This window comes from Cyanistes caeruleus, chromosome 2, assembly GCF_971803275.1.
Source record: "Cyanistes caeruleus chromosome 2, bCyaCae1.hap1.1, whole genome shotgun sequence".
Lineage (NCBI taxonomy): Eukaryota > Metazoa > Chordata > Aves > Passeriformes > Paridae > Cyanistes > Cyanistes caeruleus.
In genome coordinates, this window is record NC_141702.1 from 55,967,610 (window position 1) to 56,111,788 (window position 144,179).

Here is a 144,179-nt window from a genome sequence, read left to right on the forward strand (position 1 = left end):
AGATGATATTTTACAAGCAAATGCAGGGCAAGCCGCCCTCTTTCCCATGAAAGTTATTTGTAGAAAAACTGAGACTATCTCAGCTATATTGAGTCAAAGACTGGATTTTGATCGCTGCAGGGAGTCACTCTATCCTTACGTGCTTCTGTGGCAGCAGTGGCCAGAGGCTGGAGGGAAAGCCTGCAGCAGGTGCAGGTGAGCTGCCTGCCCTGCTCTGTCCCTCTCCTGGTGGGAGAGCCTCCAAGTGCTCTCAGCAGCACTGAGCACTGCTGCTTCCATCAGACAAGCTGTCCAAGTTAACCCCCAGTGGGAATCACTGTTGTATAATCTGGCAGGGCTGCTTGTTTGTGCTTGTTTGTTTTTGCTGTAATACACTAACGCCTGCAGATAGCAGGGGAGGGAAAGGTAGATGTAGAAACTTGGTAGCTTCTGCAGTATTTCCAGACAGGAGAATTCCTAAGCATTTTTTTCCCTTACGTAGAGCAGGCACAATAAGCCCTTTATTGATGTTTGCTTAGCAAGAAAGATGTGACAAAAGACATGGTAACTGCTCCATCTGACATGCCTCACCATCAGCTTCAGAAACTGGACAGCCAGAGATGCCACAGGGGCATGGCTTCCACTGGGGAGTCTGGTTTTTGGCAGTGCCTTTTACACGTAGTTAAATGAGTCAGCCTAACTCTGCTCTCACATGTTACATACTTTTCCTTGTGAAATGTCTACCTGTCAGTCGGTACAGGACGCTGTTGGCAATGTTAACAATTTCTTGACACATCCAGAGAGGTGGTGTTTCTTCATGGGATATGTGCAAAAGGTAATGTTAACTTTTAAAGAAATTATTTGTGTATTTTGGAAAAAAAAATGAGAGGCTGTTTAGGCTGGGGAAGGAAAGGAGATGTTTGCGTAGATCAAGCTCAGCTGTGATAAGATTCCTCTGTGATAATGTGGTCTGTAATCGACCTCCTCTAACAATCCACACCTCATATAACCCACAGCTCAGCACAAGCTCTCTGGAAACTCAGCTAACTCCATAGGTGCACAGCTGTTCCCACACCCCAAGTGCCTTTACATGTAATGGTCCTGGAGATGTCAGAGAGCTGCAGAGGTGCCTGTGGCAACTTGACAGGGAGGAAAGTTTTGCTCCCAGACGTGAGGCCCTAGAGGATGCTCTGGGGTTCACTCCTCCTGCTGAATCACTCATCAGCCACAGTGTGTCATTGGTTTTGACAGAAGTTAAGAGATGTAGCACAACAGTTCAAAAGCCCCCTAAACTGAATGCCATCCTCCAATGAAATATGCTGATTATACACAGCTGCTGGCACATACAGACTTGGAGGATTTAAAAACTTGTCAGGAACTACACCTTCCCCTGAACGAGAAGCATACTACCCCCAGGAGTAAGTAATAAAAAGACTTCTTTACACTGAGTTTTCAAATCTTAGGGTGAACATATTTTATGAAATTAATGGTAAGTAAATACAGTAGTGAATTTCTTTATTTTTTTAATAGAAAAATAGGTATTTTAGACAAACAGTAGGATTTCTTTTAACTGGGTTTACACCTAGAGTTCAGTCCCCTCAAAAGCCAGAGCCTAGAATTATTTTAAATGTTTACCTCTTTGTTTTCTAAGAAATCCATTATATATAAGTATATATAAATATACAAAAATAATAATAAACAATCCATTTTTCCTTTCTTTTTCTGCCTTTATCTCATGGTATCTATGCCAGCTGCAACATTAACTTTGCCTCCTGGGGTAATCTCAGAAGATATGTACCTATCTTGCATAGAGGGTAAAACAGCCAGCAGACACAGTACAAACCATAATGGCCAGAGAAAATATGAAGACATCCTTACTCTGAGGGCTTGTGTTTGGGCTACCCAAAGGGCAATGCACCTCACCCTGTACTGAGCTGTGTGTGCTGCTGAAGTGCCAGGAAGGTTCATGGGCTTTGACTTGCTCCTTCTGTTGTTCCCTATGCCTATAAAAACTGTATCAGTGTAATACGGTCTTTGGAAAAAAATGTTCCCAGTAACTGGAAATGTGAAATATTTTAGCCTGAGATCTTCTGTTTGCATGGTGCTGTTATGAGGGATGGGCTGCAGTGTCATCAGTTTCAGCTGATAGTGAAAAGCCACAGCTCAGCTGGTGTGAGAATGTCTGATCCCATCTGTGGCAAAAATCTGAGGTATTAATGTTATCGGTGTTTAGTGGTGCTAACTGGGAACCTAGAAAAGGAAGGTACTGTAAAAAAGCTGATTGCAGCCAATGAAAGCAAACAGAAAATGAACAGCCTCTGCTGGCTCTGCAGTCAAGCCAGTTGTAGAGGGGTAGTGTGAAATGCAGCACTTGGAGCCCTTGCTGGTGGCCACAGGGTCCTGGTCCCACAACCCCCTCTGCTCCCCACCAGAAGCAAACAGTCAAGCGAACAAGAAAAGCTCCAGTACAAGAGACATGACTGGGATAAGGAGGAAGAAAAGGAAGTGTGCTTTGATGCTTTTCAGTTCTCTGTTGTTTTCCTGTTACTGCCTTGCCTGCGCACAATGCCCAAAACAATCACTTGGCTGGGGTTCTGTGCCGGGAGCAAGGTGTCAGGATCAGGGGCAGGAGCCTGCCAAGGTGGTGGCAGACTAGGACAGCACTGCTCCTGCTCTGCCCCTCTCATGGCTACCCAGGGAGTCCTGCTGCAACCAAGGAGCAGGGAGAAATGTTGCCGGAAAGCAACAAATTCAAAATGCTGAAATGGGCAACAGATTAATGATGCTCTGAAGAACAAGAGCCCTGGCTTCATAGCTGTGCTGTGGGAGGCTGGGCAGAAGGTCACACCCTTCAGGACTGGGAAACAAGTGTGGGAAAGATTAAAAAGCCCCAAAGCAGGAGAGGGTCAGGAGACAGGCAAGGGTATAAGTGCAACATTCTCATGACATTCCCCTGTTGGTTTTACTCACGTGCAGCTGGCAAGAAATCACCTTTTCCGCCATCTTCTCCGTTCCTTGCTTTCAAAATCAGCCAAACACTTTAGTGCTAGAAACATGATTAGGCTAGAAAAAGAAGATAAGGTAGTCACGTTAAATTGCTGAATAATCTGTCTGGAAAATCTGTGAGGCTGATGTGGGGATTTCTCCTAAAATCTCCGGCTATGATTTGTATTTCTGGTGATCTAATAACTCAAATTTGGGGCTGTGGAGAGACAGGGAAGTTGGTGATAAGCCAATAGAAATTAATTAAGAGTTGAAGAGTTTTCTGAATCAGTTTTCACAGACCACTTTTATCAGAGTTGGGGTAAAGAAGGTCATCTTATTTCTCTGTAGTTTTTTATGGTTCTTAAAAAGAAGATAGTGGAAGGCTCCCAATTAATTTATTCTAAAATGTTGAAACAAAGCTTTTCAGCAAACTATGGAGAGCATTTCCTTGACATATCAGCTAAGATTACTTTGCCTTCATCTTTGATTGTTGAGACTTGCTCTCAGAACAAATAATTTGCCATTTGTAGAACTTGTTTATGAGGTAGCTGGCTTGAAACAACAGGAGGAAGGCTGGGAGGAAGAAAGAATGAAAGTGACAGGGAGAGGAGAGACAAGAAGGAAATGGAGAAAAAAACAAAATAAAACCATGCTTTTTATTAAGAAACAAAGGTACTAATCTAGAAAAGCATGAGTAGCCTTTAGCATTAGTGTTAACACATTGATACCCAGACACAAGGAGGAAAATACGCCAAAATTTCAGTTACTGAGCAATGAGAGCTGGATGAAAAAAGGCAAGAGCTGCTTCAAGAAAGCAAAATGGTCCATCCTTCAGGAACTTTGAATATAAAGATAATTGTTATTACTGTTGTGCAGCAAAAGAGCTATAATTCAGCACTCAGTTTTGCAAAGACATATTTTATAAATGTAAGATATATTTCATAAACACAGCATTTAGGCTATGCCATTTGTGTCTTTTTGCAACTGAATAAACTACAGATACATCGATGAATGGATAATACTTAGTGAGTAAATAAATAATATAGTCTTATGTCATATAGAAAATTCATGACAACTGAGAACACAAGTTTTTTCATTCTGAGTCCCGTGGTTTCTTACTAAGTCATACTCATTCTGTTATGTTCTTACTCATTGAGAGGCAATAATTTATACCAGTGTATTTTTATCTGCCTTAAAAAAACTCAAATCATAGACATAGTCCAGAGCTCATCACACTTCACAACTCCCTCCAGAGTCCTGCTGACTCACAGCACAAATATTTAATCTTTTGGTCTTCTGTTAGCGTCTTCTTTAAAAGTACTCTTCAGAAGTACAGTGTGGCCTTGGTCAGCAACTCTAAGAGTTATGTTTTGGCAGAAACTTGAAGTAAAACTGAAGGTAAGAACTGAAGACTGGAAAATACAGTACAAATAGAATTGAGATGAGAAAATATAAATTTTAGTTCAGGTTTCCACTTTCATGGCTGTGTAGCCTTTCCAGCAAATAAAAAGAAAGGTCTTTTAGCTTCTGGGTAATCTGAAGGGGCCACTTGTACTTTGCTGCTGAATAACATGTTCTCTGTCATCACACTCTGTTCTTTCCTGTTTGCTTCAGATATTTCATATTTACCTTTTCTTTTTTAACAAATCATAGAAACAGCAGCCCTTACATTTGAAAGAAAATTGTCCATCTGAAATAAAATTGGAGGCAACGCACATTTCCAGTGCAAGGACTGAGCCCAGAGGAGCCAGTTAGTAATGTCACCCAGTGCTTGAAATCAGGTGGTTTCTAGAAATTTCCAAATAAAGTGCCAAAAATGGAATCTTTTAAGATCATTGTACTGTAGAAAAGGGAGTTTGCTCTTTACTCTTGTGATGAATTGTTAAAAATGTGTAAGCTGAAATTCCCTTTGCCTGTTCCAGTTAAGGAAAGAGATGTACATTGTTAAGAAAAGTTTGAGTTGCTGAAATGTATTTTTTTGTTGCTGGGAAACATTTTCTCCCACATGGAATATGTCAGTCACACAGGAAATGCAGTCATTTTCATGGTTTCAATTATTTCCACTGACAAAGTGTTTTGTTTTCTCCTGAAAATCTTGTTGTTGCAAAAATAAACAACTTAATGTCATTAATGCTGTGCTTTGCCTTCTTGCTGGTTTTTGACTACAGCTGGCAATCTGAAAGCAGTTTTACATGCATTCATTAAAACCAAATGTCTGGGTAAAGCTTTCCAAAGCCCATCAAAATTTTCAAGTCATTGCAGGCAAGCAGGAAATTAAACCAGCCTCCAAAGCACAGGTTAATTTGTGTTCACCCAGCAGTCCTGAAGAAATGAGCAGTGGACGTTCCTGCAATGCGATAAATCCTTCAAGTCACCGGTTCCCCAGAACCTTTGTCACTTGAGTCCATTAACAGGTACCAAAGGCAGTCTTCAGTGGACACTGTGCACCTGGAGGTGTCTCAAATTTATTTTGAGACTACCATTCCCCTTCAGAGCTGGAGATACTGAAAGCTCGGTAGGTAGAGTGATAGATATGTTAGAATCCAGGACAATACAGGACAGGCTCTTTGGAAAAAATGGAGGTTTTCTGCCCCAGAATCCTTTCCTCTGAACACACCAAAATCCCATCTTTTGAAATATAGGTAGGGGGAATGCTGGCAGCACCTTGACAGAGAGGGGACAGCTTTCTTTCTCTGCTGTATGTCCTGGAGGTGCAGGTAGGCACTTTGCTGGCAGAGAGAGACCAGGGAGAAAACAGCTTATTTGCTTCCCACTTAAATGACATTTTCTCCTGATTGCCATGAGAAGGGAGTGGATGTCCTTTAGGCACCAGGTCTGTGGCCCCTCTCACCATATGGTGTAGCTCCTGAAAGGCAGGCTGTGCCTGTGTGGGCAGTGGCTCCCTGGTTATTCAACATAGATCAGTTGGGTGGGCACCCATGGGAGCCCCAGGGAACCTCATCAGGGACAAAACCCTCAATTGAGCTGTGGCCTTAGAGAGGATCCTCCAAAAGCACTTGGTGTGGATTGCAGCCTGCTGCAATTCAGTGGCTGGCATAGCATTGCATTTGGCATTCAGGCATTTGATTTTTAATTTCCTTTTTTTTTAAAGCCCAAGATACATATCACCTCTGGCAAAGCTGATTTTGCGAAGCAAACCCTCCCTTGTAATTTTCTCTTTAGTTTACCAGTATGTTTTGTATGAAGAAGCTCCCTGAGCAGCTGGGAACTGCAGCCTGTGGGGCCTGCTGCTGCCTCCCTCCACACCCCTGGTAAAGGCAGGCAGCCTCACGAGAAGGCAGCTGCCACCTGTCACCAAGCTCTGTCATCCCAACAGGGCTGCTTGGCTGACTTACTTCTGTGCAATGAGAGACTTTAGCATCAGGACTCGGGCTTCTCTGAAGACTACAGAAGGTCTGGTGCACTCTTTTGCCTCCTACATGGCAGGGGCTGCCAGCCTATGAGTGACTCCACTCAGCAGACACCCTCCTCCTTCCCTTCTCATTCACATTCAGACTCTGTGCTGCTCAGCTTGGCTTAAACCTCTCTGCTGCAGACTAATCACTGAAGCACTAGTTGTTTAAATTCACACTGATGAAATAGGTGCTGGCAAAGCCCAAGGGACTGTCAGTGGTACAGCATGTGCTGTGCTGGGCACTCACAGTGTCCTGAAGAGCACTGCACTGCCTCTGAGCAGGAATGCCCCAAGGAAAGAATGCCTCAGATTGGCTTCACAGCAAACAGGGTGCACACAATGCTTTAGCCTTCCAATACAGCTTCTAACTTCAGCAGGTCTTGTCAAACAAGAGAGAACAAAGAATAGTTTTGTAGTTAGCTCTGATAAAGTTTAGCTCTCGGAAATTACTTTCCTACCATGGACACAGTGCATGAGGAAGACTTTTGGGTACGTGGAACTGATAAGCAGAAAGTTGCTGGCTTGGCTGAAAGTTAACTTCACATCACAAAAAGTAATCAGAAACTCCAAAGCAGCAGCTAGAGTGGCTACTTAGTTGCAGCTACCCTTAGGAGAGCAAGGAAATTTGCAAGTCTCTTCCTGGTTCCTCTGGGAAAAAGAAAGACCCTTTTTCCTTCTCCATCCTCATCTCACTGATTTTTGGAAAAGCTGATGATGAGTTTTGGCACTGCCTTCAACTTCTCCCCCTTCAGACTGGGAACTTTGAACCCATCTCTCATGCTTTAACTTCTTCTCCAAATCTTACCCTTTCCTAGGTAGTTACCAATATGCACTCCACCTCTCAAAAGAAACTCTCTCCTTCCTGGTCTGTGACTTTCCTGAACTGCACCTTGGCTTTTTGCAGTGGGTATCTGCTCCTTCCTGATAGCAGCTTTAAAATTCCAGCTGTACTTAGTGAATATGACCTCACACTGTCTACACATACACACTTGTTGTTTCTTACTCCAAACCCTTCGACCTTGTCCTCTCCTCTACCTGAGCCCACCCAAAGAGATAAAGCAGTTCCATCAGTGAGAAAAGAAAATCAGGGCTTCAGTACCCTTTTGAAAAAAGTCCCAGTTCACTGCAAGACATCTGACTTTGAAACGGCTTTCTGTGCGATTTAGAGATTTTTTTACTGACTAACATGTTTAGACATATAAATCCATGTTTACCGCTGTGGGGTTTGGATCCCTTGCCAATTCTAGAAGCTAATACACTTGTTCCAGCACTCAATCTCTGGGACACATGCCATGGAAATCAGAGGCAACATATTAAAGTGCCTAATTCCTGGAGTCTTATGATTATCACATCTACACAACCCACCCTCTTAGCAGTAAAAACTTAAAAGCCTGAGTTAGTTAAGCTTCATTCATAGAAACTCAAGAGTGAGAACATGAATAACTCAGCATTTTTTTATTTCTAAAAGCCATGTTTTCTAAGCCAGTTTTTTGATTATGTTATGTTAGGTTTAATATTTACATGTTCAACATTTTATCTTCAGCTTGAACATACATGACATTGAAACTGAGGAGAAGAATCAGTTTTATGCACAGAAGATATTTAATCCTTAGAGTTTATGGCTGCAGGATAGTTGGAACAGTTCAGTCCTTGCACCATTGATATGGATGTAGGCAGGTACCCTAGGGACAGTGCCCAGATGTGCCAGAACACACTCCTGGTGCCAGTTTTGGTTGAGACAGAATTGGCTGGGGGACACTGATCACTGCTCAGGAATGGGCTGGGCATTAGTCAGTGGGGGGGTGAACAGCGGTATTGTGCATCACTTGGGGCTTTTTAGGTTTTATCTCTTCCTCTCTCATTTGATGATGATGATGATGGTTATTATTTACTTTATTTGTTTCAATTATTAAACTGCTAGTACCTCCACCCACCAGTTTCACTTTTTTTTCCCTTATTTTTGTTCTCATCACACTGGGACAAGCTAGGGGAGTGAATGAGAGGATGCATTGTATTTAATTGCTGTCTGGGGTTAAAACACAACACCCCTAAAAGGCAGGTTTTCAATTTGCAACTTAAAAGGGAGGGCCTGAGCACAGCCTACCACTGCTTCACTCACCTGAAATCCTCCCTAGGGAAACACCTGTGCCAGTGGCAAGCTAGAGCAGTGAAGGTTGGGCAACACAGTTGCAGTGGAATTCCCCTTAATTATTTGCCTATGTATTTTTGCAGATGTTGGGAAGTCAGGGCAGGAGCAGAGCAACTTATCAAAATCTTCACCAATTTATTGGATCCTGGTTCCTCAGAGATAATGAGTGTCATGGAGCAAGTGGGATTTGGAGGGAACGTTTTGGAGAAGAAGCAGAAGTGCTACTGCTGTGCATGGTGACTGCAGCTAGCCAGGTGCTTGAAGCCAACAGATGGGTTTGCACCTCCTGCATGGACTCTGCAGTCTGCTGGAGCTGCACAGGCTGCTCTCAGATTTGGCATGTCTACTTTCAGGGACTTCCCACATCATTCCAACACTCCAGCTTCATTTCCAAGACACTGCCAGATCAAATTGAGGTTTGATCTCTGTAGGTTTCTGTGAGTTTAGACAGGAAAGATTTCTGGGCTGCCCAAAAGGCCAGGGACCACTTGGATCCCTGTAGAGGGGGCTCCTGCCTGGACTGTGCCACTCTGGAGAAGAGGAAGCTAGGGAGCAACTCACAGCTATCTCAGCAACAGCTTGTGTTGTGCCTCCCTGCTTAACTGAGCAGGAAAAGGAACCAAACAGCTTCTTCTTGAAGACAATAAAAGATTACAGATATATCACAGTCACAGATAATAAATTATTCTGAGTTGAAAGGAACCCACAAGGATCACCAAGTCCAACTCTAAAGTAAATGGGAGGTATGGGGATCAAACCCAACACTGTGGTGTTATTAACATCATACTCTGACCGGCTGAGCCAATCTCGGGATCCTATAAATTTTGTTCTTCATCTTTGAGTACTGCATAGGTTGATTTCATGCAAGGGGGCACCTGGAAACACTATTAAAAAAAGGCAGCTATGCACAAGCTGGTAAATCCCAGAAGCAGAGAGTATTCATGCTTCTGTTACTCTGCACCTTTGTGCACATGCACAATAGATTGTTTAAAATCTGTGCTGCATACAGGTTTTTTCACACACCCTCACCTTGTTCAGTACACAAAGAAGACAATTATTAGCTAATAATATTGTGGAGATCTGGGTACATCAGAACTCAATCTGCAAAACCACAGCCATTGCTGCTTCCTTTATAACTTACAATGATAGCGAGCGTTATGATGTTTGTTTTTCTTCTAGCCTGTGGTATTAACCTTGGAAATGGAGATAATCCTTCATGGAAATATAGCTAACAGTTTCCCCATAAAATGCTAGATGGTACAGTAATATATAAAAATTTCATAAGACTGAATTAATCCACCTTTACAACATGACAAAAAAGATGAATGGATAGCATTAACTCTACATTGGAGTTGAGGAACTAAGATGTGTCATTTTAAAGCCCAAAACATCCTTTATATTTGGATACCCAGTTTGGGAAACCTAGGCTCTGTCCTTGTGATTTAGTAATATCATATTAAAATATATAAAGGCAGTTGCCGTTGACTTTGTTCACACTTGGGAATCTGGAACACAGATGAAAATGAAGCTTAAGCATTTCAGATCATGCCTAGGGGAAAAACAAGTCTGACAGCGTCCCCTGTAGGCCATCTAGTCCATCGTCCTGCCCTTAACAAAAGGTCAGCTATCTCAATCTTCGCTGGTTATCTTTATTGCTAATTTTTCCCTGTCTAACATGCTCTTTAAAAATGCCTATACACAGAGATTTCACTGTCTTCTGAGGCAGGTCTCTTCCAGTGCCTAATTATGCTCGTTGTTTGACTCATGCTTATCTTAAAGGCTCTGTACAAGTGCTAGTCCATCTTCCCTTGCTTTGTCCCCAGGGGACATGAAGAACTGTGTATTTCTCTGCTCCTTGAAGACGTTGGATGTCTGCTGCTGACTCTGACAAGATTCCTCACTGAATCGCACCCTCTTTGGGGAATGTTGCCCAGAATGGGACATGAAACACCAGTGGATGCCTCAGGGCTGCTGAGTAAGGTAGAAAAATTTCTTCATGGCCCTTAAGTGTTAGTTTTCTGCTTATATGTCACAGACGTGATCCTCACATTTCTGCCCCACAGTGTCAACGTTATTGCTCATTCATAACATGGGGTATGCTACAACCTCAACTCCCCTTCTGAAGAACTATTAGCCAGCCTGCCACATCCCATTTCAGAATTCTGTAGTAAATTACTCTTACTTAAATGTATAATTTTGTGGTCTAAGTGACTTTTTACCCACACTTTTTTAATTCTCTACACTAATTTGTCAGTCTTCTGCCCTCCTGTGTGCCTGCAGCTCCCCTCCCAGCTGTGTGTTGTTTGTGGTCTCCCACACAAAGTTAATACACATCTGTTAATGACATGAGGAAGAGGAACCAAGAGAAAATAAGTAAACCCAGGAGAGACCACTGTGGAAGCAATGACAGATTTTTCTCCAACTTGACAATTATCTGTTACTAATTCTTAATATTCATTAAGAATTAGTAACAAATAGTTGTAGTGTCCCTAGTGCAATTGTTTTCCACACATTTAAGAAACAAGGCATGTACCAATGAACAAACTTGGACAAGTCAATGACTTGGCTTGGAAAGTCTGGTGCAAATTACTTCCCTAAGAATCAGGCACCGAATAGGCAGAGGTTGGAGCTCTGCTTTCATCTACTTCCACCATGGGACAATTTCCTTCATGCTGTTCAGTTCAAAACTCCCTGGGGTGGCTGGATAGGGGTAACTCTCTCTTCTTGAGGACAGTGAAGGGCAAGGCACAGCTTCTTGAGCATCAAGAGCTGGGAAGCAAGGACATGACACACTCCCTGAAGATAGCACCTTTAGAAGATTGTAGCTTTTAAGCTCTAGCAAGACTGTACATGCCCTAACTCCTCATTTAACCCAATCTAGGGTTTTTTCAGGAAGAGAAAAGCATTCTCGGCACAAAGACTAACTGTTAAGCTCATTGAGTGTCCACTGAGGGTTACTCTTAAGAAACCAATTGCCTTTAACACTCTTCACCCTCTGGTGACAGGAAGAACAACAGGAGACCTGGCATGGAATTCATAAGAGGTTTGGAGGGAATTATCCATTACAGGTTCCTCTCCTTTTCTCAAAATTCACAGCTAAGTGCATTACACCAATGTCATGTGCCTTCTTTACCAGAATCATATCATAATATTTGCTTTACATAAATCCATCAGAACCGTGAGCTCACAGAAGCAGATTTTGTATGGTGGCTTTCAGCTTCTTGAACACAGACAAGCAAAATAAGTTTCTGCTTTATGGGCTTCAGTCGAATACAGTTTGGAGGGGAGAAAATCCACTGCTTTTAAGGGGCAATTTTTGAACGATTGTTAAAAAAAAAAAAAAAAAAAAATTCTATTTTTTATTCCACTAGGGGTCACCAGCACTATATTTTTCAAGGAATACTGCAGGAAAGAGCAAGCAAATTTTACTTCAAGAAATTCACTTGGGACTTAACAATGTGATCTATTTGACCAGCTAATCATTCCAGATTAACTGTACCAAACTGCTTTTGAGAAGCATCTCACACAGATTTCTGCTTTGGTAGCTGATAATTTTTCTGGGGAAGAAAAACCCAAACCAAGCCCCAAAAAAAAAAAAAAAAAAAAAGTTAAAAAAACACCACCATGTCCCAGCCAACCAACAAAACCCCAGCACTTTAATTTTGTACTAGCCTGTAGCTTAGAAAAATTAGATCATACCAAAATAAGTGCACTGAGTTATTTTGAAGTGCTGAGACCACAACTAAAGACTATTCACCAACAGCAGAGTAAATGAAAATAAGGATTTGAAGTTAGATTCTGTGTTCCTCCTTTCCTGTAGCCAGCTCAGTAAATGAGGACCAGAGAGGATGTTTTATGTCAAGATTCATTAACCCAGACCTGAGACTAGCCCTGTGCTTACTCCAAAGTCTGTAACACTTCACAGCAGGCTGGTTGATACCCCTACTTGTGGCACTTCTGCTGCCTCCTCACTGTAGCCATATGGGCACCTAGTCTGGGGTCACAGCAATAATTTAATTCATGAGGGACACACTCAGACACTGCTTTTGCTGCAGTACGGTGCTCTCAGCTACCTTGCCTCTTCCTGGGGGCTTGGAGCTGAGCTCAGCAAGTGGTTGTCACATCTGCATTGTGAGTGGAATCACAGCTGGCTAATATCAAATTTGTTGTGATAAGTTATACAACACCCTCATCAGAACCAAGGGTGGCAGCAACAGTTATTAAATTGGTTCCCAGTCCCTTTTATATCTGGACATAGGAGTAACCCAAAGGGAGTGCCCAAACTGCCCTTCAGCTGCAGCAATCTGAGGCTTCTCACATCTCCCCTCTTGCTTCCCTGCAGCAATCTTGCATCCACTTTTCTTCCCCCTGAGCTGCACTGTGCAGTTTTCTCTCTCCATGTTATTGCAGCAGTGTCAAGTTGAAGCCCTACTTAACCTGTTATCCTAAGGCCTTGGCATGGCCTTGACTTGACACCTCATCCTTTAAAAAGGGTCAGTCCTACAGCAGAGCCACAGCCTATCTATATTGGTCCAGGTTGTATTTTTCCATGGATAATGCAATCACAGGCCTCAGCATGCTTTTCCAGAGGGGAGTAGGGCCATCACACATCCTGCTGCTCCAGGAGATAAGGGTGCACAATAGCCCAGTTCATGGTGCACAGCCCATAGCACACCAAGAGGAACTTCACCTTTGCTGACAGACCAGGTCAAGGGCCAGGCAACGGGAAACAAAAAAAGTCTCTTCCCAGAAAGTCATGCCTTGCTCATGAATCAACAGATACCAATGGCAAATACAGCTGCCAAATACTGTGCAGCTCCATGAGCAATGGCTTACACATAAACCATTTAATGAGTTCATATGTACCTTTGCAGAAGTCTTGCCTTTCTATGTTCTGCCCACAACATTTTTCAAAGCCTTACCCCAGTTATCTCCTTGTTTTCTTGTCCACTTTTGGGTCTACCCACATTCCTAACCTCACCCTTCCATGGACATCACCTTGCCTGTGCTCCACCAAAAGAGGTTGGAGACAAGGGACCATCCTCCTGTATGAAACTCAGAGCCCCCACAGTCCCATCAGCAATGGAGAAGTTCAACCTCTGCTTGTGAGAGAGCAGCAGGTGTCAGGCAGGGAGCAATTCATGATAGAGCACTAAACGTGTTGGCTGTATTGTTTCTGGGCTTCTTGAGTGCTTGCCAAAATGTGACTCCTTGCAACACACAGCTGTGGGAGGAACACAGCAGAGAGATAGGGAATGTAGCTGCAGCCTCCTAGTGTTTCTGGCAGAAAGGAGTGGTGTAGAGGTATCAGAGACAGCAAAACCCTCACCTGCTTAGCTCGGCCACTTATGTTTGGGATGGCTGGAGCAGGAACTGAAGCAGATCCTTTCCAGTGCTCCACTGTGAACTACGATTTTGGAAGGAACAACTAAGCCACTGCATATGTATCCAATTTTATTCCACACTTAGACAACATCAGTTGTCTTTATTTCATGGCAGCTACTGCCTCTCAGTAGCATTGTCACTGCAGTGAAGTCTGTGTGATTTAAGAACATGGTGCTTCTCCTCTTGGCTAACATCAATTTTGCCCTTTCTTGTTTAGGGTCAAAAAACCAATATGCACAGCTTAAATAAGGCTCTTGGATGGAATAAAATTAGCTTTTCACTAAATCGTGTATGTTCACCTCCCTTACTTTTGCTCTCCTTGAGCTCATTTATAAATCACAAGTGGCATGGACAGGGTGAACAGGGATTGATCATTCACTGTCCTCTTAACACAGTAATTCTAGGTCATCGGGGAAAAGAGAGGTGGAAGAGAGATCTGGGAGAAAAGATAGTTCACAGCCTCAGTCAAGCACCACAGCTGTTCTCCCACTGCAGAAACTGGCAGGCAAGACATGACCTGTGATGTTTAACTGGACACATTTCTCTCATATCAGGAAATGTGGGAAATCTGTTGCCATGAGGAGGTGTGATGACAGGACAGGGAAATACACTTTTTTGAAACTTCATCTGGTGAGCCAGAATGCAAGTGGTAGGGAAGAACATCGTCTGTGGTTTCTGCACAAGCGCTTTGCTGAAGTGAGCACCATGTGTCCCCTGTGGGCCTGAGAGCTGAGACTGAAAGCCTGGCTGTCTCACCTTGCTCACTGTTGCTGTCAGAGTTGACCAGGGTAAACATCGATCAAGCTAACGATGGCCCTGCAGCAGATTTGAGCGCAGGCTGTCAAAAGCAGCTAAGAAGCACAGTAAGTACTTGACCTGTCAAGCTCCCTGCTAGCAGCCCCCTGCCTAGGGTTAGGGGATGTTCACGTCATCTTCGCCAGAGCAGCTTACAGGTACCTTAAATTTAGTTGAAAGCTGCCTGTGCATTCATGCAGGCACGCTCTGGTTGCAGGGTGTACGCCCTCCCAGGGCCGGGTTCAACCTAGAGTTTGGGAAAGAGGATTTCCTACTGCTGACATGCAATACCATGCCTCCTCCTAAGCGTGGCAAAATGGTACTTTTGTCATGTGGTTTTGGATTAACCCAAATGGGAAAAGCTTCTTATATCACTTACCTGGAGGGTAGAAAACCTGACCTACTGTGCTCTTCATGCTATTGAGGTAAAAAGGATTAAGATAGAAGTAGTATACGTGGAGTGAGAAAATACCAGGGTATACCTCTGCTGCTATCAGTGCTTGGGCTTGTGCTTTTACACCTTCTCTTTTGTTATATTTGGAGTGTAAATTAACTTGTCAGGCAAGTCATTAAGGAGATGTCATTAACAAGTTTATTTGCAGAAAATCAGTACAGAATATTTTAAATAAATGCAGTTAAAATGCTCTTTGATGAAGAGTTAGAGAAGTTCTATAATCCTAGCTCTGAAAGATACATTGGCAAACTGACATATTCAAAGGAGTGGAGGGGATTAGATTTTGCACTTGATGTGATCAGCTAGGTTCTGAATTGATTCTTCATTTTAGCAACGGTGCTTTTCCAGCTGCCTTTTCAAAGTGCAGATTTCAATAATAAAAAAAATTTAAATAAAAAAGCCACATTTATAGAGGACTAAGCTTCCTGGAAATACCACAATTGAACTCACAAGCTTCTTAACATCCTTTTTATATCCTGATGGTGTAATCAGTGTATTTTTGTCTTTAGCCAGCAAGTAATTTGGCATTAGCGCTTCACCTTATTTAGGTCGGTTGAAAAAGGCTCCTGATTTATGGTGAACACAAAGGGAGAATCTAAAATTGTAAAGACCAACGGCCTAAATTTAGGAAAGGTAACAGAAAGCATTTTACTCAGAGCTAATAGCATTGTGGGAACAGGGTACTGTCAGACGTTTCAGTTCTTAAGCAGGACTCCCCTATTTTGTGATGATAACAACCATGAAGGCCAAATTTTTCTTTCAGTTTCAACTATGAAAACCCATAGGACTCTTCGGCCTTACAGTAACTTATGTTGACATAAATAACAGCAGATTTTAATATTTTTTTCTTTTTTTATTATTTAAAATTTTGCCTTCTTTGAAAACTAGCCTGTTTGTTTTTAAAAAAAAAAAAAAGATTTAAACAACATTTTCAGTCTTTCAGATAGAAATAAATTTCTGTTTGGATTTAGAGCCTCCAAGACTAATTTGGAACCTAATTATTCTGCAACAAGTTTTGAGTCTATGAATTAAAAATTTCAGTTAGAATAAAACTTTTCCTGGTAATAAAAAGTGGTCGATAAGAGTCAGGAAAAGCTGAAATGTGCAAGGCCTTACTTTTTCGATGTGATAAGATATTGTTAGAGATGTTTATAACTTTAAAAATATTTGGGTCAGTTTGTAGAGGCTTGCTATGCCATGATCAGGGCAGAACATGAATCAAAAGACTCAGAAAGAAAGCTGTCAAAGGTGCACTACAGAAAATTAAGCTACTATCTATAGTGGGAAAAGGGAAGGTGTGAGATTTCTTTGTTGCAGAGAAAATGTGTCTGAATCTGACAAGGACTCAGAGATGAGGGTGTGACAAAGGGGAGACAAAAAGAGAGGGGTCACAGGAAACTGGGGTGATGAGTTTCTAGGTGTCATCTTTGTGAAACCGAATCCTAATTACAATTTGCTACTCAGTGGTGGATAAATAGAGTATAATAGATTTATTCTACTTTTAATATGCGGTTACACAAGTAGCTGCAGGATTCTAAACTTTAAGCAATGTGTATCTTATCTCCACGTGCCATGGGTTTGGGTACTGCACGTGGCTGTATGACTAATACAGTATGCCCAAGTGTCATCCATCAGCAGTGAACACTGTGCCAGAAGAATAAGAGCACTGAAAACTGAGTTCTTGAATTCTCATCCAGGGAAGGGTATTGATATCTGTTTTTAAATAGTCTATTCAAAAAGGCAATTCTGGAACTGATGCAGCACTTTCCTTTTTTTTTTTTTTTTCTTTCTTTACTTGAAGAGGACTCTCAGGATGATATGATAACACAAAGGTATATTTCCTGCAAACAGATGAAAGAGCTTAGCTGAAATGGAAACACAGAATAGAGACCATATATTTGGCTACACATGGGAAAAATAGTCACTGCTTGGTTCACGTGCATCCATAAAATGCTATAGGATAGATGCAAGTAATCTGTTTCCAATTCCTCACACTTGATAGATATTTGTGGTTTGTCGAATTTAGAACTGTTTTATAAAACTGTCCCTAACAGAAAATGGTAAGTACATATTGCCAAAAAATATTTTCATTATAAAAACTTGCTTGTAATTTTCAAGTGGTCGTGGGACTAAATTTTTTAATTGCACAGGAAGCTTGGACTAATTTCCATAAAGTCAATCTTGGGCCAGAACCAAACTGACAGAAAGAGAGGTGAAAATCAAGCTCAATCTGTTTTTTCTTACTTCACAATAAGTGATGTTCCCAAAATAATTTTGGCATTTTATATTTATCAAACTTATGAAGTCAAAAATGTGAGGGGCATTCAGACAGTCAAAATGAGCATTCTTGGATTGCTGAAATGGATATCTGACTACATAATGGGAAGAAGGAAAACTTGGATGCATGAACATCTTCAGAAGATTATCTTCCATCTAAGCTTATGTGGAAGATGACACTGCTTCTCTCAGAGCCTTCATATACACTATATGATATACACTTCATATACGCTATAGTTGAAACATAGGAACTATTTCAAATGGTTGTACAATCCATGAACATTCCAAGTGTATGCCAGAGCATGGCTGTTGTGGTCCATAGCCTCGGGCCCTCACACACAGGGTTTACACAGACAAAACAACAACAAAGGTCCTGCTGCCAACTGCCAAAAGCCTGAAGCCTCAGGTCAGCATCTCTAACCTCTAGCTGCAATCACACGACTCAAAGGGATTGATTTTCCATAGCCCAACTGGGTGACCATCAGTGGCTTTAACGCATTTGCGAGAGTGCTGAGACAAAGTCTCACTTCTGCCAAAATTGCTGTTCTGCTCCCTTTTACAACTCCACTGCTGTGCTGGACCATTATTCAATGCCTTAATTAGGAAAAGGAGGGGCGTTATGGCACCCTTCTCTTTTGGTTAAACGAAATGCTTTTTCAGCCCAGTGGTCTGTGGAAGCACATCAGCATTGTCAGTCTAACCCAGATGTGAAGTAAAACAGCACCTAAGCATCTTGACCTTGTTTTACTTTACAGCCCCCAGCTGTAAAGGGCAAAAGCTGAGGGGCAAAAGCCACCTCAGCAATGGCTCCATAAGGCAAGGGAGGGAATTCACAAGTGCTGTTAGCAGTTTTTGTTACCAGGCTGTTCCAGTCAAGGTGACAACATGGAAACCAATAAACATTGTACATCTGGCCTGTCCACTGCAACAGAAGCTGCATAGTTGGAGTGAAGGAAAAAAGTAAATACAAAACTCTTTACTATGAGGGTGGTAAGGCACTGGAGGAAGTTGCCCAGAGAAGCTGTGGATGTACCATCCCTGAAAGCGTTCTCAGCCATGTTGGATGGGGCCCACAGCAACCTGGTCTAGTGGAAGGTGTCCCTGCCCATGGCAGGGGAGTTGGAACTTAGATGATCTTTAAGTTCCATTCCAACCCAAAGCATTCTGTGATTCTATGATTATATGAAAAATACACATCAGAATGTATCAGCAAGAGCTATAGTACACACAGCAGTAGAGCAGGTATTTACCAGAATTAACTTTTTTCATGTAAATAGTCCCAATGGAGTGAATATGCTGTGGGCTTTGTGTGTTGCAAGGCTCTAAAATCTGGCTCAGAGTGACTAACTGCAGTATTTTAGCATGAACAGTTGGTGAATTATTTTTGACCCAGATGGTAAAAGGCCCCCATCAAATGTTTTGTTTGATTCATGCCAGCTGAATGGCTCTGTTAATGAAGCTCTCATGTTATATGAAAAAATGGTTTACAGGTTTACATGATTTAGGATAACTCCCTGTAGATCTTGGCAGCATTTCACACACTCTGCTGATTTTCTAATGGAGTGTTTCAGTGTCTTATCTATTTTCAGCTCTTTGCCATTACCTGTCATAATATGGTGCATGATGGCAACATGCCAAGGGATGCAATGTCACATTCATAATTTTTAATACATAACAGGGCAGATATCCAAAGTGATAAATATTTTAGAAATAATAAAACTTTCTTTTGTTTTGTTTTGCTTTTCATCTTTCTTCTCCAGCACTTTCCATTTTATAGGCTGCTTGTTCTACTTCTCATGTCCTTGTTGTCAGTTGCTGAAATACTTTTTTGTAGTGGCCACAAAATCAGGAGCAGTATATCATTTGTCATCCGTAAACCTTAATTTAAAAATCCATGCTTTGGAAGCTGTTTGTCAAATCTGTTAAGCCTTCTTCTAGCTTGCAGTCACGTTTTAAACAAATGCAGTTTTTCTCCACTAAATGTTTTTAATTGCTTACAGGGCTTATCAGCATCTGCAGAGGTAAAATACTTCAACTCCCTAGTGAGCTGCATCATTTCCAGTTAGTTCTATGTCTTTTGATATCAATCCCATGTGCCTAGGATGTGATCTGCAAAACACACATAGATGGTGAGCAAAATATGCACATGCTGAATGATCATATGAGAGGGAGGAGGAATCTGTTTTAAGCAACTGCATTTACAAGTCAGTGAAAACTCCATTTATAGGCAATGGAAAGAAACCATCCCCTCCAGAGCACCCAACCTGTCTGTTTAAGACAAGTGAAATCACTTTTTCTCTCTGGGTACCTGGAAAGTTCCTGTAAAGAGAGACTAGGTTGCATGCTCAGGTCTGACTCAAACTGATCAAGAGGTATGATTTCATTAACTTAGCCATACACTGTTAACTGACATGTGGCCCAGTGTTTCTCAGTCAGATGATATTCCATACTCAGAGTTGAAAAATTAATAACTCAATAATCTCTTATTTAAGCAAGAATGGCTCTTACAAGTCTGCGAATTTATCATTCACAGCACACCAGTAAAATACAACCTTAGTACCAATCTGATGACTGGAAGCCAAAATAATCCTGGAATACAAAGAAACTTTGGACCCAAATCTGGAGGGAAACATAAGTCACATTTGAGACCCTCTTTCACATTAGCCAATTAAGCACATCCCATAGTCTCATGGTCATTACTTAAAAGAAGAATATGGATTATTTTGTCCCTTCAGAAAAGCTAGGTTCCTGTATACCCATACATCATTCTTCTTATTTATTTCAATGTTCACTTCAGCACAATCAGTCATTAATTGCAGTTGTATGGTATGTATTACTTTTGTTCAAATCCATACAAAGGCTATTTTTTGCATCTATAATTGAGTTGATACAGAGCAGCTCTCAGGAGGAAGCTTCTCTGTATGGCATATATTTTGTACTTAGGGAGACATTAGCTGTGCAGCTGTCTTCAGAGCAGTATGTGCAATTTACCTGAACTAATAAATTTCTTTCCCTGAGAAAAACAAAAATGGTAACTGGCTGACTTACAATATATTTTTGAATATATTGTTCCAGTCAAGGTGACATGGAAACCAAACTATAAAGAATATTACTTCTTTACAAAAGTATATTTCTACACATTTCAGAAGTAAGTATACAGATTTTCTATTCCAGTGTAGAAAATCTTAATACCAAACCACTAGAGACCAATTATAAGTATAGACTCTAAAGTGCAGAGGGAAGGGCGTTTACAAAAACTGAGAAAGCAGGATAAAGTCTAAGAAGGTTTGGGCCTCTCCTCCTCATCAACATGTGAGAAAATCCACAGTACCGAGCTCTTCACATCCTTCACATCCGGGAGAGAGAATTCAGTGAACAGATCCCTACCAAATAAACAGGCCAACAGGCTGTGGATCGTTTCCTAAATAGTCCAACCTTTCCAAACAAGGAACTGCTGAAGGAGCCATGGACAAAGTGCAGTGTTGGCCTTGCCTGGTGCTGCTGATCCCTCCTGCTGGAGGAGAGAGGCAGCATCCATAGCAGCAGATGGCAATCTAGGCCCCCAAAAATACTCAGGAGGGAGCTCCTGTGTTAGCCTGGTGCTTCTCAGAGACAGATGAGTCCAGACGGGGATGTTACAGGGAAGACTGAATCTGACAAAGAAACCTGAGCTTAATAAGGCCTGCACAACTCCAGGCACGCAGCCCCTCTATCACCACGGGCTGACGCCTGTCTGCAAGAGGAGCCGGAGCTGTGACATGGCGCCTGCCCTCTCTCAGCATCAGCTTGAACCGCTGGCTCATGCAGGTGCGGGGGGAGGGCACCATTTCCCAGAGGCTCCGTCTCCCACGCCCTGCTGTCCCTGAGCCGGCACAGGCCCCCTCACCGCAGCCTCTCGGCTCCCGGCGGAGCCGAGCGCTGCCCGGCGGCACCACAGGGTGTCACCCTCGGCCCGGGCCCAGAGCACGGGGCACCGCGGGCAGACAGCGCCGCGGCCGCCGCCGCAGCTCTGCCTGAGGCCCCCGGGCAGCCCGGGCTGCGGCCCTGACCCGCACGGCTGCAGGGCACCGCACACACACGCGTGGGGAGCACACGCTGGCACCGCGGTGCCCCCCGAAACCGCGCAGGGAGGCCAGGAGCTGCCACATTGCAGTCTCTCAAAGAACAGGCCTTTCTTTCAGAGTCTGACCTGACTCTCAAGCAATCGCTGGAGAAATTGTGGCTGTGCTTATCTGTGTTGTTTGCAACTTTCTTCTTCAGGCTTTTTTTTTTTTTTTTTTTTTTTCCCCCTCCTCATTTTTGGAATGTTTTGGAAGCATTTTTGCAGAAATTTTCCATAATCAGGCCTAGCCAGCATGGAAAATTTTATCCTGATCTTGAAATGTAGGCCTTCATAGCAGAAACTGCAACTGTGGGGAGCATCAGAAAGCATCAGAAAGCATCAGAAAGCATCTTTACTGTAAGCTGTCATACCTACTAGGATAACTACAGCCACATGGTATCACATAAACACCAGTAGATCTGGTACTGCAGTTAAATAGGAGCATAACATTGTGCAATATTTTGTTTATTCTTGAAAGAGTCCAGATGGGCCTGGATTCATCTCAGCTACCTTTAGGTACCCCTGGTAAGATGCTGAATTAGGGCCACTAGCCAAAGCTCTTTTCTGAGCAGTGTCCCTCATTTTTAGCGCCTACCTGTAGAAATGTTTCACTAAAGATGCAAGGCTGTACTAGAATCTTGGGTTTTTTCCATTAATTTCATTAACTTTCATTAATTTCTCCAGGCTTGTTATAAGTCTGACACATAGGGTGGCATAAACTACTTTTTAAGAATTTTTGGGGGGAGAGACAAGAACCTTAATTTCCTTATGATCCAGTCTGTCCTCCAGCCTGCTGAGTATAAGGAGAACAAGAAAAATAGTTCCTAAGAAGTTTCTCTTATCTCTCTAAGGCTCATGAAACGGTTCATAGCTTTTGGTACATGGAGATAAGTAGCACATACTAAACCACGTGAGATGTCTGCATTTACGTATTTAAATTTTTTTTGCATGTATTATCAATACACTCCACCCAAAGAGTGTATGAAAGCCCAAGCATGCTCGCTATGCAGAGTACAATATAGTATTTGAAGTTTAGTTGCATTGACCATTTTGCTGAATAAAGCTATCCAAGTTGCTGGTGGTTACAACACTACCACCAGCAGAAAGTGTGGATGACTGCTTCTATTTTACAAATGAGTGAAATTAAACTACAGATCCAGGTATTAGTCAAAGTAGCTCAACACCTATGTCACCTGTGATTTCAGGAATCCTAGCCTTTTGCTTCTCAGTGCAGAGACTTTTCTCTTAAGGAAATACATACCTTATAGACATGGAATTCCACAAAACAAACAAAACAAGAAACCCAGCTGACTTTCACAGATTCCACCTACAGGCATGACTGCAATACATCAAAATCAGCGAGATTAAAATCATGGACAATTTTTTCTCCTTTTCTACACCAAACAATTGAGGCGGCATGTGTTGAATATTCATTGCTAGCAGTTGCAGACTTTTGCAGAAAGCAGGAGCAGCATAATAAGCCTACGCATGGTAGAACAGTTAGAATTACAATCAGACATTGTTTTTTAAAAGGAACCCATTAAAATAATACCCTACATCTTGGCACACATGAAAAGCACATGATGTACACCTTTGAGTTGCTGAAGTTTTATACTTCTCCGTTATTAATTACTCCAGCAGGGTTTTTTTTTCCCCTATAAAACTATAGGCGGCATTTAATGTTCTGTTACCCCGCGGCTGCAGTTCTCTGCTCGTGTATCTGCACGCAGCACCTTGCTCATGACTGGGAAATGTGAGGCAAAGATAATGTGTATGCACAGCTTCGTTGCTTGGCAAGTTGTTTCATTTTCTGTAGAGACAGATTAGCACTATATATTTTAACATCTCTAGCCTACCAAGTCATCGACACAAAAGATGTTTCAGGAGCATTATAGCAGTGGAAGACTTTGCAGAGCCTGTCAGTGCACTATTCAAAGAGTTATTGAATTCATGAATTTGGGAGTTTGTTGGGAGTTTGAGGGGGAGGTGGCTGCATCTCTTTCAGATAATAACGGGATCTGAAAGGTTTCTTGGCTGCTATGAATTAGCATTTTCAGTTCTGAGTGTGGTCTCCCAGAAACAGTTTATAGCTAAAGCCATACATGTTTTTCTGTTCCTACATCAAATGGATAATAAAAGCTAGAAAATTACTGCAGGCTTTTATCTCAGAAATGTAATGAACAGAAATACCACCCCTGTTAGAGATTTGCTTACACTGCTGATATCATTGCAGCCTGAGCAACGTTTGACTGTCCAACTTTTCTCAGCAACTGCTCATCTGGATTCCCAGAATTGCTAAGACCACCAACTGAACTACCTGATGGATAATGGGAGCTGTGAAGAAGGTGCAGATGCTCCATTCCTCAGAGAAAAAAAACAACCATCACCACAGAAGGATCACCCCAGAAGAAGTGGTTATCTTACTTCTTGGCCAGAAATGCCTCTTGCAGGCCTTCTCAGTAGTACTCAGTAATAAAAAACTAACAGTTTTAGATATATAGGCAGTTTTACCCCAGCTGCAAGCATAGGATCAGTGAGTGAAACCCAGCTCCTGAATCGGAGCACTGAATTTGGAACACTGGTAAACTCGGGCTACAGTGCACTGTCCCACATCACAGCAGCAAGATCAGAGCCTCCAGGATGGAGTCCCAATAGGGGCTGTTTCCATCAGTCCTGTGATAGCCTGTTTCTAGTGTCTGCAATGCTGTGCTAAAATATCTCCTGACATAATTCATGTGTAGCTGTGCTTTGTCCACACCAGAGAGCAGTATCCTCACTTTGCTTGTGACAGAGAAATTCATTTTGGGGAAATGGGAGCATTTGTACTACAAAAGAACACCCACAATGATACACAGCCACAGCTGGAAGACCAAGTTGTATCCATGGTAAGATTTCTATGGGTGGAGTTTGATGGAATAACCATCACACACCTAGCAAAATTATTTTAGCTGATTGACAGCTTGGATTTGTTTCTACTTGTTTTTTTTTTTTAAATCTTGCTAAAACCTTTGTTTTAAAAGAAGACAGTTTATGGAAGTATTTTTCAGGATTTTACTGCAAACCTATGGGTCTGGTCACAGAAAAATATGATACATATAACCATGTTAATTATATTACATTACAATGATGGTATACATTACAAGTAAGTCTGTAAGTTTAAATATACATCTAGAGTTACAACTGAATGTACAGATCTTTTTTACAATACATACAGTCAGGAATGAAAATCCCTCAAACCCCAAGACCATAAATAATGCCCATTTTATAGATGATATCTTTAAAACTAAAAGAGAAAAAAAAAAAAAAGAAAAAAAAAAGAAACCAACAGCTTTGACCGACTGCAGCTGGGGCATTTTGGTCCATAAAAACCCTTTCTAAAAATAGAAATCTTTTTTCATAGCAGCAATGCTTTCTTCAAGCATTTGGATACAAGTAATTGTGAGCCCATTTCAATAATTTTAGTTGACAGTATAGATTTACAAAAGAAATTTCAAAATTACACTTAATTTATCTTCCAAATATGGAAGAAACAAACAATGCCCCACATTGTGGTATCCTGCAAGTGTCACACTGATGCTTTAAACTAAGTCCATCTGTAGTACGCAGACCACACGCATACCATTTGTTCACATAGTAAACCCACATAAATGAACTGAGAAACACACTCTGCAACAGGGAAAGCTTTGGAGCTCACAAGATCTCATCAGAATAAAGGCACATTTCATAAAATCCTTATCACGTTCAGATAGATCTTCAGGCAAGGCTTTTCGAGCACGATTACAAAACAGCTTGTTCTTACTCCTATGATCTGCCATAGCAGTCAATGGCAGCAGTCACTCTGTTTTTTCTTTCCCAAGGAGACAGCACCACTTTGGGGGAAGAACAAATGTAAATGAAAAGCCTGTAAAGCTCATTTAGAGAGTGATGTGCTCTTCAAAAAAGCTTCCAGCAAACAGTGTAGTTGAAATTAAGGCTGCAAAGCTGCCATGGTGGAAATGTGCAAATTCTCTTTCAAGGTGACTGGTCAACTGGCAGTTCCACCAGAAGGCCAAACAAAACAAAACAAATAATAGTTGTTATTATTATTAAAAAAGAATAAAAGAAAAATGTTCACAAGAAAGAGTCCACGGGTGGGGCATATGAGAAGCCCAAAAAAGCCTCAGCAGCTTCTTTGACACTGGCGGTGATGAGGATGCTGTCTGGGGACTGGCCGATGGAGTTAGGGACTGGCTCATCTGTAAACTCCGGATCAAAGTGTCGCAGATCACTGGGGCCGCTCTGTGGAAAGGGTGGGAAAAAAATTTAGACCCAAGTATTTTTTTGAGTGTGCAATTCAATTCAATATGGAGACAAGCACCCTTGTACAGAGACTCACAGTGTTATCACCTCAGGCCCACTGTTTAGCAGCCTTTGACAGTTTTAGTTTGACCTTTTTTGTATCCTGTTGCACATTGTCTCACTAAAAACAAGATGATTCAATTCAGTATGGCTACACTCCCACTAAGCTCATGCAACAGAAGCTAAATGCAGACATGCCACTCTGCCACACAACAGCAGTTTGCAGGGGAGGACTTTGATCTTCTTGTTATTAAATGAAGTTTATAAAATGTTCCAAGAAATGATAGAGAACAACCTCCACAACCTAATCCCTCACTTTACATGTTAGTAGTATCTGACAAGCCAATTGTAACTCTGTCCTCGGGAAGATACTTGTTCTCTATACCTTAACTTCCCCTTTGGTAAAATGGGGAAGGCTGGGGATTATTTTTAAATTGCCATGCAAATGAAGCATGTGAGACAACGAAAAAAACAGCTCCATTTAGAGGGATCATCAGCAAAAAGTCAATTACCACCTATTTTTAACTTTGTTTGGACAGACAGGGAAGGAAAGCTGCATTTCCCAAACACAGCCATCCGGCCGCTTGCCCCTGGCTCCTGGGCACACCACAAAGAGGAGAGGCAAAAAGGCACTCTCATGCACTCTATAATTAGAAGTGATACGTACCACATTTGGGTTAAAAGGGGGTGTAATCTTCTTATTAATGAGATCATCCCAGTTAATTGGGGAGAAGAAGATGTGATTCTTAATCTCCATCTGTTAAGAGAGAGAAAAATAGATTAATTCAGACCTGAGCTAATGTAAACAGTATGGCCCAGTCATCTTCCCGCACTGCCATGTGGGCACTGGCCAGTTTGCACTTACAAAGTCCTCCTTGGCACCAAGTCTCTTTGTCCTGTCCTTCTGCAAGAGGCCTTCCAGCAGATGTCTAGCTGAGTTGGTAATATTTGGCTTCAGCTGCAAGGGTTTGTTCAAGATATTGTCGTACATTTCTGCGGTGTTCCTGCTGTAGAAGGGTGGCTGTGGGAAGCAGAAAAAGGAGGAGTTAATGAGGCTGACAGGCAGGCATGGGGTTTCTTGTGGGAAAAGGTCAAGTAAGCTAGTTTGATCTGTCACAAAGGATTTGTTGCTTACCAAACCATACAGCATCTCATACAGGACTGCTCCAAGGCACCACCAGTCCACAGTCCGATCATAGGGCTGCTTATGGAGAACTTCAGGAGCAAGATACTGTATAAGAGAAGGGAAAGAGCCATGTGAGCCATAGGGATTTTTACTATCAAGAAAAAGAAAGCCTCCTCATTCATGGATGAAAGCAGCTTACTGAATCCCAGCAATATCTAAACTAAAGGAAAGCTACAATGTTTTGTACCAGGCAGATGGCTTGAGAGCTCTCTCTCCTGCTCAGCAAGCACCATGTGTCCTACATGTCCTCACTGACAGCCCTATATTAGAAGGCCATAATGCTCCCTCTGCTCATGTAACCAGCTTTACATACACATGGGAGAAGTCAGTTTTCACTGCTGACAACAGCTCTTGCTTTAAGAGTGGGGGGCTGAGGGCTGGCCGTACCTCTGGAGTGCCGCAGAAGGTGGAGGTCGTGCCATTGTGCTCTATGTTTTCTTTGCAGAGTCCAAAGTCAGTCAAGACAATGTGCCCCTGTGAATCAAGCAGGATGTTCTCTGGTTTCAAGTCTCTGTAGGACGAGATGAAAAAAGATAAATGTTAGCTTGAGGAGGTACAGTGAGAATATTTTAGGTGCAGCTGTTTACAGAACTGCACTAAGCCACCACAAAATATTAAAAGCAATTTCAAGCTCCTACTGAGCTGAACTTTTCAATGCTTATTTAACAAAGCACACGTTTTGTTTTCTGTACAGCAAACTGAGTAAGGCTACTCACCGATAAACGATGTTCAGGGAGTGCAGATAGCCCAGTGCACTGGCAATTTCAGCAGCGTAAAATCGGGCTCTCGGCTCCAGGAAGCAACGCTCCCTCTGGAGATGGTAGAACAACTACAGGAGACAGAGGGAACAAAGTTGTGTAAACACTGCCAAAGCCTGTTAACAATGCACTTAATTAGACTCAACATATATAGCAAGGGAGAACAATAGCAGGAAATGGCCTAACGATCCTTTGGTAGTTCAAAACTTGGCAGGCAGAAACATTCAATCTAGTAACTTCTCCCCCATGACTTTTCCCCTTGCAATTTTTTTTGTATTTAAAAGGAAGGGTGAAAATGTCTACCCTACCACCATGCACATGACAGGAAATACTATTTAATTTTTTTACTGCGTACCTCTCCGCCATTGATGTAGTCCAGGACAAAATACAATTTGTCTGCAGTTTGGAAGGAAAAGTGAAGCCCGACCAGGAAGGGGTGTTTCACATTCTTCAGCAAGACATTGCGTTCTGACATAATGTGCTTCTCCTGAAAACATCAGAAATTAATATTTAGTACGCTTGCTCAATAGTAGGAAAAAAAAAAAATGTTTTAATGGACATTGCAATGGCAATGTGAAGGGCAGCTTACCTCCTTTTTCTTCAGGATTGCTTTTTTCTGCAGGACTTTAACAGCATAGAACTGCTCTTCTGCCTTATGCCGTGCAAGGAGGACCTGAAAGTGCATAAAATTCCAGAACTGAGCAATACTGAAATGGAACAACTCATAACACAACCAGCAACAAGCCTTTACATTAGCTGCTGAGCACTGCCACATCTCTCTCGTTCAGTGTGCAAGCCCTTCGCTGGAAATGCCTGGCACTGTTACCATTTGGGCACATTAATCTAGCCCAAAGATAACACCTCTAGTTCCCTTCTCTTCCAAAAGTAAAGTATATCCTTCACAGCACTAGTGAACTGAATTTCCTGGCTCTTCTATGACTCATTCAAATGCAGCCTCCCTGCTCCATTCTCCCTGCACTGGACAGCAGGATGTGCTCAGGTTTGGTGTAAGTCACCATGGTTCACCAAAGGCAGAACAAACCCCACTCTCCAGTATTTCACAGAAGAGCTGAAGAGTAAATAAATTTAAATGAAAGAAAAAGTTACACTTACCTTCCCAAAACTGCCTTTTCCAATCACTTTTAAGAAATGGAAGTCTGATGGTTTGGCATGTGGGTTGGATGATGGGCCGAGATTGATCTGCTGTGAAGGACTGGGCTATAAAAATAAACAGAAACCACTTTCATTAAAACGGTTCAGCAGTGCGAGTCCTAACAGATTCTCTTTTTAAAAAATATAAATGAAGCGACCTTGAAAATAAAGATTAACACTCTTACTGCCAGTAAAACTTGACCTCTAAGAGATATCTTAAACTAATAGGTACTGCCCAAGAAGAGTCTGACAACTATAGGTTACTTAAGTCTTAGACACATTCCATAACGAAATAACCAGAACACTTTTTAAACATTTCTTCTTCATATTTGAAACATCAGAATTTTCAGTCTAACCCCATTACTCTTTCTTGTTTACATTAGTGTGCTATGAGATGCACTAATGCAATACGCACGATGCTAATTTTGCTCCACTTCTATTCGTGGCTGAATTGATGTTCTAAAAACGTCACGCTGACTAAAATCTACTTACCGGAGGAGAAGGATTAGCATTCATAAGTTCAGGCTCTTGAGGCTGAGAGATTTTCAAGATAGACTGAACTTCAGGGCTGCAAGGATAAGAGCACACACGATTAGGAGAGTTACCAGGAGCAACAGGCTGATCTTTCCGCCAGAGGGCAAGCATGTAACGCGGAAGAGGAGTTCTGGTTGAGCCTAGTACAGAAGGCAACCAAAACAATCTATTCGATTTATGGAGTAAAAATTTTCTAGGGGAGTAAGTTCCGTCTTACAAAGAAACTTATTTATACTCTAAGTACAGCACATAATAGGGACTGGTCACTAGAAATCTCCGACTTATTTGTCCCAAATCCAGCTCACGCAGATCGTTGTGAAGTGAGTAATACCTCAACAAGACAAATAAACTCTTCCGTAACAGTAATGCCGGAGGAATTACAGTAAACAAACATCATTTTTAAACTAGATCTCCCAATATCTAATGATATTTGTGACTGAAATCCTCCCCAAAATTTATGATACTTACTGCTTGCATGCATAGGAGTTGGTGGCTATCTTCTGAATGAAGTCGTTTAGTCCCATTCTTCTCTGCTTCATGAAAGCTATAAAGGAAAAGGAAAGGAGAAACAAAATCGTTAAGCCATCCTGACAGAAAAAACACAGCCCCTTGAGCATCTTCAAAGAAGTCCCCACGCCGCTCACCGATGAGGATGGCCACCATCCCCCTCATCTTCGAGTAAGTCAAGGTAGGACCAGACCCCTCAGCTGCCTTCACGGTCATTTTGAAGCGAGAGGGGGATACACAGCAAGCTCACAGCACCACCAGCTCCTAGCACCGCACTGACTTGCCGAAGCACCCGGCGGCGTTTAAGTGGCGGCGGCGATGGGCGGCACCGGGGCGGGGCGGCCACGATCGCACCCCCTCCACTTCCTTTGGGGGGCGACCAGTGGCCGCCTCGAGGGTGGGAGGGGAAGGCAATCGTCGCTGCCTTTTCCACCGCCCAACCTTGGGCGCAACTCTCAGGGGAGCCCCCCCCACAGTACCCCCGCAGCACCTTGCCTCGGGATGCCGAGCTTCCACAGGCAAATGCATCAAATCACTTTTTTTTTTTTCTTGACAGCAAACTCCTGTAACTCCGGCTCTCTCTCTCCCCCCCTCCCCCCCTTTTTTAATCCGGTGCCTTCTTATTTTACGGTTATATAAAGCTGAAATCTGTCTTTAGGACGACCACCTCTTCCGAAAGTGTGGGTGTCCCCCCACCACCCCGCACCCTGCGTCCGCTCTCGGTCCCGCAGCACCGGCTGAGCGGCGATAAGGGACGCTGACGTTTCCCTGAAGGAGCCGCAGTGACTCACAAGAACAAAATTTCCTGCCCGGTTTTCAATAAAACAAACAAATGTCCCTTCTGTGCACTGCCCCGATCCTGGCTGGGACATAACGAAAAGGAAAAGAAAAAAAAAGGGGTTTTGGTTTTTTTTGTTTTTGTTTTTTTTTAAATACCAATAAGGGAAACAAGGGGGGAAAAGATAATCCGTTCCCTGAAGCTGGAGGAGAGCAGAAATCTGCTTTTAGAAAAGGTGGGGAGATGACCGAGGGCTGGACAAGTGCAGTAACGGAGGGGGGGAAAAAAAAAAGGGGGGGGGGGACAGCGCCGCTCTGCAGATTTTGTTTTTACTGTACACGGTCATTTGTGAACACGGTGTACCCGGGATTTAATGGCTCAGTCGCTTCCTTGCGGGCGCGCCGGGGGCACACCAGGAGCGCTGGTGCATGCACGAAGCCCAAGGTGAAAGGATGCACCGGGGTCTTGCTGCCCGGGGCCGCGGGAAGGCGCGGCGAGGGGCACCACGGCCTCCGGCAGGCTCCCCCGCCGGGCCGCATCCCCGCTCGCAGCCCTGGCACGGGGCAGGCGCGGCCGGGGGATGCCGAGCTCCTGCGCCCTGCAGGCGGCTGGAACTTTCCACCCGACGGGGTGTTATTCATGCGCATGTTTCGCCTCGCTGTCTGTACGAACGGCGCTGGGTTGCGGCCAGCGGCTCCAGCTGCAACCTGCCCCGGTCCTCCCCCCGCCCGGAGACCGTCTTTTTACTCTTTATTTTTTTTCTCTGTACCCGCTGCTGCTGCCTCCCCCCACAACCACTGCCGGCCGCTGGGCGGCATCCCTTGGCAGCTTGTCCTGTACCCTGCGCCTCGGGGAGGGGGGATGGCGAGCGCCGCAGCACAGCAGCCAAAGGCAGCGGCTCACCTTGAGCAGCAAGACGGATGACCCGGAGAAGAGACCCCTGCGAGTTGGGCACAGGTCTTTTAAAAAGCGCTGCAAAGGCTTTATAGGGAAAAAGCAAAGAGGGAGGATTGCCGGCTCCGTTCCGAGCCTCCGGTGTCCTTCCCGGAGCAAGGGAGCCCTTGCCCGGCCCCGCTGTCCCGGGGAAGTGGAAGGGAGCCGGCGCCAGGGAAGGAAGCGGCGACGGGAGAAGCAAGGAAATGCAGACTGCAGCTGGCGGGGCTCTGGGTTCTCCCACTTGTAGCTTTCCTCACTCTGTTGTACACAGAAATTGCCACTCTCATTAATGTAAGCGGAGAAAAGAAAAAAATCCCACAATAAAGTATGGGATTCAAAACTATCCTCAAAAAACCCCGCTTGACAGATTGAAAGAGACGCAGTTTTCTCTGCCCCTTCGTACTGCTTTCCGAGTACTGCTGTGAAAAACCACTCGAGTTCCACAGTTTGGAGGGTCACCAGAGTCCCCGTCCCCTGTCCGCTGCCCCCTGGCATCTCCAGGCTACAGGATAATGCCCACCGGCACGTTCCTAGCAGCTGTGCACAGAGGCAAGCGGCTGCCAGCCCCCGGGCAGTCTCCGGCACAACCCACACGCAGTTCTGCACAGCTTGCCAGAGGCTGCCACCCACTGCCTTCCTCCCGGCTCTGCCGCGGCCCCCCACGCCGCCCGCAAGCGCCCCCGCTCCAGCCGGCTACACCGGCGCCCTCGCCCCCGCTCTGAGTCGCTCTTTTTGCAAGGGCTCCGCTGCTGTCGCCAAGTCACCTGGCCTCTACTCGTGCCAAGCGCTGCCTCGGCTGTCCCCCGCACGCACCCGCCTGTATCCCCCGCTGCATCGCTGCTCGGGGACCCCGCTGCTGGGAGGGTTCTTTTCCCAGCGGAGAACAGTTCTCCTGCCAGGGCGGAGCGGCGAACCCACCTTTCAGCGACGACTTCTCCTCTTTGCCCCTCATCTTGCCGCCTGCCGGGACCCCGGGCGCGGCGCGGCGGCGCGGAGGCTGTGCCTGGGCTCCCGCTGCCGGCCGCTGCTGCAATCCCGAATAACTCTCCTTCCTGGCCGGGCGGCCCGCGGGCAGGAGGGAGGCGGCGAGGGCGGCGAGGCCGGCCGCTGCTCCGGCTGACCCCTTTATGGACGCAATATCGAGGGCGGCTGACATGCGGGAGCGTTATAAAGTTCAGCACGGGCCGCCCCGCACACTCTGCCCCGTTGCAACATCACCCTGCAAATTACTGTAATCAGCGCGCACACAAACACACGCACGGGCGGAGCGGGGCGGGGGGGCCGCTCCGGCCCTCCCTGACCTGCCGGCCGCGGCCGGCCCTGCCCCACGGAAGCTTGCGCTGCCCACGCTCCCCCGGCCAGGGCGCGGTGCGAGCGGCCGCGCACCCACGGCGCGGCTCCTGCGCCCCCTCCCCTCCGGGACGGGCAGAGGCGGGGCGGGAGATGCTGCTGCCCGCGGGGGGCGCGGGGCTGCGGCTACCGGCCGGGCTTCCCCGCCGGCCGGATAGCGCCGGGGCGGGACCGGCGCCCCGCTCCGACCCGGCACCCCGCGCCTTCCGCCGGCAGCGCCCCGGCGGCGCCCCCCGCCCGCGCGGCACCGCTCCCCCGCCGCCCGCCGCCGCCCGGCCCGGCGCCGAGCACCCCCGGCCGCGCCCCGCCCGGCGAGCCGCTCTCCCTCCGTCCGGCACCCACCTGCCCGCTCCCGCAGCCCGCAGGACCCTCGGCCCCTCCCCGCGCTCGAGGTGCTTCGCAGCAGCCACGTTCTTAACGTGGAAGGGAGGAATGGCACCCAAGGACGAATTATTATTACTTTAATAGTTAAAACTAATGCAGCGTTTTAAGCTGATGGACCGGGTTCTCCAAAGCCCGGGGTGTCCTAAAGTTGCGTTTTAAAAACTTTTCCTTAAAATGACGCGGCGAGCTTCAACAGTTGAAAGGCATGAGCGAAAGCAAGACAGGAATAAGTAATCAAAGATCCCGTTTCTCAGATGCCATGTCTTGCAGGAAAGCATCAGACAACTGTGTATATCTCAGTATTCAATATTGCGATTCATGCAGTCGCACCAAAAATTTGTAAAGACAATGGCTTTGGGCTGAATAGCTAAAAAGTAAATACAGGAAAATAATCAAAGAATTCCAGTGATGTTCCACACTCATGGTACTCTTCTACCTCAGCCTAAAAAATTGACAAACTACCCTGAAATTCTAAATTAAGAGTTTTTCAAAGCAAAATTTATAGTAATAAAGAAGGTAGATACTGAAAATAAAAAGGAAAGGGAGACTCCACAAGCAGAATATCAAAAGTTTATAAAACTCTTTGCCCCAGCATGTGCACACTCCTCCAACAGAATGGATGAGATCAAGAGCAGATGGACGAATCAGTAGGAAAAAAACACCCAAGATTAAACTACACAGGTAGCATGTCTGACCTGAAATGCTTCTGCGCCACAAGTTCCTGTAAGCTAGGCATGGGTTGGAGCATAGCACTGAATAGTTGCCTGTTCTTTCCCTCTCATGTAATAATGCAATGTTAGATAATGATAACTGACCAGCTAACCCAGTAACCCAGACTGACCTGCATGGACCTTGGGCCCGTACTGACCTTCTGACAATCTCATACTGCACTTCTGAGTGGCATGATACTGTTTTATTAGTACCAGACTTTAATCAACTCAGAAAACTCCAGGAACTGGTTCTCACTGGCAAGAAGGAAGAGAACTGATTTGATTTGCAACTTAATGTTATTAGGCATTTGGCTCTGCCAAGCAACTGTATTCCATGTAAAAGTAGCACTAGATAAAGAGGTGCTCATCAATCTTTTCACCGTGGCAGCATCCAAAGCAGGGCCTCGCATCCAGGCTGTGAGAGATGTAGAAAGATACAGACTCTGTTGGAACCATAAGAGACTTGGGCAGAGACCAGAGCACACACAGCATGCTGGCTTTACTGCTCTGGGTCACCCCAGGGTCCTGCTGACACAGAGATTGGGACATACCTGAAGTAAAGCCAGGAGGAATTGTGTATTGATTTATCTTAAAGAACGAACATTAGCTCATCATTAGTGTGGGCCTGTATTGCTCAAAGCAGTTCAAAGCACATTCAGCAGTAGCTGAGCAGTGTAAATTTGTCTCCCTAGAAAAGTTTCACTGTTTGGAGGGCTTATTCATGTGTGGTGGGCGTGGGCAGGCAGAGGTTAGTCCTGGGTGACACTGCTTTCAGGGCACACAGAAACTTCTCCCTCTTGACCTTCAGGAAGGTCTGAGGCTTCAGCAGCCCACATGATAACTGGAACCTGTGAGTTCTCATCTGATTTTGTCCTGGTCCTCACAGTCTGACGTGGAATTCAGTGGTTCAATCCTTCAGGAATTCAATTCTCTGATAGCTTCTGAACTTGAGTTTGGCAATGGATTCAATGCTGAATAAATGAATTCCTGATTACTTATCTTGCTGAATCAAGACCTTAGGATGCAGCAGGTTCCTAGAATTACTTGGCTGACTTTGGAAGGAAATTTCTTCAAATTCTGCACATATTTTCAGCAGCATTTGGCTTTGGGTTAATTAAACAAAGATGAAGATCAGGCTTTGGACTGTAGGAATGACACAGCCCCCAACTACAGACTAAAGACAATGGTACTTCTTAATAGCATCTGTCTTCTGAAGCAAAATCTCAGAAGCTTTTATTTTTCTCCTGTAAATCCTGAACAAACAAGTCTCCGACCTTGTAATTAAGTTTCATTTGGCTGTTCAATATCCAAAACTTTCAGTCAAGACCTTCAGGCTGCCCCCACAAATGAAGTCTAGGAGTAGCAGCAAGCAGATAAGAAACTGAGTAACAGCTTTAATACCAACCCCAACAGAGATTTTAAATCAGGAGCTTTCGAATGCTGTCAACACGTCTGCTAGACATTGTGTTGACAGGAGGTTTATTGACTGAAGCCCCTATTGATCTGGAAACATCTAATTGATTTCAGCGTCATATTTTGTCAAATACAAATTTGAAACATCTTTTATTTCTCTTTTCTGATGCTTACAGAGCAGGTTTACTGCATTGTCAATAAGAGGCTTTAGTGCCAAGGGATTATGCTCACAGGATCACAGAGTGATGCAGGGCTGTGCTGTGAAAAAAAAATCCCATCCTTGTAGAAACCAGGAAACCAGTGGAAAATTACAGCATTCTTTAGATGAACTGACCTCTAGTTAAAACAGCTGATAAAAAATGCCCTGACCCCCATTTTATTTCCAGCACATGGATTTTAGTCTCACACAGTTGTTGTCACTGTGACTTTATGAATAAATGTTGCAGGTATTTCTGCCTGTAGCAGCCAGAGAGGGATGACTGCAGAAAAACCGTATTTGTGTGCCTTCCTCTGAGTGTGTCCTCCTGGGAGTGTGCCACCCCAAGGTTAGTAAAGGTCCTTGCAGTGTTGTGTAGTCTGTCTAGCTTAGAGCTCTCATAAAATGCATTGGATGACAGATACTTAAATTCATTATTGATATTATGAACTTTAATGTGCCGTGACTGCACAGAATCTGGTCTTATCAGAACTGAATAGTGTTAATATGGAAAAGGAGGTGAAAACATACCATGGAAAAGTGATGAAAAATGAGTCATGAGAAAAATTAACATTCTTAGTGATGCTATGAGCTCAGTCTGCAGGTTTCCTTTGGTCACAAGGCAGCCTTATGTGAGGAGCTCCAGAATGAATAGTGTAAGCATGTTCTGTCAGCTGACTATTGCACTCAGACTTTTTCTTCTAAAACTTTAGTTTTTGCAGGATAATAACAACAGGGCATTTAAGCATTTTCTATCAAGGGCATAATTTGAACAAGTTCCCTTGCACGTCTTGCATGAGATAGGTGTACTGAAATACAAATGTCAGCTGAACTAACCTTGCTATAGGGTCATTTCTTTTTCCCTTATCTCTTCATGTAGTGTTCCACTAGGTGTTGGCTACCATGATATCTCAGTGTCCTTTATCTGTATAGAAAACCCCCATCATCATGATTGTCATCATCATCAGTTCATTATCTTAAAAGAAAAGATCTCTTTAAGCCCGTAAGTCCTCCAGCTACCTTGGAGATAAAGTACTAAGTGATGCAAATAATGAGAGAATTTGTCAAAGAGAAGAATCTTTGCTAGAGAAAAGTTCAGCTGGGTCCTAACTCAAAACAAGTTCGATTCTTGGCGATGTGAAAACAGAGGCCTGATAAAGATGCACACTTCCAGGCGTCAATGCTTTTCTTCTTTGGTGATACCATCGTGTCTCTTGCCGGTACATTGATTTTCAATATTCCTTATTATTTGCAGGTTTTCTTTCAATAAGTGTTAAGAGGTGTCCCAGGCAGAAGGATGCAAAATATGCATGCTGAACAGGGCTTTATCTATAGTGATTTGTGTTTAGTGATTTATAATTTTAGGAGATATTGGGTCCCTTGCAGAGCCCAGGTAAGTGTGGGGTTATTACAGTATTTCTGAGTGTAGATTAATTAGTCTAAGCTAGAGGGCAAGGGAAAAAAGATTTAATTTTGCCCTAAGTAACTGTTCCAAAATAGAGTAAAAATATTTATATATTCATTCATAATATGTTTACCTTCCTTAGGTTTTGGTACTCAAGTTAGGCACAGAGTCACCAAATGTACCCTCCTTGGTCAGAAGAGACAAATAAGCACCCTGAAGGCAACTCAGTGCATCTGTGGCCTCAATCAGGCAGTGTCTACTGTTTAGTTGGTCCTGAAACCCACAGATAAGTAGAGGCTGATTTGAATAGCAGGTAATTTTTTTTTCCTTATTTCTGAAGCTTTGCATGTAAAAGATGTGGAATCACTTTAGAGAATCATTTTGTCAACATACACTGAGAGAGCTGGTCATTTTATTCCTTATATTTTTACATAAAAGAAAAAATCCTGTGGCAAGTGTAAACATCATATATGTTAGCCAGAGATTCACAGCCTTAGTCCAGTTTAGTTATGGACCTGAAAGAATACTTGAAACATTGTTATAAATCTCAATTTATAAATTAGTTCTCCTCAAGGTTGAATTATACATGTTGTCTTCCAGCTAGCAGCCCTGTGTGGTTGTGTGTTGCAGTGGATATACAAGACACACCAGTTTTCTTGAAATTAATTGACATTATCTTGCCTTGCACTGTGCCTGATATAATCTCAGAGAGATGTGAAAATATTAGTTCTTTTACAAAGGTGGGAATTGAACCACAGGGTAGACAATGTGTCTCATCTGAGGGAGATCTGTGACAGAACCAAAAATTAAATGCAGAGCTAACTTTCTCCCGTTCTAGTGTCTGGATTAAGATTACTGTACAGCAATATATATTCCATATCTGCCAACCTTATTTGTGTAATGACATGCGCTGTAAACAGACAGTTTTGGATGGCAAGAGCTGGATGGAGCAGGCACTGCAGGCATTTGCTGTACCTTGGAGGAATGCTACTGAGATATCTGATATTACCGTAGCCCTGGTTCCCTTCCCAGCAGGAGCCACCTATCACAGTGAAAAATGAGGGACTTGGAACACTGGCACTAAAAGGCTGTTATTCCAGGAAGGACCTGAATCTAGATTTGTGGGGAAGGAAGGAAGTATAACCATACTCACACTGAACTGGCAACTACACAACATGTTGGAAATGCCAGGAAAGTGCTTTTCCTACAGCACATGATCGCTACAAAGAATATTTCAGTAAGACAAAGTCCCTCACTGCTGTTTCATAGGCTGACGCAGAAAGAAAAAGCCACAAAGATTCCCAGCATTAATTTCTCTTTTTCAATTCCAGATGCCATTTTCAAACCTGTTCAGTCATTCACTGCTCTGTGAATCTCATTGTCAAATTTTTTAACACCTCAAGCCCTAAAGTGAATTGGAAACCTTTGATACAGCTTTTATTTACTTTGCTAGAAGTTACCTTTAGTTTTTTGTAAATGCTTTGTGTGACTCCACAAAGAAAAGCTCAAGTGTTTTCTCCATAGGTTTACTAGACCCCAAGACCAAAGGAAGATGCTGGAACATATAACCTGGCTGTCTGCATAACAACTCTTGCATTTGCTGCTATGTATATCAGGTCTAACCACTTTACCGCTGAGGTTTCTTGTGTCTTCCTCTTAACTCATATTTGCCTATCTCCAAATTTTCATCCAATTCAAGGATAAGAATCAGGAGGTTTGACAAGCACAGACACTTATCCATGCACAGTCATGCAGTGGACCACAGGCTGTGAGTATATGACCTTTCCAGCCTTCAGCAAAGGCTTCCTCGCCCCCGTGCATGTGCATCTGCTCATCAGCACCCACATGGTGGGTGTTACCAACCCTTGGACCAGCTGGCAGATCTCCATGTGGGAGCTCCCACTGTCTAGCATTAGTCAGCCAGGTGATGAGCAGCTGGGCACAGCCTCTCCAGTTGGCACAGCCGAAGCTGGAGGCAGACATGTCCCAGCCCACTTAGTGGGCAAGGCATAGTGTCATTGATCTTACACACCTTCACTGCATTGTTCTTTTAAACTTGTGAAAAAAAAAAAAGGAATGCAGATGTGTAGGTGTGCCATGCTCCAAGTAGTTGTGATGCTTCTGTAATGCTCCTGTCAGAACCTTAAAATATTATATTTTCTTTCAGAAAATGCAGGAATGGGAAGAGCAGGTCTAGCTTATTGGATTGCTGGTGAATGCAGTGTGGTTGGTACATAATTCTCAGCGTGACACTAATCTCTGTACCCTCAGTGAGTTGACCACAGCACCTATCTGCCTAGCTGAATATAATGCCTCCATCTTTCACACAAGACAGGCCTAATAACACTATAGAATTTTATTTTAGGGATTTTTTTCAATTTTTTTATAAAAGAAAGAACATGAGAAAGAGAATAAACCATCTCTATGTATTTTTAATAGAGCATCAGAAAAAAAAATTGAGTCCTGGAACTCTGACTTGTTCTGAATGTGCCTTAGCTTGCCAAAATATAGGAAACATTACCAAGCAGCTTGTATTTTGATGACAGTGGAGTTCTTTAGAAAAACAGATAAAGTGCCAGGTGAAGAAATAAAAGCATAAAGAGATTAAGCAAAGTACTGTCCAATGAGATAGAAAGTTGAAAACAGAACTGTCTGCCCCTGGTGTAATAGCGCTATGAAGCACTGAGGGCAAATTTAAAGCTTGAATGCAGAAAGGATAAACATAATTTAGCTGCCAATGGCAGCATTTAGTCATTTGCAAAGCATAGCACTGTGGATTTCTCTATAGTTGTAGGTAACTCTCTTACCAGTGCTGTTATTCATGATTTTCACTCAGGAAAGATTTTCACTTATGCATGCTTTTGTCCTGAGTCCCTTCAAACAGTCCCTTCAAACAGTGACATTTTAAAGAATGAGGAGATGAGGAAGTTGGATGACTTGGGTCACTGTCATATGATGAGCTTGAAATAGAATAAATGTTTTGTGAGGCTTGTGACTTTCAATCCCATGCTCAACTCATTGGACATATAGCCCACCTCCTACAAAGCAAAACTAGACAACAGTTTTGCTCCTTTGGTCACTCACCCAGACTGACTGACTCAAAAGAGTGGTTTAAATCACAACTATTGGAATCAAGATCGAAGTCAAATGCTGTCTTCTCTCAAGTTTCATGAGGTTTGAAAGCAGCACTCTGTGTTTGACCTGATCCATGGTTTTGAGTTCCTTAGTGCTTAGTGGCAGACAAGGGCCACAGAAAGGAAAGACATTTCACAGAAAGGAAGAAAGTGTTAGTGCCAGTGTTTGAGATATGAAAGTATGAAATACTCAATGATCTGCATACACTAGATTCAGCTGAGTAGTAACTCTGCTCCTATGCCTAATCCCATTTTGATTTCACTGTATCTGTTTCAAAATGGATAGTACAGGGTAGTAAAGTATGCTCTGGAGATTGTGAACTTTTTCAGACCACAGTTTTCTCATATTTATTATTATGTATAAATATATATATATATAAAACATGTTTATTCTATCTTCTTTAACTCTTCTGTGTTGAACAGTATACACAGAACTTAAAACTCTTTCATCTAGTCTCAGGTCACACTGATGAAAGGTCTGTAAGTACTGAAACCCCAGAGCATATGTCTTGATTATTTCAAGTATATTTGTCTTCACGTTCTGCAACCACAACTAGTGAACTTCCAAGCCACTTTGTCTGTGTGAGTTGAATCATAGAATAATACAAAGTTCCTCTTATTCATGCATTTGTGCTCATTGAAACATACTTACATGTACAGTAGTGACTAATGATCTAGTGAACATATTTGTTAAAAATGTTAATAGGAATGTTAACAGCTAATGTAAATGTTAACAGCTATTAAGCTGTTAACAGCTTAATAGGAAAATGTGTTGTGTTCTTGCAGTGGGAGAAAGTTTATTATGAGGTTAGAAACTGTGAGAACCAACATTATTTCATTAATATAATTAATGTTTTCTCTTTATACACATTTTTATTCTCAGATGTGGTGTTTTTAAATATTGAAGACTATTATGAGACTGATACATCAGATCCCACTTTGTTGTATAAGCCTATTTATGGCTGCCAAGCAAAGGCATAAACTTCTTTGAGCAATTCTCAGAATCTTGTGCTTTTAATAGTGTTTCTCAAGTCCTGTTAATTCAGGGATTGCTTAGTTTTTTTGAAAACTATCCATGGATCACCTTGTGCAGCACAGCTATAAAATTCAAATTCATAAAATTCAAATTCACAGCTATAAAATTCAAATTCATAAAACACCCTATAATGAAGCTAAGCTTTGGGCGTTCACTCACTTGCCTTTATCAAGAGTGTTTTGAGAAAAAATAATTTCTGTGTTTCTTTTGCTTTACTGATTACTTAGAAAAATTTTGCAGCTATTGTTTTTGGTCACCAACTGATGTTCAATGGACTTCTAGTACTGTCAAAGACTGTGAGACATCTCTGAATGATATCTAATGTGGACCATTACTGGAGATGAGATCCTGGACCATGAGAACCTTTGCTTGGAACAAAGAGGCAATTTAAATGCTCTTTAAGCAATTTAAGAATGCTAAACTGATTAAAATCTATTTTATCCATATATTACATCTATTGACTTGAAAAAGTCCTGTTTTGTAAGACAACATCATTTTCACAGGAGATCTTAAAATAGATTTCAAAATCACATTTTACTCTGAATTGGCTCCACGGGAAGAAATGCAGGCTTCCAGGATATATGCCATCATCCACGAGCATGGCTCAGCATCCTGACACTTCTGTGGGGCCAGCTTACAAGAAATGTGGAACTGCTGAGATGCTGAATTCTTTTCACAGTGTGAAATGTTTAGACTGCTAAGAAAGGAAAAAAAAAGGGAACTAATGTGGGAGTGTGTGGGGAACTCCATATAGAAAGAGGAAGTATCGTGTGACTGATCAGGAAATGGGTACAAAGCATGTGTTTTGGTAGTATTTTCACTTGTTTTGGGGGCATTTCCATAGAGAACTGGAATCTGGCCCTGCGTTTAGGTATTACTTCACTCCGGAGTGAAAGGCAGGCACTAATTTGGAGCGAAACACACCAGCTGTCAGCCTTTGCGCATAGCAACACCGCACAACAGCTGAAGGCAGGTCGCACAAACACAACATCCCACGGAAATAGCAGTGTTGTAGAGCCATTCTGGGCTGCAAGAATCAACAAACAATGCTTTGACTCCTATTAGAACAGAAAGCTATTTTCCAGGCTGTATTTTCCAAGAGGATTTTGTTTTCTTTTACCTCCAAAAGCATTGGGATACATCTGTGCTACAAAAACTCCAGGGAAAGATGCACGGCAGCAAGGTGCGGACATGATGAAAGCCCTTTCTGATCCTGCCTGCCAAGGCATTCCTTTACCATGCACAGCTTTGACAGGATAGAAATTTGGCCTTCATCTTTCCATAAACATTATCTAGTCTGGTGTACACTGCCAACCCTCGTGATATCAGGGCTGTTTGCTCCTTCGGTTTTGTCATGTGATTTTTTTTCTTTCCAGAACCAAGAAAAAAGTCCAAAAATGTGACAGTTCTTCATGTGTAAAGTAAAGTTCTGCTTATTCATTTTCACTTGAACAACTTGCTGTTAGTCAGATGTTTGCAGAGTTGTGGGGAGAGTAGTGTACTGCCCTCAATGCAATGAAGTAATTTTTAGAGGAAGTCCTTGTATGGACAGTTTGTTCATTGTTTTGGAAGACTTCAAATAGCATTTCCAGTAGGGCCAATTCAAATTCCAGATTTGATTCCCCTTATTAAGTCATTCCTCAGTCAGCTGGGAGACAAAGGCAAGCTTGGGTATGCTGGTGCAAGTGAGCAGCACAGAAAGCAGAGACAAAATCCCTAACAGATATTTTGGACCTTCCACTCCAGAACAGAAATGTAATTCTTCTGCAGAGTTATAAAGGGACTGAAATAAATGAAAGATATTTTTCAAGGGCTGTCATCCTAAAGCTCCTGAGCAACACGCTCAGTGATGCAAGACAATTAATTGGAGGATTCTTTTTGCCATTGGCTTTGCCCTCTCTGGAGAATGAAACTTTTTAGTTTAAATTATTTCAAACTTGACCCATCCCCATTTGCTAAGTAGATCATATTAATCTACATTTGTCTGGATCACAGTGTAACACACAACAAAAGTGTCATGGTGTTTTCTACTTTCTAATTTCCTACTGCTCCCTTGGTCTTTGTCATGTCTTCTTTTTCAGCTTTGTTTTTTTTCCTCTGTCTTCTTTCCAACATTTCCATTACTCCTTGGAGTGTTATTTTTACCTTAATCTGCTTCTTTATTTCACTTTCTTTTCTCTCTCAGGCCTTTCTTTCTTCTTAGCTGCTTCAAGTTGAAGCCAGCCCTCTAAAAGCAACATCATCAGGGAATTCTGATGCATCTATTACATACTAACCGACCTAGGAGGAAAAAGTTTTTGTGCATGAAGAAATATCTCTGTTCCCCAGACAGGCTGGTCTTGAGCTTTAAGGGTACCTATAGAGCCCAGGCCGTGGTAGGTCACTCTGTATTAGAATGTATACTCTCAATTCTACAAACCAGTACAGAGTCTGGTTTTTATTTTTATTTTTAGGTGGACAAGTAGCCTTCTTAATTTTAGTGGGATGATTCACATCCACGTAGTGATGTATATGAATGAACGTTCTTTATTTGTTGTTTCAATAGTTGTGTCTTTTCTATGAGTTATTCTAATGAAGTCTTTGTTGAATTATATTTTTTTTTTCACCTGGGGCTGTCTGCAGGCATCCAACACTTTTTATGGAGAGGGGTTTCTTTTAAAGTTTCTAATTCTTTGGTATCAATAAAGTCACTTATTTTTACTGGGATGCTGTAAATATTTTGTTTAGGACAGGTTGCAAGCCACAGTCTTGCATTTTCTTTTAACGTATTTGCAATCTTATTTTTTCTCCAGCCATATTAAAAGCAACAGCAATTTTGCATCTGTTTTAATTTGCAGTAAATGAGTTTATGCTGCTGTGTTTTACACAGACAAGGGCTTGTCTTCTTCAGTAATTATTTCAAGACAAAGCTGTTCAAATGATATGATAGCCTAAATGAAAATGATGGCATATCTCAAGTAAACTAAGCAATTTTGCTAGACCATATTAAATTCTGATTACAATAAAAGGTTTTAAATTAATTCCCCTCACCAATGAACAGATTTACAAATCACCTCCTGAGAAGTACAGTGACAAGGCATATATAAATATCTGCTTGAGACTACAGAGGGTACCAAAGAGACATAATTTAATCTCTGCCAGTGACTGAAATCACACCCCTTAGTCCACAAATTCCTGAGAAGTGCGAAGCTTTCTGAGGCTTTCCAGCAGTCTTAGACATCAGTCATTACTGCAGTTTATGTGGAAAAGTTTAAAACAGTTTCTTCTCCACATGAACAGAAGTGTCTCATCTCCTGTGCAGGAGCTGAAGAAGCAGGTGTCCTTGAAGAGGCTTTCATCTCTTCCCTGAGGCAATCATCTGAGCACACCTGCTCTCTGCCTAGGGCCTTGAAAGGGAATTAGGGGGTAGTGCTTAGCCAGCCTTAGGTAGCCCTGCTCTCTTCTGAAACAGAGCATTTGCATTGGTGTGGAAAGGATTAAAAGTCTTCTCAGTCCGGCTGTTCTGTTGCTGGATCTGTTTGTTCTGTGTGCTGGGAAAGGCTGATAGATTCCAGCATTTTGCTACATTATATTTTGCCTTGGATAGGGTTTCTCTTTCCTGGACAAACCTCACCCTTTGAGAAGTGCAGTCACACAAATTTCTCTTGCAAAATGTATTGAAGAAAAATATAATACAGAGAAACCTTGGGCTGCCACTACTAAAGAAAAGTTTGTGGTTTTTCCATGTAAGGAAGCAAAATAAGCACATGCCCACTGTCAAGGTCACTTTTGCAAGCAAAATAAAAAAAATAGAAAATTATAACAACTTTTCCTGTGGGATCTTCATTCAGTATGACCTTTTTAATTAGCTGATTTCAATGTCTGTAAAAACCAAAGCAATACTTCTCCTTGGGCAGGAGCCAATCAATAGAAACGAACAACCAGGAGACCCCAATACTCAGCTTCTGTTCTGTGCCACTTTTTCCTAGAACTTTACCCTATCAATCTTGCATCAACCCATCCATTTGTTATTTATTGCTTAGCTGTGTCCATAACACACAAAAATCTTGTAGATGATGGTTCCTGTACTGCTTTTCAAGCATATGATACTCTCTTTTAAGGCCTGGAGGTCTTGCCAAAATGCACGTCCCTGATGGGGAGACAGGACCTCAAACATAATAAAGCCACAGTTCGGATACTGTCTAGAAGGGATGCTGTGAAGGAAGTGTTAGGGCAAGAGGAAAGGTCAGATCAGGATATGGTACCTTCTCATCACCTTTTCTCCAGTGACGTCTTTTTCATCTTCTTACCTTCCCTTGCCTTCATCCCCCACAACTGCAGCAATGTAGCAGATCCTCTGGAAACCTCATCTTAACACTCTGGATGAAATCATCCAGAGCTCTGGTTTGGTCAATTTGGTGCTGATCTCCTTCACCATGTGGTATGGTAGGTCAGGTGTCAGATTTATCAATTTCCCATTAACCAATGGGAAAATATGCAATTTAAAAACAAAGTGTTAAACCCCACAAGTACTTAGTTCCATGTTATATCCACATGGGCTGTCCAAGAAAAGAGACATCGAGGATTCCCCACTACTGACTATCTCCCAGAATAAGTTAAACCCAGCTCATCCAGCCTTTTCTCAGGATCAAGGAAGAGAAGAGGACACAGATAGGGACTGATTCTTCTCCTCCTCAGCCAGTTCTCCTGTAAGTCAGAAGAACAGTGTCTGTTCTTTGTCACAAAAAACAGTGACAACTGTGACAGCACCACCCCTTTTGCAGAGGTCTGAAGTCAGGGGAAATGATAGTTTTAGTTTTTATTTGAGAAAAATTCTTCAGAGCTACAACTACTGGAGGCTCAATTTTTCCCAAAAAAATTTAGAATGTGAAGTCATCGTAGATATTCCATATTGCAGCATCTGAGTCGCCATGGAGTTCTGTTTCCTGCCCAACACCAGTGGCTGAAGGATCAGCTCAAGGCTGTCCTGCAGGTAAATCCAGAAGGATTTCCCATGTCTTCAATCCAGACTGCTACATTTCTTTTTTAGTGCAACTTCAGTATGACACATAGAGAGACAGGTATATTAACAGCAATTAAGCTTTATTAGACCTTTGATCTGCTACCTTGTTGTAGTGTATAAATTAATGCATTAGAAGAAAAATCAAATGTAAAATTATTCTCTTCTTTAAGTTTCAAAGCTGAATTTCAGGCTGTGCCTTTAAAGCACTTTCATCACATTTTTAATTGAGCTAGCTTTTTGTCAGGAAATAGGGCTTTATTGGAAAATAAGAGGGAAAAGTAGGAAAAAAGCTGATTTTTCATTAAACTTAGAAATGCCATGGGCATGAAATTGTAATCTTTACAATTGGCAGTTGTGTCCTGGCAGAAGAGCCCTTAAACTTCAACTACTCTGGGACTAGGTCCCAGATTAATAAACCATAGCACTTTTTCTGCTTTAACTGAAATTAGCCTGGGTACCCAATTAACGTGGATAAGAAAAAGAACAGCCAGCATCCCCATCTCATCACCACTGCAAAGAAGTGGTGCCTAAATACTGTATTTTTAACTGGGTCATTCCCCAGATGTGCTTTCATGTGCAGCCAGCTGTGGACTTAACTGAGAAGACAAGAACTTGGTAGTGAAGAGAGAGCAGGAACAAGCAAAAGGACATTAAGAGCTCTCCCAATGCACACATAGCTCGTAGAGGGGTAATCACTGGCCTAGTGCACTTCAGGCAAAAGAAAACATCACTCAAATTAGTTAAATCAGCTTTCCTGTGTGGACTCCTAGATCTTTGAAAAAAAATTTATTATAGATATAGCTACCACAGCTTAGGCATCAGTGTAATTTGCAATTCACACACTACTGTGAGATCTTGACTGACTGAGCGTGTTTAGCTAATTAAATGTATTTCTAAACTTGTTTCATAAAAGTTTATCATCTAGATCAGGATTTAATGTCTATGCATAGAAGCCAAGACTGGTTATAGGTCAGGGGAATTAACCAAGAGCATTAAGCATTCAGAATCAAAGCAAGGAAGTGAAAGATTTCCTCCTAATGGGGACAGAGGCTTCTGGGATTTTTCCCAGGGGGACAGTTGCAAAAAACGACAAAGGAAGCAGGAAGAAAATCCTTCAAACATCCAAGTGAAATCTGCCTCAGGATCAGACATCTACTGTTGTGTTAGGAGCAGTTTATGTTTACTGGAACATTTGCACAGCATTTTTAGGGGTAATTTTTTTCTTGGCTTAAATGCAATTCTGACATGTCATCTAACCACAGCACCAACAATCCAAGTTAATCTGGTATACTTTCCACTTGTAAATAATATCTAAGTTTATGATTAGGCAAAGGGAAATAAAGACAAACAAAACACACAAATTAATCCACATCCCTCCAAAAAGCAGAACTCCAAGATAGAAAGGAGACAGAGTAAGAAGAACACATGCAAGCTCGACATACTCAATTTATTCTATCTATGCCAAAACTACTGAGGCTCCCCTTTGTGCACAGCTCACTTCTCCTGCACACAGACCAGGGGTCACTGAGTGTCCACTTTTGCCCTCAGATGCATTCACAGGACTCTTGCTGCAGCTAATGAGAGCTCTGCTCACACCACGGGTCAATGTTGAAACGTGTCTGACAGCTTATTAAGCAGATCTGCTAGAATTCTGTTGTTTCTGCTCATTATGTCATGGCATAATTCCTCTGGAGCCTTTGTGCTGCACGTTGTGCACTGCAGCCGTACACACAAGTGAGGTTGTTGTTGTTTTCACCCAGCAAACACTCAGTGGGTGAGAGCCTGCATCTCACTTTGACATGAAAAACATCCTTCAATTAAGCTTGGCTTGGAGACAAAGCACTTCAGCCCATAATAAAGGCACATCACACACAGAGCACGCTGCCCACTCAGCCCCACTGCCCGCCCTGCAGCACACCACCCGTACCTGTGTCCTCACCACCCCACAGGGTCCTGGGCTCCTGCTTGGGCAGAGAATCTCCTTTGCTCTGGAGCTCCTTCATCTGAAAAACACAGAGGGAATAGATCAGGTAATGAGAACGTCCTGTTGAGGTGGGGTTTGCTTTACAACACTTAAGACCAAAATTATTTTCCATCTAAAGTGAATATTTCAGGCGACAGTGCAAGGCCCTTCTCCAGCTGTTTCTATAATCAGGGGTAAACTTATGAAGTGTGAGGTACTGTGATCTTTCAGAAAAGAAAAGGGCACTGTGTGTGACTGGATTTTGAATTGCATTTTTCCATTCAAAGCATGTGTGTTGATTTTACACTGTGAACCAGATGGTCCAGCCCCATTCTCCTGCCTTGGCCCTGCAGAGGTAGGGGAAGGGAAAGGAAGGATGGTGGGCAGGATCCCAGAGGGTCTGGCATGGAACTGTTTGCAGAGAGCTACTTTCCCCACTTTCTTTCACAACAGGGACAACCTTAACTAGGATAGGATTTGGTGCAGGGGATGCACAGGTACAATCCCTTCACATATCCTTGGGATATCACCAATGTGGGAGCTACAAACGCATATTCCCCTTCCTGATTAACACTTCATCTTCATCCCTGGTATTCCAGTGCCTCTAACTCCTTGCCCTCTAGACCTCTCTTAGTCACACATGAGGTTTCAATCAGAGCTGTGCAAGAATTTTGAGAACTAGAAGTGTGACTGTCCTCTGTCACCCCTTTGATAAAAACTCTGACCTCATTGGCACTGTTTGTGGGTGATAACCTGACTTTGAGGGTGAAGCCAGTCAGCAGGATTACATCATTGCTGACCCTATCTGTCCCACAGTACTTCCCAGGTTCTCCATCCTACTGAAATGCTGCATCCAGCATTAGCATGGGAAGCAGCAGTGAAACAGCAAATAAGGTGCTGCAGAACAAGGTAATGAATTCCCACTGGAATTTTGGCTTTTGGTAAAGAGTTCTGTAAAGTGTCCAAAGACAGGAGAAGTTTTCTTATTAGCATCAAAACTTAAACACTTCTTCATACAAATGCAGACTTTTCTCAAAGTCTGCAGTCCTGACAGATTGAGGAGTTTGTCAGCATGGGTCTGGAGCTCTGGTGGGTTGCTTATGTAGAGCTCTCAATTGTGCTGTTCTTTGTGTTGTTAGTTTTAGAAATACTTTCATTTAAAAGAGTCCCAACTCAATTGTCACTTCCCCCCCATTGCACACACTCTAAACAGGCATGAAGCTGTCTGGAGGATGCACAGAATTGCAAAACACTGAAAAGGTGGCTCGCTCTTCTGATTGCATATTTTTGATTACCTTTATTCATATAAGCACATGACAAATAGTATGGAAGAAATGGGCATTCAGGACAACCACAGTTCTGACTACTGTAAAACTCCTTGATTAAAGAGACAGAGGGACTGTGGGAAAGAAGCAGCACAGGAATAGAAAGTAGGGTCAGGATGAAGGGAGAGAAGGAGAGAAAGTTCTTAGTTTGTTGCATTCCAGTCAGAACTGTGATAAAGCCCAGAAAAACAGAAGGGAAAAGCATTTGGGAAAAGCAAACTCTTAGACCTGGATCTACCCTTCCAGAAAAGCACATCTTTACATATTTACAAAACAGTGTACATGGGCAGAGCCACGGTGTCAAAGACAGAAGTGTTGTGTCCACAATGCCCATGAGCAGTATGATTCAGACTCTGGATGCTAAAAGCTGCAAATCCTGAACTCTGTTACTTAGTGGAGTCCAGTAAAAATGGAAACACTTGGCTGCCCTTCCATGAGACAAGAGGCATCACTGTCAAAATTTGCTAAAGTTTGGAAAGTTGTACAGATGGGCACACAGAGAGACTCCCATGCAAGCAAACTCATGCTAAGCAGGTACTAAAGAGGAACAGAGCAGAAGGGGAAGAGTGCACTAGAAGCAATGACCTCCTGGAGGATCACACACATCTCTCCCTCACCTCATGCACACACAGTGTTCTGCATGTGCAAGCAAAGGCAGTGGGGCTCTTATCAAGGGACCTGAATCATCAGTGTACCCATCTACCAGGAGCAGCTCTGGGTGGGAGTGAAGGCACACATTTGTCCCTGCTGACTGAAGGAGGGCTCACAGCAGACACTGACACTTGCAGCAGCACCACCCTTGTGTGTCTCATCCTGGGCTGATGCCAGGAAGTCACAGAGCTGACAACAACCTGACTGCACTCCAGAGCGTGCCAGTCTGCAGGGCCAGAGCCAATGGCCCTGCAATTCTCTGTATTCCATGGAAGGGATGGAAGGTGAAAGCATTAGATCTTGTGAAACACAGAGAACACCAGGCATGAAAGTGACAAACGGGTAGCAAACCTAGTTTTTAATAGCTTGTGGGACTCCTTTAGCATTAAGTGTGCCCACTTTAATTGTGTATGATATTGCTAACAAATACGTCCATTTCAATAATTTTGTTAATTTTTTTTCTCCTTTAGTTTCCTCACAATTATCTGTATGTACAGTGGCTTTAATCATACCTTCCATTTTTATGTCTATGTCTCCATTTCTACTGAGGTTCTTAAAATCCATGGCTTCCTTGAGAAGAGCCCCTTTGTTATTGTATGCAGAATGTTTCTTTTGTGTGCTTTCCTGGATTATTTTCACGTACTACCAATTCAGTAGCTCAATTCTATAACAGTTGCACTGAAGAAGTTTTTCTTCTCATTTGTGGCAGTGAAATGCTTACCATGGTGCTTGTAAAATGTTGGACTAAATCTGTTTCCTAGCTGACATTGCTCAAGCCTAAAGTTCAGTGAGGGGAAAGGATACAAGTAATTGAATGTGAGTGGCCAGGTCTTTGTGCTAGCTGAGAACATATAAGCCACAGCAGATAAGACCTCAGCAGGTGAAATATTACAATTCAGTATATAAACCAACAAGTTTTTTCATACCACAAAGCACAACTTCTCCCTTCCCACACTTCTTGTACTCCAGCAATGTGACCCTGAAAGACCAATGGCCCAGGTGAGAGGGACTGATCCCACTAAGCCTTCCCATAGGAATCAGCTATGGAAAACTACATGCTTAGGTTTGAAAGAGGTAAACCATGCTGAAGGCTTTCTCTGAAGCAGAGTTTAACAGCAGTAGACTATGTTTTGAGTTTCCTCCAATCTCAGTGTCATTGAAAGAAGATAAAGGCAAGTAGATGTCAGAAGTTCATGTGTCAGTGCAAGCAACACTTAACTTGAAGTACTGATTTTGGCTAACTTTCAGTGCTTTATATGTTTTGGGCAAACATGCCATTAATTGCATGATCCTTCTTTTTCTTGTTTTAGAAAGTAAAAGGATGTCAGTCCTTATAAATGCTTAATAAAATAGCAAATGTATCCATTCCTTCTCTGCTCCTTTTGACCTAGGCACACAGTTCTCTTCAGCTGTAATGCCTCTTGGTATGTCCTCAGTCTGGAGAAATCCCTAAAATAAAGACTGGGAAAGAGACAAGGTAGGTAGACTGGCAAGGTAGGTAGACACTCTTGGTGTAGGAAAAGGAATGAAAAGGCTGTTAAAATTCAAATACTTTGGGAGATACTCTGAAAAAGCTCATCTTTCTCGTGGCAGCCTGTATGGAAAAGGTTGAGGGCATCCAGACATTCATGCAAGCATCTCTGTGGGTAGACATGGTTGGGTTGTTTACTCTGGAGAAGAGAGAGCTCTGAGGAAACCTTGTAACAGCTTTCAGTACATAAAGGGGCCCAAGAGAAAGGCTGGAGAAGGACTTTTTGCAATGGCATGTAGGAACAGGACAAGGGGGAAAGGCTTTAAACTGAAAGAGGGTAGGATCAGGTTGGATATTATCTAGAAATTCTTTACTGTGGGAGTAAAGAGACATGGGAACAGGTTGCCCAGAGAAGTTGTGGATACCTCATCCCTGGAAGTGTTCAAGGCCAGGTTGGCTGGGGCTCCAAGCCACCTGGTCTAATGGCAAGTGTCCCTGCCCATCACAGGAGAGCTGGAACTAAATGATCTTTTAAGGCCCATTCCAGCCCAAACCATCCCATGATTCTGTGATTGCGGGAGCCCCAACGGAGCTGAGACCTGGGGAAATTGCTTCCTCCTATGCTGTGGTGTGGGGTCCACATTTCTGCACTGCACACAGCAAGGCGCCAGGGGTGGAAAGCACCAAAAAAGGGAGAAAGAAAATGGTTTAAAGAAGACATGTTACTCTTTGAATAACAATGTTAGCAAGGCAGGTAACACTTCCGCTCTAGAAGTGACCTGCAACTCTAATACTTGTAGAGGGATTGCTGCTGTTTAGCTTTCAGCCAGTCCCCACCTGCTCTGCTGAACCAAGAGCCAGAGAAATGTGGTTTGCAAAAGCAATTTTAACTCTGAAGCCTAATTTACACATCAACGTTGTTAATTATTTCATTGCTGAACATCTTAACAGCAAGAGCTCATTATTGGCTGCATATTCTGTTCACTTGAAAGGACATCAATACCAACAGTGGAAGCAGAATATATTATCTAGACTAAATACCACAGCCACTTTGTGTTAGAAAGAAAAGATATTGCTCATAGATACAAAATGATACTCATTTGTTAAACTGTCTGGTTTCACTGCTGTTTTCTGGAGTCCTGTAGAGGATCTACCTTATTCAGCTAGACACAGCCTCAGGATCCAGCATATTTTTTCTGCTGGGATGACAGTGAATATCCTGGTTTTGCTTGAGGTCCTCAATTATACAAATAAGTCACTGAATTCATTATGACAGTTAATGTGTTCAGATGTACATCTTCATTCCTGTAGACAATCTCTTCCAACGAGGACAACATCAGAATGTGACAGGGCCAAGCGTGCATTAGCTCTGTGGATTGTGTTTGTGAAATGCTCACTTGTAGTTAAAAGATTCATAAAGTTGGTGGCTAAAATTTCTGCAGTCAGTCATAACAGCCAGTTATCCATTGAAATGAGTGGGAGTCATCCACACTTCTCTTGGCATGGCTGCTTCAGCGCTGCTGAAGTCTCAGTGGTGTTATCTGAGTGAAAGTCCAAAACTTTGCCAAGACCACCACCACTGGGCCTAGAGCCTAGGAAGGGCTGTCATCACTGGTGTCCACAGTCATCTGCAGCTTCTGAAATGAGACCAGACCAGAGGTCCCCATGCTGGTGTCCAAAGCAAGAACCCCACGTGAGTATGAAATATGAAGTTGCCTAGACCAGGACATGGCTACAGGAGTTTCTTACTGGCAGATTCTCCCAGCCTGCCTACGAAAGAATATTCAGAAGTTTACATAGCTGTTCTAAAAAATATGAGAAGTCCAAGTTTCCATAAACCAACCATGACTTGGACTGGGTTTGATTCTGCTGCATCACAGGGCCATAATTAACTGAGCTGCAAAGTCAATAGAAAGCCATTTCATGTGCTGCAGTGCTGTTTCTCCAAGCTCTGTGTTTCCCCACACAGCAATGCATCCTTGCACAGCATCTCTGCAAAGGGTGCCAGTCCTGGGAACAGTGAGCTGCAGGTGTCCATAGCCGCCAGCACAGCTCCCCAGGCTATTACTACCATAAACAAACAACACAGAGCAGCAAAGGCAGGAGGTGTCTTTATTTATCTCTCAGGAGAAGAGAGTTTTCTAGTTGTGCAAAATCCATTTTTTTTTTGTGGGACAGCCACAATACAGATACCCCAGTGGGATCTGAAGAATCCTCTTCCATGAAGAATCACCAAGACTGAAAACAATAATGTTCTTCAAATATATTACTGATTTTTCCAAATAAATTCCTATCATATCTTTGCTAAATAACAAAAAAACATTCAGCATTGCTGTTAGTTATTGGAAAAAGTGTCCTCATTTCATTAAAGCAATATTTTATTCAGAGCCCAACTTTTATTTTCAATAAATGTGGTGCTTTTGCCTTGACAGTTGTTAAATTGTCAGAAACCTTATTATTTGTGGCAATGTTTTGTTCAATTAAGATTATGAGGGAAGGGAGAAACATATTACTGATGGACTAAAAACTCAGTTGAGGCAGAGCACAAAGATCGAATAACATTAATAGATGCATAAAATGTTGTAAAACTTGCAGCTAATCTGTACAAGTCCAAGCTATTTGGAGTAGCTCACATCTACCCTGCAAAAACATAACCATATAACTCTCTTCCAGAGGTCCCTTGACTACTGCCAGGGAACAGAAGATGCATTTTTCTACAGAAGGACAGACTGAGCTAACTGAATTTGGCACTGGGTTAACTGTGTTTTTGAACCAAGGACCTTACCCCAGCCTAGAGCCAAGCTCAGGGACATAACTGAACAACATTCCGTGAATCAGAGCTTTTGTGATTCATTGCCTTCAACAGTGCAAACCAGAGCTGTATGTGATGGTGCTGGGAACCAGATGAGTTTGAATGGGGCTGGTTGATGTAGCAGGAGGAAGGACTGTGTTGTGGTTCACAGGACAGGGTCCTGCAAACAATGAAACTGAAATTGAAAAAAAATGAAATTGCATTGCAGTGCTATATAAATGCTGTATCAAAGAGCAATTCGTTATGAATGTACAGCATGCTGTAGCTACATCATCTGTTAAGTTAGTGAAAGAATCCTTCCTCTTGAGGAAACAAAGGGACAAGCAGCAGTGAAAATCAGCGCTTTTCTTACCTTTATTTACATGAAATTCCACCAATGCTTTTTCTACAGTAGAACTACATAGTCCAAGCAATGCATAAAAATGTTCTTTGGATTGATTATTATAAAGCAGCTATCTTTATTTATGTCAGATGGTGGAAATGAAAGCATTGAATAGAACATTATTTTAGAACTACATTTTTCTCTCTTAGTTTAGAAATTCATTAAAGCCAGGATATGAGATCCAAGGTTTCTAGTCTCAGATTTTGAAAGAGTTTGAATTTGGGTTCAGATTCAGGTCTTGTTTTGTTCCATGGGACTGAATAGGAATCTTGAGACCAGACAATGTTGAATGGAGTGGAAATTCAGGTTCTTAACTGTAGAGAGAGAAGCAGACAGTACAATGATCTTGTCTGATATTCTGGATAATGTGGCTACAGAAACTTGTCAGGTTTTTTGCTACCTCACCCCCCTCACCTCTGGCATTTCATGCCCGGTTTGGACTTCAAGATTTCCAGTGATGTAAAATCCACCCTTCCTTATATGAGTTATTTGTTCAAGCTTTTTTTCACTTTTTTTCTTATTGATTGCTTTTGCTTGATCTTCCAGTCACAGGATGCTTTAATATCTTTTCTTTGAAGAGCTTTGTGTTACAAGTAGCTGCTTCACCAGGAAGATATTTGTAAGCCACGGTCAAGTTCCCTCTCAAATTCGTTTTTGATGAAGTCATTATGGCCCTCTCAAACAGGGTTAAACAATCTTGCATTTGACACAAGGGAAAAACACACACAGTTCTTATAAAGTAGCAAACAGAGATATAAATCTGAGCCCTTCCAGCTGACTCACAATAACATGCACCTATATCCTAAATCAAGTTCAGAAAAAATTCCCCAGCCTTTAACTAACATTGGTTGTATTTTCCAAAATAGACAAGGTGTAATAGAAACAGAGATCATGTCTAAACTATCAAAAAATGGGACTTATTGCCATTTTTCTCTTTTTATGTAGGCTTAAGGAGGTCAAACTAAAGACTACAATTTAACTATCACAAAGAAACAAATGCATTATACCCTATAATAAAAATTCTAAAAGGTGCCTGAAATCATTTTGAGTGTGGGATTTAACTTTTAAGTAAACAGTGGCGTAAAAAAGTGGCTGTATGTGAAGCTGACACAACACTCACAGTGAACAAGGTTTGTTGATCAGAGTGGGCAGAGCTCCCATGTGTTCACAGGGTCCCTCAGAGCTGTGGATAACTTCCAAGGCTATACTTGCTTTTTTTCCAGGAATCAGACTGTAAGTGTCATAAGACTGTGTTTTCTGGTCCTTGCTGGCTCTAACCAGAGCAAAGTCATTCATTTGTACTTTATCCCACTCTCATTTACAAACAGTTAATGCAGGAAAGTGAGTTAACTGAATTCACTTCAGGTCTGGTTAAAGGTTTGGGAAAATATTGGAGTCAGTTCCCACTTTGCCTGAACTAATTCCCTGCCCTGGGTTGTAAACCCTCAGGAATAATCTGTGAACCTTTTGTGCTCCCAGCTTGCTTTGAACTGCTTCTGGCCTGAGCAAGGAGCGTTTTTCCATTGATGAGCAAGTGAGAGGTCTCAGCAACAATCACATCTGCCTACAGTGATAATTGTTCTCTGGCTGTTCAGCCACATAGTACCTGTTGCCAGGGAGAAGATATGACTGCATTTTTGTTTCAGGTACTAAGTGTGCTTATTGCATGGGGAGTTTGCAGACTTTCTAACTATACCTATATAGTTAGTTGTTAGTTGTAACTATACCTATATAGTTATAATTGCAGACTACATCCTAACTCTGTCCTAGGCACTAGTGTAGAAAACTAGTTGCAATATTGTTTTGTTCTGTATTTTCTGTATGTGGGAAGAAATAAAAGCAGCGACCACTCATGCAGTGATGTATGCCTTCCATGAGCCAGGGAAAATTGGTAATATGTGGCATCCTCAAGTACTGAGCCTAAGGATTAATTGGATAATTATCTCAATTTTACAGATGGAAAATCCAAATAACAAAGAGCATGAAGATTTGTTCAAACTCAAATCTCAGTTCAAAGAATCGGGAATAGGCTTTATTTTCCAATCCTCCAATTAATTTTCATGAAGAAGTGATATCCCCTAATACATTCTTACATAAGTATGACAATCAGTTTACACATTCAGTGGGCTTTATCCCAATGGAGAAGCCCTTTTATTCTGTGTATTTTCTTGATGCTCATCAAGCACTTGGGGATCCTTTTTCCAAGACTTGTGGTTCTGCCATGTATTCAAATACAAAGGGACTGAACTCAGTTAAGTGAGACAGTGGATCTGAAATCCCACCAACAGAATTAACAAGCCCTCAAAACTTAGTGTATATAGGATTTGCTCAGAAACAGGGATGAATTACTCATGAAAAGGGCTAAATTTGTTCCTGGATGATTAGTTCTGTTGTAGCACAGCTCCAAGTCTTGGCAGCTTGGTGAGAGGACGTATAATATAATAATGGCTCTGATGTGTGCAGGGTCCACATTGAGTCAGCTGAGATTTACAGCTGTTGAGAAAATTAGAAGCAATTTACCTGAGGGATCCTGTGAGACTTCCTGGTATTTCCCAGGTTTCTTGTTCCTCCCCAAATGCCACCGTAGCCTAAGCCCTCTTATATCCCCTAGCCCTGTGCAGTATCCATGCTGGCAGTGGTGGGGAGCTCTATACAGTCATCTTTGTCCCTGTCCAAGGATGAATCCAGAATCTTATCTGGAACACAAACTTATTCCTACAGGGCAGATATGCTTGACTGAAGAACAGAAAGTGAGGCTGCAGGAGGAGTAGAAATGTCCCTGTCCCTCCACCAGCAGCAAGTGCATGGTGCACTCACCAACTACCCTGCTGCATCAAGACTTCCATTTCCATTGCCTGAGGTGTACATATCCTGAGGAAGCCAAATGTCACTTGTTCTAGGGACAGCTTCAGTGTCCTACTAATGGGGAACTGTTGATATTTTCATACTACTGCTTTTCAGTCCTGTGACAGCAAGGTCAAGAACATATTACTACAAGAAAAGATTGTCTACTGTACTTTAGTTTGACCCTTTCTTTTTAAATTGACTGATCATTCTCCCTTTCTTATTCCCTGCTAAGGAATCATTTGACCTGAAAAATGAAAAATAAATGAGACTGATTAGAAGCAAAATGTTTTTGGAGAGTCATTGTCTACCTGTGCTATGCTTGAAATCATATTTCCATTAATTTCTGACAACTCAGGGACATAGTAAAGAAATAGTCTTGTTCTCTCTTTAAAACAATGAAAAATCTCACTCTACCTTCAGGAGTGAGACCTCTGTTACAAGTATCTGCCGGGAAAGAAAGTAAATAAGCAAAATCCATACTTCTTTACTTAGGTTAATTTATAGTTGCCATGGTTGTTGCATAAATGCTCAGAGAAAGAAATAAAGCAAAGCTGCATAGGGGATGTAAATGGATGTCTAAATAATGCCATTGTTGTATGCTGAACTTGAAATGGAATCATATGCAACTATGACAAGCCCATGTTATTCTACACCCGTATTTTGCAAGAGGAGGTGGAGTGCTGCTGGCCCCATAATGAGGGCAGTGATTGTTATTTGCCATTTAGAAACAGGTATAGACACTGAAATTACCTAAATAAATGGTCTACTGCTGTGTCAGGGGTATGATTAGCTCTTATCAGTGGGTTTCTTCTGGCTCTTCTGACAGGAGACAAAAGTGGCTGGGTCATTCATGTGGCCTAGCATGCAACAAATGCCCACTGCATCAGAGCCAGTCACAGAGGTATACCCCCCCTGCATAGCAATGGCTCTCACCTGAGGAAGCTTCCAGCACTGGAGAGAGTAATGGCATGGTGGCCACCAAAGCGCTTGGGACACCCTTTCCTGCCCTCAGTCAGCAACAGTGTGATCATTTTCCAACGCTTCCCTGAGACTGGCTCTCAAAGCAGCTGAAGTATCCAACATCCTCTCACTCCCTGCTTTTGCTGTCAGCCACCCCAGCTACAATAAAACTTGTGTGTCAGTATAAACATACATGTCAGCATTCAGACATGATGTTGGGGTAGTGTTGGTGTAGTAAGCTCCAAAACTTCATTCTACCCAATAAATTAATTTATGGACTTAAGCCATAAATTTCTATTATGAACATCATTATTATCTGTCTGGATTTTTTTTTTTACACTGTTCAGCCATGCATCAATATCCAGTTTGGTTGAAACCTGGTTTAAATCAGATTTAAACCAAGTTTTGCAATCCACAATACAGGTTATAAGGAATGAATAGGGCTCTTGCAGTCTGGCTTTACATTTGCAAACAGTGTTAGTTCTGAACATTTGGCAGTTTGATACTTGGTGCTGTCATCATTAACACTTGATCTTGCACAAAAGGGCTGGCCAGTTCAGCATAAAACATCCAAATGCTTGTATGACCACTGAGCATGCATGTTGGTTCTTAACCTCTGCTGCTGTGGACTCTAGTCATGTGTTTTGAGGAGTAAGGGAAGAACAAGGTATATTTCACTGCTTATTTCAAATCATAAAAGCACCAAAACAGGACTTCTGGATGCTTTAATGTGTTAATACTTCCTCTTCCAATTCACTTTATCTCTAGTCACAGCATCATAAAAAAAAAGGGATTTGTTAAATAGGAAAATATTTAACACACCTCTAAGTGTCAACAATTATTGCAACTCCGAAAAGCAGTTGCTCCTGCTTTCAAAGTACAAGTATTTGCTTGCATTCAATTACCTAATCAGATGTGGGAATGCTGGTTTATAGCTACAGATCTCTCTGAAGAAAATTCCCTCTTGTGGTTAGAGGGTCAGAGATTCAGTTTTTCCATTCCTCCAAAAGATTTATTCAGCATGTAGATATTTTCCTTTCCAGTTCTCCACAAACCTTTAAATCAGGTGCAGCATGAGCACTGGTCCATCCTTATCACTAAGACCATCAGCAGGATTAATTGAGTTAAGAATTGTGCCTTTGGTCCAAGAAGAGCCTATGCTTGTCCCTCAAAGAAATTGAAGCAGCATTCTTAGTGAAATGACAGCATATGATGCCAAACCAGCCAAAACTGGCAACAATCGCATGACAGCCAAAAGGATTTGAGGCTGTAGCAGAATTGAGCAAGTCTGTTACTATCAGCCTCACCACAAGACTGCTGCCAAGACACTGAAAATTTAAAACTAAGCATACACAGCAGTTTCACTGAAAGAAAAATAATATTGACAAACGTTTATGAAGGCACCAGACCTTTTTTTTCCACCCTAAAACTTTTGCAAAACTCAATGGAACAACGTCCTCTGAAGATCTGCTGACAGCTCATGAAGGAATCTGGATAGGCTTATATATCTACAAATATTCCTACAAGTCTTATTTCCACTCTTCTCAGTATTGCTGGAATGAAATGTAAGGAAGAACCAGGCTGCTAATGGCATCCATGGCAGTGATACAATCTGAGTTTTGCAGCAACGGGCTTGGAGAGTGTCCAAATTGCCTTTTCCTGTGCTCTTCCAGTTATAGACTGGGGCAAACCTAGCTTCCATACAGATTTCAGCATGTGCTAATGTGGTGAAAACACAGATTCACTACTGCAGCAATTCCATAAGATGACAAAGGGGCCAAAGATAGCAAACATTGCCATCACAGGCAAGCCAGGGAGGACAAGGAGGAGCCGGATCTGTGATTAGATTGTCTTCTGAATTAGGTGTGAAATGCCCCACCAAATGCAGGCAAAGCCTTGGACTGAAACCATGGCAGTGGATGTAGCTAGAGCAGGAAATGACAGATTTGCAGTTGAGTTTCCTCTTCCAGTCGGGCCTATAATGCAGGACCCTAGAAGAGGCACATTGTGATGGAGGAACTACCTGAGGCATGAAAATCTTTTATGGTGTATCTTTGTCTTCTAGGGATGAACTCCCAGATCCTGATCTTCAGAGTCCACCCAAAACCATAGAGTGTGTAAAGTATGAAGCAGTGCTTTATCAGGGTGGAACTTCGGCAGTATAGAATCAATCCAAATATTGATATTAAATGCAATTTTGACACATTAGGAATATAATAAGCATAGTTAGCTGACATGATGAATTTGAAAAACAAAAGCCACCCTCAGAGACAGCTGGAACTGAAAACCTTATAACATTTCAATGAAGCATATGAAAGCAAAACTAAACAGAAAAACCCTGAACTTCCAATTCCAACAAAAAGACCTGATGATTGAAGTACACAGATGTCTGAAATTCTTCCAGTTACAGTAATCGGATTTTAAAGGTACTTTTCTTTTCAGATATATGATATTTATCTTGACAGAGTTTACTCAACAGTTTCATTGTTCCGTGTGTTTCCCTTTGGTGCTTTGAAAAGAAAGCTAGTTTGTTCTTTTCATCTGTAGCCATTCCCTCAGTAGCTGTCATTTATTATGTAGAAAAAAGGATTGTGTTGTATTTCTGTATGCATTTGGCTTTGCATGTAGCTATATTTTTCTTTCAGTAAGTGTATCTTGGGGCTTGGGGAATTGTTTTGATGAAAGGACAGCTTTTTAAGCCAAAATATCTTTATCTCTCAAAGTGCCTCCGTTCCTGCAGGCTAGATTAAATAAAAATCCTTAAGAAACCAAACACCATCATCTTAATAAATGCTAGCTTTTAGACATCAACCTTCTAGGGTATAATCTGTAACTCTGGGTGTGTAGGAAACTCTGCAGGTACCTCTTCAGCAGCACTAGGTGCTGTAAGAGTAACAACAGCCAATATCTTGACAATCGAGGGAGAAGTGTTAGTATCAGCTATCTAACTCCTGCCTTTTAAGAGTGGCTTTGGAAGAGCATCAATCCCTGTTTTTATCTAATTGACCAAGCCTCACAACAAATGCTCCAATTTTGACAGGTCTTTCCAACCTGTAAAAATCAAGTCTGTCTCTCCTGTCTGACATGAATCTCCTTGAAATACAGCTGAACTGCTGATGGCAAAACTTGGCCACTCCCAAGAATGAGATCTTTAGGAAGTAGGCAGGAGCTGTAGCTTTCCTTCCCAGCTGCGCTTCATCCTGCAACCCCTCAATACCCAAATTAGGGGTTTCAGGAGGGCTGCCCAGACTTCAAGCAAGTTATAAGGTTTTGTGTGTGCTCTTATAGACTGATGCAGCTGCAAAAGGTGGCATTCACAGCATCCTCCATTTTCACCTGGCCAAGTTTATTACCGACTGGTAGTTAGAAGATGCTTTGGGAGCAGAGAGGTGTTTGTCCTCCCCACCTAACAGATTTGGCACTTATCTAAATTGTAGTCCTCTTCCACTTCACGCTTTCAGTAATAATATGTGGGAAGTACCTGCTCTCAGCAGCTCTTCTTATCTTTCAAGGGCAAGGGTGAATCCTACCACATCGTCTTCAAGACCATTCTTAACCCTTCCTCATGGCTTAGAGAAATAAATCTAACCTCTTTTTGTCTATTTGCTTGCATAACACTATTCTGAAGCCCTTAAGTGTGTGCAAGATTTAAGCATGTAACTGTAGGCAATAGATTCTGCTCCAGAAGGCAGATGTTATCAGGTGCTACCATACCACTTGTCAAATGTTTATTTGTGTGTTGTCTTGGTTTCACTTCTATCTGTAAGTCCACTTATCTGCAAAAAAATTCTTAGTTTCACAGGAAAGAAAAACCCCACATGTTTTCACATGACAGCTCAAACTTAAGGATTTCTTAATGAGAAGGTTTGGATTCATTCTAAGTTCCTTTAAAATGGCATTTCTAATTTATGGAAGTCCCAGGGGCCTGACTCCTTCTTCTTCCAGACTCATATGCCTTTTATAGACAGCAGATGAGATGACACCTGCCCCACAATCCCCCTGAGTTTTGTCTCAGGAAAAATTGATTCTTTTCCCTATAAAATAAATTCTCTAATTTATGAAAAACTAGCTCGGGATGTTAAAAAGAATAATGTCTTTTCCAGTAAGGCTCCAAAATAATTTAGAGATAGTGTGACTGTATTGAGCCTGAGCAGAGTTTCTTTTTGTTTTAAAGGTAAATGTTAATATGATGTGATACAGTACAGGCCAAACAATCTTTGTGCAGCTGCAGTACTGCTTTGGAAATAATTATATTTCCATTAATGCAAATGGTCAAAAAAGTTGATTTATCATGCATCTGTCAAATCTAGATAGTGCATTACAGAAACTCTTTTAGAACACCCTGAGCTAACTATTCAGAAGGATGAAAAGATTTCACAAAATGGAAACTCTATAATTAGACTGGGAGCAAGAACACTGTATTAAGAGAAGAGACATTGAGGAGTCTTGGGGTGTGGATTCCATTAAATTACCTTAAATGAGCAGCAGGCACTGTATTAACTAACATTATAATAGGATTTACAGAATACATGACTTTACAATGGAGTTCTTAGCCTATTATAACCTTTTTGTGCAAAGAGGAAAATTGTACATAAGAGGTTATCTGGAACTTGTAGACAGAAAAATAGTGATACTTATTTGTAAACTGCAAAGGAATACAGCATCTCCAATGCCAAGATGAGAATAAATTTTTCACTCTGTTACCAGCACTGACCAAGACACTTGGGGTGTCTTGTCTGGTCTGAGACTTCTAGGAGCAGACACACCAGGGCAGACAGAGTAGCCAGAGACAGAAACAAAGTTTTCTTTAAGAAACATGTTTTGGGGTCAGAGATTAATTTCTTTAGTGAGTAGGGGCATACAAGACATTGACAAGTATACTTGTCAATACTCAAAAGCACAGTCTAGGCAGGCCATGGAATGTCCCTTGGTGGGGAGGGGTGGACACAAACTGGCCAGGGGATGCACTCAGCTATTCTGCAGATCTATCTTTAGCTGTCTCTATGTGGTCTTAACAACACATATATGGAAGGGTTTGTTTTATCTGTAGTGCTGTTACTCTTTAAGAAAGGAGTATCAATTGCCAGTCTGATTGTTTTTATGACCTTGTCACACAATGCAATAGATGCCTTTATCTATCTACTGTGAAGCACAGAATTATCTTCAAAATGAGCTGAAGCAATAACTAGAAGATGGACAATAAACTGATTAAAATCAAACTCCGGTGGTTGAGGAGAGAAACTCCAGTTCCTCCTGCTAAATAGAATCTTTGTAGATCAAAAAACACAGCATTTGACTGGGGAGGAAAAAAAAAAAAAGTTATTTTCAGACTTTTTTTTTTTTTTTTTTTAACTGGTTTTGCTCCCTTTCTTCTTTGATATCAGGTACTAAATATTACCAGAAGCTGGATTCTGGAGAAATTGAGATCTTCAATTCTAGTGAGAAAATCCCTTGGCCTCATGTGGCTGACCACTTGATAATCAGAAATTAGCTTTGTCTGTCTTGCAAGACAGAACAAAATTAAACAGAAATTTGTTCTACTGTATTTGGCCCAGATTCCTCATACTCACCCTTCTGTGTATTTTTGGCTTACTACCACCATTGTAGGAAGCAATACTTTGATCTCTTTGGCTGTCAGCAAAGTCATTTGAATCTCTGACTCAAAAAGGTGTTAGATAAAAACCATATTGAAAGAAAAAATAAGAAAGAGAGAGAAAAGAATGTCATTTCTAGTTCAGGTATAATGGAAACCCCATGGACAGAATAATAAATCATTTTCCAGCTGTTGATATCCTCAGAGAAAACACTTGACAGTTTCTTTAAAATAAGAAATATTTTAATTATCTTCAGTAGTGTCGAACCAGCAGCCAAAAAGGAGGAGAACATGTTTTTAGATTTTGATATTGACATGTCCAATTAATTTACTAATTCTGTGGCACTTGAGCAGACCTGTGATGGATGTACAAATGACTGAGTGCCTCACTGCGTATTTGTAAAGCAGATGATTGATGTATCACATAATTTCTTTGAGCCATGGAGCTGATTTATATGCTCTGTGCTATATAGACATTCTCTTTGTCAGTTGGGACTGTAAAACCCCCCACAGGCATTTGTCTGCTATTCAGTCTTTCCCATTCACTGAAATTACACATAATTTTAGCCTGTGCATTTGCAAACTATGCTTTGTCATTTCCATTTGAAAATGCCTTTGTGTTAAGCATTTTTGACTTGTCTAAATAAATATTATCCATAATAACCCTATATCAATCCATTACAAACCCATGTAACTACGTACTGCATTTAGATTTAATCCCTGAAACAAAGCCTGTTCCCACCTCACTCTGCTGCTTTCGCAGCTGATACTCACAGCTGCAGAGAAATCTGATCAACAGAGAACTCTGTGATTGCTTTCATCTTGCTAAAGCTATAGGATGTGCAATAAAATAATGTTTGAGTTCCTGGTCTTTGGTATATACATATGATCAAATTCCAAAAGGGCAGAGACCTATTGGCAGGTAAGTAAGGCTGTACTTACAGCTGGAGGTAAGTATTCAAATGTACTCAATTCCAAATTCCATCAAACCTCATTAGTGACACATTTATATCATTAGCTGAAAGAGCTTTAGTGCAGTCAGCTAGAGACAACTATTTAGGAAATAGCTATAAGCTCTGCTGGTGCAAAAACAGCATTTTCATTAGAGACTGTCGACTCACAGGATTAAGCTACAACTTTGACTTGTGATGATCCAGAAAAGACAGACTTTCTACAAGTAGAAACTGCAGAGTGAAGAGAAGTACAAAATACCTTCTTTACTGTTCTAATTGCCCATCTTGAACCGCTTTATTCTCTAAAACTCTCTTTAATCTTCAGACAGTGCTATGTTTCTGGAGCAGCGTATCATGACTGGATTTATTTGTAAATGAAAAATGGTCAGAGAAAGTTTGAGTTCCAGTGGTTGTGGACTCTGAAGTTAAATTTCATGTTGTACAGAGCTATTTTCTTTACTGGTTTTAACATTTTCTTCCTTAGGATTATGTTGCAAGTATCCTTCTCAGTATGGCATGGAGCATTGAAAAAGGGTTATCTGATAGATTATCTCTCTGTGTGTCACTTTAATGAACACGAGGTGCAGTTTCCCATCTCAATGAGATAAGCCCCCATTTTCCAGTCTTAGGTGCCATAGCAAAACATACCCTGAAATCTGGAATAACCCACTGTAAAGGCAGAAACATTCTATGCATGAATATATTAAACATCAGCCAGATGTCACTAAGTTGGACTCTTCTCTTGTGGCAGAAAGTTGCATATCCCCATAGCTTTTATATTTAAAGTCTGCACTAATCTTTTGTACAAGATTTTCTTATTGTTTTTGTGTTTAAATGGGAATTTTTCAATTGTTTTTAATTTTCTCTTTCCCGACCTATTTCTACTTTTCAATATTGCCGTGGAGCAGGAATATAAAGCATCATAATTTTTCTGGAATTATGTTAATAATATATTTTTAATTTTTTTTCTGCCAGCTCCTTTTCCTGGAAGAAGAATAAGAAGGGACAAAAGAGAAATCAAAACTCATCAAGATAATATTTATAAGTCTTTCCCAAATCACTGCATGGGGCATGCCAGCAAGACAACAAAGCTCACGCCAATGTCAGTCTGAGCTACAGGCTCAGGGACCACTGGCCTCTTTGTCTGTCCTTTGCTCCTTGACAACCTCTTTCCAAAGGATCCTACTTACCAGGGTCTCTGCCAGACACTCCAAAAGTGGATTCCATTACATAGATGAAGAAAAAAAAGATACAATTTGCTCTGCAAGGCCTTTCAGAGGCATGTGTTGCCCTGGTATTGCTGTTCTCACCACAGTAGATGTATCTATTCCACATCCCTCCCCATGTCTCTCCATATGGGACAGAAGTAGATTAAGTGGATGGACGGCTGTACCCTTAAATGTATGCACAGAGTGTCTGCTTTGCTGAGTGTGGGATTGACCTGAGCCAAGCTACTTTCTGTGGCACCCAGGGCTGCCTTCTAGAATAATCACACTTAATTCGAGGTCCTACAGTGTGTACTGAGTAATTATAATTATTCCATCAAAGTGCATTACTGTGTTTCTGTCTCTATCAAGTGTAATCTGCCATCAGGTTGTTAATTTGCCTAGGTTTGTTAGGGCCTCTCACAGTCCTCTCCAGATTTGATTTCACTGAACAATTCAGTAATTCTGTTACCCAAACTTCCTTTTTTTTTAATCTACTTTTCTTCCAAATTGTCTTTTATTGCAGCACTTTTCACATATGTTGGTTCCAGGAGTATTTTTGTCCCATACTGGGCTTTCAGGATTTTCATTTCCTCTGTTGTGTATGTGCATATGTTAGTGTATTAACTAGCACTTACCAGGGTGTAAATCACAGGGTGCCTCATTACCAAAGCAGATCATTAAATGTAGGAGGGTTATTTATCTAAAATGTGTGAGAAAACCATCTTCCTCTAAAAATCCCACTCAGATCTGTCACCAAACTCTTCCTTTATGGAAAGCTAATCAGGTTTTTTTCATCTCCACATTTTCCTAGTGCCTTAAAAGGCATTTATTTTCATGATGCCCCTTTATGCAAAATATTTTATCTGAAACATATTCTTACCCCATCTCAAATGCAAGTTTCTAGGAGCCGTAAGTTATCTGTAGGAGAGATTTGTAAGTAGAACTATCTTGAATAATTTCCCAGCCTCTGGCTTGGGTACATTTCTTTCCTCATTCCTCATTTCTGAAGCAAGATCTGAAATATGGGAAAGTGCTGAAATCTGGCTGAATTCAAGAGCTCTTCCATACACAGAAGCCTTGAACAACTTTCAATAGCAAAATAAATTCTTGCTATGCATCTAATAACATGATCCAAAAGTGTCTGTGAGAGCAATTGTCTTCCATTAAGCAGCAGAGGACTTATCCAAAAAGGTGGCAGCACTGAATTCCCTGCAGCCCTAATGAAGATTCTCCTGGAGCTCCTTCACAGGAGACACTGGGCATGGGTGGAGGAAGACAAGGCTTCAGGAGCCTCCATCCCTTTCCTATCTCCTGCCCCACAGAAGTGATAAGAGAGGATGAAGAGATCCAAACATGCCATGTGGCACCTGATGTGGGGACAGGCCCCTCCTGGGGTTGCTGGGGCTGAGCACCCCGCTCTGCACCCCGGAGCTCCCAGTCAGCCTCACAGCCGTGGCTGCTCCCGGCCATCTGAAGTCACGTTCCCCAAATGTTGTAAAGGCATTAGCTCACCTTTTCCCTCCTCTCACCCCTTAGCTAGGGGCTGCACAGGGCTTTTGTTTAGCTGTGTAAAGAAAAGACAGCTCTAGGCATTCAAGGCTTTGGTCTACTAGATAGAGATGTGTCTCTGGTGCTTCAGGATAAAAGCCAGCTGATGGATAGGGCAGCAGGAGTTTTTTTAGGCAAAGAAGAAAGAACAGAACAAGCCTTGAACCTAGCTCTTGGCTCTGAGAAAAAAAAAAAAAATGTATTTTGAGCTCACTTACAAAGTCCTATCTTCTGCTTATTTAGAGAAAGGTTTGAAACAAGGGCATAACAACACAGTGCAAGTGAAATACATAGGTCATGCAGAGCATGAAAGAATTTTATGTGTGCGTTGTGCATGTGAGTATGATTTGCTTCTTATAACCCAGCTTGGTAAACCCTCACCTGAGAGATTTAAATCACACCCAATTTTCACCATGTTTGCCTCTCCCTGTTTAGCAGACTGCAATGCAACTCTGAGAGGTGGGTTGCCCGCTCTTTCAAAACCAGCTTATTCACACGAGGTATTCATTACACAGCATGGTAATTTATTTTGAAAGCAAATTTACCCTCCTCATCAAGCCAGTGAGTTATGTGCAACCTGAACTATGCAGATAGACATGGAAAAGAGAGGTTTGGTTATTGTAAATCACTACCCTGGCAGTGGTCCAAGCCCTCAGGGCTTCAGCTGTTACACTAGTAGAGCAGATATAAGCTCCCATATAACTAATCCACGTCGGTTACAAAAAACAATAATATACCTATGTAAGTCAGTCATGTGAAAATTAGCATGATTTTCTGGCAGTGCTTGGTAATTATCTAGTCCATTATAAATGAAGGAGAAAAAAAAAAAAGTCATAAAAATGCAGAGATAATACACTATTGGACAAATAACAGAGGAGATTTAGTAGAGGTTACATCAGTAATAACTTTTATAAATTCCAACTGGCACATGCCCTAATAAAAAGGACTGTGGAAGTGGAAATGAGGACATGTAACGAGAAAAAAACATTATTTAAAATTCTTTTTGTTTCAAAATAATCTGATTTATGCTAAGTCAATTTTTAAAGACTCCACTACATAATTACAATCACAGTAAACAAGCAGTAATGATTTTTTTCCCTTGTTCTGTGCTGGAAATAAGAATAGGAATACAGACACGTGTCCCCTTGGGTGATGTGTTTTAATCAGGTTTGTTTTTATAAGACCTTTTTCAAACTGATCAGAATAGCCTGAAGCCTGTCAGAAAAAGCTTGTTGCCTGGAATAAGCCTTTAATAATATTTCACAGTTGATTTGTTTTTGAGTTAATTTGCCCTTGAGCAAAAGAACAGGGTCAATAGGACCCTTGTATGGGTTGGTGTTGAGCACAGCACAAAGGAGCTATGGTCATTATAACAGTACCTGGTTGCAGTACTGAAAACCAGACAAGGAAGAGCAGTGGAGAAAAAGAAACAAGAGTTATCCAGGAGAGATGACTGGCACAATCCAAGCTCCCTGATGTTTTAACAGAGATCACGTTCTCTTCTCCTTGAAATACAGAACCGCCTGTTCAAGTTCATTGGTTTAAAGTGAGGGGAGTTATTTCACACTAATGCAGCTTGTGCCATTTGTAACCCTCAAACAGAATCTCACCCAGAAACTCTCTTTAAACCTTGAAAAGGTCGCACACAGAACTCCTTCAGCCTTTATTATTAAAAGCTTCCTGCCTGGTTTTACTGTAGAGAAAAAGGCAGTGACCTTACACTTAATCACATCAAGGACTCTGTGCTTTAACTTACTTAAAAGGCTCCTTACACAGGATAGCTTTATCCAAGAAGTCTTTTGCCAGATAATGATGTTTTTAAAGCAGCGTGCAAAATATCTCTCTTGCTGCAGACTCCAGCTGCTGAGTAAGCAGCCTCTCCACTGCCTGCAGAAAGGAGACTGCAGAGAGAGGTCCAGAGGAATCTGCATTCAGCCAAATCTACCCCATATGCATGTGAAACCTAATGGAAACAAGTTGTGAGGCCCTACAGCTCTACAGGAGTACATGTGATTTACAGCAAGGCAAAGGATTTGCAGAATCCTGCGTCTTTGGTGCTTTCATTTTTTAATGCTTCAGCCTGAGCAAAATTAATCTTCTTAATGAAGTAAAATGGAGGAATAATTAGCTCCTTCACTCGCACATGTTTAACCACAATGCCTTTGCTGGGTTTCAGAACTGCACAGGACTTCCATTTTTACCTGCTGCTTGGATTTCCCTGTTTAAAAATGCAGCAGATGTAGCTTGAAAAAAAAAAATGTTTCTGCTGTGAGCTGTATGCTAAAGCTCTGATAAATGCCTTGTCACATTTGCTCTGCTTTGTACTTGGAAAGATTCTTATTTGTTTGCTTTTATGTTTCTACAACTCTCTACTTATTTTTACACACCATTTCCAGGCGAGGGCTAATTCTGTCAGGGATGACAGGCTCTAAGGAAAACTTTCTGTTCTGCATTTGGCTGTTCTCCACAAGGATTATGTGGAGCTGTACAATGACAAAAAGGTCCAAAGTCTGGCTCAGAAAAGCCCCTTCTCAACCATTTAATCTCAGCCTTCACAGTTTTGCTACCTTCACATCTGTGTGTAACTGCCCGGCACTAGATGAGGAATGGTGTTATCTATACTAACATGGCTTGAGGCAAAACAGGATTTCCCATCTGCTAGAAGACCCCATGAATAATTCACCTCCTGTTTGGGAAAACTCCCTGAGACAAATTCTGATTTCCAAAAGGAAAGCTAGACATGGTTTGGGGGTGGGGGGGAGGGGGTAGAAGTCTGGGTCCTTTTCATTATCTTGGAAAGATAATATCACCTGTCCTCACCTCAGTTTATATAAAACAGGGAAATAATTATTATTACTGCTAATCTGTTCAAATACTATGAGAGTACATCACAGCACTTTAGTGAAGAGTCTTGTTTTCCATGGGTACCAAATTTCAAGGTAGAAAGCAGAGCCCAGATGTGCCCAACAGCCTTGGAAAACAGAGTTTCAGAGTTTCAGAATGTCGCTTCTCTTGCAGGGGCACACAGTCTCATAAATACAGGCCTATTTTAAGTACAGACTTGTTACCAGCACAAAACATGGAAACAAAGTTTGTGGGAAGGAAAGAGTGGCTTACTTTGCTGTTTCTCTGGCTCTCCCAGGAGCAAGACTCGGCCTCCTGAGGAGCAATCCCTCTCTGGAAAGGGTGGTCTCTCAGGCAGGTCTGGCAGAGCGGAGGCTCGAGCTCTGAATCCCCTGCAGGTAAATTCATCACAGTGGACCCCGGGTATTTGAGGCTGGCATGTGGATGCTTTTCAACGTTGACCATCGGGCTCTTAATCCACCTTCGTACCTGCCAACACAGAAACAGATTATGGACTCTGCTTTACAGCAGTTGGGATGGCACAACAGGGTTTCCAGCGAGGACAGTAGCACAGGTTGGGGAAAATAATCAGATATGAGGATCAGGATCAATTTTCTGTAGGAAAAAGCACCAGGTGAAGTCAGGGTGAACACACATCATCATAGCCAGGGTCTTTATGCCGAGAAATTTTTGCTGCATTGTGCAAGTCTGCCATAAGTTTAGCTGCAAAATAAAGGCTTTATAAATATAGTGAAATACACAGTAGACTGCTAAGAAGAGAGCGATAACTACCCAAAGCAAGTACTTCCAGCCTAAACAGCTCAATTTCCCCATGAGAAAAAGCAGACTGGTTTAGCAGGAATAGAATTGTAAGACTTGCTTTCTGCAGTCCTTTCTTTCAACAGCAATATCTCCTGTATCATCTCTGACTTCATAAACTACCTCAGCCTTTTCTGTGCCCCCTATCACTCCATTCAAGAGTCAGTTTCTCTTGCTGACCTGCCCCAAATTTTAACCCTGACTCCTCTAGCCTGTCTTCCCCTGTCTCTCTGCAGCTTCCCAGCCAGGACCCAGTGCACTAGAGTAGGAAGGACACCGGTTACAAGCATAAGACACTGCACTGGCAGGGCACAGTGCTAGCCTTGTGCACTTTGCTCTTCCTTTTGCTTCTGTGACTGTCACTTTTTTGCCATGTGAATCAAAAGTATTGGATTTTATGAGAAGTGAGGAGTGAGAGACTTTTCTGAGCTCTTTTTCCAAGTTTTTTTGCACCGTGAAAGCAAAAAAGCCACTGTGTGAGCTGTGGTATATTTGCACTGAATCTGATCAGAACTCTGCCATTTGAATGCAAAGGATGGACAGGGATGTTTCAGGACACTCTCCCATCCTGGAGGGGGAAGGCTGAGACAGCCAGGTGACAGCCCAACTGTCCTATTGAGAGGGTGCAATCTCTTCACTCTGTGATCTCGGTGTCCCTGGCCTCTGCGTCTCCATTCTTCATTAGGAGATGATATTTGCCATTAGAGGATGCTTTACATCAGGAAAAAAACCACTTTATGTTACATTAGTCATGAGCAGGATGGCAAGTGCATGATTAACAGTGGAAATCTCTATCACAGCAACTGGTAACCAGGATCACATAGGATAAACAAACAGGATGAGACATCTCTAACCAGCCTTCTGCTGGTGACTCCTCCATGAGCAAAGTGCCTGCAATTGCCCTGCTGTGCTGACCTGCCAGAAATCTCAAGATTAGAAAAATTTCTCTTTCCTTTCTATGGAAACCAAGCAAACAGATTTCCTTCTGTGGGCAAATGAGCCACTTTCCAGTGCATTTCCTGTTTGCATTTTTTAGTGTCAGTTGGTGTGGATAATATTACCCTCTACTTCCATGTTCTGGAGTATCCACACAAAATATCCAGACTGCTTTAGCTTCAGGTTGATGGGTTGAAGTTGTAGGGGGGAGGAATTTCTTTTTCAGATTCAATTTCAACAAATATATATTGAAACTCATCTTTCAACTTGGGAAGATTTAAAAAAAAAAAAAAAGTTTTTGCCAAGCGTAATTGATTCTATGATTGTTAAGCACATCATTAAATATATTATTCTCCCCATATGAATACATGGTTTTGTGTCTTGATCTAATTTCAGATTTTGGTGTATGGAAACTAATAATTATATTTATGGTAAAAAAAAAACCAAACCAAAAAAAACCCCAAAAAACAAAAAACCCTTGATTTTCCAGTGTAGTTTTATTACAGGAAACATTCAATATATTTAATGTGATTCTGAAAGAAGTAAATGTCTTTTGAATTTGTCCTTCTTAAGTTATATCTGGCGATCAATTAAGTGTTTTCTGACCTGGTTCTGCCTTTCTTTCTCAACATCCTGCAACTTCAGTCATTTCCCTGTGGATGCACACAGTGTGCAAAAATGTGCATGAATAAAGAACCAAACTGGCAGCAGAAAAGAACTGGGGCTGCATTGAGGTGCAGGTTCAGTTTTCTTTAAAAATTTAGAAAACATAGGAAAGTCTTGTGCTTGAGACTTCTCAGTTGCATATGGAATTTACATGTAAATGTGGATTTGTTTCATTAAGACCCTATGATGCTTAGTTTTGTGATATCAGATTAATGGCATTTGCAGTGATGCAGTTAAACAATAATTTCTATTGTAACTTCACCTGTGTTTTCACTGTCTTGTGTTCCCATTTACATATCTCTAGACTTCCTGTGTATGAAAAATGGGTACTTTGGACACACCAAAATCTGTTGGCATTTAATGATCCTGTAGCTATAGCTTTTAAGGGCAAATATACATTCTGCAGTATAATGATCATAAATAAAAAATTAACCACCGGTGCTTTAATGATGAGGGAAAGTAACACAGAGTGCATTTTATGAAGCTGCACACACCAGAGTGTAGATGGCATTTCTCTCTCTAGCATCAGCAAGTAGTTCACGAGAACCACTATTCTAAAGTGGTTCTCAGGAGCCACCACAGGTTCTAAAATTCTAAAGAATTTTTCTTTATTCATTATCTATTCCAAGCTGACACCTGATTTTAAGTCAGATACACATCTTTTTTTTTATGGATTACTTACTGCTGTTTAAAACTGTTGGGCTAAAACAAAGTTTTCACATGATAGATCCATATTATTTATACATTATAGCCTGTATTGAAAGATGCAAAATAAGCATGATCATGAACACTGCTCTGGTCATATTGTTGTTCTGTTGAATGAAGCAGAGTTTTGGGGAAACCAAGGTGTAAAAATTTCAGGACCATCCAGCTTTGAGGTTGAATGGACCAGCAGGACTCTTTTTTTTTAAAAAAAGGGTTGGAAAATTTTCAAATAAGTTAGCACACTCCCAATGCACTGTCAAAGGAGAGCTTCAAAAGCAGATTTTCTTCATGAGGTCGGACAAAGTCCAGGTTCATGTACATCCAGCCACGTCAGCTCAGTCCAGGTCGCCGTGCTGACTCAGCAAGACACACGTAACATTTCAATAAACTTAACTGAGTCACTCCAAAAAGTAATATATAATCAACAAATGTCAATAGAAACCCAAGGCCTGCATAGCTAAGCCCAGGGAAGTTGTTTTTCTTTCCTCTGAAGCCTTTGCCCCCGAGTGAGGCGCCGAGCCGGGGCCCTTGGTGCCTGCCCACGCGCCCAGACCTGCCTGGCAGTCGCCCGCGGGGAGCCGCGCTGGGGCTGGGCTGCAGCCGCTGCCAAGGAGCTCTGCCAGCGCCTGGCATGTTGGGCGGCTTCTAGGGCTTGCCTGCATGGATGTGCTGAAGTCTGCTCTCCAGTCACAAGCTATGTAAATGCGCATCCAGCCCTTGTGTGGACAGCGTGGTTCAGAATTATGGAGGGTTTCATTAGTTCTGCAGCCATTTACTTCATTTATCTCAGTTAAAATATCGGGTTTTATTCTGAATTGAGAGGTTCAGGAGGGCTTTAATAACATCCAACTCTTCTAATTTCACTTCTTCAGCTAATTCAGACTAATGCCCCCCAGTTTCCCTTTGCAAACAAACCCTACATTTACATTTTGAAATTCATAGATAACACAGAGTAAAATGCACAGATGAGTGTGGAAAATTCAATGATTCACCACTGACTTTCAACATATGTCCATGTCCAAAAGCATTGAAAATACTGATTTGAAAGTAGGAATTGGCAGCAGCTTCATAGCAGCAAGGTTAAGATCAGACTTTGGAAGAAAACCAATTTCCCTGGCCATTGCTATGCAGGTCTTGTGTTTCTATTGATGCTTGTAGACTATATATTACTTTTCAGAGGGCCTCAGTTAAGTTTATTGAAATGTTATGTATGTATATTAGTCACCGAATTGTTAGTCTACACTATAGCCTTTTGTCTAGCTTTAACCTTAATAGACTTCAAAGATCTTTTGAGGTTTTAATATTTACATTTACATTAGACAAGTGCCTTAGATCTATGGCTCTGTTTGACTTGGGCTATCTTAAATGTCACAAAAGGATTCAAAGTGCAAAGGTGCATTTCTTTTGAGTTCACTTCCACTAAAAAAACCTCCTACACTGAATTGCATAAAAGTAAAAAAGAATTTTGAAGAAATTTCTCAGAGTTTCTTCCCTGATTTGACAAATTAACAAGTAGCAGATGATAGTTTGTTATTTAGGGCATTATATGATTATAGAATCATGGAATGATTTGGGTTGGATTAAAGATCATCTAGTTCCAATCTCCCTGCTGTAAGCAGGGACACCTTCCATAACACCAGGTTGCTCCAGGTCCCATCCTGCTTGGCCTTGAACACTTGCAGGGATGGGGCATTCATAACTTCTCTGGGCAATCTGTTCCAGAGCCTCACCACTGTCATACTGAAAATTTTCTTGCTAATACCTAATTTAAATCTCTTTCTGTTCAAATTCATTCCTTCTCCTGTCACTACGTGCCCTTGTAAAAGTCTCTCTTTAGACTTCCTGTAGGGCCCCTTCAGGTGCTTGAAGGTCCTATAATGTCTCCCCGGAGCTTAAATACTAACTAGGTGCTAGGTGCATAATTCTTCATGGCACTCTAAGGAGTATTTTATTATTCAGATATATATTTTTTTATTCTTATCATGATATTCCCCTACCAATAAATAAACTTTAGAGCCTGCTCCTAACTGTGGGAAGAAATCCTCTTCTGAACTTCCTCTGATGACTTCTGTACATTTGTTTCCAAGGCAAAGCCCTTAATCTTGCCCAGCGATTTCATCCACCACTATAGAGTATAAGGAGCAGACTCTAAATGTGTCTGAGATAATCCAAGTGGGATTGAGCAGAACAGAAAGAGCTCCCAGTGTCTTTTGCCCCATCACTAATAATTTCTTTCATCAACAAACCCTATCTGCTAGAAATAGCTTCTTCTACATGCCTGTTGTGGAGCACCCAGCAGTTTGTGGTTAAGCTACAACTGCATGCCTGAGAATGGCTGCTCTCACACCAATTCTGTGAAGGGACAGCCTCACAGGTGTGTGCAGATGGGCAGCGGTGTGCTTGGCTGGTGGAGGGCATGGAGCAGCGGCCGGTCAGCCACAGTACGGAAAGTGCACGTCAGCGCTCTGTCACGCTCTGGGCTGCTGTCTCTTGATGATTTCTGAGGCTGACCAAGACACCAACAGTACCCATCTGTGCCAACAGGCTTGAGATCTGACAAATACTGCCTTACTGCTATTAGCTGGAAGTTAATTTAAAATGCTTCAGAGAACCCTTGTCTTGCCTTGCTTGGAGAGGATGAAAAATGCGACACAAGAAAATGAAAGTTTACCAAAATTATCTGTGAAACATAATCAGCTTTAATGTAACTACTCCTCTGAATGATTTCTTAAAGAGTTTTGAGGTTGTCAAAGCAAATAATTTAAACTTTTCCAAAATCAAAAATGTCACATTTTCAAGTCAAAATTACATTTTTTACTTTTTATTATTATTTACTATTGAGATGGAACAAATTATTTGGAACAAATGCAGTTAACTTCACACTCACAGACTTTCATGATTGGGAATAAACACTTCTCCATCTTGTCACATTTTAGAATTTTTTTCTATTGGTGGTTTTGTTGGACCACCAAAGGAGCTCTGGAACTAGCCAAAGTTGTTTGGTATTTCTGGCATTTCTTGCAATGACAACAAACAAAATTGATGAAAATTATCCCTGTCCTTTCAAGACAAGTGATTTCAAAGGAGTGTTGTGCACCCTTCTAATATGTATCCATGTTTCACTAATCCTAAACTAAATTCAAATGCGACTCTTGTTGGAAAACAGCTCTAAATACCCTTTTCCCAAGCTGTTGCACTGCTGAAAGGTGCACAAGTATTTTTTTAAAGTCTCTTTATTTTTGGAGCCTTGTTTGCTCAAGTTTCTTTATTTGTCTTACTTTCTATAAACATGATATCCAACAGCGATAATCTCAGACTTGAAAATTGCCAGATGTGATTAAATGAGATTTGCCAAGTTCCAGGGCTTTATTCACTCCTGTTTTTTCCTGTTATGTAATAGCAAACAGATAAAGCTTTTAATTTCATATGGCTCAGTTGTCAATGGCATCAGTCGACTCAGCACATTTTGCACTTTAATCGGTTATCCATAAACCAGTCCCCATCAGTGAGCAACATTTTCCATGAGAGAAACAGCAGCCTGTTCTCTGGGGCCACTACTGATGCAGGGCTGGCTCTTGCTTGGAGGAAAAAAGATGCTGGTGGCACCTCTGACCATCCTGGAGCATCCTCCCTATCTCTGGAGACTCTGAAAAACCTGCTGCTTCTCAGGATAAGACAAGCTTCTTTTCTGGCTTCACAGCTGAACACTTGACCTTCAAAACTGATGAATGCACAGGAAAGGAAAAGTCAGGTTATGCAGGGACATAATGTCTTGGAGGATTAGGCCCTTTGTGGATGTGGCAGTCACTTCAGTGCACTAAGCCCCGGTGTCTGATACAGACCATGGATTTTAGGAGGATTTGGCAACAGGGTGGGAAGATACATATCCTGGAGTAATGCTTGTGTGAAAGAAAAAAGGCGTAAGTTTGTAGACAAATTTGATAGGCCATTAGATGTTTAAAACTGCAGACATTTGCTGAAGATTGAGCGTAAACTGAATGATGGAATGGCTTCAGGGACACTGTAGAAAAAAACGCTTGGAGATCCAGTATTATCAGGCATCTCTCAATGAAACATCTCACCCATCAACACAATAGTATCAAATGTAATCTGACAGCCTGTGCAACCACGTGCTCTGTACAGCAGCATTTTCTCCTTCTGAAATCTTGGACAGGCTTTTTTTTCATGGTTTTTATATGAAATTGGAATAAACTACACTGTGCCCTTGAACTTTTCTGTACTTACTTGTCCGTTTTTCATGAATGTTTGTTTGCATCAGTTATGGGTTATTTTGGCTCTCAGTCAGCTCCTTTACACTGCATGTTTAATTTCAAAGTCTCTGGATATTCTTTTCCTACCAGCCAATACTAAACGCCTCGACTGTGATCTAGGTCAGTGTATGTGCCTGTGTTTGGGTTCTGCCTCCCTCCAATATCAAATGTACATTTCTTCTTCTCCAGTTGCTGTTCATCCGATCCCTTCTTTCCTTTTCTTGACATTATCTAATTGCACCCTGGACAAGGATTTGAATTTTCATCCATTATGTAAACCCGAGGTGGACACGGAGCTCTTGGAACTGTCTCCCCTGCAGTAGTCTTGAGGGCGACTGTCAGGAAACCTATTTAAATTACAATTAGGGAGATTAGGGAATGAAAAGCTCCATTGTTCAAACTGTATAGAGTCATCTACTTAAGCGAAAATTGGCAAAGAGAGGCAGGCTGATTAATGCCCCGGCTGAGATCCAGCACTGCTCTCTAACTGACTCTGACATTTAATTTGTCATGTCCCATGGGAAATGCGGCACAGCAAAAGAATCAGTTTGTCAAATCACCTCCAGCTATTTTTTTCCCCTGCGGATCCCTGAAACACATCACTTTGTTGATTAATAATCACGTTTTATTTTAAAAGGGAAGGTGAAGGGCAACTCGCTGCAAAGTCATCATTTGCTGCTTTTCCTGCAAAGCCGAGAAGCTGCTCGCTAAAAAGCAGCCGGCACCAAATAGCAAAGCACATTGTTTCTGTCCAAGCCTGGATGGATGTACACGGCCTGGATCCATGGAGAGCTTGGTCCTTCAACTGTGCTAGGAGAAAGGTTACCTGCATGTGAGGGGTATCTGGGGAAGGACAAATTTGCCACAGCTCCGGGTGGAGAAGTGGAGGAATGACAATATTCTTCACAGGAGCCCCAGTACCCTTTGGTACTGCAGGGGAATATACAGCATCTGGCAGAAATCAGATCTATCCAAGGGAAGGCACAGCAAATTTTTCAGTATTTGTTGTCATCACTTGCAATGTTAACACATCAAGTAAATAAGGCAGATTTTTATGATCTTAAGTGTGAATGACATGTCTGCAGGCCGCAGAAGAAAGTCAGCAAAGGCAAGACTCTTAAAAAAAATGTCAACATGTGACTGCATTCAGGGACTAATCCCAGAAGTTGTTGGGTACCAAAATGACTCAAGGAATTTGGAATCCTCTAAATATGGGTTTAAATATTTCTGCTGAACAAATTGTAAATCGTAGAAGTCAAGGCATGAAGAGCAGCAGAAAGTTTAGGCACACCAGTATTGTAAATAACTAGTGTTACTGGGCACACAGCAAATTGCCTGGTTGATTTTTCTGTTTCAGTAAATGGGAAATCTCTTGCCAGCTCCAGCAGTGCAGGTGAAAGCTTGTAAAACCCATATCTCACATTAATAGCTAAATTAAATTTTGCTGTGTCTTCACACTTTTTCTTTTGTGGCACCAAAAAAATCTGAACGGCAGAATAGGCACCACTTAAGATTTTCCTCTATTGCTTCCCTCTATGTTGTCCTTGATAACAATTGTTAGTGTCATGGGATTCTTTTCTCTGTGAATAAATAAATAGCTGATCTGCTGGAATCAGGTAAGAGCTCTTGGATCAGTTGCAAGCACTGATGGCACTTGTTACTACATGAGATGAGACAACAGATTCATTGTCTGTTCTGGTGTATAAACACCCTCTGCGTATTATGCCAAAGAGGAAAACAAAACAAAATGGGGTTTATTGTGTATGTGCAAGTGTAATCTTTCCAGGCTACCAAGTTAAAAGTGCTTTTCATCTAGATCAATTAAAAACAACATGAACAATACAACCCAAAATCCTATCCAAATAGTCCAAGGCTGCTCGCTGGTACCTTCTCTTCTCCATTCTCTGCTTTGTGTGAGCAAAGCCAATTGTCAGTAAACCTAGGCAAAGTTTATTTTAACTCCTGCTCTGATAAACACCACATCCCACATCTGACATTAGTCAAAGCCTCAAAGTAGAGTACTGTGAGCATCTGATCCAGGCACAGGAGCCAGGGAATGAATGCTTGGATGTGAATGGGCAATGAAGGCAGGTGAATGAAAAAATTCTAGGCCAAACAAAGATACCTCAGTGTACTTTTTCTCCATCTCAGTTTCAAGCTGATACAATGGTTATTTTGCATCCTTCAGTAATCTGGGCTGAAATAGCCCAGCATTATAAAGTTTAACTGAAGTGCAAGAATAATGACTGCAGTGGCAGAACACTATGGATGGCTGGTTACAGCACCAAGTCCTATTCAGTAGTCATCCTTAACTATTCAAAAGCTTCATACCGTCAGAGCAGGGAAGCATATTCTGTGTGGCCTGAAATTAATAACTTTCCTATTTCAAATTTGAGCCTAACACTGCACTTCACTAATCTCCTTTGGATTTGGCAGAAGGTGACCCTTCTAATTTGTTATATAACTTTGCACAGCATCCTAATTTTTTGTCAATCTTTAAAGCAACCAGGACCACTAGGTGAGCTGATTTAGGATGCCTGGTCCTTCTGGCCCTGTGAGACAGACCTGCCAAAACATTCACAGAGCTGTGAGACAGACCTATATACCTTAGAAAGCTGCAGTATTCCCAGAGGGGCTCCCGGTGAAAGACGACAGAATTTTTTTACAGATCAGCTCCTTTGCCAGGCAAGGCTGGGCTGGGACCTGGCAGCAGGGACTTCAGCAGCCCATGCAGGCCCACGTGAAGCGTGGCATGGCAGTGCCACGGGGAAGGCTTGGCCAAGCCCCACTTGAGCACTCTGGGCTGGTCCTGTCATCTATCAGACTGGATAACACAGACAAGGAAAATAAATATCTTTGCTTTTCTGTTCCAAGTCAAATTAGACGTTGAATGATAGAACCATAGAATAGGTTTGGGTTGGAAAGAAACTTAAAGTTCCTCTAATTATCAGCCCTCTGCCATGGGCAGGGACACCTTCCACCTGACCAGGTTGCTTAAAATCCCATGCAATGTGTTTGCTCAAAGGCACATCTTTCAGGAAAATATTTCCATTTCTTTTCCTAGCTTTTTCAAGTGACAAATTTGCCTTTGCTAAGAATAGTATTTGAGAAGAAATAGAAATTCTGCATCACTCAAATTAGCTATTTCTAAATGGCATCCCAGCTGAGATGCAGTGTGCAAAACACCAATGAATTTCCATCAGGCTCTAAAGGATTCTTTTATTCTGAACTATACAAGAACTTATGACTTAAAACACCATCATCAGCAGGGATTCAAGCTAGGAGGAGGATTTATTGTTCAAGTGTTTTGACATATTAATTCATTGCCAAATGTGACCAGTTCTTATAAGGCCATTCACTGATCTTCATCACTGATTTTTTCTCCACTAGGATGATAAAATGAAGTTATGGAAAGCAGACCACTTGATACATACTCTGTCACTGTAGGAGAACATATGGTCCTGAATAATTTGAAAATAAAACATACATCTTTGTCTAGCAATTCCACAAACTGAAAATAAACCTCCTTGATGCAAGAGACTCTTTTGAGGCTAAAATTTGTTAGCTAATGATTCAAAATTTTCTGTGGATGATATTCTTTAGAGATATGTAATGAAATCTTAGCTCAGGCTATCTGAAAGGTGGACCAAATATTTATAGCATTTCCTGCTCCAAAACCTTCAAGCAACATTTATTTTTAATCCCATGAGGAAAAAGCTATTATTTTCTAGTTACATTTCAATCTACTCTGAAATCTGTTTGAATTTTACCAAGCTTCCCATCATTCTGTGGTGACTAGATGCCTCCTCCATTTGAGAAATAGGTCTTACAAGTCCTCCTTGGAGAGGGGGAAGTGACTGAACGCTTCACAAACAAAACAGCAAACACAAGATGAACTAACAAATCTAAAACCCCATCCCACTGCAATTTCATCACCTATAAAACTGCAGCTGTTTCAATTTGTGAAACTAAGCAATTTCTCCTGCACCTGTCAAACCTGCCTGGCATTTCAATAAATTGTTCCATGTGTTGTTTTTGCTCATGCTTTAAAATAGTTTGAGAAATATGTTTTTAAAAAGGGCTAAGTACAGACAAAAAGTACAGTTAATCGAAGTAAAGCCACATTTTCAAACTGCCAGTCAAAACCAGTCATTCATATGTATTAAAGAAATAAATGTTCCTGAGTGAAAAACAGGGAAACAGATGCAAACCAGACACACTAAAGAAGTATGAAACAAGGGAGGCTTTCTTTCTGTCGTTTACATTATTTCCTTTCTTAGCTTAGTATTTTTCCAGGGGCACACTCACACACACAAGAAACACATTACCCAGCACTTTTATTCCTTGTGGTCTTCACTTTATTTACAAGATGACGGCAATAAAGAGCTTTGTTTTAGAAACACGAGCTAAAGTGTAAGTCACCAGTGCTGACTTATCAGCTTGTGGGTTGGAGTCTCCCACATGTGTAGGCTGTTGGTTTTGGGAAGACTGTGACTGAGGCAGCTTGGTTTGAGTCTCTTGTTCCATATGCTTGGTTATGTGTGGATTTTCTTTTGTTTAACTCTTGCAAATAGAAAATAAATATTCTAAAGTCATTTCAGGCAAAAGATACTGAAAGCTAACACATTTTTCCTATGAGAATGCCAACATTTTTTGAGGGTTCAATGCCAAACAGGTTTAACAATAATTATGACATCAGCGAAAATGTTAAAAATACCCTGCAGGTAGGATAATTTACATGGCTTCAATTTGGTGTGCAAATCCTTTTACAGGACTCCTAGCCACCCGTACAAATTACTGTACCAGAGAATAAGTGAAATGGAGAAAGCAAACAGAAATTGAAGAAGGTAAGCAGAAGAAGAAAATACCTGACACAGATAGGTTTTTAAACAGACTGAATCGTTTTCCTAGTAATGTGACCATGAAATAAGGGAAATCAGATGATGGCCTAGCATTGTGGACTTGGCCAGTAACTTCTTCAGTAAAGAAAACATTTGGAAAAGCAGCAAATGCACTAATCTCAGCTCTTTCCATCCCTGCAAATAATTTCTCTTGCTGGCAAAGCACCTGGGGATGTGGCACACCTGCTTTTGATTCACCTACTGGGCAAGTGAACCAATTTTTAGGTGGCATACCTACAGTGGAGAAACCCAGTGTGGTTGTCTGGATCCCATATAAATATACAGATGTGCAAAGATATTTGGGTGCAGAAGCTGCTGGAGTTTTCCAAGGCTCACACAAGTTACTCCAAGAGCTTTGTGGAGCACACTGCTAGGCTGAAATCTCTAGCAGCTTGCAATGGAGAAGCAACAATGTCTCCCTTCAGCTCTGTATGGGCCTATTCAGTGTGCAGGCTTCTATATGGGAAAGGTCCAGGCTGGTTAGTCCTTGGAGAGAAAAAAGGGAGAAGTATGATGAACAGAAGAAATTTGGTGAAGAGAAGATGATTTATTTATATATATAATTTCTGGAGGGCTGCCAGTGTGCTTGGAACTGCACAGAAAGAGAACCTCATCAGGCTTGTCTCTATCTAATTACAGCTCTTTCAGGCTTAGTATATACAGAATAATTGGGGAATGGAATGAACAATCTCAGAGTAGCTCTGACCTTCTTTCCCTTCAACATTTCTTAATTAATCTTAAATAGAGAAGGAAATAATTTATTTAATCCAAGCAAGATATCCCAGAGCAGTCACCTTTGGTCTCTTATCACTGTGTCAAAAAAGAAAAAAAAATGCAGCACAAAAGAGACATAATAAAGAACAAAAATAAAGGAACTTTTGAATCAGAAACGAGACCTCTTCCTCTCACAGGGAGGTGGTAGAAGGTGCATGCATGGACACCATATGCTTAGGAAAGAAAGGACACAAATGAATGTTTATTTCTGACAAGGTGAATCAAATCTCACAATCTCCTTACCAAAAATATACATCTCTCATCTCCACCACATGCATTGTAACATCTGATATTATGCACTGGGGAGACATTGTCAAACTGAAATGCAGGAGCTAAAAGAGAAGTGTCAGGGCCAAGATACTGGAGACTCCTCTCTCTTCAGTAAAATATAATATAATATAATATAATATAATATAATATAATATAATATAATATAATATAATATAATATAATATAATATAATATAATATAATATAATATAATATAATATAATATAATATAATATAATATAATATAATATAATATAATATAATATAATATAATATAATATAATATAATATAATATAATATAATACAATATAATATAATATAATATATTCACGATATTGAAAATTGCCTCCTGATGACTATGTTGTTTCTTGCCTCTCCACCTCTCTAAAGGTCTTGGTAGTGTTAAAGATACCTCTGGATGATGGCTGCATCTTTAGGATGCTAAAGTATCTTTAGAGCAACTAAGCTTTAGGTAGCATTTATGTTCATCTGGTTTTTTTTTCAGAGTTCAAGGCCATCCCTGACTAGTAGTCCTAAATAAAAAAGCTTGGTTGTTAATTAACTTTGTCTACCGGTTTCTGAGATGAACAAGAAATCAGTCTGAAGTCAGTGATATCGCTGTACAAAGGGACAGGGAGTCCATGGAGCAGGAGAGAAGATGACACGGAGCCTGGATGTGAACTGAACACAAAACCTGCAGGCACAGCAGCTGTGGTTTTAATCACATCTCCAGTCTGGTGTCATAAGAAGAAAAGGTCACACTACTGAGCTAAAGGTTGCTTTGGTTTGTGTATTACAGTCTGTCCTCCTCCAACATTACCTTCCATTATCTTCTCTTCACATGAGTTTTCTTATAGTTATTCTTTGTATCGCAGCTGAACAGTCAGAAAGGTTTTGCACAGAGGATTCCCACAGTGACTTTTTCCCACAGCACAGAAGTTTAGTCCAACACTCCAACCAGAAAAGGGCAAGGAGCCATTCTTTGAGTTGACCCTTATGGAATGTGGGAACCAAAGTTTTGCATGAATCAGAATATTTCAAACAATGTCAATGTGCTTCAAAATATCATTAATTTTAAAGCAAGAAATAAATTATCATTATTCAAATTCCAACCTACCTACAGTTGAGGCCATTAAAGCCTAACAGTCTTTCATTGGACTAATGCAGGGATCTTTTCAGAAAACAAATGATACTGAAAGAAATATGTTTTTTTCACTAATTAATTAATATGGAAAGAATTTCAAGCCATTTTATGGACCTATTCTTGGGTAAATTTTTGCAATATAAAACATTTGTAATACAAATAATACAAAAATTTATATTGTTGACCTGCAGTTCAAGTGTTTTTCTTAATAACTTTTTTTACTTATTTCTGCTACACACTTGAAAACTTTTAACAGCCCCAGTAAAAAGCATACATATGAACTGACTGAATCAAGACAAATATGTAATAAAAACAGAGAACAAAATAAAATAAAAAATATCTTTCCCATGTGTAAGTACAAAAGCCCCCAACTCTTCCCCAATCAGTCATATAAAAATAATTTTGATGGCAACAGTAGCCAGTGATTTTGGCTATCATATTTATGTCCATGAAGTCTCAACTGAGATTTGAAACGGAATTATTTAGGCACTGTCAGTCTCTTTTTCTCTACCCTGAAGAGCTTACATTCTAAACAGCTGGCCAAATGATGTCTCTAGGATAGTAGAGGTAGATTCCCAGGGTCAAATATTACACAGGAGTCTGAGTTGCAATGAGTTTGTTTTCCTGCATGCTCTTTTAGCAGCCAGTACTGGTGCAAGGTAGCTCCTCAAAAATACCTCCTGAAAAGGTCCCAGCCCACAGGGATGCTGAAAGAGTGCTGATGTGGGTGGGTGTGAATTGAGTCTTTCCAGAAGGGGAACCCCAAGGTCATGTTCCATCCCCGTATCACACGTGTAGCCAGTGGGGCAGTAGACACAGGGTTCCACTTCCTTTTGAATATTGAGTGTTTTCAGAGAAATCCTCATGTGTACTGCCTGACCGACAGGGATTTTTACCATGTGTAGTCCTCTGGATCTTTTCAGAAGACAACTGAATGCCCATGGCATGGTTTGCACAGTGTACAGATATATGTGGCCCAGAAGAGCTCAAACAGACAGGCTGGCTTCTGGAAAAGGGCCCCTTGACTACTGGGCTGCAGCATCTGACTGTACACACAGCTTCTCCTTCACTGGAGTTGAGACATTACATGGTTTGCTGCTGCTGCTGCTGCTGTTTCACACCAAACCAGTGTCTGTGCACACCTGCAGCAAAAAGAGGCTGTCCCTGTGCCGTGCACAGCTCACCATCTGTGCTCCTGATGTTGTGAAGAGACTTGGTTATTGGGGTTTGCTTGTGGGAGACACAAAAGCAGTGAAATAAACCCTGGATTATGGAGCACAGCAGGCTCCAGGCTCAGGCTGTCACCTCTTCAGCCATTTCCTGATGTGCCACAGTATGGGAACAGGCTTGGTCATGCTGGAAGATACTTATAACACAAACATACCCCTTGGCACTCTTGACTTTGCAGGGCAGGCAGAATATCAATTTGTGACACTTTTTCCTTTTGCAATTCTTTAAATGGGCTGCGTAGACTGGAAATAATAGCTTTTCAACTTAGCACAGCATCTAGCATCTTCTGATGCCACTGCCATGTCAGCAAGACTGTATTAAACACTTCTGACCACTTGAAAAAAAATTATTTTGGTGCTGCTGTTTTTAAGCTACTTAAGATGCCTACATGAATTTCAGCCACACAAACCTGAGCAGATGTTTGCTGCTGTTCTTTCAAGAGAAGGAAATTTTTATTTTAGTGGTGGAAACGTAGAGCAAGGGTCAGGAAAGAAAGAATAACTTTTGTCTTGTATAGGAATTTGTCTAACTGAGTTACCTATTTTCTCTTTGTGCACTTAGCTGTGAAATGGGTATGATTATTCTACCTTGTAACGATATTTTGAGTCTTGGTTAATTGCTTGTGAGCTGATCTGGAAATCTCTCAGAGCAGTCTTCAATAAACATTAAGATTTATTACTTTTGCAGATATTGTTTTCTTACTCCCTACATTTAATTGTCTTGCTATAAAAGCAACTGTTGTAAATAACAACCACCAGAAATTATTTTGTGATAACGTGCTATTAAGAGAAAAACCCAAACAACATTCTGTGTTATTGATTTGATTTTGCAGCACTGTTTCATAGGTTTAGGTCTAGCTTGGGTTTCCACTGCTTTAGCATCTCCATTTACATGGTTTTCTGCAGAGGTTGTTCCTGTCCTGTTTTCTTCTTCTTTACATCAGCCAATTTGTTAGAAAGATATAAGCTTTCCCCTTGCTTTCAATTCTCTGACTCCTTTCTCTATGGACACAACCTTTGACCTCGCCTGAGCTTGTAACCCTCATCAAAGCCATGTCTTTAATTAGCAGATAGGATAACATACACACAGAGTTGCTCCAAACTCAGTCCTTCCCAGCCCCTGCAGATCATATTTATCAGTCTCCCCATTTGGCAGAAGAATCACATTGATTTTTCAGCAGACACAGCTGTCTGCTTTCTTAGTATCTCAGTTTGCATCACCAGTTACCACACAGCTAAGGGTGTCCAAAACCCTCTGTTCTGCTCTCTTTGCTGACATTTTCTTGCATCACAATGTTTTTTGGACAATTTGGATGTTTAGACTAAGGGTAAATGATACTGAGGCTGCTGAGCTGATTTATGACAGGAGTGACAACATTGTGTCTGGGGTAGAATTGCTCTAAGAATTTGACTCCAGACTCTGTGGCATTTAAAACACTGTTAATATGCACTTGGCAGAAGACTGGGAGATCTCACAGCTGGCCCTTCCCCAAACAGGAGCCAAGTTCAACTCTGAAGGCATGTAATGAAGGCAGACCAAAGCACTCTTCAGGCTCAAGCAATATCTAATCTGATCTTGAAAGGAATGAGCCAGAGCAGGCTCTCAAAGGAGCCTCCCCACACTGCTATTTGATTTTAGTGATGGTGGATAATGAGTGGCAAAAGAGCTGAGAGTCTGTTTGGAAACATCCAGTCAGAATCTGAAATTAAAAAAAATAAAGAAATCCATTTCTCAGTAAGAGTGAGATAAAAAGTGAATCTTTAGATGAATTCTGTATTCTGAGTTTTCCAGGAGGACACTGCTGTACAGCATAGAAGAAAAATACTTATGGGACTATGTGAGCAGAAACAGAACTTATCACATCTGAAGGGAGAGCAAATTTTATAGAGTTCAGTAGAAAATGAGATAACATGCAACATGCATTTACCAGCATGCCAAACTTGCCTGGTGTCTTCCTTTGATGAGGCAAATGCAGGTAATCTAATCCACATGGTCCTTGGTAACTCAGTAACACAGTGATAACACAGGGGAAATAAGTTAAAATGGAGAATAAGAACAGTCTTAAAAATATAATCATGAGATAAAGGAACAAGCTAAAAATGTATTGTCAAGAGGAACGTTTCTGCTGGGGATGGTTTTATACAGAACCTAGGCTTGTACTCAGAAAATTTGCCACTGACACATAGATCTGCTTAGCAAAAGGGGACTAGAGTGGGAGGAGGAGTGGGATGGAGGTTAGAAGTGAGTAGCAGACTCCATGAGGAAGTACTTTGAAAGAGGACTGTATGGATGCTTTGGTAACCCCTAACAGATCTCTTGGCCAGCAGATATGACAGCTGACTCTGCCTGCCAGAGTTACTGGGCAATGGAAAGTCTACCCTAAAGGAAGTGTCTAAAGGAAGTTGTCTTCTTTAGCCTAGACAAATACAGCTGAAAGAAGAAACCCCTACTCTCTATAAATACACCAGTGGTTGTATGTATGAGGGAAGGGCAAGATCTACATAAGTTATTGCTTCGTGTTAGCAAAAGAGCAAATGGGAATAAATTGGTCATGTGTAAAACTAGGCTAAAAATTAAAGGAGGATTTCTAAATTTTCAAGGAGACTGATTTTTCCAAATCTGGAAGAGAACTGGGCAGCTTCAAGCATTAGCTTGACAAATTTGTGACAGGAATTACGAGATGTGTTCAGTAAAGAAGATCAAGCTTAAGCTTAAGGAATATGGATGTGCTTTCTAGTATTACATTTTTTATGAAAGAGAAAGGAATAGGTTTGAGGAAGGAGAAAGGAATAAGAAATAAGAAGACTTTCCTCTCTCTTGATCGTTTTTCTTTCTTTCCTTTTCTCTCATTCTGCTGTCCTTCCTCTATTCTTCCCTATTTCTTTTTCTTTTTATTAATTTTATTTCAGGCTATTATACTTTTAACACTCTCACATTTTTGTTTTGAACATGGATACTTTCTTGTTTAGATGTTGCCAGTTTTGTCTCATAAATATTTTCCTGTATGTTAGCTGAAAAACAAAACATTAGCAGTGATCCCAACCCAAAGCTCATCTTGTTTTAGTAGGAAGACAGAATTAAACAGAGGGGTTTTTTTAATGGAAAACCAGTAATGGGGCCTTATAATGTTTCTCACCCATTCTCATATTTCATCCCATGTGTTTACTTAATAGTAAGAAATATATTTCATCCCATGTTCAGGGATGAACAGGAAACAGTTGATAGACATGATGATGAGAAAACTGTTGGTCAGCTCAGTGACTGTAGCAGGTTTGAAGCCTGATGGAGATATAAGGCCACCTTCATCCCGGTTACCTTAAAGCTCCATGGTAGTTGTGGTCTGCAATGCTCAGAGTGATGAAGGCATTTGGGGCTGTGGTGCACAAGGCTGAGTTCTTACAGCTTTGGCTGATGCTAAGAAGAGCCATGGATGCTCTGCACCTCTTTACACAGAACTAGTGAGATGGGAAAAAATTTCTCTGCTGCAAGTCTCTGTCTTACTTGCGGTCAGCCAGCATCCTTGTCTCTGAAATCAACTCTAAAATATATGTACTTTTGTGACATTGACCCAAGCAGCTAAGAAAATCAGAAGTGTAATCAGTCATACCATATAAAGCTGAGATTTTTCCGCAGTACAGACATCTTGTCTCTCATTTTCTTCTACATAAGCTCCCAATTACCCTAAATAAAAGGTAACTCCAGCCCTGAAATTATTTTCTAGACTTGTTAAACTGGCAGAGCAGAGAGCAGTCCCCCCATAGCACAATCTACCTGAGGGACCATAATGTGTAGGAACTCAGCTGGAAGTACTGCAGTCAAGGGCTTTCTGTATCACTAAATTACTGTGGTCCTAAAAATGCTATTCAGGTAATTCTGCAGTCCCCTCAGCCATGTATTGCCTTGAGGTCTAATGCAGCCTGAGCTGTCATCTTCATGCATGATGATGTTTATGAGTAAGTCTCTTCAGCTTGTATATGGAGGGAACTGCTGGTATGTAGTGCCATAAAATATCAACCTAGAAAGGAGAAGGGCATGGCTTCCACAAACTACTTGTTTGAAAAAACTGCATAGAAACAAAGGTTGCTATTTTCTCTTCATTCTTGCGCGTTCACTTTGGCTTGACCTAAATTGCTAATTAATGTAAATTTTCTCAGTGGAAAAGGATTATGGATATTCTTTCTTTTATCAGGTTTCAGACTAGCAAATCCTTAATCCCTGCAATAAACTTCCTCTCTAAGACATGCTGTTTCTTTTTTTTTTTTTCCTTTTATGGAAGAAGCTATTTCTTTTCCCATTTATCAGTCATTTATCTTCTTCACATTCTGAATAAATTTGTATTTGGTCTTGGTCCAGACCTAAGAGGATAATGAATTCCCATGTTCACAGAGGTTACCACATCATGAGTACAGTATTTAAGTGGCAGGGACAGTTCATCATCACTCATCCCAGTTTAACCATGTTGGGTTGTGTTGTGATACATATGACATGTTATTTTGATATGAAGGAGGTCATACATTGTAAAATATCATCCAAAATCTTTATAAGGTAGGCCAATGCTACAGACGAGGCAGTGCAAATACCACAAACATCTACTTGCTAGAAAACATCTGGCAGGGATGGCAGTAGGTGAAAATTAAAGGCCCCTCTGCCCTGGGATATCCCGTTAGGAATAGCAGATTTGTAGATTTACCACGTTCAATGATCTTCTGAATTGTTAGCATCCTGCTGTGTGGGCAATCCTGCACAGCTCTGAAGGATGAGACCTGCAAGCCCCTCCCAGCAGAGGGATGTGACTTCTGCCAATTAACAGAACATTTTTACTTAACTATGGAAAAGTTAAACTGCTGCTAGTGTATGAAAAAGAGAGATTTCCCAGCCATTTATAGTCAAAACTGTTTAATGGGCTATTTATATCGGTACCCAGTATGCAATGTCAGTGGACAGGGAAAAGAATGGTAGTAAAGATGAGAGTAATTGTATGCCATCAGATGACCATGTCTTTTAACCACTCAGACTTGTCAGGAGATAATCCTTTTATGCCATGACCCAATATTATTTCAACAATGGTGTTTATCTTCATTGGATTAACTTCAGATTTCCCCCTTGTACCTGTATAAGACCCATCCTCTTCTCTGCCCTCTTCTTTTTTAGATTTGTGCCATCTTTAATCAAAACCCAATATTTACCGATTAAAACTTCTAATTCTAAGCACAATTACTTGTTACACCTCTTGCAATGAAAAAAAGACAAGCATGGTAAATCCACTGGTTTTCTTCCAAGCTGCACCCATTTTAAATGGATGAAGTCCCTATTTTGTTGTTCCAACCCCGCCAAAACTGAGTGCTACAGACTATTCTGCAAAACATAGTTTCAATTTCCCCTCTCTTTTTAATTAAGTGTGCTGCCCTTTAATTTCAGCCTTTCCTTCCTGTTCTCTGACCTCTGGACGTGATTAGCCCATACCCTGAATCATCCGACACAGCGGGCAGCATCCCAGAGGGTCAGTACTTCATCATCAGAGAATAAGCCAGGCTTAGAAAAAATCTGTTCCTCAAATTCAAGTCAATGTCTGAATGTAATTTCAGCCTAGTCTAAATCCACACAGCTCTGACAGTCTTTTCTGCACTCTTGGACACAGCAACAAACAGGATTGCAATTTAATGAAAGCATAAGGCTCACTGGGAAATGACACCAATGAAGATACGCCTGGCACTTTCTTCCAAAAAAAAATCTGAGTTAAAAAAATAGCAGCATTTCCCAAAATTCAGTGTGTTTTACTCTGTATTGATTTGTATTTTCTAGAATTAGACTTGGAAAGCACCTCTACTAGAAATGTGTAATTTTGAGGAGTCTGTGATTTCAAACTGGAGAGATTGGAGCCCCATCCCTTGTTTCATCATAAACTCTTCTGGCAACCTGGGACAAGCCTGCACAGTACCCAGATAACAAATCTCCTTCTCTGGGTTTCAGGCATCTGTCAGGAGAGAGGGATAGCAATCCCTCATCCAGCAGCCAGGACTTCCAGGCTCTGCAGTGTGAGACCTGCCTCTCACTCTGGATGGAGGATGAATTCCCTGGGCTGCTGCTTGTGGAGCACTGGTGCTGTGGGGATGCAAACTGTCTAACAACCCTACCACACACTACACTCAGACCAAGAAACCTCACAAGTATGCTTCTGTACATGCAGGATTCTGATGGTTGTTCAGCCAGAATGTCCAGATCACAGGCAGGGACCAAATCAGCTCTTGAACCATCTCTCCCTGTTCTCCCAGTAGTAACATGCAACACGTCACCAGTCCAGCACATGCAAGATGTATTTCGGGGAGCCAGAAACACATTATGAACATGTAGGTTTTTTGTTTGTGTATATTTCAAACACTAACATTGGACAATGGGGATTTTCTGCAATGAAGGTAAGAGGACCAAGAGACACATCAATGAACACATATATCTATTAACAGAAAAGTACAGGTAGAGAATTCCCTTCTTTGTGTCTCTAAATTGGTTTTACTGATTTCATCTATCTTCATCACAATAGCAAAAAGGCAACATCTGTTAAAATTAAAACCTTCAGAAACCAAAGACAGCTATTTGTCCTGATCCACTCTCCAAGACTGCATCAGTATTCTATTTTCTTCAATTACGACTTCAATTAACAATCTGTTTTAACCGAAAAGTCACTGGTTATCAGTGTAACTCTGAAAATAACCCCACAAACCACGATTTTCCTTTCTTCTAGAACAAAATTAGGTAGAGATTTCTGGTGGTAACTTCTCAGTAGTTCTAAACAGAGATAGAAGACAGTTGCCAATACAGGAACCTTATACACGAATTGCAAGCTACTTTCCTCTATAAAAATACAGTTATATTAAAATCTTCAAGCAGTTAAAAAAAAACTCAAAAAACAACAAGCAGATAAACCTTGCTGGTAAGCTGAGCATCAGACATGCATGTGCCAATAGTAATGTACTTAAATGAGAAGCATGTTGGGATGAGAACCATTTTTATGGGCTGAATTTACCTGCAGTTTGAATTATCAGTCTGAGGCTTCTACAAACCACCTTGGAAACAACAATTGTTGGCTAACATTGCACTTTTTTCCTCTGAGTGACACAGTTAGTATTTTCCACATCTGCCCTTAAATGTGGTATCTTGGTGCCCAAAAGTGTTTGGTTCCAGCTTACAAATTAATTACTGGTGTAGGCTTAATTTTCTTTTCCTGAAGGGTTAAATGGACTGACCATATTCTTGGCATAATGGAGAGAGAGAGAGAATGAATGGGGATGAATGAATGAATGAATGAACTAATGAGTGAATGGAACAGCTAATCTGCTCCTACTCCAGCCTGTTTAAAGAGAGGGTTGTCGTTTTAATCACTCAGGAAATCCTTTCCATAGTGTAGTCCCTGCTAACCACCTCTTTCTGATGCTTTGCTTCTCCTGCCTGGGTCTGCCCAGACTTACTCAGGATACCTGTTCTGCTGTGACATGGAAATGACTTTGTTGCTCAAGTTAAATCAAGAGTGTGCAATATTGTCACTATAAAAGAGTCAAAAAACCAGAAAGGACTTAACTAAAATGATGAGATAGAGTTACACTTGCATTTCCTTGAGGAAAACATAAAATAAAACGCATAACAAGTATTTTCCAAATCCTGATATATCTAAGTTAAAGAATATTTAAAAAAAAAAGCTATCCAGGTGTAGCTCAGTCTTCCTCTTTTCTCCTGCATCAATTACAATTACAGAAAAATTACAAGCTGTGAAGTATTTTCCTGAGCTCACAAATGTTTCTTTGTTCTCTTTTTTTCCCTACTTTTGAGATGATGAATGGATGTGGGTAATGTCACACTTCAGAAAAGTAAATGGAAGGCGTGGAGGGAGTCATAACCCAAGATGTGGATGTGGAGGAGAAAGTCAGAGACAAGCTGGAACATCCCTGCACTCTGCTTTGGAGTGCATTATCCCAGCCTGAATAGCTGCCTGTATTGCGTCAAGCCCTGGGGTCAGCTGTGACAGAGATACACATTCCACAGCAAAGAGTGCTGATGTAATGCCTTCCAGCCCCCAGCCTCTCATCCCTGCCCAGCTCCTCTTCACTGACACTGCTATTGCCCTTGGTGTTCATAGAGCAGCCCGTGCCATGGACTCCAGAAAGTAGGAGACCCACGTAAAGCACTTTCCTTCTTCTGTGACTTTTTCTCTGCTCTGGCTAAGTAAGACATGCAGCAATAATAAAAGAAAATTAAAAGGAAGGAAGGAAGAAAGAATCAAAGGTAAATCTTACCCTCTTTTTAAAAAACTGAAAGGCTGAGCACTTCTTGACTGGAAATCCATTCATGTCTTTGTTGACCATTTTCCACAGTGACGGGTACACAGTGATAGATCCAGTGTGCCAGTGTGGCACTTGCTTAGTGCATCTGTTTTCCTCTGTATCCTTTCAGCTGATGAAGACAGAGCAGGGCAGGAGGCTCACCGGCACGGCTCGGGCAGCTGTCCTTTACACATTCATCCTGCTGCACCAGCTACTGCAGCAGCAGCAGCAGCAGCAGCAGCAGCAGCCTTTTCCAGCTTTCAGATGCAGCTCTCTATTAGCTTCTTGAAAACATCCCCTAAATACATATACTCCTTAAAACCCCGTGACAGCTCTCAGATCACAGGCAGCAGACCTCAGGCTAAGTGGGTTTCACATGAACCCAGTCCATCCATCCTGTGAGAGTTACTGGTACCACATGCTGTACAAGCATAGAGGATACCGTGCTCAATTTGCTATTCTCCTTCTTCAGGTGCTGTGATTCACTGCTGTTTGAGATGAGAGCTGGTTTTGATTGTGCAAATTTCAGTGGGAGCTGCAGTTCAGCAACAGCAGAGAGAGAGAGAGAGAGAGAGAGGGAGGGAGGGAGGGAGGGAAGGAGGGAGGGAGGGAGGGGAAGCGGGGGGAACAAGAGAGAGGGAGAGATGCACAGGCAGAGCAGCCGAACACAAATAACCATACAAAGGATAGTAGGAAGGCTCAGGGAAAGAAGTGCTGAAAGGCAATATCTTTCCCTTGGGAGAGTGACAGGGGTAGCTGTCATTTTATATGTGAACAGTCTTTGAGTAAGATGAAAAGAAACACAGATCAATTAAAAAAAAAATGTTTTTCCTATATTGTTCTGATTTAAACAGTGGTACTTTGGAAAAAAGCCCATCCAATGATCAATGCAACACTAGGTTATGTGACAGGACATGCTGTAGAGAGGTCAATCGGTTTAAAGGAAACCCACAGCTCCTATAAAGTACATTTTCTATATGTGATGCAGATAAATGTGAACGAAGCAGACACAGACACATTTGTTCAGATATTTCCGTAGAAACATAGATATATAGATTTTAGAACCAGAAGGGTTTTCATTACGTAAAAATGTGACTGAAAGAATCTTGAAAGGACACCTTTTTTAGCTTCCTTGATATTAAATTCAATTGAGTTAAATTTCACCAAGCCCCATGAATCCAATGATATGTGTTTAACTAAACTGTAAAGTATCTTTTAATTAAGCTACATTTTCCAGCAAGGTTTGGAAAATAAAATAGGGTTTTCATGACCTAATATCAGCTTATGTTCCAGGCTAATAAACCTCAGTTTCAAGAAAGGACCTAATTTCTAATGTTGATCTGGCTTCTGGTTCTAGCTATAATGTCCAAGATTGGTCAGCCCTATATAAAGTATATTTCATATACTGTATAAAGTATATTTTTAAAGTATATCCTCAAATATAAAGTATATTTGAGGATACTGGTCTAATGTAAATCATCTCTATGTTTAGATAAACAGACTGAGCATTCACATTTTTCAGTGGAAGCCATTTTCAGTAGTCTTTGAAGATATTGTGTCACTCTTCCCTGTCCCTTTTATCCCCTCTTTTGAAGATCCTTTAATAATAGCTGCATAACCTATCCCAGTGCAAGTTTCCCCTTATTGTATGTAGAGGTGAAACTGTGAACTTACATCTACTATCATGGCTGCTCCCCAGAGAATCTCACAGGTCTTTGGACCTGTGCAACTTGCTGGAGTTGCAGCTTGTAGGCTGTGAGCTTTTTACAACTCAACAACACGTATTTTCCCACCTTGTACCTTTAGCTCTCCATCACTGTTTGTAAACAATTTGGCTGCACTCATCTCAGACTTGGAATTTCTTAAGGAAGTAGTATCATAGCATTCATTCAAAACCTCTTTTCCTCCTATCTATTTCTCCATTTTTTCCCTTTTCCTTTCCCATCCTTTCCCATCCTTTTTCTGTCCTTTCTTATCCTTTTCCTGTCTTTCCCCATTGTATTTAATTTCAGCAGTCACAGTGGTCACAATAATAATCTGAGAAATATTTCTTGGGCTCAGGTTAAAAATTCTGGTCATAAATATGAGGGGAAGGTACAGACTGATTCCAGGTCACAAATGAGAACACTCATGGGGAAGCTACAGTTCAAGGTCCAAGCAGCACAAATGACATAATTTTGAATTTGGATGTCCTTACAGGACTGTCTGAAGCAAGGGGCTAAAAAGCCAATATCTCCTCAGAATTGTTTCACTTTATATAACTAATTGTCACTGGAGCAAGGACAGAGGGAATTTTCCACTCTGCTCCTCTGTCTGGGGCTAATGGATTTTACCAAGGAGCAATTCAGCTCAGCCCTTGAAAACTGTTCAGCAATTCAGAGTGCCCAGATAGAGGAGCATTGAGGAAATTTTTAGAAAATATGTAATTCTCAATATGTCTCAGCCAGGCTTCCCTGAAGTGGGCACCACCCTCCTCTACCTTGCAGCCAGTCCCTCAGTCTCACTGATCTCTCATTAATCCTCTGCTGTGCTTTAGAGCTGTCAGAGATATATTCTGGTGCTTATAGATAGAGAAATAGACAATGGCGAGTGCCCAATTTCTACTACTCAATTCTGAGCACCACGTGCTTTGTTGGCTAATCTGAAATGCAAGAAAACAATTGTCAAAAGAATTACTTTCACACAGGCAAACCAGGCAGCTTGCTGTGCACGTACATTTATTTTTGAGATCTTTGATCTATTCAGCCACAGCTTTGATCTGTCTCTCAGCCTCAGATATTTCTCCTGCGGGCACTGTCTTCTCTTTCACAAAAGCATTTGTGTTGTCTCTACCTCCTCCATAAGATTTCCAGACTGCTGACTGAAACACCATTCCCCTTCCAGCCTTCTAAACCTGGCTCCCTGCAGGCTGCTGGGGGTGGTGACTGCCCCTGTGAAGACATGTGAGTCCTGGTGCCAGGGCCTTGACCTCCAGACCTTTTTTGCTGTTTATTTTGTTTGGGTGTTTGCCTCTTTTCAGCTGAACAAACTGTGCATTCAAGTTAAGCATATGTCTATTGGAGAGAAAAAGTTCCAGCTGTTTTTAAAGTAGCCTGATAGTTTTAAAGTACTGTAGGAGTTATTTTTCGATGCAGGTGCGTTGCTGCAAGGGGAATGACCTAGGACACTATCCCTGAATCACACAGAGCCCTCCTTGGCCTCTCCAGGATATCCATATTTTGATTAGAATTCCTCTCAGTTGAAATCTTGTTTCTCTCGCTTTGTGGCCTCCAAGGATTTTATTTGCAAATTTTTTTTTTTACTACAGATATAAGAGGGCAACTCAGTGCCTGCAGAGCCTGTATCTTGCACAGGAGATCAAAAATCTGAAAGAGGAGGAAAAGGGGAATGCCACATATTTATTTTTACACCAGAAGCCAAAGGTTTAAAACCAGAGATATTTTTCCAAGAAAAAGTGTTTCACTTTTTTATGATGCCAAAAGCATGGCTTCATAATTAAACCTAAAAATGAGCATAAAACTCCATGTTCACTGCATTTAACTTCAATCAAAAGACATAAAAATTGAGTAGGAAAATAAGAACTTCAGCCAAGCCAACCCACTCAGCTGTGCTTTATTGTGATTGTCACGAAACATCAAGGGCTTTCATCAGCTTGGTGGACTGCCAGATATACCAAACACTTTGAGCAAGTCCTACAGGTACTTCACGCTTTAACAGCCTTTAGCTGTTCCCATTAAATTGTCATATACTCCCCCAACAATAAAATAAGTTTTTTAGTAGGGCAGTCAGGAGAGAAATACACATTTATTCCAGCTACAAAATTTTGGAGAGCTGCAAAACACAGGGTAGCATTTGAATCCCTGTGAGGCAGCCCCACAGGGAGAGCATGGAGGTGTTTTTTGTTGAAGATCTTCTTGAAGAAATAATATAAACTTAAGCTGACACACCACACAAAGGGCACTAAGCCTGGACCAGAATTCTCATTGTGTTGTGCCTCTTATGAACACTGCATACCAATAATTTGCCTTGCTTTTAAATGCTTACAAGTGTAATGTCACGGATAACAGGTGGTAAATCAGTCCAGGGTTTATCATGGAACAAGTAGATTACATTGACGAGTTTAATTAGCTGTGACCTTAAAAGACTAAATCTTTTTCTCCCACTGACTAAGAAGAATGCTCAGTGTGAAGCCACAGTTTTTAGTACCACAGTCCTTTTTCGTGGTTCCCTTTGCTGTGATTTCAAAGCTGCTTACGTCTCTGGCAGGGGCCAAAACCACATGTGGCAAATCATTTCTAGAATATTATGGGTTCTCACACAGCTGCTCAGTCTGTGAGTGCTGTTTCCCTCACTTCCTTTGTGGGCAGGGAAAGGTGGATAGCTGCCAGCACCCATGACTGAAGTTTTGCCCTGGTATCCAATGATGAAGAAGGGCACAGCTCATTTGCCCACATACCCCAGGACCAGCTCAGAAAGTCTGAAGACAGAAGAATGTGTGTTTGAACATTTTCTAGTCCTTATCCTGTCGCCAGAAATAAGACTAGCTGAGTGTCCATACGGCTTTCATCTCAGCTCTGCTTAGAGCAGTTCTGGACACTTCTGTGGTTGCTCCTCTAGCTATTGGCCTTGTCAGCATCCACCTTGAAATCCTGTTGTGTGGACACGACCCTTAGGCCAGCTCTCATGTCATCTTCATCTTGTATTGCCCACAAGCATCACTAACTCCCCAGCTTCTGCTTCTATTTGCCAACCCTGCCCCTGCCCTTATGCAGCTCAAAAGACTTCACGGACTGCGTGGTGCAGCTTGTCAGCCAGATTTTCCCACAGTTCTTGCTCTGTGCCTGCTCCATGCTCTCTTTCCCAGTCACTGCGAGGAAAGGGGCACTGAGTGACACTGTGACAGCCCCAACAGCCACCACATGCACACACCAGAACTTAAAGCTGGCAATACAATGCCTGGCAATAAAAGACTATCATTAATAAAGTTGTTGGGAAGAAAAAAAAGCATTTTAGCACTTTGGAAGCTTGCTCAAAACTAGCACTAGTTTTTTTAGGGGAAAACCAAGGTAAGGATCCTAGGGAAGCTGTGGTACTTTCCTGCAGTAAGATAACACTCACAGTATTGTAGGAAGACAGAAGAAAGTGGGTAGGGGTTTTTCCTCAGCTGGGAGACAGGAAGGATGAAGATCCTCCTGTACAGTGCTGCCCAGAAATATGGCACAGCTAGAGGTCCTGAGCTGGGCCCTGCCAGAGCACTCCAGTCTTTCTTTCACCTGACCCAGCTGATTGTGCCAGTCTTTCAGAGCTTGTGATGGTTGAATAGAAAAGGAAATCTAGCTCCTCCCCAGCACTTCAGACTTCTTAAAAATGGCTTACAACGCTTCCTATGCATACACAATATCAGAAGCAATTTGAAGGTCTGATAGTCTGAAATCCTTCCAGGCCTGGAAGCAATTGTTCATAGGGGAGCTGAAATCCCCTTCTGTCCAGCTGTATGTAGTTCCCATTTCTAGCCTACAGAGAGCAGGGGATATAAAACCTATTCCACGGGAAGAAACCATCAATCTATATCCTATAGGCCAGAAAACAATCACCTGAAAATAATGAACTTTGCTTGCTGCTGACCTGAGCAGAATTTAAACTGTGAAAATTTCCACGTCCAAGATCAGTCAGCTTAGCTAAAGTGCCTAAGTGAGTTTAATTTTTGCATACTTGACTTTCACTGTTTGACTATTTCAAGCATCTCATTTCCTCGAGTATTACTTAGAGGAGGAATGAAAATAAAATGATACATGAAACCATGAAATGAAATAAAACTGACATTCACAAAAGAGAGAGAGAGGAGGTCTGGTTATAAAGCAAGGAAAACTTCACTGGAATAGACAGAGATGCTTTGTTTGTGCCAGGACTCTGTTTTTCCCAGAGAAGTCCAATATAGGAAAAACAAAACAAAACAAAACCAGGATAGAGGAAGGTCATCATTATTACTGTAGGCCCTTAATTAGATTTCCTAACTGTATCTTGATTGATCGGTAAGGTTTTTAGAGATAGGGAGCCAAAAAGCACTAGGGGGAAAAATCGAATTTTGTGGAAGCCCCATTGAGTCCATAATTTTCCCTGGCCTCTTTTTTTCACTCCTTGAAGCCATTCAGGGAGCAAAACCTCCCTCCAACCCGAGTGGTGCCTTCACAGCAGCGCCTGCCAGAGCTGGGGCTGGGGCTGAACAAGCTCTGTGTGCCCACTGTCCCTGCAGCTCTCCCTGCTTCACCCAGGGCACCCAGCCATTCCTGTGCCACAGCCCAGCAGCACTGGGATTTTCCCAGCTGCCCACAGGCTGCTGCTGCTGCTGCTGGATGTGTTGTCCTGGCCAGCAGATAGAGCTTCTCAGGTAGAAGGAAGCCTGCAGGGAAGTAAAAGCCCTATAAAATACTTTCATAAATGACAAATAAAAAAAAAAGCATTGAAATTGATACAGAGGTCTTCCCATGAGAATATTTCACTTACTTCCCTTGCTATCCACCAGGATAGGGCTGTGTCATAACATTTACAGGGATGGGGATTTATGAACCATACAGCTTCTGAGCAGGCAGAAGTTGGTAAAGGTCCAAGCTGTGACAGATTTAAACAAATCCATGGTGTTTTGAGAGTGGGTTAGCAGCTGCCCTGGACTGAAATCCAAGACTGAAAATCATTAATAATACCTAGTTACCCACAGAAGACTTGGTCTCAGTCCTCCACCACTGACAACTTAAATGTGGAGTCATTGCTGGGTTTAGATGACATTACAAATAAGCATGCTTTGTGGAGGACATGGCCATTTTGTAAGGATTTGGTAGTCTAAGCTTCCTACTGCAGGTTGATTTAAATGTGTGCATTTTGCTTAGAAAAGAAAAAAGCAATCACATCTAGGACACACACTTCTCTAGGACATTTGCCACTGCTGTCAAGGTGGAGATACTGTTCATTTTCCTCAGCGGGCACAGCATGCATGCTCGAGTTCTCATGCTGTGGAAATCTGCTCACTCTGACTAGCAGGTGGGGAAATGAATTACAGCCACCATCCCTTCAGGCAAAGAAAAAAAAATCTATTGGTTGTCACAGCAGTTAGGTGTGAGCTCTCATTGTCCTTCATTTTCGGGGGAATTCTTTTTGCCTGCAGATCAGCTACTATTACTATCTACTCACTTCCCAGGGTGTTGTTTTATCTCAGCTGCCTTTTTCACTCATATCACAGAGCCATTAGACACAAACTGTACTGGATTGCCTAATGAAACCCAGTGATTGCCACTCTCAGCTTCTGCTTCCTCTCCCTAGCCAGCTGGCCCTTGGGGGAGTACCTCTAAACACCCCCTTCTTGATTTCTTTTCACCTGTTCTAGGTCAGTGCCTCAACACTCCCTAATTATAGTAATTTCCCTCTGTTTCTTTAAAAAAGCAATTCAGTAGAATGTAAAGTTTTCCAGCTACTTCGGTCAGGTAAATAACTATGTTTAATTTAGGACCTGAAATTCCTTTGGTTCACTCTGCCTTGCCATGTAGAAGCAGAAGTAAAAGGCAATGGCACAAAATCAGCATCTTGTAGACAATAGTACATAGTCCATCTAAAGTGGGTTGGCTTAGGACTCTCTGGCACAGGGATGAGAAAAGGATTTTGGTTTGGCCAACATCAACTTAGAAATATTGTGAGAAGAAACCTGATCTCTCAGAAGTATCAGATTAATCACAATTACTCATTTGCTCCTTCAGTTGGTTGGGGAGGGGGAAACAGAGAAATAGCTTATTAATGCTGGCTCATAATATCTAAAAATTTCAACCCACGTGCAGTACAGTTACAGTGGCTGTCATGTAGGGGAGACAGAGCCAAGATCCACCCAGTCTCCACTGCTCCTCTCCCAACCTTGCAGCTCCTCTGTTTCCCGTAGCAGTCAGACCCAAGGTATGAGCTGTCTGTGTAGGAGTGTTTGTAAGTGGTATTTCTCCAAGGCAATGTAACACTGACACATTCTGATGAGCCACATCATCATCCATCCCTGCAAAAGGGCAACTGAGGATGGCTGATTTTTTACATTATAGCTCCAGAGCTGCCAACCAATCTTTGCCTGCTAGTAAGACCTGGGCTAAACAGTGGTGTGACATATTCTCAGGAGGAAAAAGGGATAAGTTGCCTGCCCAGGGGACGATGCTTTTGGTGATTTGAAGACAAAAGAACTATCAGAAAATATTTGTGTGCAGATCATTTGAAAAGATTCAAGTAATGTTACGACTGAATTACTTGATTCTATTTTCACAGTAAACTCTGCTATAGCAAAACTCCCTTTATAGGAAGGCAAATTAAAGTCACTAATTGTTTCATATGTGCAATGTGGGAATTGCAGCTTTATTTATAATGAAACTTTGATTATACTGTAATTGTTCTAGCAGAAAAATTATTCCATTTTCTGAGGCTTCTGCTGTGTTTTCAGACTCTGTGCCTGCAGTAATTTTTATACTTCTTGACTAGTCTCATGTAATCACACATCTTTAGGCTTCCCCAGAACTGTGACTCATACTGTCTGATTCTGAAATTCTGGACAAACTCAGTGGAAACACTCTCCTTTAGTTGTAAAAACTAACAAAAATGCAGTGTTTTGGATGGCCTGGTAAGTCCTGACCACTCTGTGCAGAATCCCAGGGGAAATAACAGCTCATGCTTTTTATTTTACTCAAAAGTATTCTGCACTTGACATGTCCTCTAGTGCTTTCCCTGTTACAGAAATCCACTCTTCCATTCCAGAAGGTGCTTCCATGACTTCCTTGCTGGAGTTAATTTAGTAATTGCCTACAAAGTGTGAGAATGCCTACACTGAACATCTGGAATGAGAAGGCATCATTGAAAAGACCTTCATGAACTTATTCCTGAGGTAATTAAATGCATGAATCACATTCCTCACGACCTTCTCCCCACTGTAATATGTTTTCCTTCATGCTCATCCATGAAGGTCACCTCCAGGTGGTTATTGGCATAACTTTGAATGCTACAGTTGTTGATATTTCTCCTATGTGTTTGCACTGGCAAGAGTGGTTTAGGACTCTGAACTGTCTGTAGCAGGGATCTAATTTTCTTGGATTTCTATGTCCAGTGCCTACAGGTCTGAGAGCTTTATAGAATAATACATAGTAATAAGCTGATGTTTATCACTTCTGCTTCTTTTACAGCTTTGCAAATGTCCTCTCCTATTACAAAGGAATATTGTAGCTATCAGGTGGCATAGGAGGGAAGCAACTCTACACCTTTAGTTCCTTAGAAACCCTAGGGTAATTACACATTTTACAGTGAAGGAAGAAGTATTTGTAATTAATGTCAACAGATATGGGCATGAAGTGACTGACAACAGTGGCAATTGTGGCCCAAATCCCGGGGTACTTGCAGCTGAGACCAAGGGTGTTGTTTCCATGTCACTGATATCGGGATCTAGCAGTGAAGTGGATATTCACATCACTGGTGTGAGAAGTATTCAATTTCCTCAAGATAAACTCTCTGTAATCTGAAAGTGTGAAGAAAATGTGTCAGGCCACTTTCTGGGCATCCTTTTGTGAAAATGAAACAGGTTTTCAAGATATGAGAAAATTAACACCCCAGATAAAGCTGTTTTTGCCAGATGATTTCAGCCTTTTCATATTAAACACTCTTCCACAATAAGACTTGAATTCCTCTGAATAACGGTTGTGAGCCTCAGCAGTGATGTCTTTTAGCACTTAGCTGGCATTACTAATGAATTTTTATGTGTGACATACCTCTGGGTGGGAAAGCTACTATATGAACCATTGAAAAGTGGAACCATTTTAACCTGGATTATGTAGAGGCTTTTCCTATGCTCCCATTTTATAGATACTAATAATATGTTCCACTACTCATGTGCTATAAATCGTCCATGTGACACAGACATTCACTTATAAATATTTGAGTTCTGCTCTGAACGAGATGTGTCACTCTTTTAGACCTCAGTGCTCTCAACTGGAGAAACTGGTACTTCTGTTCATCCCTCCATAGGACTTGAAATCTTCTGAAAATCTCAGTGATAGAAGTCTGGTGCCATTAAAAATCTGTCTTCAAATTTCATCTTGTGATTTGTATTTTATTCTGAAGGTTTGTTGTTAGTCTTATCTATCCCCTTGAAATTTCAGTAGTTCTGCATACACAAAGGCTGAATTTAGAGTAAATACGTCTGCATCTTTCAGTACATCATAAAGTGACAGGTAGGCTAAAGAAATCCTTTGATCAGTTATAAAAAATGTCTTGGTTCAGATAATGTCAAAAATATCCATTTACACATAACATTAGTGCTGAAATACACACCACAATGGATTATGTCCAACTGTATTCTTGATCAAACACAGAGACATCTGATGATGCTGGAAAAATATAATTAGCAAATTTGATTTTAATAAATCATAAACAAAATTAACATATGGAAAATGATTCAGATAATGCTTTAGGAATCTAAGGAGAATTCTTATTATATTATAATGTCATATGTCAGACATTGCCATGAAAGGAAAGAAAGCTAAAACTATTTAGAGCATTTCCAGTAAAAAGCAGTTTTCATCACAAAGTTCCATATGTCAAAACTGAACCTGCTCACAGAAGGGGGTTGGTTCTAGGAAGTCCCAGGATAATTTAAATTTGAAATTGTCAAAATACCTCTTTAAGGTTCTTTAAAACAAAAGTCTCCTTTTCTGACATAAGATTTTTTTATTACTCTATCATGACAAAGTTAAAAAATCAAAGTCAGTTATCAGGAAAAAAAATCATGTTTTGACTAAAACAGGCTTTTCTATTATTATAACATCACACAGAATTTCTTTTCCTTTTCTCTTTGTCCTGAGTGAGCTTTGAAATCTCAAAAATTCCTAGAGATCAGAGACCTGCTTTGCATTCAGCCCTTGCACAGACACTAGCATTTGATTATCTCAGCATACTGTACCATTGGTTTTAGTTTGGAGTCAGGAGACAATGTCAGTGCTGTGAAACCTATCCAAACTCACAAATTCTTTGAGGGCATATTTTTTTAGCATTTCTTTTCAGACAGATGTGAGTTTAAAATGGTTAACATTTTGCACTTTTTTTTCCTCCCTAGACCAGACTTTCTTACATTATAAAAATAGCTATTTTGTGATATTAGGCATTTCTTTGTCATCCAGCAATAGACAGTTGATCCATCAGTGTGTATTTCATGTATAAATCCTTTGATTTTCTGTTACACAGTTCCATTGCTTGTTCCATGATTTTTTAACTGTCATTCCTTTGATCTTAAATAAATTAATTTGGAATCACAAATAATTGACTGATTTTCCTACAAAAAAAACCATTTAATATATTACTTTTTGACCTCTTGTCTCTCACATGCTAAGAGGAATGTTGAAATCCATACCACATTTAGCAGAACAGAAAATCTGGGCTTCTCGACTACTCACTGCTTAACTGGGCATTTTTAGTTAAGACTACAATGTTATCATGGCCAAAAAAGAAACTGCCTCTTCAGTAACTGCTCTGAAATCAGTGCAGGGATTACATGATAAAAGCAAAACTTTGACCTTCACACAGATCCTTATCATGAACCAAACCTAAGCATCAAAGCATTAGTTCAATGCACAACTGGGACTTGAGCCAGAGGCAGTTCTGTGCTGTATCAGCTTCAATTTTGCAGGATTTTGTCATGAGCAGGAGAGCTGTCTTTTCCCAAAGTGACTAAGGCTTTCTGTCAAGACTGAGGCTACACCTGTGCTGTGTGTTGAGGCAAGACAACCACGGCCAGGGCTCTTGGCTGGCAGATGCCAGGAGGCCCTGAAGCAGCACTGTTACCCAGTGCTACATCTTGGCTTTGAGCTCCATGAGTCTATGTCTGTTCTGTGCTCGTTTTACGCAAAGTGCAGCCAAAACAATCTCCATGTGTGCTGTGCAGACCTAACCAAAGTGACTGCAAGGAAGGCTTGTACCTCTTCCACCAGATGGAAAAGTCCTCACAAGTGTAGGAGAACCAAATGCAAATGGCTGATGCCTCTGGGCCAGTGGCACAGTGAAACTCTTGACAGTTGTTCTGCCAGCCCTATAATGTAAACTCAATTTTTGTGTGTTTATCATCCAATTACTGCTGGCAGGACAGTCACTCAATCATGCAGGCACCATGTCACTGGTTTTGTTGTGAGGCATGGCTCAGAGCAGATGGACATGATGGAATCATTAACATACTGATAACTCTATCTATCACTTATTAATGGAGTAAGACTCTTGTGCATGTTTAACAGGACAGTTAAGAGGTCACAATGCCACACAATAATGCTGTTAGGCCAAATTCTGATCTTCTCAGGCATCTAGCAAGGAAAGGAACAAAGGCTTCAAATCACCAAGAACCAATTAGGGTCAGCTTGTCAGTGGCTGACAGACTCTGCTGATGTCTACACTTAGCTGAATTAACCTAACTTTGACTTGGACCAAGGTCTCTTTCTATGACCCATCTAGGAAACCTCAGACTTTATCTCCAAATAAGCAAATCTGATAGAGTTTTCTGCAGGATCTGGGCAGGCTTGAGCTGGGACTACATAGAATTTAGGTTAAAATAATCCCCCACACTAAATAACCTTTCAAATCTCCCTTCAAGGCCCTTCTGAGGGAGAGAAATGCTCTCTTGGCACTGTGATAGCTGATGAGAGCTATTAGCAAAATCAGTTCCCGGTGAACTTCATCTCTTCTGAGTGCAGATGGACAAGTGAAGGGCAGGGAGGACACAGGATGAGGTGTAATTGTGGGGGATGTTCATGCCCAAGTCAATGTAAGTGCTCAGAGTCTGGCAGTCGGCACACAGAATAAACTAAAACCCAGCAAGTCCCTATCTTGCTTCACTTTTCTGAGAAATAAACTAGAAATAAGTCAGCTACAACCCATAAATTGTATGTAGCATACAATAGCCTATGCAAGAAGGAAATCAAACAGTTGCTTAACCTGTCATTAAAAGAGCAACCATCTACTTCATTATCTGATAGCCTGTAGAGGGACCCTGAACTGTCCTGAATACCTCCTGGTCTTATGCTAATAACTTCTCAGAAAAGGAATAGCTCTATCTAAAAAGACTCACACTTTCAGGCTACCCTTTCTAGAGAGGGGCACCACAACAGCCTCCTTCAGGCTGCAAGCATCCAGTTTGTGGCCAAAAACATTCTAATGCCTTCTTCACCTCCATAATTGCTGCTTTTAACATTCCCTGTCTGACCAGCTGGGAAATCAGACAAAAAATAAAATCAAAATACACAGTTATCTACCTTATTGGAACACCTTAATGGTATGGAACTGTGTGTGAAGAACACACAGTTATAAAGGCATCTTCATGACAGAGTTAAAAACAACAATAATTTAGCAGCAACACATTAACAACTAAATCCAAAGGCAAATATCTTCAGCTTTGTAGCCTTAGTGTATACCATGGCTCACCTCCAGCCAGCCATCCTGCTATTACAGATGAGATTTTGCACCCTTACACACAAATTGCTCTCAGCACTAATGCCTCTCTTACACAGGTTTTGCTTCTGCCCTTGAGATGTCAAATATGAGTATTTATAAATACAAATATGTTAAATATGAGAAAATTCTAACAAACAGGTAGCATAACAGGAGGTGTAGCATGTTAGAGGCTTAGCATGTGCATCCATGTGTCACTGTCCAAGAGTGCCCATTTGAAACACGTGGAAGCAGAGAGGGTGAGTTCTGACTGGAAGTTGTCATCCACCTTCTACCCCTGAATTTTGACACAGATTGATCTGGCCTTTTCTCAGTGCTGCCTCCTCTGAGATACAGGGTCAAGAGGTAAGAAGGTTTGCTATATTTGAGGTTAATGCTGTGTGACCCTCTAGCATTAGACAGTGCTCACTGTTAAAAGGTGAAACCTTTTATCACACCATGCATACAAATGTGGATCAGTTAAAGCCAGATCAACTTGGAAATTAAAAAGGAGTTTCCCACCTGATATAAATCTAGATGTGATGACAAGCAGAAACCATAAAGATCACAAAAGCAATAGCACAAAATATCAGCATCTGCTCAGGCTTCATCCAAAACAGGTATTATGTTAGCTGTGTTATGTTTAATAGAATCCAAATTCTATCTGTGACTGGGTGAAATATGCTGAAGTTTGACTGCTTCCTGTCATTATGCATGTGAATTCCACTTAGTGATGATAAATACTGAGCCATAAACCTCTTCAGAGTTCAGAACAGATTTCATGTTTTCAGAATGTTCTTCTGATGTTACAAACAATGTGACTCAGGACTTATTATGTACTGCTGTTTCTTTTAATCTACTGTATTTAGCTTCAATGTCAATTTTAGGTATTCCCCCTGGAGCTACATGAAAAATAAAGTTCTTCATCATTGCCCAGCCTTATGGAAATTCAGTGCAAACAATCAAGAGCTGAACCCTGAGCAGATCACACTTACAAGAGTGAATGAAGGAACTCAGTGAGAATGACTGCTCAGAGTACTGAGCAGCACAGCTGAAATGAAGTGTAGGTGTGCTCAGGGTGCTCGCTGCCTCCGTGGTGCATGCTGGCCTGATGCCAACCATCCCCTCCCCTCACCACTGCCCAGCTTTTGAAAGGTTTGGAGCAGGGTTACTTTTTCTGAGGGATCTTTGGCTGCAACTTAAAAACAACCTAATTTCAGTGCTTAGGTCATATTGAATTATTTTGGCAGGAAAGAACTTAATGTATTGTCTCCTCCTTCTACTTTATGTTATCTTTATTTAACACCAAGTGAAATAAAAAAGTACAGATTAAAAAAAAAAAAAAAGCTTGTTTGTATTTTACTTTATTGCTTTTCCGTTTTGGCTTTCTACACCGTATCTTGAAATTTTTCCACTGGTCTTTGAAAAGTTGCCTAAAGGTAGCAAGTGAAACAGGACATTGCAGTGCTGCACTAAATCAATTCATTTCAAATTAATACCTTTGTTATGGAATGTTTTTCAAAGAAATCCTTTTTAATTCTGCTAGCAATATTATTCAGTTTCTAGACTTGAAATTAAATATGTGTATACTGTTCTGTCAGTCCTGAGTGACTTCTGAAGAATTAGGATGACTTGTATTTTTTTAAATTTTATTTCATCAGTCTTAAGGAGTATTTTGGGAACTGTTAAGTGTCTGTAATTTATTACAAGAAAGAACTGCTGAAAGAGCAGAGGTATCATTTATCTCTTCTAGCCTACAGCAGAACTGCTGTATCACTATATTGTAAATATACTGAGATAATTGCAAATTGTGAGTGACAGAACACTCAACAGTTTGCCTATGGACAAGCTCACTTTGGGTATTGCTGACACTGAGGAGCCAAAGAAAATATTGTTTCTTTATGGACTTACAACATCAAGTTGCATTCTTATACAAGCTGCAAAGGCAGAGAAGGTCTCTTATAGTATTTAAGGTGTTCAATTCACAGGGTTTTGTTTGGGTGTTTTTTTTGGTCCTTATAGCCTTGTATTTGAGCTAAAAGAGATGTAAATTGCTACTCTTCTGCTCTCATAGTGTTTCAGATACTAATTTTGAAAGAGAAAAACCAATTACTCAGCTTATTATTATTTGTGAGGTGATGGTAAAAGTGCTGCAAAAGGTGGGGCAGTATAGGCTGGGAGTCACAGCGTGTTTACAAGACACATGACATTGTAAGAATTATGTCATGTATTTTCTGGTTATATTTCATAAGAATTTATTCTACAGATCTGCTCATTTACTACAAACAGTATATCAGCCTGCCACGCCTCATTCTTTTCTTCTGGCACATAAAATTTCTACAGTTCCTTTATATTTTGGCAATCACAGGGATGATATTGAAAATCAGGGAAAAGTTTCTTTTTGTATCACTGCTTCATATCAGGAGACTTGCCATCTAATATTAGACAGCTGATTTCACACTTGATACAGATTAGTAGTCCCTTAGACCTAGCACGTCTAGACCCATGTTTGTCCATTTGTATTTGAATCTTTTATAGTACAAACTAGCTGGATGATAGTTTCCAGGTATACAGAATTGCTCATTATGTTAGCCTCAGTGTTTGATTTGTGCTTTTGGCTCTGGCAGTAAATGGACCTGCATCTCCCATTTGTGCTAGATGAGTCTTCCTTGTAGGGGGAAAAGGGAAGCTTTTGGGGTTTTTTTGCTTCCTTTAGTCTTTATCTTTGTTGTCACTAAATAGTAGCTTCTACCTCCAGATAATAACATGGAAATGCAGGTAATTAAATCAAAGGATTGTAAAATATTCAGTGCTGAAAACAAAGCTGCCACAAAATCCATTTGCACAGCATATGGAAAGAAAAAGAACAAGTGCAACTGGAGAGATTAATAAAACTTGACCCCTGGAATCTCAGAGAGAAGACTCTTGAGAAATGAGTCTGCATGGGCCTCATGAGGCTCAACAAAGCCAAGTATGGTTCCTGCAAATGGGTCAGGCCAACCCCTGGCATCAACACAGGTGGGGGGTGAAGAGATTGAGAGCAGCCCTGATGAAAAAAATTTGGAGTACTGGTAATTGGAAAGCTACACATGAGCCAGCAATGTGACTTGCAGCCCAGAAGACCAACCCTGCCCTGGACTAATTTGAGAGCAGTGTGGCCAGCAGGGTGAGGGAGGGGATTCTGCAGCTCTGCTCCACTCTGGTGAGGCCCCACATGGGGTGCTGTGTCCAGCACTGGAGCCACCAATGTAAGAACAACAGTGTAAGAATTTGTTGAAATGGGACAAAAGGAGGGCTGTGAAACCTCATTGTGGCCTTCCAGTACCTAAAGAGGGCTACAAAAAGGCTGGAGAGGGACTTTTCACAAGGACATGAAGTGCTTGTGAAACTAGCAGAAATGGCTTTAAACTGAAAGAGGGTAAGTGTAGGTTAGGGAGCAGGAACAAATTCTTCACTAGGAGAGGATGGTGGCACACTAGAACATGCTGCCCAGAGAAGATGTGGATGACACACCCTGGTTCAAAGCCAGACTGGATGGGGCTTTAAACAACCTGATCTAGCTGAAGATGTCCCTGCACGTTGCAGGAGGGTTGGAACCAGGTAACCTTTACAAGTCCCTTCCAACTCAAGCTGTTCTATGATGTAAAATGCTACGGAAATTCTCTAGGATCTAATGTACAAAGTCAACTTCTTAGATTATGGCTTGGTCCTAAATGCATAGGATTTTTAAAATTATGATGATATTATTCAACCTGATTAATTTAATTGGAAACAGACACCATTCATAAGCACTGTGAAGTGAGAGCTGCTGGATGTGATTTGATAAGCTAGAGCTCAGTGAATTTTGTGTTTCTTTTCAACTGCTAAGACGTTCATCCTCCTGACTGCTCACTGGGTGTGCAGGATGGATTCAACCCAGATTGCACAGATAACAGTGGGCAGCCATGAGGTCTGCCTCGGTGCACACCTGCAGCTGCCAACTTTGTGACAAAGCTGCAGGCACGTTCAGCACATGGCTGGGAGCTTCTAGGGCATGACAGAGCACATGGAGTATTGTCCACACCTAGACACAGGCAAGTAAGAGAGATTTTCCCTCTCGTACACACACACAGTCTATTTGGGGAAATAAAATGCAGATTTAAAAAATAATCCAGCCCAAATTTGATAGAAAAAATAGACACCAGAAAGGAAGCTACCACGGGAGTTTTGTAGCAAATGTTACCACTAAATAGCTCCAAGCTGCATTAGTATTTTCAAGTTTGTATTCATAGTCCTCTAAAAATCTTACTGCTTTTTTTTCTTCTTTAGCTTCAGACTGTCACATGCCTGTGAAATGTTTTGCTTTACTTGGGAGGGAGGTACACTCTTCTGCTTTTCTATGCTAGATTATGTTAAAGGCTTTTCTGCTTAGTAATGAGAGAAGGAGAGGATGAGCTTTCACCGAGAACTTTTCTTTGAAGTTGGAAATATTTGGTAGAGCCCTCTCATTTCTAAGGACACTATAATCATCTTGATGGGAGGGAAAAAAAAAAAAAAGAATTCTGGCTCTGTATCTATCTTCCTCCCACTCTCCCCCTCATCTTCTCTCTCCCTCTCCTTCATGCACACACACACACCTCCACGCACACACACAATCTCTCTCTATGGGGTACAGAAACTGCAGCCTACAAGGCAAGTATTTTGTTTAACTGCACATTTGCATCTATGCAGGTACAGATATTTTTTTTAAATGTCTCTTACCAGTAGCACATGCACACCAACACTCACACACCATACTTCAAGGACTTTACTTTTATCCTTTTTAGTACACTTTTATGGTTTTGACCTTTATTTTCTGCGCACATCCTGTTAAATCTTTAGCAAATGAATTTTACAGACACAAATATTTGCTCTAAAGGAATCTGGAATTATAAACACCCACACTCAAGGAGACTTTACTTTAAACATGAATACTTTGCTATGGAAATACTTGCATTCTTCACTCAGGGAATAAAATCTGCATCTTGTGTGACTGCTTCCAACCAGACACCACAGCTTCAGTTACAATTATGCACCGTCGTTCCCTGCAATACAAGGATAGTGACAATAATCAATTCAAATGCATTCAGATAAATAATTTTAAAGTAAATGCATATTGCTGGAGGATGTTCAGCAAGCAGAGAAAAAAAGCCCAGTAGCCTAATATGTTATTTCTTGGGAATAGCTCTGTCTGCCCTTAGGCTGATATATTCTTTGGGAACACTTTAATGCAGTTCCTATAATGAGCGAGTACTTCATAATCACCTTCTAGAGAATGAAATCTCTCTGTAACACTCGGGTGTGCTTTGAAGGCATCGAAAGATACATGGTTTTTGTATCAGCAGAAGAAAAGTTGCTGGGCAGGATGAGGTGGGGGGCTTTAAAACGTTGCCAGGAGGCATCAGCATCGTTTCACTGTAGTAGACTATAGCTGTCCTCTTTGAGAAATACTAGTGAAAGCCTGGTCTCACTGAAGCCGCTGGGCATTCCGACAGCTGCTCCCGCAGCAATCCAGCTCGGGGAATGGCTCCATTTGCATGGTGCAAGGGTGGGGGAGAGGTATGTGGGGACAGAGTCAGGTGCTCCTCTCCTCGCCTGGATAAGGAGGTGACACGTGGGCTGGCTCCCTGGGGAGGCAGCTGGCAGCTCTCTCCTGGTCATTTCCCTGCTCTGCCCTCTCCTGCTCACACCCCGGGGCTGTGATGTCTACAGGCAAAATGTGTTCCTCCAAGTACGATTAACTGCCTGTGATAGTATGGAAAGATTGCCGTGTGGTTTTTAACCCTTTGAGTGTCCTGGGACAAACTCTGTCTATGAGGGTGCCACTGCTGCTCGGCGCTGCATCTTCTGTTGGATTGGCATGCCAAGAGATGTAAAAATCACGTCTGAATATCAAGCTGATATACTGTCATGCTTGGTAATTATTCTGTCAAGTGTCTCATGGGAGGCGAGAGCAGAAACAGCTGTGGAAAACCAGGCAAGGACTGTTGTTCTCGTAAATATCTTTGAGCTTGTTGTTGAGTAATTGCATAGTTGTAGAAAGGACCGGAGTTTATATGACATATTTCATTTTGAGTGTAAAATTGGCCTGGTGAAGGAAAAGTCTAGGAAAGCAACTGTGGGAAAATTTTACTTCTGATGCTGATTGCCAGGTGTCTGAGAACTTAAAAAGAATAAACTTAAAAAAAAAAAATCCCCAAACACTTTTAATGCCATTTATTCCCTTGGTTTTTTTTGTTTTTTCTCTGCAGACTTGGATTTGACAAGAGTTGCACATTTACATAATGCATTAGTTGATTACAGATCTATCCCTGGACCCCATGGATAGGGATCCATGTACCTCCTCATGTCAGTAAGCACTCCCAAAAAATTCCCTATTTCTCATTTTGAACCAAAGAAGGCTTTTATGACATTTCATGTTAAAACGTATTTACCTAAAATAATATCCCAGAAGTGATCTACAGGATTAGAATTTAGACTTCTCAGGAGTATTCTGTATGATTTAGACAGTGATAGTGCTCTTTGTCTCAAAAAAGCAGAGAAAAGAACTTATAAGTAAATGTCTCTGTGGCAATCTGATTAGACCAAGCCTTCACCTTATGTGGAATATAACACAGCTCTTTGATATCCTGTAGAATTGCTAATGCACTCATGTTACTGTGGTTCCACAATTAGTAGAATACTTGGAACGAAAAGTTGAAGACAACTGATCAAACACTAGGCAGTATTTTTGAGACGTTCAGTTAAAAAGTTTAAAGGTTCTATGTTTTTCAAATACCTGAAAGCAGCAACTTAATAGGGTGATTTATTCATTGTCGGAAGTTGAGGGGAAGAGCATTTGTAAGACTAACCCCTCTTGCAAGGATAAGTTAGATTAATGGTTTACAAAATGTTCTGGATAAGGTAGCTCTTTTACCTGCAGGGTTTTATGTAGGCAGGCATGTGAGAAGTCTGCAGTTCTGCAGGGTTGGCATGCACTGCTCATTTAGTTTCATACCTGAAAAGCTGGTAGTGATTTCATGCCATCAGAATGAATCTGGAACAGAATTCATTGCTTTGTCCAAGAGAGAATTTTTGAAAATCCCTCCTGGTGCAGGTTAGATTTGTTCTTTCTTTAACCTTCACACCTTTTGAATCGTATGCCTTTGGGGAGGATGATATAAGGACACTGAAAGATTTTGGTCAAAGCATAAGACCAGATTTCTAAGTCCTAGATTCTTTGTAAACAGTGTAGACATCCTGTGGGGCCTGGAGCTTGTCATCTAGTTTTTTATGTGCCTTAAATTAATTTTCTCCGAAATCGTAAAATTTGTCCATCTCCCAAATTGGTAGCTGTTATTAAAAATTATTTTTACTCTAGGACATGACATATATAGTATGGACAAGAAGTGGCTGGGAGTTTCATTTCATCGCTGCTTCTATCCCACTTTCAAATTATCAGTTCCTAAGGTGTAAGCTGAGATGGACACAGCTCTGGGAGCTGCCAAGCCACATATTTCACTAACAGAGGTGCCAGTAGAGAGAACTGAAAATCTCCCACGAAAGCCCAGAGAATTAAATCCTACTATAGAGCAGAATCAATGTAGATGCACATGCACACATACATATATACATAGATATCAATCAATTAGCCTGATAAACCTGAAACATTCTGTGATTCTATAATATAAATTTAGAGCAGAATTGTTTTAGCTATGGGTTAAAATGGATATGTAGATCAGACATTCCCCTTTGCAATCCCAGCCACTGTCAGAGAAGGTATCTGGAATTTATTCTCTTAAGTACTGCAGGCATAAAGAACAGCCAGCCCTTTCCCTGCCCTCCATTTCCAGGACTTTACCAGAGTTTTTTCAGTAAGAAGGTCTGAATTTCCACCCCAGTTGAAGGTGACTATACTTTTCTTACCATGTCTACTTCTTTCACAGCTTTCAAGAGGTGCAAGGACCATAAGCCTTTGTTGTGGACAGTGTTTGCCTTGTGACAAATTGCCTGGGGCAGCAAGTTCTAGAAAGTCCCATTTTCTCTTCCTACAAAGGGCTGTCATTGTCTCTTCCCTCAGCCATAAATGTGACTTGCACGTGTGGCAGGGAGGAACACAGTCTCTAGCTGTATGGCAATGAAATTGTCTTCAGAGGGGAACTTGCCCATACTTAATAGGCTATAATACTTTGTCTGTTCTGCGTCAATGAGCTTGACACAAGCATCAAATATTCATCAAAATGTACTCTTAACCCTTTCAAAAAGAAGGCTCAAACAGGATGGGGAGCCATTAAAGAGGAAGCCATGCAATACTGTAGCCTCTGAATATATGTAACCCGAATTCATTAAATTCCATACAACTTTTTAAAACTTCCCCTTCTAACTGAGGAAGAAACATGTTCCCTGTTCTTTTTTCCTACTAGAATAATTGCAGCATATTAAGACACACCAGGTAAGCCACAGTAAAACTTGTTTGGAGTTCTTATTTCAACTGCACATTATGCACTTGCATTGTAATATATTCAAACTGACAGCTTCATTATGGAGAATTAATCTAAATTATGTCTAGACATATATTTGCAAGAACAAGCATCACAGAGACTGTTTGGTGGCTGACTGTTCAGAGGAATTAAACAAGAAACTCCCAGGGCTAAACCTCACAAATAAATGGTTAAATTGATAAACAAAGGAATAAACAAGTTTAGGCCCTGCTTCAGGAGCAATACCAAAACCTCCTCCCAAGAATTTTACTAGTTTACACATTCCTTCACCAGTTTACCATTTTAATTATCATCCCCTCTGCTGCAGGGATGCAGCCCTGCTGTAATGGTACCACAGAAACCCACACAGCAAGAGTGTAGGGAAGTCACATCAAGCCTTAGGAAGAATTACACAATTCCTGATTCTGTGCAGTAAAAGTGCCTCAATATACTTTGAAAGATTATTGTGAATCTCGTATGGCCATCTTATATCATGTGTGCTGAGAGGCTTAGCTATCATTTTAACATTTGTGAAGCTGCAGACATAAATTTAGCACTGCTCCACCATTAATGGTGATGGGGGAAAGGAGACTTGTAGCTCACAATACAATAATTTATTAATTGCAAAGACAAAGGCTTTAGGACTTTCCATCTGGAGATAATGATTTTATTACCCAGCTGCAAAAAATCCACAAGACTACCAGTGGATCATACAGTTAATAGTAAGCTTAAAGTCTCACTGTATACAGTACTTCAGACTAAACTCACAACAAGTTAAAGCTTGCAACTCCAGGGCAAGGGACAGAGTATGGGAGGTTTGGTAGCTGTAGCTGGGGCAGAATCAGATGCTGGACAGGAGAAATGTGAGACCTGAGACTGCTTCAACACCAAGACTCTCTATTTACAACAGTAAATTCAACTCCTTGGCATGCCTCTTTTCTCCATGGGGAAGCAGGAAAAACTAGCATGGGCACAGCCCTCAGTAACACGTCCTAACAGCTTCCAGCCTGGAGAAGGCTTTCACTCGTCTGACTCAGAGGGAAGGCAGAGCTACCGTCTGTGCAGATGTGCCTGCAGATACACCAGTGGGAAAGGTGCAGTGCAAGTCCTGTACATGTCCTACAGAAATGGGAATGAAGTAACAATGACGGCAGCACAGGAAAGTCCAATTAATGTCTTAAGATTGCCCAAGGGGCTTGTGCCAAACACAGTGTTTGAGTCCCGGCACCTCCTGAATCCTGAGCGAGTAACTGCCAGTGCAGTGGAGTTTTACCTTCAGGAAGACTATTGCTGCTGCCTTTAATAAGAGCTTTAAATGCTCTGTGAAAAGTGTACAACAGCTGCTTAGAAAGCAGAAGCAGAGGATTGGGAGTATGGAATTAGTTAGCCACTGCTGTGTGCTGGGTTGTCTTTCTGGTCCCTGCTGTTAAGGGAGGCTGAAGAAAGACTGCAGAAGCTTCAAAGGGGAGCCACAAAGCTGGACTGGGAGCTGCCAAGCAGACTGCAGGAGAGGACACATAAAGACCGCAATTTATTAAAAAAAAAAAAAAGAAACCTGAAGTGATTTGGGTGTTTTGTACAAGTGTTAGCACACAGGATGAATATCTGAGAGTAGAGAGCTTTTAAACTTTTACTGACAAAGACGTGACGAGATCCAATCACTGATAAATGTCCTTTGGTGAAAGAAACTCCAAATCACAGCCTGCAATCAGCAGTGAGCACCTCACATGATTGCCTTCAGGCTATGAAAGGATTCCTTCTCCCTGCCTCCAAGATATATTTTGATTATTTCCCTATCCACCTACCACTTTCTGAAGTGTCAGAACCTGGTGACCAGTTGGAAACAGGACAATGACGGTAGACCACTGGCAGAAAGCAGTAAACATCCTCAGCAATCTGCTTTGTGTATCTTCCCCTGGTGCTCAGGGTCACAGCAATGGCCAGATTTGGGGTGGGAAAAAAGTTTTTCTCCTAAAGATAGCCAAGCAAGATCCTGAGAGGTTTTTTCTTTATCTCCAGCAAGAATTGTAGTTTGCAGGGTGGAATTCCTCATTGTCAGGGGTATTCAGGGTGCAGTACTTGGTTGTTTCTTTTTGTACCTGGTACAGGGCTTTTCCTCCAAAAATCTGAAACACTTATAATAACCAACACTTAGTATAACTGTAACCTTTGGATCATGCAGGAATTCAAACAATTCTCTTGGGCTATTAAGAGAACATCACAACCCAAGTAAATTTTTAAAACAAAGTCACACAAAGTCCTTCTCAGCCCTTAGCCCACCCTGACAATGAACCATTGCCTCATGCTAGTCCCCTGGCAGAGATGAGCAGCCTGAAGCCCTTCTCATTTCTGTTCCCTATCAGAATAAAGAAAACTGAATTCCTTCTGCTCGTCTCCCTTTAATAACTTAATCTAGCTTGAATTCCAAGAATATCCCATGGTGAGCATACTGCATTCAAAATGTAATTTAAAACATAGCTGGAGAAGAACAACATCTTTATGTTTCTGGCAAAGGGTTAAAATGTCCAACTGAGTTGTGGTCAGTTGACACAGGTTAAATTGTCTTTTTTTTGCCGGGGCTGGGGGAGGGTGGATGGAATTTGAACTTCAGAGGAAGAAATCTTTGCTTCTGGCACTCCCCTGAGCACTAGTTAAAAGAACATTTTACAACCCGATAAATTCCAACATCAATCATGGTACTGAAGAAAAGTTTAATATCCACTCAGTGTGTTTGAAGGAAGAGTACTGACACAGCCTTTCTAATGTAAATTAAAGCCTGGGAGTACTAAGTGACAGTACTCAGATACCTGCCTGTAAGTAGATTTGGAATACAGGAGTTTTGGCCTGGTTGTGATGGTGCTCCACCAGTTTGTCTTCCCTTCTTCTGTTCTCTGCTGCTGCTTTCAGGGCTCCCCTCTGCACCATGTGAGGAGCCTGTCCCAGGACTATCAAACTACTACAAGTTTGTGCATGGTAACCCTTCTGTGAACATCAAGTTTTCAGAGATTTACAGCTGGATAAGAAAGAAACAGAGAAAGACTATGCCAGAAGAAGGAACTTAAAATGATTTTCAGTATACGGTCACTTCTATAAGCTGCCCATGAGAAATACCTAGGTTTTTGCAAAATCTTTTGTCACAAATGAAGTTATTCAGTGTGAAGGAAAAAAAATAAAACCTTAGGAGCAAGCCAAGAATTATTTGGATGTTTCTGTCAGTCACATTTTTAGCCTTGTTTTTCAAAGGGCTGTATCTAAGTGAGCTATATGCATATACTCTGTTTCTCCTTAGCTTTTGAACCTGTTCCTTAATTTGAAGCGAATTCAAGACATGAATGAAACCCTCAGAGGTTTTTTACTGCTAGAACATTATTCTGGAGGGGAGCTGAAAGGTGAAAAAGTACAAGGATAGGGGACAGAAAATCTTAATATTGTTCTGTTAAATCAGCCAAGAAACTAATCTTTGTAAGAAGACTGACTTGATGTTCTGTACTCATTGTTTTTATTTGACTTTCTCTTCCTTTCTGCAGCTAATATCCAGAATTTCTGTAGGTCTGAGCCTCACTCATAGACTCCTCCAATACCTGTCTGTTCTTGTGACCCTTGCAGGAACTTTTCAGGAACAATATATCCAAAGGTTGTCAAATTTGGTTCAAATCAGCCAACAAGTTCTGTGACTACTGAAGGGGAAAATGTATTCAGAGTGCAGTTCAGACGGAAATAGGAAAGCTTGTCAGCCCTGAAGCCATGAACAAACCACCTGATACCAGCCAGAGTTAATGAAAGGAGAAGGAGGGCTCAAGCTACTTTGCCCACTCCAACATATTCCCCTTAAAATTGCAGGTTGAAACACAGGCTGGTAGAAACTGGTTTATTGGTTTTAGGTGCTCCAACTTCTCCTTGTGATTCATCAATAGAAGAGCGGGCTACAGCATGCAGGGAGGCTTGTTTGGCCAGCTGTGAGCCAGAGCAAGTCCAGACTCGTGTAACCAGTCATCACTTTCTCACTGCTAATATAGCCATGCAGAGCTCTCTGTTGTTTTTCTTGGAAAGAGTGGGTAAGGATGGAGGGAACATGTGGATGAAATCTAGTTCCAGGACAGCAAACATCATTCGATCAGCGTGCGGAAAGACATGGGAGAGGATCACTTGCACTGTGCTATCATACATAGAGATCGCTGTGTCCTGGCTGCCTGAATATTACAGACATATTTAAGTTGCAAATAATGAACTCTCATGTCCAACATTACAGGGTGAGAATCTTACTGAGCACTCATGATGGTCAATGTGCATTCATTTAAAAAGGCACATTTCTTCTTTTTATGCATTTTTCTTATGTGTTCTTATGTATTTGAGAAATACTTAGAAGAAGAAGGAATTAAAACATCATTTTCTAGGCAATTCAATCTAAATAATTATAGTAATAATTATGTTTGGTGTCTGCTTCTGTGGTATAAATATAACCCATCCTACCATGTAATAGAAGTTAATTTTAAACAGTGCACATTTACACAGCTCATGTGAGGTTTGATTCTATTTTCAGTTATTAGCCATGAAAGCTACCACTGTACAAGCTCTCAGTTCAGTGACAACCATTTGGAGGGTAATTGCATGACTTGCATTAGCTCAGTGCCACATGTCAGCTGAGGCATGAAGCCATTGCTCAGGAGTAGCTCTGTGGCTGATTGCAGTGTTCTATTAGACTTCTGCTGAGGAAATTTCTGCTGGCCCTGTTTGTGTTTACACTAATGACTATACACTGTCAAAGAAGAGAAAAGAAGCCTTAAACAACATACAGTTTTCTTGTATTTCCTGCCCTGGATTCCTTCACACTTCATGAGCTATGTTTTATTATTAATAATAATAATAATAATCTGGATATGAAGGAAGCCTACAAGGAAGGATACAGGGACCTTTCTACAACAGCAGCATGTAGTTAAAGGATGCAGGGAAGTGGATTCAAGCTAAAAGATAGTAGGTTTAGATTAGATATTAGGAAATAATAATACTTTACAGTTAAGGTGATGTTGCACTAGAACAGGTTGCCCAGAAAAATTGTGGATGCTCCATCCCTGGAAATGTTCAAGGCCAGGCTGGAAAACTGAAACCCAGAGCAACCAGGTCTAGTGGAAGGGGGTTGGAACTAGGTGATCTTTAAGTTCCCTCCCTAACCAAACCATTCTATGATTCTACACAAAGCAAGTAAGCAATCCCAGCAGACGGATCAGCCTCGGCATGGATGCTTTGTGATGCTGTATTCCTGTTTGGGAAATCACTGACCCCGACAGGGACCCTCAGTGCTGCAGCAAGAGGTGAGGGTTGGGATCAAGTATGAAGAAAGGTGAGTGTGTCAGCATAACACCTTCACCACTCAATATAATTTAAATCAATTTAACATTTCCCTCCAAACTGATTAAATATTACCTTTGGCACAATGCACCCACACTTCCCTCTGTCTTTGCAGCCAGCCTGCATTCCCAGTGATGTTGAATTGACTGCATGTTTGACAGCCATGTCACCTTCTCTGACATCTAAGTAGGCATTTCCTTTGCTCCCTGACCAGCAGCTTGACAAGCAGTGCATCAGGAAGATGAAAAAGCAGTGTTTTTATGAGTAAAGGACAGAGAAATGCAATAAAAGCTGTCTCTTTTGCTGATCACCAGCCTCTCTGGCAGACTCAGCTTATAATGTTGCAATGCTGAAAGGCTGGAAATTACCAAAAGTGAGGCACCATGCTGCTGATCGGCTGCAAACAGCCTGGGAAGTCAGTGGCTACCTGCCGGACTGGCTGGTGGGGCTACTGGGGCTGTTGTGCTGGTGGGGTTCATGCGGTGCTGGGGAAGGATGGACCAGAGAAATGGGAGGGGAAGGGAAACCCCCATGGCAGCACCAGCCTGCTCCAATAAAACTCAGAGCTGTGATGCCTGGGCAGAGGTTTGTTTTTCAGAGAGTGTGGCACATGGAGGGGCTGTTGATGGTGCTGCCTGGCTGAGTACAAAGAGCTCCTTGTAGGGCTGCCAGTGACTTGTCCTGGAGTGCTGCCACTCTGGCTGTGTTTTCTGGTCTCAATCACTTGGTAACTTGCTTGTGAGTTTACCCCTGCCTCTGGCCACCGTGATTTTAGCTAGAATCCCACTACATCAGCTATTAAAAGGAAGTGTTTGGGAGAGGGGCATGAGCAGTGGCTTGAGGCTGTTCAGGCCCTGTGCCTCCCAAGGGGTCCGGGAGGCACTGCTGGGCTCTCAGAAAGGCCACAGGGCTGCATTCCGGCTGTGTGTCTGGCCGTGCCAGTGCCAGCTGCTCTTGTGATGGAATTCTGGTTGCCCCAGCATCTCCGTGGCAGGGAGCATGGGATCTGCCACTGATGGGTGGTGGTGGGAGGAGAAGAGGGAAACAAATGAAACTGCCCCAGGAACCAGTGTGGGAACTGGTGGCCTTCTTAAGAACCTTGTCTCTGTTGCTGCTATAAGCCAGGGACAGTTAGTGGCTAGCATTTGTCAAGGGGCTGAGCTCACGTGCTCCTGCTGCCCTGCCAGGGCTTCTGCAAGGGTGGGATAGGGACACCTGAGCAGCCACTGTCAACTCATCCCGCTACAGCCTTTTACCTGGGGCAAAGTGAAGTCATGTCCTGGGAGCACCTGTTTCTTGGCCTTACAGATGAGTTACAGCAACTCTGAAGGGCCATCTTGGATGCAGAGGCGTGCAAGACCAGAGGGCAAAATTGCAAGACAGATCCAGGCTCTAATTTTCATCTGCTAGCTTAACTGTGTCTTCCCAGCAGAATGATTTATGGAACCTTAAAAGTGGTAGCCCCAAAGCGGAATGCTTTGCTTCAGTATGGAGCACCCCCAGCTCCTGATGAACTCATCAAGGCTTGACCAAGGGCAGCACTCCTGGAAACAGGTGGCTTGTAAAAAGTTGCCTGACTGCCAGCATTGTGTCAGGAAACATTGTCCCATGTGTAGGTCACCTCCACAGGCACAGCTGCTCAGGGTGGCCAGGCTTTACAGTACGCAGCACCTCACCTTTGTGTATGCTTAATCTGTGAAGCTGTCATCAGGAACGATGGGCAAGGCAAACAGAAGACTCAAGTGCATGTAGCAGCCTGCTTTTCTGTCCTGCTGTATTCTTTGTCCTTGACCTCTCTGTCCATGACTGCACAAGCTGTCCTGGTTTGTACATCCCCCTGCACACCAAATTTGAAGCAAGTCACACCAATGTGGTCGCTCACATGTCAAACTCCCAGGTGTTCAAGCCTCTCCTACACATCCCAGCTCCCTAAAGTCTAGCTATCTGGTCAGCCTGATCTGTGACCCACTGAGCAGCTGCAGCTGGTGAAAGCTCAGCAGCAGGGTGCAGCTCTGCAGGTGTTTGTGGTACTGGGCATTTGGGAGAAAAGAAGAGAGGGGAAGGGTGAGAAAAAGCAAGACATTCATCATCTATTTCCCTAGACTTATGGTCAGCCTTTGAGACCTGACTCTTGTTGCCAGTATGACTATATAGGGACTGAGTATGGTGATAGAGTTTCTGCAGGTAGAATCAGGAGAGTTGTGAATTTCCCTTCACCCTGTGCATGTGACCTGTTTTACTGGGAGTAGCTCTGGCATTTAATGAAATCAGGTGGTGAAAGCAGACTACAGGGATTTAGAAATGCATAGTTAAATGGAGAAATTTCTCCCTCTTACATTAAAAATAATTTTGCTATGCTGACCTAAAGGCTAGGTTTTGTTCATCAGATCATTTAATCAGAACTATAGTCCACAAGATAATTAAACTTTAATAGTTAATTAAACCAGCAATGATCTAAGAATAAGTCTATAAGGAAGGCAGGGAATTCAGATACCTTCTATCCTCCCTTAGAAGTCATGACTTCTATCACATATAATTACTCTCCCCTGTGGTGTGCATGGGAAAGATCTGTTTCTAAATGAGGACATTTTCTATTAAAAACAGCAGGAGAAAAGTTCAGACACCAAGGGCTTAATCTGTAAGGGTGCTTTTTGAATGAAATCAGCCCTATTCTGGCCAAGCAGTGGCACAAATGTTTATTTATGATTGTATGAATAGCTCTGTTGCCTTTAATGCCATCACTTCTCCTAACTCAGGCATGTCCTTCAATACTTTGTTCAACAGCCCCAGAACACTCACTGGAGGCTTGTTTAATTGGCAACACACAAACCAAACACCTAGGAATTATAATCTTCAAAAATATGCCAGATCCCAAGAACCCAGCACCTTGTTGTTGCTCTAGCAATAACGTGACTGGCAAGTGGGCTGTGAAGGAGGTAGGACTTGGGGAACAGCTCTGTAGAGAGCTCAGCATGCATTGAAGGGAAAATATGCTAAGGATGAATTCCATAGGTAAGAAAGTTGACCTGTAGAGCTGCTCCAAAATGGGCTGTAGTTCTGTGTGGAAAAGGGGTGAATACTTCAGAGATGGGCTAAACCTGGGGTTGGGAGAAAGGTGGTGTAAGACTGGATGAAGGTGTAAGACTGGATGAAAGTCTGTGGTGTTACACAGTATGAAAGTCCACCTCAAGTTATGGGGAAGTAAACTGAGGCCTGTACAGAAAATTCCCCAGCTGGCAGCTGTAGAGAAACATTTGGGGGTTGTTTCTCTTTCCATAAACACTGCCAATTTTTCTTTCTGTTCTCTTCAAGGTGAGATTCTGCACATACTACGAGCTGACCTAAGTAATTTCGGTAGCATGGATTAATAATGCATAATCCCACTATAAATGCAGGTAGTTTCTACAGCCACTTGAGTTTTGTAAATGTAGCTGACATCATGATCAGTGAATGAGATTGTTGTGGAAACTGCTTCAAGAAGCTCTTGCACCTCAGATGAGGCAATGACCTAAATGCTCTTAAAGGGTACAGGGAGCGGCTTGTGCTGTAAACAAATCCGTCAGTGAAACTGCACTTGAAGACAGACCTAAGGAACCAATACACATTTTTTCTTAAGTTGTCATTGTTTGATTCTTTATAAATGAATAAATGGCATTTCCTCTTTCTTACAGTCATCAGTTTCTCACACTTCCATTTTCCCCCAGCCCACCTGGCAACAGGGATTGGCAGTCACTATTTAATTCCTCATGTCTCAAGGTAGAGATTGTCTTCACTGACTGATTCTGGATTTGAGAAAGCAAGAAGAAGATTGCATAGGAAAATGACCTCAATGAGCATCAGTTTAAGCTACTCTCTGACTTCTGCATTAAAGCATTTTCTCCTTCTGCAGGCAACCTTACTGTCTGGAATCTTGGCAATTTGTCTGCCTCCTTTCTTTTTTTGGTTCAGAGGATGTGTGGATAGTTGTCCAAGCAGCTCCAAGATAGTAGAACAATTTCATTGTTGATCGCTTGTCCAAGTACCGAAGAACCTGGGAAACACAGCAAAGGCATTAATGGGCAAGCAGTGTACAGAAAATAACAATAATACTCACTGCAAAGCACTTAGTGCAGGTGATTTGCTGATCTCTGTTTGCAGGAAATACAGAGTTTAGACAGATGTATATACACATATGTGTGTATATCAACACCTCTGAAGAGGTGTCTGCCTGTTCACCTGTGTGTCAGCCTATGCAGAGAGTAGCAGCAAGAATATTGCATGAATTTCATGTCACTGAATTAATATCTTTGGGCACACTTGATCTCTTGCTAATTCCTGCCTGTAGCAGAAATGTATTTCAGAGGTCTAAGTACTTCAAGCTCTTTCTGTCTTCTTTTGCTGACTTAGAAGGGCAAGAGTAAGTGCTGCCAGGATACCTGCTTGGGATCACTTAGCCAAAAGCAATCAGCCAGCATCATCTGAGCTTTTTCAGTCCTGCTGTTGCATGCAGGTGTACTTTGCTTTGCAGCTTTGAGAAGCCAGGCTCATTGTGCAGGCCTTCACAATCATTTTGGTATCTACCCCTAGAAGGAACTGCCTGCCCATGGACTATAGCTGGAGCTATAAATCAGCTCCAGCTGAAATCAGCTAAACTCTGAGCTTGTATGAAAAGTCACCAAAGGTGACAGTGACATGTAACCAGATGATTGCCCTATTCTCTTGGGAGACAGACTGACCTGAGCTCTGTAGAGCCCCCATTTTATATTATTATATAAGTGAGCTGGTTTGTGACTACCACTGTAGCTCAACTTGCATTTTTTTCAGCCTTCATAACCTGGTGGAGGGAGAGGTTACAGAGACGGGTGAAACCTGAGTGTGGATGTGGGGGAGAAGAAAGGCTTTGCAGTCACAAGACTGCAGCATCATATGACAGGGAATGTGTGTACGAAGCAGGGAGGGTGGTGGCAGGAAAGGGCAAGAGCCCTCATGTTTGTGTTACAGATCTGCATCGCAGTACTGTTCAGTATCACAATGACCCCAGCTCCCCTGGGGACAGCCCCTCCTTTCAAAGCAGTCTCCCTCATATTCCAGTGATGACTATATTTCAAACAACCCTGTTGAGCTACTGGAATGAACTTCTCACCAAGTAGAGGTCACAAATGTTTGCCTTCTTGTTGAAATACTGGGTCTCCTACACGTGCTTACTCAATGCATAGGCGTATACACACAGCTACATCCAGAAACCAAGCAATGTTTTAGTTTTGTGAGAAAAAGAATTGCAGAGGTTTGGTGAGCAGAAAAGAGTCCCCATGGTGTGGAAGTTGTGACTGGACCCTTCCAGGGTCCTGACATTGACAGATAGCTTGAAGAATTATTCTTCCCTGTCTATCGTCTTCTGACCTTTGATTGCATACTACTGGCTCTCATTATATGCCAGCAAAATTCCTGTGGATCCATGTCCAACTAGATAGAAAGATGGAGTTGGGAGGGAGAGACTGGCTCCCTTTCTTATTCTGCAAATTAGCTTTAGCCCATATCACCCATGGGACCTGGTTTTGTGCATGCTGCATGTGGGCAGGTGCAGTAAAAAGGAACAAATGTGGTAACGAGACATTGAATGTGAGAGTGGATTTCTTTTTCTCATATAAATGTCAGGTTTTCTAATTAGTTCCTGATAAGCAGACAGAGAATAGCATGAGTCTATGAGTTTTCTTTCTCAGTTGTTGTTATGCTCTTAATGTAGAAAAACAAAGGTGGTCATAGAAAAGGAGGAGTAAGTGATGCTGAGCCCAGCATTTCAGCAATGCACTTGAGTTCATGTTTTACCTGTTCATCTGTAATTGTAGCTTATCAGAAGCACATCAGAAGCCTCAGGTAGAAATAGACAGATCACTGGGCTTGAAAAAAATGAAGCTATGGGCTCACAGTGAGCACAAGGCAAGAAACAATGCTATGCTTTCTTGAGAACATAATGAAATGCATGAAAGTGAGATTAATCCTTAAGTTATGCAGAAGAATGTATTAGAAACTTCCAGTGTGCCTCTCTCCTCAACTCAAAAATTTATTTCTAAAAGTGGAAAAGAAAGTCATTCTCTGTTTTCATCCACTTCTCTGGCTGATGGCTAAAACACTTGCTGGGATAAGCCCCTAGGCCCTAATCTTCACTTTTATGAAGGTAAGCTCATCATTGCTTCTGGGGGTCTGGGCTTCAGCACGAACTTGGAAGGTGAGTTTTCAAGTAGAGTATCTGCTCAGTCTACAGGAGTACCACTAAAATTACATCAATGACTTCTCCTTAATGCGATGCATTGAGGTGAGCACATACAACTCTGTCAGTGCCTCAGAAATGCAGTCATAAGGTCAAAATGAGCACCAGTTTTATTTAATCAGGAAAAATCGTAAAGGATGTGAGTATCAGAAATTCAGGAAAATTCTCACAAAGCATTCAGTGTCTTCTCTTAGAGCACTGGAAGGGAAAATACGTGATAGAAAACAGTACAGTTACTACAGATGGCTTTTCAAATCTCCTGCAAACCTGATATGATTCAGAACTTCAGATTTGTGCCTTCTCAACAGGAAAAATATGCAGAAAATCTGAAAAATATCTGGAGTCACTCAAACAATCCTCACTTCTCCATCAAATATTTACTTACAGAGATATTACTCTAGAGATAGACCATTTAGGAAAACAAATGAAAAAGAAAAGAAGTAAATATTTTACCTGACAAAATAGCAGTCTTATGATTTCTCATACTTGCTTATCTTGCAGAGTTTTTAGGTAATAATCAGTATATGAAAGACAGAACCTTCACATTTTTTGTGCTGTAGATCTCAACATGCCAAGACACTAGTGTGCAGCAATATAAACCATTATCACACGAAGATCTTGTCCCCATGTCTTTAGTGGCATGTATTATTCGAACTGTGAAAGGTACATGACTACACTTGGTTCATCTGAGGACAAGAGCTCATTTTATCTGGAAATAAGAATGGAAATAAGAATAAATGATCCATATGGATGCTACAAAACCATACAAAACACAATATAAATTAATCCTGATTCAGTCTTAATCAATATGTAATTCTGTATAATATCCTGAAAGAGACTCAGTTAAGAACTGTGATCAGAGCATCCCCTCTTTCCATAACTGTTCTAGTCTGGAAGCAGAGACTGTGAATAAGTGGAAGCAGATGTCCTTTTGGAAAGGCCTGCAACCACAGAGTAGAGGCATTCCTTTCCAAAATCTTAAAATTCACAAATGAAATGAGAACTTTACTGGAATACTGGTCATTCAATAAAGTCTAGAAAATATCATATTACCACTGCGACCACACTGCAGATTTTTAGGCTGTACTTCAGTGCATCACAGAGATGCTCTTCCAGTTTTAGAGACTTTGCATGTTCAATCCAAACATTCCAGCTTTGAAGAAGTGCATCCCATACCTTCCTTTGCTGAAATCACCTGGAAAAATGCACATGGTCATGATACTGCATAAACCTATTTGGCTGCAAATTGAGTTTTGCAAGAATGCTGGTTGTGACAGGATAGCAAATGCCCAGGTTTGAGAAAAGCAAAATACAAAATAATTTTTATCCTGCCTAGAATGACAAAATTAATAGATTTACCAGGAAGGTTTAGAGACAACAGAAATGGTGGCTTGTCTCCAAGTGTCACTGCCTGGGACGGCAAATGTGTCTTTCATGGGGTCAGAGGAGACGTCTTGCAGGCCCCCACCCCCTCCTTCAGGTCAGTGTCCTGCTCTGCTCAAAGCTCTGATAAGAAGCAGATTATTTCCAGACCTCTAGAAGCCAGGGATATCACCTGGGTGTGGTACCATAACACTTCTTATTTAATACTGTCATGACCTTGTATATAGTAACTGCGTTAAGATAATTGGTTACATAGACACAAAGTCCAAACTGTACCTGCTCAAAGAAACATTCTGTCTGATTTCTGATAAATTAATAAGTCTGTCATTCGCTCAGATTGTCCGGTTTTCCCTCTCTTCTGTCCTCTGAGACTTTTAGTTCATGGCCAGTGCTTGCAACATGGTGGCTGCCTGGAGAATTATAATTGCTTGTAGATAAGATTATTTAGAATGAAGCCCCCAAGGCAGAAATGAAATGGGAAGGGCCTTTCAGTTTTACCAAATGTACATATGTTCCTATTGCAAGGTTTTTGCCTAGCTGTTATTCTAACAAACTGGATGTTTTGTCATGAGCACAAAGAATCTAATCCAATTTTCACAAAAGGCAATGGAAAAAATTCCTTTTGTTTTTCATGGGGCTCAGATTCTGCACTAATTGTGTTTCCTCTCTCAGCCTAGCAGATATATGAATAAAAAGCTGCAGATGTGATTTTGATTGTCATTAGATGTTCTTTAGATCATGTTATTTCTCTAATGAGCCCAGTTATATTATTAGAACTTCTTTTTATTCCAGATTTTTTTCATTTTGGATACCTTTTCATCTCCATTTTGAACAACTAAAAGTTTTTCTCCTGGGGGAAAAAAAGGAAGAAGTCTAATTTTTAACACTGTAGAGATAACATCAGAGAAAAAAAAAGGAAGAAGAATAGCAGCACCATGTCAGGGATAAAATATTTCTGCTTCTGAAAGATGGAAGAAAATTGTTTTTTTTCCAAGACACCATGCCTCTATCTTGTATTTAAAACTTAAGTGTCTAGTATCTTAGCTATTGTATCCTCTCTTGTCTCTTGACTGGTCTTCCTGTTCTTCCCTTTTCAGTCAGTGCAAGAAAGGAGCCCTTTCCTTTCCTGTTCTCAAGGACAGCATGCATCTGGCTTCTTTTAGAAATCTGGGTATGGATGAAGGGATACAGGTCCTGGCATTGCCTATTCCTCACCGTTAACAAATTGAGTTAAAACAGCAGAACCAGATGCCGAAGACATGGAAAAGCTCAATCACAGAATCACAGATTATGTTGAGCTGGAAGTGAAGTCCATGAAGTCCATCATGAGTCATCATGAAGTCCAACTCCTGGTCCTGCCCAGCACCATTCCCAGGAGTCACCACATACCCAAGAACATTGTCCAAACACCTCTTGAACTCTGTCAGGCTGGTGCTGTGACCATTTCCCTGGGGAGCCTGTTCCAGTGCCCAGCCACCCTCTGAGTGAAGAACCTTTTTCTTATATCCAACTTAAACTTCCCTTGACACAACTTCAGGCCATTCCCTTTGGCCCTGTCACTGTTACCATGGAGAAGAAATAATTTTCTGCCCTGTCTCTTCCCCTCATGAGAAAGTTGTAGCTGCATTGGGGTCTCCTCTCAGTCTTCTCCAGGCTGGACAGACCAAGTGGCCTCACCACTCCTCATGCAGCTTCCCCTCCAGGCTGTTCACCATCCTCATGGTGCTCCTTTGGACACTCTCTAACATCTTTCTGACATTGTGATATCCAGAACTGCCCCAGCACTGGAGGTGAGGCCACCCCAGCTCAGAGCAGAGCAGGACAATCCCCTCCCTTGCCCAGCTGGCCATGCTGTGCCTGATGCCCCCCAGGACAGGGTTGGCTCTCCTGGCTGCCAGGGCACTGCTGGCTCGTGTTCAACTGGCCATGGACCAGGACCCCCAGGTCCCTTTCCATGGCACTGCTCTCCAGCCTCTCATTCCTGTCTGAATGTATCTGCAGGGTTCTCCCACCCCAGGTACAGAATCTGACACTTTCCCTTGCTGACCTTCACTTGGCTGGTGACTGCTCAACCCTCCAATTTATTGAGGTCTCTCTGCAGGGCCTCCCTGCCCTCAAGGGAGTCAGCAGCTGCTCCCAGTTTTATATCATCTGGGAACTTGCTAATTTATCACTTCCAGTCCTGTGTCCAAGTCATTTATGAAGATGTTGAAGAGCACAGGGCCAAGGATGGAGCCCTGTGGAACCCCACTAGTGACACATTGCCAGGCTGATGTCACCCCATCCACTACAACCCTCTGTCCCTGATCCATGAGCCAGCTGCTCACCCATGCCACGATGCCTTTATCTAACTGCATGCTGAACATGTAGTCCAGAAGGATCCTGTGAGAGACAGTATTGGAAGATTTACTGAAATCCAAGAAGATTAATCAACTGGCCTGCCTTGATCACCTAGGTGGGTTAACTTGTCATAAAACTAAATTAAGTCTGGTAAGCTGGGTATTCCCCTCATGAAGCCGTACTGGCTGTAACCAATGACTGCATTGCTCTCCAGGTGTTTTTCAATTCCTCCCAGAATAATGGCAATGGGTAGTATCTATTTGGCAGTATGCAATTGTGTTGTACATTGCACTTGTATTTACCATAATTTTAATTTTAATAATTTGATTCATTTTCAGCTGCAATTTTGAACATTCTCCTGCTGTGAAGTCACGAGTAACATTTTATTTAAGTTGATCTTCTGAAGCTGCAAAACATGAGCAGAATCAATAGAATGAATCTGTACTTAATTTGTTAATTTTCTCCAACTATTTTCCACCTTCCTGTGTGTTTTATACTAAAGATTTCAGTATTCTGAAACTGAGTGGGCAGAAGTGTGTGCATACCACTGGTAAGTTAGAGAGTTATATATGCACATCAAGCAGCAATTCTGAAAAGTCACCAGGGAAGTGTATTTGGAGCTTGGGCAGCATCAATCTCTTTTTGTCACTTTATTGGACCCCTCTCATGCAAAGAATATTGGCAAATTCTGTAAAAATTCCTGCAGAAGTCAAAACAGGTTTTTTTTTGTTTTGTTTGCTCTCTTTCTGTAGCAAGCAGAGCAAGATCCAAGCTTCTTCTCCAGGCCCATATTTGAAAAGGGGCATTTGCCGTGGAGCCTCTCTGATTAGACTGTGCAAGGAACCCGGGCTGGATATGGTGCAGGAATGTGTGGGTGGTTGGATGATTACTGCAGTGGTTTCCGCTGTGGTCTTCTTCATTGTTCCCTCTTGGTCTGCCAAAAAAAAAGATGTTTTTTATTCAAGCTTCTCTTCCCTTTAAACCCTTCATTGGTTTCCTAATGAACTACATATCACATTCACCCTCTTTCTACTGAAAAACTTCCTGTAGCTCTCCAGACTGCAACTTTAGGTGCCTCTTGTGCTTGTTCAGCTTTATGTCACATTCTTCACCTGGGCCTGGGTAACCTCTTCTACCCATCCCTATGCTGTTCATAGTGAAAGGGCTCTTGAAGTCTTACTCACAGAGGTGTTGTGCCCCTCTTTCCACATCTCAGTCAAGTTTGCTTCTATTGTGATGAAGCCCAAGTTTATTCAACAATACCTTTAAAATTAATGGAAGTATCAGCAAAACATTACTTGCATCATACCCAAGCAATTACCTTTTGAGGTGAAGGCTATGATTTTCATATTCCCTTAGTCCATAACGACCATGATGGTTGTTCTCATTGTGGCAGCACATCTAAATTTAGTGTGCAAATTCTTTGCCCATTAGATTGCTTGTTTGCTGTGCCAAGTGCAGAGCAGAGTTTAGGCCCTGCATAGTTTGGCTGTGGATTGGGATTGCTTACAGCTGGGGTGGCATGCTGTTGCTGGCTTGTTGGCCAGGCTTTCTTAAAGGATGCGGTCTGTGCTATGCTCTGCTTCCATTTCATTCCTGGGTGCAAATTAGGGTATTGTCTTTCACCATTAAACTTGCACCAAATCTGGAAATGGCTCCTTAAAGGCTGTGCCTTCGGTTGTGTGAGACCATGGAAGGTGAGGATTCTGAGATGTTCCATAGGAACCCCTCATTTCCTATGTAAAAACTCTTCTGGAGAATTAATTTCCATTTATTAATTTCCAAGAAAGAGATGGACTCCAGAGCTCCTTTATCTTTCACCTTGAAATGACTAATTTACAGAATAACATGTAGCCAGTTCTGGTTTCTCCAGTGTTTGAGTGGAAAAGTCGAGTGTCTGAAAAGCTGAAAGTAAGTTCTATTTTGTTTTGAGATCAGGGTAAGTAAGCATTGCTGGTGATGAACAAGCAGAATTTTCTGGATCAACTAATAAGGTGTACATTTGTCTAGATCACCTTAAAAAAGAAAGAGAAGAGTAGTGTAGTATAGAAACATTTGTTAAGAACTATAATGCTAATCACAGCATTAATGATAAATTCTGGCTTCTTAGTGCAGCCACAAACTTTTCATTCTTTAATTTGATGTCAAATAACACTAGGCTTATGTTGCATATAGGACACTATTTAGTGACTTTTCTGGCTTAGTCAGTATTTTAAACAAAACATTTAAGGCCCAATAAAATGAAGGTATTTTTTAATCCAATTAAATCAAAATTAAATCCAGGTAATATTTGTTGAAAAATTTCAAAGTAAACCATTTGAACTTAAATAAGCACATTCCTTTATTTTTTCCCTTGCTGAATCAATTTCAAGGACTTGCTAAGGATTTCCATTCAATTTTCCCTGATCAAACAACCCCTTTTAGCAGAACAAGATTCAGACAGAAATGTTTCCAATTCTTTCCATATTTAGAAACACGCAAGCGAAAAATTTTATCTGTCAATAGGTCTGGGAATTCTTGTCTTTCCCGAAGCGTGGCCTTCAGGGACACGACTGGCCATTTGTGCCAAGAGCCACAGAAAATGTGAGATGAGCCTCACAGACACTGATAATGTTTTCTACAGCTTTGACTAGCTGGTGCCAAGCAGCTGTTCACTGAGATCCACACGCCTTATCCAATGCTCTTCATCTCTAGTCTGCCCTGGACTTGCCTCTGATGATTCCACTGTCTGTCCTGCTTGCCCTCCTCTCTCTCCTTCCTTTGCTTTGTCTTCTCCTGTCACTTATCATGCTCTTGTTCCTGCCCCCAGTGAAACCAATGGGTACTTTGGTGTTTGCTGGTGTGGATCTCTGTTTTATCATCTTTTTCTATTTCTTGTCTGTTTTGACTAAGAAACTCAAGGTGAGACTGTCCTGTCCTCCTCACCCATGCAATGCCTAGGACAGTAGACCTCCACTCCCAGTTTACTCGAAACAACATGTAAAATAAGTATGTAAATAGAATGGACAACAGTCTTACCCACTTAGATAGGAAATGGTAAAAAACATGATCCTTGCCCCAAATATTCCCCTAATGTGAAGCAAAATAATTCTCTCTTCCTATATTGAGTTGTTTACATGCCTATTTTACTTTAAATGTGTTTTGTCTGTTTATCTTCCACTGGCAGTCTTATGTGGCTCTGCACAGCAATCTTTCTAGCACAATAATTTCTCACTCATGTTTTTCTTCCCTTTCTCCTGCAGACTAAATTCAAACTCCTCAATCTCCATATCCAGAGCCTTCCATAAATTCTCTCTTCTATCCTGCTTGGCAAACCTAATTAACAGCAGAGTCCTGCGAGAAGTCAGCACGTGGAAAAGCTGGGGTAGGCTCCTGCACTGCAATTTCATTCTAAGTAGTGAGGAAACCAAGGTGATAGAGCTAATCAGTGTTCCCTTATCTCCTGCGAGGTAGTCTCTCACACAACTGCTTGCCAGCCTTTCTCTGACTCACCCAGCAAAGCTGGGATTGGAACAAAATGAAAGGAGCACAATTTCCAAACTTTAAGCCTAATGTCCTACACCTAGGTCCAAACCTGCACTTAAAAGGATTGCTTACAACCTTCCTCCTCGATCCACAAAGTCTCTTACATAAAATGTTTTCTTAGGTCACTCAAAAATCATTTCATGATGACTCAGTGGTCCATAATCTTTAATGAGCTTTTGGCAGTTGTCAGTGACTGCTTGGAAATTTCATGAGTGCAAGTGTAAGTTGCCACTGCTTAAGCGTGTGAGGGAAAATACTTCTTCGGTGCTCGTAATTTATAGCTCAGCAAAGATCAAGCATGAAAATAGTACATTCTCAATTAGTTGCTGGTCTGCATGGTGCTGGGAAGCTGTAAATAAAACCTGTCTGTGTTTTGCTGGACTGTGAATAGGCTGCTTTGAGGAATGCCTTGAGATGGCTGGCTGTGACAGGCTGCTGCTCTGCTCAGCTGTTGGCAGTTACCTCATGGTTTGGGTTTGGTTTTCTTCTTCTTTTAAATCAACTTGTAATAAAATTCAAGTTAACCTTAAACTGAGGTCACTCTGAGGCTAGGTGGGTGATATATATGTGCCTGATGCTAAAAGTATCTAAAGGGTTCTGATTACTTTAACTCCTGTCAGTCTAGTTATAGACCTTAATATAAGATAGAAAGTATTCTGGTCCCACAAATCTCTAGTCTTCCTAGCAATAGGATAAGAATAGGCCTCTTGGCTATTTTTTTTGATCCTGTTTGTTTGGTTTTTTTTTTTTAGTATTAGTGATCAACACATGGTGTTCATTTCCCTCCTAAAGTGGAACAACCAGAGCTGAATGCAAACATAAATGAAGCATGTTTGCTGTAGACTAAAAGCTCCTGGACAAGGAAACTTTCTTCCCTTACAGGAAAAAAAAAAAAAAAAAAAAAAAAAAAAAAAAGGCAAGAAGGGAAAAAAAGGAGATTGCCTGACTTTCCTATATATTTCTAAGGTCCTCTTTTATAGAAGAGCCAAAAACTACCTGCAAACTTTAGGTGATGTAAACTGCTTCAGTGAGGACTGCAATGTAACTGATTTTCTCAAAACTTTATCAAAAGTTGTTTTCCTAGGGTTAGTTGGAGAAGGGTTGTCCTGATGTGAAGCCTTTTACTGAACATTAAAAAAAGGTGATATCAAAATTAGTCATGAGCATCAGCTGATTTAATTGAGTTTCTAATTTGGAAAAGCATTAGAAGAATGTTTTTAAACTACTCGAGTACCCACTTGTGTCAAAATATTTTTCTGGTTAAAAAAAATTAGCTTGGTTTACAACAAAAATACTTGGTCTTTATAAAATGGTTAGAAGTAAAGTTTGTTTAAAAATTACATTCATGGAATATTTAGATTTACCAAATCAAAGCTTTTTTTGAACTTCTCAAAAACAGTTACGTATTCTGCTTTTCTCTGAGTAAGGTTATTCAAATCTAGAATGTTCTTGTAGAAGCACTGAGTGTGAATAATGGCTTTTTAGGTGACATAATTTCATTTTGCAGATATGCCAAATCTATTCTTCTATCCCCTGAAGTGGTCAGGTGTTAATCAACATTTCCCTATTAACTATAGAGTTCTCTGTTTTGATTGCCTGGGGATGGCATTTTTTGCACAGGTGCCCTAGCTGGGGAACTGAATTAATATCCATTTTCCTTGGCTAAAAGGTTTGTTTTTCTTGTCTTTGTCTTTTTCCAAACATAAATGCAGAATCTCTTATGGTCTTGCATTTACAATTAGCTGTTTCCACACTACAGGCTTTCTCTCCTGCTGATGCTGCTCTGTTAGTATGTAGATACATTCTCATGCCTTCACCTAAGGCCCCAGTCCTTTCCTCACAGAAATAATTAAATGTCTTGCCACTGATATCAGTGGAAGCAGTTTCTGACCTTACAGAAACTCCTCTTTCCCTGAAGAGGTTGTGGGCTTTCCCAAAATTAATGACTAGACAACAGATCTCTCTTCATTAAACACAATGTTAAGGTATGCAGCTTTTCCTAGTTCCTGGAGTTTTCAACTGAGTGTGCTCCCCCAGTTGACAGTATTCTGTCCTAGTCCCCATATGTCCCTTTTACTTGAACTTGGATACACACTTCCAAAGTGGAAATGTTTCCTGTCAGATTGTCTGTCTCTCTAACAGTCTGCCACTGCTTAATATGCTAGTTTATTTCATTTTCCTATGAGCTAAGAGTTTTTAAAAACAAATCCTATATTTCTCATTTGGAATCTTTGTTTCTAGTTTGTATTTCTGTAACTCTTTATGACACAGCAAATCAAGAGAAGTCAGCCTTGTATTTAGGTTTGAAGGTGGAAAAGCTGATTTGTTCTATAGGATACATCCAGATTCTACAACTTTTCCTCTCCCCAGTAAACTTAGGAGGGATTCCTAAGTGAGCTAGGTCTTTTATTAGAAAATTATGCCAATTTTCCCTGACACAGAGCCCAATTAAACCAAGTGTGAAGCTTCCTGAGGTTTCAGTGAGATTTGGCTCAAACTGTGAATGGAGCCCTGTTCCACAAAGCAAATATGGGCTGTCTTTTCCAGGATATTTAGTCTTGCTTCCAAACAAAATGAAGCTTACTTGAGTCTACTACCAGACACAGACACATACTCTAACCAGATACGTGCAGGGTAATTTTTGTTACTTATTTTTAATTCCTAGAATTCGTACAGATTATTTAAAGCAGTGTAGTGAAAATAATGTTATGGCAATGAAGTGACCCACTACTCTGTTCAAGCATACCTTTTCCAAAGAAATGTCTGCTTTCTGCTGCAGCAGACAGAGCCTCCATCCAAGAACACCATGCAAATGCAGAAAGCCTTACATGCATGGGCATTTAGTGTACAAATTACTCTTCTGGCTACACCTGCTTAATTTTATCTCCAGTTTTGAATAGGCTCCCTTCCATGAAGGTGATGAAAAAGAGCATCTGAGAAGGAAAGAAGCTGGCAGTTTCTTATTTTACAGCATCAGTATCAGACATAAGGCCAAGCTTTGTCCATAACTCCTCTAGAAATCCAGACTATAATGGCAGCTGGGAGACTTTACAGGTAGAGAAGTATGGTGATGGGAGAGGCATTACATATGAAAAACCATGTGTGTAAAGATGACCGTGGTCTACCCGTACCAGGCTATATATCAATAGGTGGTAAAGTCTACAACAATAAAGGCAAAGTGATGATCTTGTGTACTTCACCACCTTGTTGGAGAGCATTTCTCCTACTCTTCCAGGGATGAATGAGTTTTGGGAGAGGGAGAGAGAGAGGGAGGGGGGGAGAGACAGAAGCATGGGAGAAGCTTGGAATATAGCATCCCACCTCCATCAGTCTCCAGTCTCTCTGCTTGCATGGACGCCATTGAATAATTCCTGAATCAAGTGAAACTTTCCTGCTTTTTAGGAAGGGAAGGGAACAAAATGGCTGATCCATGTCTTTCTTATTCCTTGGCAAAAGTGAATATGGAAATGGGGGTAGGACACAGTAGACTGGACAGTTGCAGTGGTTGGAGAAGCTGATTTTTTGGAGGCAGAAATTACGATAGGCAGAATTTCCTTATCTCTGATTTTTGAAAGATTATTGTGTGCATGCTAACTCCTTCATAAGCTGGTATTTGTAGCTGCCTTAAGATATTGCTGTAAGCGTTTTTTTAAATTGCTTCCAAGGGGAGAGTTTTCCGAGATGTTACGAAGTAAATGACGCAGAGCTGAATTCCTTGTCTGCTTCTCCACGGCACCATTTCAGTGACACAAGAAGCCACAGGCACGCACAGCTCATAGGTCCTGCACCCCAGCTGCCACTCCCTCGGCACTCGCCTGCTTCTCCCTCCTTCTATCCCATCCTCCAGCAGCTCAATCCCTCCTGCCTCATTTTACTTCATAAGCTCTTACCTCTCACCTGCACCCCATAATCATAAATCAATAATTGCAAGATGACCCCTACATGAATAGAAGTCTGGTGAAGATGCTTATTATTTAGATGACATAGAGAGTGTTTCCTGTTTATCTTGTTCAGGTTTTACGAGGGATTCTGCTACAAATAAGTGCCTTGGCTGAAGCATCCAGCTTTCATAGGAGCAGCCTGATTTTACTGGGGCGGGTCCATGTCCTGAAGCCTGCAATTATATTTTAATACTCTGGAAACTCTTTTCTTGCTAACAAGACTTTTATTTGCATTGTTATGGTGCAGGCATGTGATGCCATTGCCACAAGCTGCTCTGTTGTGATGTCACAGAGTAGCAAATTGACATGCTGGCATTTGCAAAGCAATAAAAATTACAACTGAAAATATGAGATACAGGAGGATGTAATTTGTTTTTAGCCAAGACTGGTGAGTCAAAAATAAATCTGTGATTTAAAGTATGTCAAAAAAGTATCTAAACAGAATTTCAACTAAATGTTGTTTATTAGTCATTCTTCTATTACTAAGCTGCATCATAATTATGGTTTATACATAGGAAGCTTGCTAATTGCTTTTATATTGAAATCTCTAATTAAATATTTGGCTTAACTAAATCACAGATTAAAAATGACATGAGAGGACATGATATGAATAGCTGACTTTTCTGGTAATGGGGAAGATGTCTTGAGAGAGAGGTGTGAAAGAGCAAACCTCTCTGCAGCGAGTGTGCAAGGAACTCATCTATTTCAGTATAATTCCCTCCTGAAATTCTTCATAGAAGTGGTCTCCTATCAATGCAATTTTTATTTAGCTAGTTCTTACTCTTAAATTGCTTGTTTTTCAGCAGTCAAGCTGCACCCCATAGTGTCTCCATTTCAAGATTCTGTGTGTAGGGAATCCCTCTGTCACTCCAGCTACAGCATGTGCCTTGGGGGTTCCCACTTCCTTTGCAATAACTTGATTTGCCTGCTATCAGTGCAAACACCTTTATTTTTAAGCACTAGTTACATCAGGTCTGGGCTATTTCTAGAGCCTCACAAGCAAGGATGAGCCATTTCCTCTCTGGTAATCTAAATGGGCTACTAAATCTAAGATTAAGAGTATTCCTGACTTCAGTGATCCTAGTGTCTCTGTCTATAAAATCTTCTATGTTAAAATAAGAATCTACCTAGGAATACAAATCCAAATAATTTAATTTCAATTATTCCGTTAATCATCTTCAAGAAAACACTGTATCAAAGCTAGAATTTCTTCATTTGCTCAATGAAACAATTCCTTCTAGTTGCACACAACTATTTTAATTTAAAGGTGAATATATTGCAAGGTGAATTCACTTGCATGTGGGCTGGCAAAGAAAAAGGATTTCTCTTTGAAACATCTCATGTGTGTCAGATGTTAGAGACAGAGCTTCACAGCTCAGTGGACAAGCTGCTCAAAACAAATGAATTGGATCACTTCATTGATTCAGAGACAGGCATCAAGACAAAGTGTTTTCAGGTTGTTATTTTCAGGATTGGCAGGGACTCTGTCAGAGATCAAAATTCTGTATTAGCCATCCAGATATTGAATTAATGTTCATAAAGATCACCTTGCAATGACAGCGCTTGGAAGATTTCAGCCAAAGTGCACAGGTGTATGCGAACAGAGTGCTGCATTGAAAACAGCTTTGAAATTTATGTAAGGTATACTTCCAAGTAATTCACAGTTTTTGAAGAAAGAATTGTGACACAATTTCCTTGGTGTTTGCCACTGTCACCTCTAGTTCATGCACATCCCTGAAGTATTCTAGCAGCCCCTTCTCCCAACAGCAGAATACTTTGGGAAGTGGAACCTCAGTGTTCAATGTCACAGCATTGTCAATAGAGCTGGTTTTGACATTGCATCGACTGGGAGTAGAATCTTGAGACAGAAGGCATGGAAACAACAGAAATGGCTGCCTCAGGGAATATTTTTGCTTTTTATTTTGCCCTGTGTTGGACAGTCCTTTCAAATGATAACTTCCCTGATCAATAAAGGCATATTGTGACAACTAAAAGTAGACAATGTCTTCTAAGACACTAGATTTTAATCTTTTGTAGGAAAAGTTAGAAGAAAATATAATTTGTGGGTGAGTGAGTCAGCATCATTTCCTGGCCAAATTCTATTTAGGGTTATTAGTTTCCTTTTGTCTTTGTATTCCTCCACATTTTCAGAAACACTGTAGCTTACATTCAAACACAGAGCACTCTGGCATGCTGTTAAAGGTCTGTTTCTCCACTGCACAGGTGACTGTGCTGAGGTTGTGGGAAGAGCAATTCTTAATTGTTAAGTCATAGTGCTCTACATTCTAGGGCTAGGCTTTAGATTAAAAGTTGCTGTATAAATATAGATTGCAATGTATTATCCTTCATTGACTTTATTATTTTTTGTTTATTTACTCCTATTAGGAATGAATACTTTGGAATATTTTGTAATGTCAAATATCTCTTAATTCTGGCTCTGAACACAAACCAAACTCAGTGATGTCCAGCAATATCTCAGCTGTGAGCTTTGGTCTAAATCTAAGTATTTTAGATATTTCAAGTACTGTTGACATGACTAAAGGGTATAACTACTGAAGTACTTCTAAGTTGCAAGCCCTATAGAGTCATATTGAATTGGCAAAATAATAGTATTTATTGAGGCCATCAAATTAAGGGCGGTAGCATGACTTTGTATAAACATATCCTAGAACTTCAGTCAAAAGTCTGACAAACAGGAACATGCTAATTGGTAATAAAACCAATTACATTTAAAAGGAAAAACCTCAACCTCTCTTTACCTATAAAGTGTAAGGAGATTGTCTTCATGATCTGGTGACAGACTGCCCTTGAATTCCTACATCATAAACTAAAAATGGCAACTGATAAACGTCCGAAGGGATGAGCCTCTCTTCTGAAATGCGCTGAATATTCACCAGCTATGTTTGAGTCACTCAGTGAAGTACTTATGGAGTCTTAACACATTGCCACAGTATGCTTCAGGTCTGGTGTCACATGTGCTAATAGCAGGGTGGAGAGATAGAGCTAATCTCACCTTCATGCAGTCAAGGCATAGTCACTGCTTACAGAGGTGTTGTTAGATCTTTTCTGCCCCACAGCATGCCCACCAGTGAGCAGGATGGTGGGACTGAGGTTCAGTTCCTGAATCAGCACATCCTTTGGCAACCCTGAAAGAGCCCTCCCCTGAGGATTGCTGCCAGGGAAGATGGTGCCTGTCACCCTGCGCGGCTCCTCCAGGAAGGCTCTCTTCCTCCAGGGTTCCTTGACAGACTGGCAGGAGTCAGCATGAACCCCACATACATTTGTTTTCAGATGTTTACAGGCTGCAGGTTGCTTTGGTAATGTGGTTACATCCCAGTCTGGGTCTGTTTGATTCCATCTGTGCAGTCGTCTTTATTAGATGACCAGGATGTCTTTTCCCTTCACACTCATCTGTTATTTATGTGGGACTGTGGTCAGGCAGCTCAGGCAGACTAAGACTCTCACAGCGCTGTTATTGACAGGACCTATGCCACAGCTTCATCTGTTTTATTTTCCTCAGCAATGCAGACAAACTAGCACGTTTCCATTCTCCCACAGTGAGCGATGTCAGCTGCACAGCCCCTGCTTGGGACGGGGGATGCTGCTGCATTTCCATAGATAACTCAGCTCTGACTGTGCCCTGCAGGGCCCAGCCCAGCTCCTCTGTAAACCTCACAGCCACATTTGCCATGTGTGGCAGAAACCTGATTTTACTCCAGCCACCTCAGCTGATCAATGCACCCACATTAGTTATTACAGATACAAGATCATGTAGTGAGAGGTATTGTCTCATCAGACACGTCTGGAACAAATCAGAGTTACTATTCCCTGCTTTGCTTAGCCACAGTCACCATCTTATTTAGAATATAAGAACAGTAACAAGGGCAGTGAGGCACAGACACCAAGGGCTCATCCCTTTCATTTCAAAAAAGGATCATGTCATTGTCATTTAGACTTGATCCTCATTGTGAACGGAAATATTAAAGGATTAGTGAGCCATTTAAACCCAGTTATGCCCCCAAACATTGGGGCGGCTTTCACTACAGGCCAGGGTCACTGCTCTTATGTGTGCAGAGAAGAGGATTGCCCAGTGTGACCACCACACCAAGAGAGGGTTGGCTAATGCTTTATTTTCGGTGATTTAACAGGCTAAGGGAATCCTTTTTCTGAAGAGTTTCCTAAAATAACACTGCTTACTTGTTGTGACAGTAAATCCTAGATTAATGTATTGCTCTCTACCTTTCAGTCTATTTTTTTCTCTTGCAAAAATAAAAATGTTCTGCTACACCTCAGGTAGAATATTGAACATAACTGTTTAGAAATTAATCTTTCATCTGGGAACACAGGACACACAAGAGAAAACCAAAATCCTAAATTTCATGGAAGTTGATAGGAGCAGTGCCTGAAAACTATGTATGATTTTAAAAATTGTTCTGAAGCTAAACATGGTGTAATTTTTTAGAACATCTGAAGTTGAGATGGAGTAACATCACAAACTCAATTGT

At 41.5% G+C, this 144,179-nt stretch overlaps 1 protein-coding gene across 3 annotated transcripts; it reads right to left on the reverse strand.

Moving 5' to 3' along the window:
- Positions 1 to 24,578: 24,578 nt before the first annotated feature.
- Positions 24,579 to 95,037, reverse strand: SGK1 (serum/glucocorticoid regulated kinase 1). Of its 3 annotated transcripts, XM_023924576.2 has the most exons (14): positions 94,919 to 95,037; positions 71,191 to 71,406; positions 48,288 to 48,363; positions 29,978 to 30,053; positions 29,468 to 29,543; positions 28,937 to 29,041; positions 28,413 to 28,496; positions 28,179 to 28,310; positions 27,782 to 27,894; positions 27,453 to 27,576; positions 27,015 to 27,110; positions 26,745 to 26,900; positions 26,547 to 26,636; positions 24,579 to 25,819 (listed from the first exon to the last, which is right to left on the reverse strand). In XM_023924576.2, the coding sequence occupies exons 1-14, from the start codon at positions 94,985 to 94,987 to the stop codon at positions 25,652 to 25,654; spliced, it is 1,581 nt and encodes a 526-aa protein (XP_023780344.2). In that variant the 5' UTR covers positions 94,988 to 95,037; the 3' UTR covers positions 24,579 to 25,651. The 3 variants fall into 3 exon arrangements, with proteins under 3 accessions (XP_023780344.2, XP_086733281.1, XP_023780345.1); XM_086877155.1 differs by lacking the exons at positions 48,288 to 48,363; positions 71,191 to 71,406; positions 94,919 to 95,037 and adding an exon at positions 32,649 to 33,051; XM_023924577.2 differs by lacking the exons at positions 48,288 to 48,363; positions 71,191 to 71,406; positions 94,919 to 95,037 and adding an exon at positions 30,154 to 30,702.
- Between the last annotated feature and the right edge of the window lie 49,142 nt (positions 95,038 to 144,179).

Excerpts from the sequence above, each read along its gene's own strand:
- SGK1 (XM_023924576.2), bottom strand. The coding sequence starts at position 94,987 with ATGGTCAACAAAGACATGAATGGATTTCCAGTCAAGAAGTGCTCAGCC. Across the intron at positions 71,407-94,918 it reads TTCAGTTTTTTAAAAAGAGG|GTACGAAGGTGGATTAAGAG; the intron begins GTAAGATTTACC and ends CTGTGTTGGCAG. Across the intron at positions 30,054-48,287 it reads GTGGGGTGGTGAGGACACAG|CTTTCATGAAGCAGAGAAGA; the intron begins GTACGGGTGGTG and ends TTTCCTTTATAG.